The sequence below is a fragment of the Cuculus canorus genome, chromosome 7, assembly GCF_017976375.1.
Source record: "Cuculus canorus isolate bCucCan1 chromosome 7, bCucCan1.pri, whole genome shotgun sequence".
Taxonomy (NCBI): domain Eukaryota; kingdom Metazoa; phylum Chordata; class Aves; order Cuculiformes; family Cuculidae; genus Cuculus; species Cuculus canorus.
Genome location: NC_071407.1, coordinates 32,773,398 through 32,917,576, shown reverse-complemented (window position 1 = coordinate 32,917,576; position 144,179 = coordinate 32,773,398). Strand labels below are relative to the sequence as shown.

The 144,179-nt window shown below is 42.6% G+C and overlaps 1 protein-coding gene across 1 annotated transcript; it reads left to right on the top strand.

The window, feature by feature from the left end:
* Nucleotides 1-25,659: 25,659 nt before the first annotated feature.
* TCERG1L (transcription elongation regulator 1 like) lies at nucleotides 25,660-130,105 on the top strand. Its single transcript, XM_054071777.1, is given in 14 exon segments — nucleotides 25,660-25,836; nucleotides 25,838-25,969; nucleotides 28,109-28,255; nucleotides 29,096-29,276; nucleotides 43,173-43,361; nucleotides 87,971-88,096; nucleotides 97,454-97,548; nucleotides 99,635-99,723; nucleotides 104,367-104,521; nucleotides 110,168-110,237; nucleotides 116,334-116,469; nucleotides 120,110-120,199; nucleotides 123,392-123,510; nucleotides 125,702-130,105. Coding segments are annotated over 14 exon segments (1,827 nt in total). The 5' UTR covers nucleotides 25,660-25,695; the 3' UTR covers nucleotides 125,859-130,105.
* Nucleotides 130,106-144,179: the final 14,074 nt, after the last annotated feature.

Sequence of the window (144,179 nt, the reverse complement as noted above, 5' to 3'; positions counted from 1 at the left end):
CATAGAATAGTTTGGGTTGGAAGGGACATTAAAACCCATCCAGTTCCACCCCCCTGCCATGGGCAGGGACACCTCCCACTGGCTCAGGCTGCCCAAGGCCCATCCAACCTGGCCTTGAACACCTCCTCCAGGGATGGGGCAGCCACAGCTTCCCTGGGCAACCTGGGACAGGGCCTCAACACTCTTACAGCAAAGAAATTCCTCCTTATGTCCAGCCTAAATCTGCCCCTCTCCAGTTCATACCCATTGCCCCTCATCCTATCGCTACAAGCCTTTGTAAACAGCCCCTCCCCAAGCAGGACTGTATCCCGTTATGTTTCCATCTTAATTTGGATGAAAGTTATCCTGCAAGTCTCTTCTCAATAAAATATTGCAGGATCTTGCCCCTCTGGTATAGTCCTGTTTTAAAGATTCATAGTGGTCCTTCCTCTTGAGAGCTGATGATGCTGAGCGTAGACAGATCCTGCCGTGCAGGTGGTGATGTGTTGGATGGCTCATTTCTGCATCCCCAGAAGGTGTGAATTTGGTGCAGCCTGGAGGTGTTTCTTTCTCCATTTTCAATCTGGTGATTTATAGCTCTATTTTGTGCAGGAGATGGCAGCTTATTTCCTTCGCGCTGTTTCTGTAGCTTCAGGTGCTCATTTAATTTGCACAAGGACCTACAAGGCAAAGACCCACACCAGCCTGTACTTGCAGGGAAACCAGCCAGGCTTTACTGGAGAAGTCCTGTGCTTGGAGAGACATTTACTGCAGGGTTGCAACTTCAACAAAAAATCTATACAAAACAAATACATTCAGCAAAGCTCTGGCCGCTTTTCCTGTACCGAGAGCACATACCCATCCTCCCCGAGCGTAGCCGTGTGTACGTGGCTGGGAAGGTCAGGAAGCAGCAAGACTGGAACTGGTTCGTACAGGTGATTATTCAACTTTGTTCTTTTATAGAAAATTAATTAGACTATTATCGGGGGCTCAGCAGCAGCAGGTTGCCATGTGCTTCTCGTGTGTGGGTGTAGTCCTGAAGGTTTTCTGAATCTTTTAATTACTAGTCATAAGTGTAGCAAAGCCTTGTGGAGATATGTGCCTTTGGAGGAAAATATTAATACTGTCTGGATCAGAGGCTGTGGAGAATATTTCTAGCTAGGTGCCTGGAAGCAAATCTGCTTGAAACAGATTCTAGGAGAAATAAAATGAGAAGGAACAATTCCATGGGTTTGGCTCAACCTTACTACAGCAGTGGGGAGATATATATATATATATATATATATATATTTATATATATGTGTGTGTGTGTGTGTGTATGTACACACACACATTTTACAATTTTGATTTTAACAATTTTATCAAATCTGGCTACCACAGAGAGGGTTTCAGAGGGCCTTTAGCATTGCCAATGTTTTGGTTTTTTTTTTTTTCTTCACCAAAAGCATCCTTTTGTGTGTTCCCTTCTGGGAAAAAAAAAAATAAAACAACAACTTGCTGTATTTTCTTAGCTAGTCTGGTTTCTTATACAGATTAAGGCTTGATGCTTAAGAACATAACACCTCATCCTTAAACAAGCGGTGTTACATTCCGCAGTTGTCGCTTACAGAAACCCCTTGCAATAATTATCTGCATTGGAAGCTGCCTGCGTAGCATCAGCCAGCATAGACTACCACGCTTTTCAGTAGCTTAGACTTCCTAAGGTCCATTGGGGTTGTTTTTTTTCCAGCATCCGGTCCTTAATCTTCTTGTATATATTTTATAGACTATGGAAAAAAAAAAACCCACCAAAGCCCCAACTTTCTGGATTTATTCAACTCGTCAGAGGAACCTCAGTCTTTACCTCACACTTGATATACAACTCCTGCTCCATTTGGTGGTCATATCCCCTATACTTTGGGATACCATATTTCCTCACAAAATGGTGTGTAAACACTTGAGGCTTCTTTCTATTTGAGAACTCAAAAGACTGAGCAATTTAAATATCTCTTCTACCCACAAGCTCTGTGCTCTGGTGGCCACATGATTATTTTAGGCTGACACTATTCAAAAGTTGATCATACAAAGCAGCACGTAAATGAGATGGGGAAATGGGACATAATTAGTCAAAGTTATAAAACAACTTTCTGTGGAGAAAAGGGGGCTAACGGGAGCAGTAGTACCAATAAATGTATTCATTTTGGACCTTGTGGTGTCAGAAGAAATATCCAGCACTTAGTTCTGCCCTAAAGTAGAGAATAACTCCAAAGCATTGAGTATTTTGTCTGTAGCTTTCTGCAAATATACTGAAATCAGCATCAAGTACTAATAATCCTACCCTATAATCTCCAACAGACTACTGGTTAGAATAGTGCTTACTACCTAGAATGTCACTTGTGATGTTCTGTAGTCCCTAGAAAACCTTAAATGTCACAAAGATTGTTAAAACTAGAGATTTTGAAAAATGTTTCCTGCTGTTCAAAAAACCAGTCAATTTTTTCTTTTTGTGACAATCTCCAGGCTATGTCTGTGCAATTGCAAGTAGAAGTTTCTGCATGTAATTTTTATTCTGAAGACAGACATTAGTTAAAAAAAAGAAACAAAAAAAAATATAATAGCCTGTAATAACTCATAATGTCAATTCCTAAATTGTGTTTCTGTGGAATTGAGATTGGCACTGAGATTACATAAATGTTTTCTTCCAACAGTGGATCAGTGAAAGACCTGCATATTTTATTTTCTTGATGAAGACAAATTCTTCAAATGTTCAGTTGCATTAGGATAATGTCTGAGTGTGTTTCCTTAGGACTATGATGATAAATTAAATTGGTTGGTGTTTGGTGTACGTGTGTGCAGTTAATCAGTAAAATGTTTCAGGATAATATGTCGAAGATACCTACCTATGAATTTATTCTATACGTAAAGGTTCACATTACATGCATTGATGCCATCATGTCTGCTGGGGTTTCTCTTGTGCCAAGTTCAGTTGTGGGATTCTGAGTGATTCTAGGGCTAACTTGGCTTTCAACTCTTCCGTGCAGATATTTAGCTGACTTTGAATGTTCAGCTGAAGCATTTGGTAAAAATGGGGTTCTGCCTAGAGTTCTGCCTACCCTTGGTTTCATCATGTAAGAAACATTTGTTTGTGAGATGGCGTAAGATTTGTTTTAGTTTTAACTGAGCTTTGTTCTCTTTTTCATAGAATGATAAAATCATAGAATGGTTTGTGTTGGAAGGGACCTTAAAGATTATCTGGTTCCAAACCCCTGCTGTGGGCAGGGATATCTCCCACTACAAGTTGCTTAAAGCTCCATCCAGCCTGGCCTTTTACGCCTTCAGGGGTGGGACATCTACAGCTTCTCTGTAACCCATTCCAATGCCTCACCACCCTCAAGGTCAAATATTTCTTTCTATATCTAATCTAGATCTACCCTCTCTCAGTTTAAAGCCATTACCCCTTGTTCTATCACTACATGCCCTTGTAAAATGTCCTTCGGTTTTCTTGTAGGCCCCTTTTTGGTACTAGAAGGCTGCTCGGAGGTCTCTCTGCAGTCTTCTTTTCTCTAGGCTGAACAACCCAAACTCTCTCAGCCTTTCCTCACAGAAGAGATGCTCCAGCCTTCTGATCATCTTCAAGGCCCTCCTTTGGATTCATGTCCTTCCTGTGCTGAGGACTCTAGAACTAGATGCGGTACTCCAGGAGAGGTCTCATGAGAGCAGAGTAGAGGGGCAGAATAACCTCCCTCAACTTGTTGGTCATGCTTTTTTTTGATGAAGCCTCGGATACAGTTGACTTCCTGGGTTGCAAGTGCACATTACTGGGTCCTGATGAGATTCTCAACAAATACTGCAAATTCTTCTCTTTGGGGCTGCTCTCAATCCATTCTCCACCCAGACTGCATTTTTGCTTGGGATTGCCTTGACCCATGTTACATGCAAGACCTTGAACTTGGCCTTGTTGAACTTCATGAGGTTCACATAGGCTCTCCTTTTAGGCCTTCTTTTTGCTATTTTATTCTCTTCTTCATCTTACTGAACTCGCTTGTCTTCAGTATCCATCTCTTCCTACCCTTGGTTTTCCTCATCCTTCTTCCCATTTCTTACGGGAGAGCTGCCGAAGTAGAGGGAGGTAGTTGGTGCAAGGTCACATCCATTCCCTGGTTTCTTCCTCTACATAAAGCTGACATATGTTGCTCGCTTTGAATTCAGAAATGCCTTCCATATCCTTGCAGCCAAACCCATATTTTAGTCCTGCATGAAGATGGGTAAATTCATATGTTAACCTCACTGGGAATGGGACGAACTTCAGGCCGTTCAGTCTCTTGTTGGCTTAGTTACAAGAGGGAAGGGTGAACCTGAGGATGCTTATCTGCACTGGTAAAGGGCTGGAGGAGTGTCAATGGAAGTTTTTCTGGTAATCTCATCTCATTAATCCTGTGCTGCTATGAAATGGAAGGGTTGGGGTGAAGTGATTCTGAACATATTTGACTCAGGATAACGTCCATCCTTCCTGCCACAGCGGCTTGACCATCTATGGAAGAAATATGTTCTATTTAGTTTCAAATTTCAGACTACTTCAGTTTCAACTAGTACAGCAGTAATGAATCACTGACCCTAGAAAAATATCACTGATTTGATTAATTAGCACTTAAAAGAACTCTTCAGAAAGGAAACTTTCAAAGGTTGGAAATAATGCTGGTATTTTATGTGTCCTTTCATTAACTGGAATCCTAAGAAAAATTCTGCCATGATTTTTATGGGGATTACTTCCCAGCTGGTGCAGTGTAACCTCTGATTATGCAACCTTTAGCACAATCATTATGATATATAGATCAGAAGGGAAATTCAAAGGGAAGTAGATTTCATTCGACTGAGTTGGAATTTCTGTTTAAAATTAACTTTTTAGATTCAGGAAGCATGGGATCTATTCAGGCTAGATAACATATACTTTCTTTTTTTTTGTTCATAAAGATGGTATTAGATTGTGTTTCACTATTTTCAAAGAGATATGTCACACACTGACACTTGTACCAGTTTCATTCTTCAACAACACAACTACAGGACAATGAAGGAAAGTTATGTTCTCCAGTCCTCTGCAGGAGATGGGGAGGTCGGGTCTTTGGTAGTGCTTAGAATTTCTGATGAGATAGGTGAGAAGCACTGCAAAGGAGCACAATACTTAGGAGCTGACTGGTGCCATTGCAGGTGATCATCTTCATCTCTGCTGTGTTGACAATTTACCAATGCAGTGTTTGCTCTAGGGGTTTGCCCCAGAGTCTCATCAATGGACCTAATGAACTATTAATGAGCCTGAAAAGACTTTGAGTGTAACATTTGTTTTTGCTACTGGAAGTGTAAAGCCTTGCATGTGACCGATGAACGGTGGAGAACAGCTTCCCAGTAGAGAAGCTCAACAGACACCTGGGGGTATTTTAATAGTGATTAAAAATCTTCCAACAGAAAGCACAGCCATTAGTGTCTGTGTAGCAGTGTGCAAAGAGTCACAGTTAGATGGCAATTTGGTGAGAGGAGGACAGAACTTGACTCTGCTGGCTGTCTGGAAGACAGTCTGGGTCAGAAGCCACCTTGCTGCAACCTGGGCAGAGACACACACAGAGTAAAAAATAGAGAAAAGTAGGCAGAGTCCAGTGGAATTACAGAGAACGTTATCCCAACCTCCTCCTGCTACTGCCCTCCCTTGCTCTGTTACTTTTCCCTCCTTTCGCATCCCTATGTTCTGTGACTTGGTTTTCCCACTGGACCTAAACTGTGCTGTAGCCAATCTCTTATCATCTTGTTCACACAGAAAACTATGTTGACAAGCAAAGATCTTTCAAAGCACTATGAACTATTGCTCACCCTTTTATCAAGAACGATGTTTTGAAAGTGATATTTATTTCTTCTTTTAATGCTTTCTAGTAGACCAAAGCAGAATTTTAAAGAGGTCAGTGTATAATGCAAAGAGATCTGGCAGTGGGAAGTCCCCCAGGCTGCATGCCTTGCTGCTGGAGGCATCCGAGACCTGGGATGTGGTCTCACCTTGCTCCCAGTTTCCTTTGAGAACTGAGGGTGTAGGCCTGTGTGATGGGCTCAAGACAAACTCTCTGGGTCTGAATAAGAGCTGAAACACCGAAAGTGGTGTCAGAAATACCAGCTAACTGCTGTTGATTTCTTTGCCCTTTGTAATAGCTGGTGAACCACCAGATTCCAGTAGGGTCTGATGATCCAAGTGGTTTGAGCCAGGGAGGGACAAGCTGACCAGCACCGTAACGGGGCATTGGGATTATTCTAGCTTCAAATTCTAGTTGCTGGCATATACTCTTTATAATTCAAGAAGCACACGAATAGTCTTGGATGAATTAACACCCATCGATTTCATGAAACCCATACATTCACTTAATGAATTCAGTTTTCCAGAACTTATGCCTGTGCCTGTTCTTAAAAGGTGCCGGGGAGAAAATGGAGAAAAGTAGCTTTCATTTGTATCTCATTTAGGAAGGGACAAGTGCAGCAGTAATTTAGAATTTAATCTGAAAACAAGTTACGGTATTATCTTTGTATGATGTGAAATTATTACATGTTAATTCAATTAATTGAAATATGTTAACTGGTGATTAGTCAAATGCACTTTAATTGGATAGAGGGTATTATGGCACAGAGAATAAAGCTAAAGACCCGTCTTACAGACCTCTTCTACCTTTGGGGTGCCTACATACACAGTAAACAGTCTTTGCATTTTATGTTGCTGAACTTTACATGAGCAGTTTTCTGTATATTGTGCCTCTGGGATATTCTTTGATCCATGCTGCTTATGCTTTATTGGACTAAAACTACTTTAATAACCGCAGAAAGCTGCGTTTGGATTAGAGAGGAAAATTAATGCTACAAGGACAGAAATAACAAGACTGATTCTACGTCTTGCTTGTCTGACTCCAGACTCATTGCACAAGCAAAATCTGTTTGTCAGCGTGCAAGACTGTCTAAAATGGGCATTTCTGTTTTCTGTTGAATATCACATATCAGTAGGGGAAAGGAAATGTTTACTAAACTTAAACCTCTGCAAATTGAATTGCAGCACAGGTCAGAAAACTGGTCAGTGCCTTTTGGAGGACGTCAGAGCAGCCTTCCTTTTTCAGGCTGCTGTTTTCATTCCACATTAATGTGTCAGTGCGTGGGGCGTCTCGAAGAGGTGAGCTGAGCAACCGTAGCAGAGGGTCCTCCTGTGCAGCAGATAAAGGATCAGAGGAGGGACAGCTTCCACTTCCAGAGGTTGCTTCAAAAGTTATCCAGTTCAAACAATTAGACTTTCATCACTGTATGAGCAGTTCTAAGCTAAGTGAGGATTCAGCAAACTCTCCCAGCCACCCTTGTCTGCTTTAGCACATCAGAATGGATGCTGGATAATTTTGAGCCGCAAATTATGTAAAATTACATTTTTCACAATGCAGCGGTCCCGTGTGTGTGCTTCTTGAGGCTACTAGAAAACTCACCTCTCTTATGGAGAATTCATTTAAATTTGGAAGAGAGTAGTATTATGATTAGAACTGGTATAATATGAAGAGCCAACGCTTTTTCTAGCAATGTAAGTGGCTTCAACAACAGAGCCATAACATTAAAATGTCGTATTGATTCAGAACATTTCCCTGTGGCGTGATGCTCCTGCTCCTGTGCACGGTGCACACAAATACATCTGAAGGAGCAACCTGCAACTCGGGGCTCGCTGCATGCCACGGAGCAGGGATTTTGCTGGAGGCTTGCACTGCTTCCTCAGAATAAACAGTTGGCTCCAGCTCAGCCCCAGCAACAGCTTCCGACATAGGCTTGTTGTCATCTGTTATGACTAGCAATCAATCTGATGATTTGGCGATTCTTTCTCAGAAGACCCCAACACAAGCCTATACTGTTTATGGTGACTACTTAGAAATGAGATGAATTTTTCTTTTAATTGTCATTATCATTCTGGTCTAGTGTAATATTTTTTCCCTTACCTACACCTGTTTTAGAGACGGGTTCTAAAAGAGAAACCGTACATAGTAACCTATCGCTAATGACTTCTTCACTTCACAACTAAATTTGTCAGCCTGAAAAGACCTTTTACGAACACAGTGAATCATATTTGGAAAGCTGTCTTCTGGAGCAGGGCAGTCTCTGAAGCCATGGTTTTGTTTTCCAAAGATTAATTGCTGACCTCATTGAGACAGTGAATTGTTTAACTATGATGACTTAAAACTTACCTTTTAAAAAATATATCCTTTCTGTTTATATCGTTCCTAAAATGCTGCTCGCATTGCAGCCCCAGTGGAGAGCCTACAGGCAGTGGGGTGCGCGGTGCATCCTGTTCCTCCTCAGTGCTACCTGGGGGTGCAGGGGGCAGCTCCCCCTTCTCTTCTGCAGCCTGGGTCAGTCTGGCAAATACCTTGCTCACATCTGGCTTCCACTGGTGAGGATTTGGACTTGTACCAAGAGGGTGTTGGTCTAAGGGTAAGCACTGCTGGGCTCCAGAGGCAGATCTTCTGGTGCTCAGGCATTCAGGTAGTCATCAATAACCAGGTAGAAAATCTTCCAAGGACAGTTTGTGTCTGTGAATGTACTGATGATACGCAAGCCTGAGTCCTCCCACCCCTTTTAAAATCCTCTAGTCTGTCTCTGTTTTGTGTTTTGGAAGCACAAACGTTTGCCATAGGCACTAAGACATTTCTAGGAAAACAAATTTCCCTTTAGGGGCTGATTGGCTTTGGGGACTGGTGGGGCTCTACAGCAGCAGAGGTGAGAGGAAAATAAAAGTCAGCACCTAAAGGGGACCTACAAGAAAGCTGGGGAGGGACTTTTTATGAGGGCATGGAGCGACAGGACAAGGGAGAATGGCTTTAAATTGGAGGGGGGAAGATTTAGATTAGACATTAGGAAGAAATTCTTCATGATGAGAGTGGTGACACTGTCCCAGGCTGCCCAGGGAAGCTGTGGCTGCCCCATCCCTGGAGGTGTTCCAGGCCAGGTTGGATGGGCCTTGGGCAGCCTGAGCCAGTGGGAGGTGTCCCTGCCCGTGGCAGGGGGGTCAGAACTGGATGATCTTTAAAGTCCCTTCCAACCCAAACCATTTTATGATCTTGGGTCAGTGAATTGCCCCTCACTGCTTGCAGAGAAGCTTCAAGCAGGGCTGGGGCAGGCTGCAGGGCTGCAGGAGTTATAAGGATAAACCGAAAACTGGTTCTCTAACTGCATCAGATCTGCAACTGCTTTATGTTTTGGTTATATCTCTGAGTTAAGAGGTGAAATCCTCACCTGTAGCTGGCAGAGCAATGCTGCTGTTACTTCTTGTGAAGTTACAACACAGATGATGAGTAGACAGTTTAGGAAAGGGGGGAAGATTATGCATTTATTCAAAGGCAGTATTTCACTTGTAATTAGGAGCAACATCAGGCTCTTCGAGAAGCTGATTTGTTCTCACAGAAGTAGCACATGTTCTCTCTTATTTCCTCCCTTGTTGTCATGCTCAGATCTAAGTCACAATCTCCTTCATTCCCTTTGAACCCTCTCCAATGTAGCTTGAGGTCTAGGCTTGGTAGCAGGCTAATTTGTAGCTTGAGAAACTTGGATAATGTCCTCGATACTAAAAAGGGAAGAAGGCCAAGACAATTTCCCAGCCATCCTTCTGTATGCAGAGACCCCAGAAGGAATAATGCATTCATGGGGCTACATAAATATTGCCTCTAGTACTCCAAGTGCTATTATACTCATCAGCACCCTTCATTTGGGCATTAGATCCACAGCCGGAGAACAGTGTTTTACCTTATTGCCATGGCTTGGCAATTTTATCTGATTACTGGAGTAAGTGGTGCATACAAAAGCAAGCTGCCTAATGACAAAGCCTTGATATGAGGGATCTAGAGATTAATCAGGCACATCACTTTTTCTGTAGGAAACAGCCAATTTCTTTAAAATTAATGGCTTGGAAGACTTTAGAGTAGATGGAAACAAAACCCAGAAAACAACCTGACAGATTTGCTTAGTGTGTGAAGTGCACGGAGAGAGGTTTGAAGCAGAGTTTATTGGCATAAAGCGCAACATTGATGCTGTGGGATGCTCCATCGTGGGAGTCATCAGTCCTTGCTCCACGGATGGACTCCACCCCCATGTTTGTGCCCACCAGGGTCAGCAGCAAAGAAATGGTGGCTCAGGGGAGCTTGTGGCAAATCTTCCTGCTTTTCTCCATCCTGTGGACTCACGCTCACCAACACCCACTCTGGGAAGTCATTGGAAATGCCATGTCTCTCCCCTGATGACCAGTCACAGCACGTCCTAGTGCTACAAAGCAAGCAGTGTAAAGATTTTTTTTTTTTAAACCTGATATTATTGGTATTCGACAAACAATAATAACGTAACCAGAGCAATCAAATCTTCAAATACTACCAAATTGTTCCTGGAATATGAAAACTTGAAACGTTCTGTGCTTTAGGCAGCTTTTTGCTACAGAAACTGAACAAACTGGAGAGTTTGATATGTGTTAACATTACAGATTTTAAGCAAGGCTGTGTAAAATGCTACATTTCCCTGCCACAGGATTGGTGGGGATTTTTTCTTTTCCTTGTTATTTGGCATTCTGGGGGTTTTCTCTCCCATTTCTGCATGACAATGCTCAGTTCTTACATAAAACCCTGTTTGCTCCCAGCAGTGCAGCATCGCCAGCTGATCTGGTCCCGTTTAGGGTGTGTGTGAGCTTTGCAGTGGAATTGGAGCTAAAGAAACTGCCTCTCACTGTTAAAAGCTCCGAGGAGATTCGAGGAAGCAAACCCAGTTGTAATTAAATGTTTGGGTATCCGTAAAACTCCTAGAGAATGAAAAAGAGCCAGTTAAAAGATTTTGATCATGTATTTGTCCAAATTGATACATACAAGACTCTCTTTTAAGGTATATAGTGTGGAGTGAGGAGAAGTGAGAATAAAATAAGGCCTCGGGGATGTGGTGTGACCTGGGCTGCAATCTGGACTGGGCTGTTGAAATTCAAGATAAGAGAGTCTGAAAGTGATATTGCTCATGAGATCACAGACAACAACTTTCTTGCTTGTACCAAAGGAAAAATAATTGACAGACTCAAAGTAAAATAAGAAAGCAACGTAAGAGAGCAATAGCAGACAGTTCAGGCTGCTCAGACACACAGGAGCTGATAAGATATAAAAGCCACATCACTTGGTGGTACAGGATAGACACGTCTGTGCTGTCTCCTATGGATGGAGATGGGTATCCCCACTTGTATCTTCACCGGGGACTCTAGTGAGGCTTCCAAAGCTGAGGCTGCACACGTTGGGCTGGGCAGCGGGTGTCAGAGCTTGGCAGTAAATCTCTGGTCAAGCTCTTGGTGGGGAGGACTTTGGCTCATGTTGAGTGTGGCTTGAGGGTTGATGCTCGTGGCTGAGTTACAGGCTGAAGGAGGAGATACTTCTATCTATTTATTTGTTTTTAATTTGTTAGCTGCCTCATTATCTCAGAAAACCTATGCCAATGGCAAGTGGCAGGCTGTACTGGAAACGTTACGATGAGAAACTTCTTGAGTTCTGCAGGCTTGCTGCCGTAAATACAGGAGGATTTTTAATGGGAGAGCTTAGGAGAGGGCAGGCCAGATAGTTAATCATGTCACACTATGTAAGTGGATAAATAATTTTTCAGGAAAGACATTGAACTCTCATGGTCTACTAATTAAATGATTAAAAAATGGCGATGTTGCTTAGAAATATTTGTATTTGTGCTTTTCTTTTTCTTTATAAAGTTATGGGAGAATCCAGTTCACCTCCCTCCACCATGTCCGCCCCTACCCTGGCATACTCAGATAGGCCATTAGTGTATTGTTTTCTCTGAAAGACCCCATGAAGAACTTGAAAAGGACTTAAAAACCCCAACAACCAAGCCCCAAACAAACAAGCAAAAGACTGTGGTGAGCTCAGGGATCTTCCCCTGACTTTTACATGGGGTCTTAACAAGAGACACAGAACTCAATTACCAAGAAGAAAAGCTGTGGAAGATGTAATTGCCATCTACCAGCAGGACCCTCTTGAATTGATTACTTCTTCCCTTTAGGAGCTTGTTGTCAGTTGAGCTTTCCTTTCATTAAAGTACTTCTTTCAATTTTCATCTGCTCAAAAATATCCTAAAAAGAAACTTGTTTTTTTTTTTTTCCCCTCCCTAGTAGAATAGCACTACCAGCAGTTGCTTAGGCTATTTTTAAATTAAAAAGAGTGAAGAAATTCTCTAAGAGAGGATTTTGGTAATTATTAGTCTCCCGTAAAGCCCAAGCCCAAAGCATATAGTTTTTCTCCGCCTCTAGCTGTCCTTTTGGAGAAGAAAGGCACAAATCTGTTGTTGTGCCAGGCATGGATTTCTTTTTTTTTGTTTGTTTGTTTGTTCTGTAATGTAAGACTTTTTACTCTTGTCTTAAATTTGCAATCCTCAAGGCATCTGGAAAATTAAACTTCTTTACAAGGTCGATCACAAGTCTTTACTGAGTAGTAATTGTGATTTTTTTTCTTTTTAATGAGCAATGCTAAGACAGCTAGATGTGTACTCCTTCCAAAAAGCTGCCTTATTTTTTTTAAAGCTGCTTAGAAATTCTCTGCTCTGTCCCTCTGTCTCTTTCTATCTTCCTATCTTTTTTATAACAATTTAAGATTGCATCCATTTGCACATTAAAAATAACCATTCCTTTTCCTACAGAAGAAGAGAGTAATCATTTGGGATTCTGTCTCAACGACGTTTTAGTACGCGTTTCTTTATTTTTATAAGGTTAACTCCTTTAAAGTTAGGAAAGTGTCATTACGAATGGATGAAAGAACAAAGAACATTATTACTTAAATGAAAGGAACTGATTTGAATGTAGTAATGATTCATTTAATGATCATGATTAGCTAGAAATACTTTAGGCCAACAATATTTTTGCTAGGTAGACTGTATGTTGGTATATGGTTTTGAGATGAGTGTCATTTCAGAGCATGTAATGCATTCTTTTTCCTTAATGTATTAAGACACATAAGGAACAATGCACACACAAAGAGAATTTGGGCAGTTGGCTATTGCAGGAGTTGCCGCTGGCTATTACAATAAATGCAGTGGGTATTTATCGGGTTACAGGGACATATGATAAGGATTCCAGTTCTTCTGGTGCCAGTTGTCTTAGTCTTGCAACGTCAGGTTAAATGGTACACGAGCTTTGTGTTTTCACGTGGCTGAATTTCAGCCGCTGTCAGCTCACAGAGCAGAAGCTGTGATAAAATTTAATATTGTGAGATCTTCCAAACCAGGAGCTGGTCCTCTGTTTGGAGGATGTCTCTGTGGGTGATCTCAGAAACACTCTTGCGTTCAGTTCATCTCGCAACACTAAGTCTCTGGAGTGGTTTTGCTTCTTTCCGCACCTGACAGCTGACTCCTTCTGCAAAAGAAGCCAAGTGAAGAAGGTTCTTGATGTCAGTTCATAGCCCGTAGGAAAATTCATTAAGAGAGGAGCCGCTTCATGGACCTTATTGAAAATAGAAGTTCTCGCACAAGGAAGCTTATTATTCAACAAAATGATTTCTCTGAGCAGCAAACAAAACACAAATTGGGCTTGTGAGATGAATGACACACTGTGAAGATGCATTCATTGGGAATATTGCCTTAAAACAGCAAGTGCATCCATCCCAGCTGGAGGAGTACATGCCTTTTGTGGAGCCCTCCTTCCCCAGAACACTCCACAGAGAGAAGAAAGAAGGGATCAGAGGGAACCTCCAGCTGTAATGAAGTGAAGAAGGCAAGAGAGAAAATCACACTTGCTTCTGCCCTACGGTATTTCCTTTTAACACTGGAGGTGTTGTCCTCTTCAGCTGAGCGAAACATAAATAAGTTATGATGCTGGTATTTCTCAACCCAAAGACAGAAATGTGCAGCTTAGGGAGATCTCCAGAGAGAAAGAGAGTATGCATTTACCTACTGTGGACAGAGATAAAATCAGTCCTTGAAGGGTTTTTTTTTGTTTGGGTTTCTTGAGGTTTTTTTAATTGGCAAAAGTATCAGGGAAATAAAGAGGGAAGATGGAACTCTGAAGGCCAACAACAAACCAACCCAAAAATGTAATTCATGATCATGAAATCAGTAGAATCAGCCTAACCATGTCAAAGGAGTTAAAGCAGACCTGAAAACCAAAGTTAAAAACAGTCTGATCAAATCTCTGAGACTGGGAAGGAGAGGAGTGACTGCCTGGCAGAGGCCCATTAAAATATGGGATATGGGGTAATCTTCTACAGCCTGATCTTGAGTGACAGGAATAATTTGTTGTGTTTGTTACTCTAGCCAATGTCACGTATTGGGATAATACGCCATTAGAAACTGCAAGCAAAAACGTATATTACATTAATTTATTTTCATCCTTATTTCTTTTGGTAATTTGCCTATTAATAAAAAATAATAGTAAAAAAAGAAACGATAGGACTACTCTACCACCCTCCATAAACTTTCCCAGTCTTTCCCTGGCACAAAGTGTTGGACGGTTTCTCCCCTTAACTCGGTGGCTGTGAAGTCCTGTCCACCTGCATGTGGCTCTCCACAAGCTGGAAGGAACACCAGCAGCATCTTCATGCTGAAAATTTGTGTTTGGCTGTTTCACAAGATGATTTAATAATTTGTGCAGTTTTTAGCATAAGTTCCTTCTGAACAAGACTCTTCTTATGAAATAAGAAAATAACCTTTTATAGTGTTTTATGCACTAATTTTAAAGACAGAGCTACAGCCCAGTCAATGGTATTCACAACCTATGTGAAATGGGGTGATCAATAATTCTCACTGTAGGAAATGTAAGAACCTGCTGGAGAGTTCTAACAAGCAGCTCCTGCGTCCATCGTTATCCTGACCAGTTGCTCAGCTTTATCAATTGTTGTTTGGTTTGTGCTGGACCATATCCTGATATGGTGACTGCATCCTGAGCTGTATATGGAGCCTCAGAGTTGGGCTCCCTGTAGGAATGAGAGAGGCATTGCAGCTCCTGGACTCTGTGGAGGAGGACCTACTGTGCCTGTGCCTGGCTAGTTAAAGCCCTGCTGGGACGGATTCGGGATGGGTGCTGGTGTGAGGACGCAGTGGTGCTTGCACTCATCGGGTGGAGAGGTGGGGCTGGATGTAGGACCTGTCCTTTGCTCTCTGTGTCTAGTTTGAGGCACAATGCACCATCACCTACTCCCCTCCTCACCCATCCTTGCACCTGGGCTGGGAATTGGATCTGAGAGAGAGAGAGAAGAAACCTCCTGAGCCCACTTAGCATCTCCTCCCGCTCTCCTGGGGCTCCTCACTGGAGGTGGGGGAGGTCGCAGGCTGTTGCTGCTGTCTCTTGCGCGGTTGCTCTGAACTGCATGTCCTGAGTACTGGGGCTCTGATCCCTCCAGGGCACGAAACACAACTGCTGCTCATCTGATATGGTAACTAGTCAAGACAACAAGACCGAGTCCTGTCCCAAAACCCAAACTGTCAGATATGCATATCTGGTATCAGCTTACCATGTAATAGCTGAGAGCTTAGTACTTACCAGGGAAGCTTGGACTGGGTTTTGTTCTTGGCCAGAGGACTTCCAGGCACCAGAGGGTTTCTGGCAGACCACATACCCCTCTTCTCTCGGGCTCAAGTGCCTCCCACGCTCAGCAGTGCTGCCTGCTCAGGAGGACGGCAACAGGCGTCTAGCTTGGAGGCAGGAATTTTAATGCGAGCATTTGTTTTTCAGAATGATTTTGTGTTCTACCTAATTCCTAAATGAGTGGTTGAGCACTTTAATATGTATGAAAACCAGACATCTTTTATCCAGCCCTAAGCTGCTTACAGAGCAAGGTGGCTCTGCCGCTGCGAGGCGATCCCTGCCTCGCTCATGGCTTGCAGGAGCAGAGAAAGCTCGCTGCATGCGGGGAGGCGAAATGTAGCATCCAGCCCTGCCTGTAGGCTTGCCAGTCACCATCCTGAATTGCAGGAGAATGGACTGGGGGTGGAATAAATGGCCTAAGCTAACAGCCAACTGCAAAGTAAAATCATCCCTGAAATGGGTAATTAGGCAGCGAGCAAAAGTAACTGCAATGAGGAGAGACTGGCGAGCTCTGTCCTGAAAGTGCTGCGAAATGCTCTTCTGAGAGCAGCGCAGAACCCATTACAGCTGAGTGACTGAAGAATGATATCAGGGGATTTAATGTTGGAGAAATTAAAGTTGAAGGTTTCCAGATGGAATAATTAGTTCTTGGTACATTTTTTTTTTCTAGGTTGACACTGATATTTCCACATTTGGTTCCTGAAATGGTTTTGAATATAAGAACGTGGTCTGGTATGCTGCCTCCAACACTGAATCCAGAATAATAGTGATGTTATTTAAGAGCAATAATCTGGGAAGAGAAATAATTAGGTAATTAAAGTGTGTTAAAGTTACTACAAAGAGGAGAAATCCCATAAACATAAAATTTCTTGGCTGATAAAGTGGAGTTTAAAACTTGCAATGAGCTTTGACATAACCATGTTAAGATGGGGAGGTAAACTACGTGATTAAGAAGCTAAAAACGTATATTAGTACCTTAGAATAATTTGTACAAAGTGGAGGTACTAATGATTTTCCACCTTCTGCAGAGACCAAAGTGCCCACGAGTCACCCTCCCTCCCTTCATATATTTTAAATAACCTGAGTTCAGTATAACCAACTGTCTCATAACGCTGTCATTGCAATAAGCCTTTCTAAGCAATTTGTGAAAATAGCGTGTGGGCTGATGATAATTAGGTGCCTCAGGAAAAGTCTGTCCTTGGCATGAAACACTACTGTCTCTTCACCAACTGATTCGGTGCTCGTTGTGTACAACAGTAGTGTGGTGGGTGGGTGCAGCACCTTTCAAACACTCCCACTTTGCATCCAGAACGTTGGTTTTGGGCACCACGTCTGCACCCAAAAACCTTTTCCCTGTATGCTGTGTGACATGACCATTGTCTGAAGATCAGCAGTCACTGCGTGTGCTGGAAGCAGCAGCTCCAAGACAGAAAATTGTCCTGTGGGTAGTTTCAAAGACTTTCTACGAGACACAAGGTGATTGTTTCCAGCCCACTGCAAAGCTGACCATGCGTTGTTCTCAGCATTACCCACGTTTCAGACCTGTTCCTATTGTTTCTGTTATTTCTAAGGTTCACTGGGGCCGCTTTCCTGTCCGATGTCTTATCGGTTAATGTGATGTTGTTCCCATGTCTTTTCTGGAAAACTGGTCTTTTTTAGCTGGAGATTAAACAATAACAAATGTTTGTTTAGGATTGTAAGAACTGACATCAAGGCTTCTTCCAACTTCCATGCAAATCACAGTGTTAAAATGCTGAGTGGTCTACAGCAGTGAGGATAATTTTTTTTATCCACCTGAGATGAAATGCAACTTGTTTTTGAGAGTAAATAAACACGTCTCTGAGTATGTGACAGACTTTTGCTGGACTGTGGTATCTTCTGCCTGCCCTGCTAGTGCTGTGAAGAGTGTTCAGATTTGATTACTGCTCTTCAACTTTTATTGATAAAATAGCTACTAGTGGGCACTAAAAAAAATTGCATCTATATACTGTGAAGCCTACTGCTAGTCTTTTAACAAGGGAGTTCATCTGATTATCCATCAAGGATCTTTTTAGAGTAGTAGGTAGATGTGAGATGGCACCATCTGTTGTTTGTTGGTTTGGAATCCACAGCTTTTTTACTAGATAGATGTTTTGAGCTTATCACATATTTTGCTGAAATTCATGAAACAGTTAACTTCTAAGCAAGTTCTTGTGAGTGAGTTCATTGATCTGACTTCACTAAGAACCCGGATGGTTCAAAATTTCTTCCCAGCTACCTAAGGTATCTGAAATGCATGCGAGATGTCGTGATGCACAGGACCAGATCTCCAGGCTTTCAGTGGTGGCTGAAGAATGTAAATCAGGAAAGCCATCCCACTTTTGAAAAGTTAAAAATAAGACATCCTTACTGATTCTCTTTGAGGTGTACCAGCTGCAATCCAACATCTTCTCTTCAAACCCTCAATGCTAAGCATGTGCCTCACTACTTCGAAGGACTAAGACGCAAATGTGATTCAGAGAAGGTTCCCTTTCTGCAACGTATCTCCTTTGATATCTACAGAGTCCTTTCAGACAATCTGTAGGCTCAAAAAGATGGGAGGGAATGAGGAAATTCATCTCTTTCTGCTACTGTTCAGCAATGCTAACCGGGAATATCTTCTATTCTTCTAAGGAAACCCCTTAGAGCCATTCTTGAGTGTGTGGACCAGTGCTGTGTCAACATATTTGCCTCAGAAATGCTTGTACTTGAGGGAAGGTGACCACACGTGGCTGGAAGGGAGCTCCTCCCTCATAACCATGCCCTGACATCAGGGAGAATCTCCTTTCCCTTCCTATAGTGTTTTGCCTAAAGCAGCTACTGCACTTCCAAACTCCACAAACTGATGTGGTGCTTGAGGGCAGCATCACTGCCCTGACTGTACTACACAAATTCCAGATGCGTATTGAGGATTCCTTTCTTATGGGTTTTAGCCATCCTCACCAGATCTGTCTGGATATACAGAGAAGACAAGTTGATGCATCTATGGATTGCTTGGTCTCAAACTACCATGGAAACCTTTTGGGGTGTTTTAAAGGAAGGCCCAGATCAAAGTGAGTTGTGTGTGTTCTCAAGAGTGCTCTGGGACAAAGGGTGGCCAGAGGTGGATACCTTTATCCTAGAATTTTTTTGTCTGTCACTGTGGAGTGGAAGCAGGAATGGCTACCAGAGGGTTAAAATTCAACCAAACAGAGATGTATTCCATCCAATTAGCTAAAAAGCAAATCTTGCCTCAAGTGACTACGCTCTTTTCAATTCAAAAGGGAAAGGTTTCCAGCAACTAGTCTCTTGTGTGAACATACAAAAAATGCCATTTTTTAAAATATTTTTTCTTGGTTTGAACGCCTTTCTGTTTCTTTTCTTAGCTGCCTGAATTGATCTTCCTATATGCAAAACCCTGCAGAGCTTTACTCTGGACTATGCATAAGTTGTTCTGTTTTTAAATAAAAAAGGCAAATTTGACTTCTGCATCCAACACGATTAGAATAAATTGGGTATTTTAGTAAACAGGTTTAGCTGTCCCAGCAGTCCTGGCAGGAGGTGTTTCCCTGTTCCCTCTGTGCTCCTGCTTTCAGTTGACCACGCAACTGAAGGGCAGCAGTCTCTCCTTTGTTTTCCCTACCTATATAAACAGAGCTTGAAATTTTGGTATCAGTAACTCCATCTTTGTATAAAAAAGCCCTTAAGAATATTGTATAAGAAATCAGAAAACAAAATGATTGAAGTATAATGGAAAGGAAATTCATATTTTACAGTTCAACTTTTCTATTAGTCATCTTCAGGCAATCATGTCCTTCTCTGACAGCTGCTCAAACTGCCATTGGGTCGATCTAGCACCCAGCAAGGTGGAACTTAGCCATCATCTCCTGGTGGGCCATTAAGAAACCTAAAGGCTGGCAAGTTTGAAGATAGAATGAAAAAGGAGCAAAATGGGGAACTGTCAATGACAGAGCAGCTCCAGAAACCCCCAGAAGCATTAAGAGGACTCGGTTCATTCACACCAGCAGAATGTGCTGATGTCTGCTGGGGCAGGCTGGGGATGGAGGAATGCTTCTCCATCCGTTTCCCCACCCAGAGACGATTTTCTGCACTCACCTTTTTGTAAGTTATAAACCAGCCCCACTCCCAGGCTGGCGGAGAGCTGTGCTGACACGCAGGACAGATCCTGGGGTGACAGGACTATCTGCAAAGCCTCAGCTGCTCTGTCAGGTCTCCAGGCCATGGCCAAATCCTGCTTCTTGCTCTTCTACCACTCATTCTCCCAATGGCTCTTTTCAGTATCTATAACCTCTTTTATGGGGCTTCTTAAGCAGGGAGATCTCTTCGTTTACATGATCTGTTTGTAGTTTCCTGAAGTGTCGCCCCTTGTTTAACCATTCTTCTCTGCTGTTTGGCTGCTCATTTCTCCTCGTCCGACTCCAGTTGCAGTTCAGGGTGTCTGTGTCCTCTGTGTACTCAGTGGTGCCCGTTTCCCTGACCAGTTTTGCCACGGATCACGTCCTGCCAGAGAGCTTGGAGGGGCCTTAGGGGGAGCTAGCAGTCTTAAGGCAAGTCTCACCTCCCCCAGAGATTGAAGTTATGAGCCATGCATGTTTTTCTGCAGTGATTTTTATTGCATCGAGGCTGCTATTAATTTGACTCGTATTTCTGTGATTTCTGTTAATGGGGTTGAAATAAGTCTCATGGAAATCAATGGAATTTAGCAAAAAATCAGAGATTGGGTATTTCACAGTCCAGGAATAGAAACAAAATGTCATTTTACTTCAGGATTTTTCACTTGATGTGTTTGCCTTGGGGACTCTGTTCAGTGGAGGGGCTGACTTGTGCTCCAAGGAGTGGTGGAATCTGCTCCACTATCCACCCCTCACAAATACTGCATAGCTCCTTCTCCACACAGGCACTGGCAGCTAAATCACATGAGAACCTGACTGGTTTAGACATAGGGTTTTAATCCCTATATCCAGTTATAGAGGGACTGCTGCTTCGTTCACATCACTTCCAAAAAGGAGGATTTGCCAAAGCTTCAGATGAGGAGAATAAAACCAGCTTTTTTGATTCTGCTAGTTAGAATTAAAAACATAGGAACAATCAATCCTCATGCTACAGACTATATGCTGGTCGCTAGCTGGACTCAAGCTCATTTCCTTTCATAGTATGGTATCGCACAATTATGTGCATGGTGGTTTTATTTGATATGTTTCTGAAATATCTGTTATTTACTGCTGTTGGAAACAAATGACTAATGCAGCAGATAAGGATTAACCTGAGGGACAGACTATTAGTCTATGTTGTTATGAGAAAACTCAACAGAATAATCACCTAGCCAGGTCATTTGTTTGGCCAGATATTTTGACAGCTCTTCTCGGAAAGGAGTAAGAGCTCTTCAGGTGGGGTTCCCAATTGCTGCACTGTTGTGGAGGAGTAAAGCAGGTGGTTTAGTACCGCAACAGAAAAATCTGCTTGTGTTCACACTTACTTTTGCACACTGAGTGAGATGCCCAAAGACGGCAGAGAAGATTCTTTCTTCACGCTCCAGCCCCTTCACACACTATGAAATGAACAGTTTAACCTGAGAGGCAGATGCTAGTGAAGATAGCTTCAAACCTCATTCCCTGCAACTCCGAGATTTCATAGAAATTGGGAGGAATTTATTTATTGGGAATTTGCTGAAGCATGTAATTCTGCCAAGATTCCGGTCAGCTATCATCTACAGGCAACTTCAGCACATTCAAATATACATAGCTACAAATATATCTGTCTAGAGGGGTTCTACATAGTGTCGTCTTGATCATAGTACAGGATGCTGTTCTGTTCACGTGCGTCACACCAAATTAAATTTAACCCTATAGACAGCTACTGTGCTACAAAGGAGACTTACATCACCTATTCTGTAAAATAGGCTGTTCATTGTCTGATATTGTCTTACAAGACAACCTCGGCATGAAGAAAGGTGATTAATAATGTCCTCAGAAAGAAAAACTGTAGGTTAGATATTAATGAAAGGGATCCCTTTTTGATTGTTTAGAGCTCTTTTTCAGACTTAAAAATGAAGATCGTGGGTCTAAACCTTTTATTTCAGTGCTAAATTGGCTTTTTTGGCTACCTAAAGTACACTTTCTGGCATATAAGAGCTAATGTGTGCATCAAATGTGAGACTGATTAACTGTCTCGGGGGCTTTTTTTTTCTCCAAAGCACTTCCAAGTTGAAGTTGCAATGTTCCATACACTCCTCTTTTCTTTTACTGTGGCCTTTCTATTAACTCTCCCTTTTGTCATGAAAAGTGAAAAATAACCACCCTTTGCTGACACGTGAGGTTTTCCCAGTTTGGAGACCCAGACTCACGTTGCTTCTCATTTAAAAGCAAGGACATCCCTCCAGCCTTTCCGTTATGGAAAACACTACAAGGGCCAGGCAGGAGGAGGACGTGTTCAAGGCAGTCCCTGACCAGAATGAATGGAGAGACTGTGTATGGTTTGGAGAATCAAGAAGCAGTTGATGGTACGCTGTGCTCTGAAGATGACCGTGATGCAGATCCCGCACTTCTGAGCAGAGGCTGTAAGTCCCCTTTCACTTTGTAAAGTGTGGCTTCGGAGCCAGCGAGCACCCAGCCGTCACCCAGGGCCCTGCAGGGGTGAGCAGAGTCTGTCTTCTGCCTCCAAGCCCCACGCAAGGGGCTTGTTCCCACTAATTACAATTACTGTCTGAATGCTCACTGCAGGCTTGGTTTCATCTCTGCACTGACGCTGGACTCGGCATCACTGCCACTCACTGGGCTTGCTGGGAAAAGCAGAGCTCCAGCAGCGTCCATCGCCTGTTTCTGGTGGGGGATGCAGCCCCTTGCTCCTCCTGTCACCTCCTGCGAGCTGCAGAGTGGGAGCACTGCGCTTGGACCAAAACGAGCCTCTTGTGTATGGACTTCTTATCAACCTGCTGCCCAAACAGCCCGGGAAGCATTCCAACGCTTCCCCAGCTCCACTGAGGAAGGGAACAATAATTTTGTTATTATTTTTTAAACTGCAGGAAAGGGAAGCCTAAGCAAAGAAAGCAGCTGATGCTTGAGTGAGCATCCTTCAGCCAGGCTACAACACATCTGTCTACCAGATGAAAAACTCTTCTCTGACCCCCACTGACATGAGAGAGCTGAGACTTTCTGAAGCCACAGTAGGTATGCGGACTTTCCTCATCTAATATTCAAAGAATTGTAGACTATTACAAGTCGGAATGGACCCTATGGGATCACCGTGTCCAACTCCCTGTTCCTTGCAGGGCTGCCTAAAGCTAAACCATGATTAAGAGCGTCATCTAGACACTAAACAAGTTGCTGAACTTCCTCGAATTCCCTTTCAACGTTTTTCCTCACCAAAATAACTCTTCAGCCAGTAGTAAAAAGAGAATGTTCTGGTTTGCTGTTATTTTCAGTATTTTACAGATAGGCTACTGCATATAAATCAGACTCAAGGACATTTGATAGGAAACAACCTTTTTTTTCCTTTTTGTTGTTGTGTTGTGTTTGTTTCTCTGTTTGCTTACAATTACCAGGAAGTGATTTTCGAGTTTTATAAACAGTCAAGCAGTAAAACATTTAGAAGCGATCTTCCCTTTATCTGATTCCAGTCACTTCATAGATTACTCAAATCTGTATTTCCCAGTATCTCTCTAAGGGTAATTGTAAGCAATATATTTCCCTGAAATTGTGTTTATCCACAGATCATAATAATTTGATTTCAAAATTTCTTGGGAATTACCTTTACTAAGGTTATTCAGTGCCAGGGGAGATCCAATTCCCTTGCAGACCAAATAAAATTAGAGAGGCTGAGAAGAGAAGATTAAATTCCGAGACCTTTGACTTTCTTCTGTGCAGTTTTAAGAAGCCCCTGGTTTGCCTACATACAGCTGCATGATCCTGATGTAGTTAAGTTTTCCTTTATGCTCTGACACTCTGGGACTGTGGTGATTTACAAACTCGGGACCGGCGCAGCCGGATATTTGCCTTTTCTCACCGTGCGGCACTTGCTGTGCTACTGTGATGGAGAGCCGGAGAACGCTGGTGGTTTGGCAGGGAAATGTAAGCAATGATTTTAAACCCTGAAGTTGAAGTGTTCATATGTTCTGTGAACTCAGGCTCAGCCCATTTTGCTGTTATTCATTCCTTTAATTTTTTTTTTGCTGGAGAAGCTGGAAGCTGCGATGCCATCAGCAGCTGGGAGAGGTTTGCTCAGCTCCTCTCTCCTCCCAGCCACGGAAAGCAGGGAGAAGGCAGGAGAAACAAGCCCACGGGTTACAAGCAAACGAGTTGCTTGTCCTGCGGAGCTCCTGAGCCGGGCTGGAGAAGGGAGCTGCTCTTGGGCATTTGCATAGCTTGGTGCTTGTTTTCCCTCAAATCATTACACCGAGTATGACTCACTCCTCACTGCTAAAGGTCACAGATGACCAAGTGTCAAAGGCTTAAGCTTTAATGAGGAGCTATCAATGGCTTCTTCCAGGGCCTGTCAGAAGCAGCGGGCACGCCTGGCATGTGGTGATGATGTCCCAAGCGTTGGGACTTTCCCCACACTTGCAGCAGCACTTCCAGAAGTCAATGACGTGCAGGGCACCTGCTTCCCAAAGCAGCAATGGCAAGGGGCTCATCGCCTTCTGCATGTGAGCAAATTTGTGTTGATAAGGCTTTTATTTCTGCTGAAGATAGGAGAAGGGCCTCGTTGGAGGGGTGCCCATGGGTTACACAGGCCTGCTGCTGGTGTCCCTAGAGAAGATCTCTCTGGAGAAGAGAGTCTCTAGAGAAGATCTTGGGATGGAGCCACCTGACCATGGGAGTGCCTGGGCAGCGGGGGGACGGGGAGGTACAGGGGGCTCGGTGGGATAGGTGCCTGTGGGAAGGGGAGCTCAGCGCTGCAGGATCATAGAATCATAACATCACTAGGTTGGAAAAGACCTCTTATGTCATTGAGTCCAACCATTCCTATCTGCCACTAAACCATGTCCCTGAGCACCTCATCGACCCGCCTTTAAATACTTCCAGGGATGGGGACTCCACCACCTCCCCGGGCAGCTGTTCCAGTGCCCGATGACCCTTTTGGTGAAATATTTTTTCCTGATATCCAGTCCGACCCTCCCCTGGTGCAGCTTGAGGCCATTCCCCCTTGTCCTGTCCTCTGTCACTGGGGAGAAGAGCCCAGCTCCCTCCTCTCCACAACCTCCTTTCAGGCAGCTGTAGAGAGCAATGAGGTCTCCCCTCAGCCTCCTCTTCTCCAGGCTAAACAACCCCAGCTCCCTCAGCCGCTCCTCATAAGACTTGCTCTCCAGCTCCTCACCAGCTTCGTTGCTCTTCTCTGGACACACTCCAGAGCCTCAACATCCTTCTTGCAGTGAGGGGCCAGAATGAGCACAGGATTCGAGGTGTGGTCTCACCAGTGCCGAGTCCAGGGGCAGAATCACCTCCCTGGACCTGCTGGCCACGCCATTTCTGATCCAAGCCAAGATGCCATTGGCCTTCTTGGCCACCTGGGCCACTGCTGGCTCATGTTCAGTCAACCATTACCCCCAGGTCCTTCTCCTCCGTGCAGCTCTCCAGCCACTCTCCCCCAGTCTGTAGCTGCACAGGGTTGTTGTGCCCCAAGTGCAGGACCCGGCATTTGGCCTTGTTGAACCTCATCCCGTTGGCCTCAGCCCAGCGGTCCAGCCTGTTCAGATCCCTTTGGAGCCTCCCTGCCCTCCAGCACCCCCGGGAAGGCTGTCTCTGGAGACGATCCCCCTAGGACAGGCTGCCCGGGGATGCTGGCGGGGGCTCCGCGATGCCGCCCCTCTCCCCGCTCGGAGCCGGCACCCCCGAAGGCAGGAGGGACGATCCCCCGCAGGCAGGTGCTGGTGAAAAAGCAACCTTAACGCGACGTGATGCTAAAAAGCCTTCTCCGCGCTCCGCGACCACCGCAGCGCTCCCCCGGCGCGGGGGATGCCCGGAGGCGGCCCATCCCCATCCCCGGGCGCTCCCACCCCTCTCCCCGCCTCCCCCCTCCCTCCGTCGCTCCCTCCCCTCTCGGGCGGAGCCTGCCGGCGGCGCCCCGCCGCGAAGTGGAGTTTTTCACTCGGCGCCGGAGCGTGGGGCTGCTCGGCTCCGCCGCGCCCCGTGCCATGTAGGATGCTGCCGGCTCCCGCGGCCAAGCGGCCGCCTCCCCTGCTCTGGCCACCGCCGCCCGCCGAGCCCCCGGCTCTCCCCTGGGCTTGGGTGGTCCCGGCCACCGCGGGGCTCCTCAGGGTCGGAGGCACCGCCGGGGCCGCTCCCCCCCCCACCTCCGCCGCCGCTGCTGCTGCCGCCGCCGCCCCCCCCCGCCGCCCTGGGCTGGCGCGTCCCCTGCGAGCCGCTCCTGCCGCTGCTCGCCGACCAGCGCGGCGCCGCGCTCCTGCACGGGCAGGTAAGGGAGGCGCGGCGGGAGGAGGAAGTTTCGCCTCTCGCTGCTGCTCGTCGGGAGCAGCTTCGGGACGGAGCCGCCCGCCCCCGGCAGCGCTCGGGCAGCGGGGAACGGGGAGGGAGCGGGGATCGGGATGGGCGGCCGTGCGAGCGGGGGCTCCGCGCGATCGTAGAATGGCTGGGGTGGAAAAGACCTCTTGGATCATCGAGTCCAACCGTTCCTATCTGCCACTAAACCGTGTCCCTGAGCACCTCATCGACCCGGCTTTTAAATACCTCCAGGGACGAGGACTCCACCACCTCCCTGGGCAGCCTCTGCCAGTGCCCCATGACCCTTTCCAGTGAAAAATTTTTTTTCCGCATGTCCAGTCTGACCCTCCCCTGGAGCAGCTTGAGGACATTCCCCTTTGTCCTGTCCCCTGTCACTTGGAAGAAGAGCCCAGCTCCCTCCTCTCCACAACCTCCTTTCAGGTAGTTGTAGAGAGCAATAAGGTCTCCCCTCAGCCTCCTCTTCTCCAGCCTAAACAACCCCAGCTCTCTCAGCCGCTCCTCGTAAGACTTGTTCTCCAGCCCCTCACCAGCTTCGTTGCTCTTCTCTGGACACACTCCAGAGCCTCAATGTCCTTCTTCGAGCGAGGGGCCAGAACTGAGCACAGCACTCGAGGTGCAGTCTCACCAGTGCCGAGTCCAGGGGCAGAATCACCTCCCTGTTCCTGCTGGTCACACCGTTTCTGATCCAAGCCAAGATGCCATTGGCCTTCTTGGCCACCTGGGCCACTGCTGGCTCATGGTCAGTCAACCAACACCCCCAGGTCCTTCTCCTCCGTGCAGCTCTCCAGCCACTCTCCCCCAGTCTGTAGCACTGCACAGGGTTGTTGTGCCCCAAGTGCAGGACCCGGCATTTGGCCTTGTTGAACCTCATCCCGTTGGTCTCAGCCCAGCGGTCCAGCCTGTTCCGATCCCTTTGGAGCCTCCCTGCCCTCCAGCAGATGGACCCTTCCTCCCAGCTCAGTGTCACCCGCGAACTCGCTCAGGGATGGATGGGAGCGCGGTCCCTGCCCGGGGTCTCCGCTGCGATGCGGAGCTTCCCCCGCCGGTGGGAACCGGCAGCCGTGGTTTCCCCGCAGGAGAAGCGCTGGCAGAGGAGCTGCTGGTCTCTCCAGCGAAGCTCATCTCCATCTCCCGGTAAACGCCGGCTGCGGGATGCGTTTTCCGCAGAAAGAGACCGGAAAGGGGAAAATGCTCTAATAGCGCTCGCACGTTCCCGTGTGATGCCGAGGGCTTTGGTTTGCTGAATATTCATAAGGACTAAAGTTTTGAATCGTGTCTGTTGAGCCAATCTGTCTCGCCGGTGCTTTCCCTGATGAATATTTCAATTATTAATTGCTGTTGTAAGGCTGCTTGCAAGAGTAAAGCGTTTTGGCTGAAGTGCTTATCCTGTTACGGTGGAGGTATTGGAAGCTGCACTCGTATTTTTGCCTTGTCTTTATACGTATATATATTTTTTTTAAGGAAGAAGTAAAAATACATCAGAGATTTGAGCACTGTAGTATTCACTTGATTTCCTGCGAAGATTTCCAGCCTTTTCGAGCATGAGCGTCTCTTGTGGCTTGGGAGCAGAGTTAGTGGGAGGGAGAAAATAGGTAGTGCTGGGTCTAATGAAACAGTAACATCAATTATTCCCCAGTGTGATACCACTTAAATAAATTGCAGAGGTGGTTTTACCGTGGGAACTTATTTGCCAAACGAATTTAAGTTAAGAGAAAATACGTTTCCGGCATTTCCATTGGTTCTTGTTGTCCTCAAGACAAATTTTAAAAACAGTTTCTAGTGATGTTTTTGGTTTTTTATGTGAGATTCTGTTTGAGCATGGAGACACCAAGCTTCCCTGGCAGATATTAGCCGAGTATTTCTTTATTGCTAGGCTACTGATTTGTGGCTTTCTAAAGTAGTTTATAATGTCAGTGCCGTGTATCCCTCACTGTATAATGCCTAAAAAAAATATAAAAGGTTGTTAGACTGAAGAGACAAGTTTGAAATTTTCTGTATTCATCTTTTTTGTAATTGGGAAAATGTGAAAAGCATCAGATTACTCAGGGTAAAATAATTTTGTTAACTTTTCTTCCTGTTATTTTTCCCCTAGTGGATATTTGGGGCTCATTCTCCAGTCATAGGATTTTCACCTTCTTCAAGCGTGGAATTTGTTCCCGTTTTACCACCTGTGTACACGTCTGCAGTGCCACCTCATGCTAGGAAAAACTGGATTGATAAAAGGCTACCGAACTGCAAAGTAAGTCTGATCTTGGTCTGTTGAAGTATTTTTAAGGCTGAAGTATTTAAAGTGTCTAAGCTGAAAAACGATATGGGTTTTGTGAATTGTGAAGGCGTGTGAAAGGTCAGTAGTTTGTCAGGCAAAACCCCGTGGAGGAGGAATGTTGTAAGGGGCGGTTACTGGAGGAGGCTAATTCAGCAGTTATACATCTTCATTTTTCTGAAGCTATAAAAAGACTAAAATATCTTTATTACTTTGACTCGAATGTTTTAATTTTACTGTGGGATGTCATTATGGAAGTTTTCCACTTTCCCATTCTTCTTGGTACTTCCACTGGGTTTCCCCAAAAGAGATGCCGTGGTACAGCACTGGCAGTGTTGGAATCGCCATGAATGCTGCCGTGACCCTCGCATCAGTGTCACTCACGGTCCTGCATCCTCATCCTGCTCACAGTTACCTACATCTGTACATTTACGTACCTGAATAATTAAAACGCAACTTTATCCCATTTCCTTCCCTCACCCTGATCGCCCCTATTTTGAAGGCACTGAAGTCTCTGAATTGCAGATGGGCTTATCTGGAGTAGCTGTGTCTGGGACACGATTGCCTTGAGCTATTCTTCCTGTGATGCTGCATCAGCTGATTAGTCATGTTAAAAGCTGGTTAATTCTTAAAACATCAGCTAAACTCAGCCTGCAACATTTATGGAGCAGAAATTAATCTATTTTTACAACTTTGTCCCTGAATTGAGATACTATCTGTATTGCAATAGTGACTTAAAGATACTTTATTCTTACTTCCATTTCAGAATTTTGTGTCTTAAATCTTACCGTTCTTTTATTTATTTATGTTGGACAGATATACTTGAATAATGCGTTTGCTCTGGATTCAGCGTGGATACATCCCGAGGAATCAAGACTGTTCCAGGGAAATGAGAAACCTTTGTTAATGACAAATCAAGTAGCTATGGCTATAGCCAGGCCAGCTGCTGCCTCCAGGCCTCTTCCCACAGTGGTGTTGGCACCTCAGCTAATACCAGGTCAGTAGGATATAAATAATTACTCACTGCTAGTTTTTTTCTTTTTCTAAATGGATCTTCCAAAAGATGTCTTAAGCCATTTACTAAAGTAACAGTTTCATTCCATTCAGCTGAAAATCTCTTGCTTTATCTTAACCTTGATGGCAAAGTGTATTTTATCCTCTAAATTAGTTTTAAAGGAAGAAAAGACCATGTGTGTTTATAGTATATTGTAACAGGTTATTCCTTAACTGGTTGTCAGCTTCTGGAATGAAGGGGACAGCCACTCCCAGCGTACTTGGTTATATTCAAACAAGAAATTCCTGATGCAGTTAATGTAGAATTCTCTGGTTAGGTGCTAATTTTAAGAATTCGGTGTGATCTGTGTAGACAGCTATCAGTAGACAAGAGCGGTTGATCCATCATCTCATTAAGACTCAGTTATGCACAATGATATTTGTGAATAAATTCCATTAATCTGCATAAATTGGGTACGTCGCAGCTGTTAACAGAAGAGCTAAGCTACTTGGAAAAGGGCAGAAAATACATTGCAGGAAGGCTCAATCTGTTTTGGTGCTACAGGAATAATTTGAAATAGCAGTTGTCACATTGCATTTTACTTCTTAACCTTTTTCTATTCATGTTTAAACCCCTAACAGATATGCTTAAAGTCAGAACCAAGATATTCTTAATGACTTGCTGGCATTGTTTCTTCCTTTCTTAGATTGAAGGTAATGTCCGTGCGGTTGACAGCAGAACCCCTCTTTGCCCTATAAAGTACTACTTACTTTGCAGCCACGTAGCACACAGGAAGTTTTCTTGTATTTTGCCAGTAATGCAAATTCAATGAGGGTGTGCTGGAAGAGTTCCTTACTGTTTGGGTTCACTTGCCAGACTGATTAATTAGCAGTGAATATTGTTCTGTATTGAAACATGTTGAACCACTCAAATCGGTTCCATATTTTGATGTTTTAGCAATCCGTTGCAGTAAGCTGCCTTCTTCTCCTGCCAGAATCGCCCGATGCTCAACTGGAGTGCTGCTCAGCAGTGCTCGGAAATGAGAATGCCACGGGCGGAACCCCATTATATTGATGCATTCCTCCCGGGATGCCAGGGGGAATAGTTGAGCTGTGCTCCCAGACAGGATGTGTTGTTCAAAGTGTTGTTTTTAAGGACAGGCAGGGAAATGTTCTGTGCAGGGGAGCCACAACCCATTTTTTGTTTATGTATGTAAAATATTTCAATATTTTAAACATTCATAAATGCATTTTATCACAACATTTCAGACATAGAGCAGGAGCGTGCCTGGCAGCGGGTTAGGGAAGCATGCCTGGCAGAACGGGGGCATTCCCAGTCTGATGCCATGTTTGTAGTCTGCAAGTAGCGCAGAGAAAAGATGATTTTCTTCTCCCTGGACAATATGTACACATGCAGGCCTGTTTTCACAGGAGATCTTTGGCAACTTTTCCTTGGCAGACTGCTCAACGTTGGCTACCGCCTCTCCAGAAACCCCCTGAGCTCCTGTTTGGGTGGCAGAGGTGCAGGGAGGTGCACGATGACCCCCAGCCATCTTTCTCAAATCTCCCCATCCCTCTTTAAATCTTATTTCTGGTTGATGTGATAAGTATTAACCCCAAAAGATGGCGGGATTAGCCAAAAACTCTTGTGCTGAGAAGCGTGCGTGCTGGTGATATTACTGCAGCATGGCAATATCGGTGCCCCGTGGCTGTAATCAGAAGCTGCTTCTACGAGGTGTTGTGGTAGGTCTTGAAGTATTTCCTATATAATCTTTACACTTAATATGAGAAGTAATAAAAATACTGAGAGCAAATTGCTTAGTTAAGTGGTTTAAACTGAGAAGTTAATAAGCTTTCTGCAGGCTCTGCTGCTGTATTCATTTTGAAAGCCTGTCTTGCAGCAGGTTTGCCTTCTACTGGTTATTGGTAATGATATAATTGTTTTCTCAATGTATCAGCAATGTTACAAAGATGAAGAAATGAGGTATTGGAGTTTGGTGAATGGCAATGCACATAATTTAACAGCTGCAAGCTCCAGCTACTAGAAGGTGTTATTTTCTGTAAGAAAAGGAAGTAGCTATTATTCTCACACATATTCTAAAACGTGAATTTATGTACTTAGCATTTTGTGTATCTAAACCAAATAGTGACATTTTATTTTCCCACCTAAGAATGATGGCATGTTTTATGTATACTGGATGCTACAGTTGTTGTGAGGAAGGCAGCGTCTATATGATTTTGCAGAGAAAAGATTAATATTTTTGTCCCCTGCATTGTGCTCTCTGCTATGTGGATGTGGATGAAGTCATGGCTGGTTTGGTTCTGAGTCAGGTGTGCCTGTATGGAATCTATGCATTCCGCACATTCCTATGTGGTCAGTGGCTAATGGATGTGAGATGAGGGACTGCTCACAAGACCCTTTGGTGGCACCCATTATATGAAAGCTGTAGCCCTCTGGTACATGGTGTTCATTGCTTTTACTATTATTGATGCTATTTGAAATGTTTGAAGGTACCTGCTTGCAGTTTGGCATTTCTTCTTCACAAGAGCATCGCTCATAATGGTTTCTTGGAAAGGGTATGTTCTTCTTGGTGTGTTCAAGAAAATTTTCCCGTGAAACCTTGGAGAACAAGCCTTTCATCCAGCCTTCTCTGAGAGAGGGAGCAGGAGACACAGATAGAAGTGTGTTGTCATCTCTTCAAGAAGCAAAATTTCCCAGAAGCGCTGCATGAGCTGCCAGTGTGAGAGTGCCACACAGAGGCCACCTGAGCATGGCTAAGTGGTGAGGGGAGTGAAGGAAGTCCCCACTGATGTCAACAGTTCAGTGGTTTTGTTCAGTTGAGATGGTGGCTTTCAGCTTTATAGCCCTTGAAATCTGTGCTTGCCTTCTGCTTGCTTGAGGGTGACTAAAATGCAAGGTTAGAGTCAATGTCTTCTCTGGTTGTTTGTGTGGTCCCACACTGCACAGGCTCCAGTGTCTGCAGGGACTGAAAGCTCGCTGGCTCCCTTGGAAATGCCAGTGTGATGCTAAACCCAACGGTACGTGGGCACTCCGGTAGAACCAGTTATATAGTGTCATTACTGGGCTCTTTACTGAATATCGTAATATACTACAGCTCGTTTCAGGGTCTCGTGCTTTGAGCAGATCGTCTGCATGAAGGCTCAGGAATTCTGTAGGGAGACATGCAGCCTATAATAAGGAATTCCTATCCACACTTGAACAAAGTCTTGGCCACAATCAGTGCTGCAAGTGCATAGAAATGCAAGTTGCTCCTGTACCTCTTGCCAACAGCTTACGGAACAGGTACCCTCAAGAGCTTCTAGGAGTTGAAGTTGGGGGCAGTTGTTCAGCTTCAATTTGGAGACCTGCATAACCGTGAAAATTGAGAGTTTATGGTACAGTAGCTTTGGCTTGGTTGTTGGGTAAATGAAGCCTGGAGGCTGCCTTCTGCACTTCCACTCAGAGCAAAGTAAAATCTAGCACCTGAACATCTGTTTTTCCTTTTGACATGTTTGACAGTACTTGAGTGGATTGGTTTTTTTTAATTTATTTTATTTCATTTTACATGTTTCAAAACAAATTACGTTTCCTTACTGATCTTGAATGTGGCACTGGCCCTCGTACCACGGACCACTTCAGGAACAGCTGCTTAAGGTGTATGCAGATGAAAGCTTTATGACAAATGCATTGTGTTCTTGGAGGTCTCCTTCAAGGAGCCTTGTTAGAGCTGTGAATACTGGAAGGAGAGGCTGAACAGGTGAAAGCCTTTTAATAGTTTTCATCTTTAACAAAATGCTCAGAGTATTGTTTTTATTTGTAACTGTGGGAACCTAACCTGGAATGAAGACTCGCAGTGTTTTTCTGTGTCAGAAGAAAAATAGTCTTCTTAAATCAGATTTTTTCTTTTCTTTTTTTTTTAATGGGATGATTTTCAGTAAAAAATATTTTGTGCTAAGTCAAGTCTTTGTTCCTGCCTCTACATTTCCACGGCATCTCTTTGTTGAGAAGCAATCTTTTTGCTCTTTCATACATCGGCACTGAAGTCAGAAATACCAGAATGAAGAGTTCATGTACGTTCTTTCATGAAATTGCTTTAGCATTACTGATCCTATGTAGATAACAATTTTGATCCTTCCTGTTAGTGTCCTTTTCATTCTTTGAATCCTTTTTCAGAACTGATCTAATATTTTTCGTTGGAAGTCTCGGTATTGCATTTATATGCATATACACATACTGTACAGATAGAGTTTTTCTAGGTAATTTCAGTTTAAATTTCAGACATTGCAAATCTGTGGAGAAATGCGATTGCTTTGTGCTAAATGTGGGTTCCATTCTTTTATGGTTTTTAACAATTTTGAAATACATGACACAGGACGTCCAACCTTTTGTATTTCTTAAACACAATCTTTGTGCCCGAGGCACGTCTATACATGTAAGTAGTCAGGTTTTGGGTCTCTCAAATTGGATTCTCTTCTATTTACTGTGCATGTGCTAGGGCTCCCTGTTTGTAAAACAAGAATAGCACGGCAGGATCCTGAATATCCCTGAAATGCCGTGAAAACGCTCTTTGTTTGTGGAGCATTCAGGCACTGCGGAGACGAACACTTTATTAAGCCTCTGGGCATGCTTGGGTTTAATTGTAGCTGTTGTGAAGTTTGTGTTTTGCTTAAGTTTGTGCTTTTTTGGTGCTTTTTGCGTCATCTACCCAAATCAAGTGAAAACATTAGCCCAGTTAAGTTTATTTTTTCCACTTAAATTACAGAAATAGAAGTACATGTAATATTTTTACAGGAAAGGCTTGTAGTTCTTATCCATAATATTGTCCTACCTGGCTCCAAGACCTCATTACAAAGAAATTCAGGTCTTCCTGTGCTTTGTAGAGGCTGTTTTTGTTTGTGAGAAGCCAGGTATTTTTATTTATTGCATATGAGCTGGAAAGTGAGCTGTGAGTGATGCTGTAACTGGCAGACTCGTGCGATAGCTGGAGTTTACAAATGGAAAAGGCAGTAAGCTTTTTTCTTCCCTTTGGGCTACAGAAGATGCGGATATCAATATGTTTTCCTTTGCATTGTGATAAATATGCTATATAAGTCAAGCCATTGCTTCATTTTTTTGATTGATAAACGCTACTGAAGTTGCTCAGCATCTGACGTTTCAGACCACGTGCAGTTTAGGTGTTGAGGCCAGCAGGTTCTCAGTCATCTACATTCATCAATATTGGTGCTGTCAATTTGTGTACTATAGGGCTTCCAAGTATTTGTGCTTGATAAAAAGCAAAGTTCCTTCTAAGAGCTGTTGGAGGTTCCCTTTACAGTCGTGACAGGGTGGGGAAGGCATTGCACCTGGGAGGTTGTGTGTGGTAAGAGCGTTGCACCTGGAGGGGGTTTGTACCTGGAGGGTGTTTGCAGCTGGAGGGTGTGTGTGGAAAGAGCTTTACAACGTGGTAGGGGACTTGGAGGGATGCAGGAGGCATAGAAACAGCATTGCATGCAGGCAGGAACAGGAGTTAAATTCCAGATGGTTCTCAGGCTCTGGAAGAAGAGAACCCAACCCTTGGTGTAGCTGCACCATGCAGGAGTGGACTCGCCCTGATGAGCTGGTAGGCTGGGGGGTTTGGGTTTTGTCAGGAATGACAGGGGGAGGTAAAACGAGAAGCAAACATGTCTCCGTGTTCGATGCTCATTTAAAGGATGAAGTTTGTTGAGGGAGAAAGGGATATACAGGATGGGGGATGGTGTGATTGAGAGCAGCCCTGCAGAGAAGGACTTGGGGGTGCTGGTCAATGAGAAGCTCAACATGAGTCGGCAATGTGTGCTCACAGCCCAGAAGGCCAACTGTGTCCTGGGCTGCATCCAAAGCAGTGTGGCCAGCAGGGCGAGGGAGGGGATTCTGCCCCTCTGTTCCTCTCTTGTGAGACCTCATCTGGAGTATTGTGTCCGGTTCTGGAATCTCAAAATAAGAAGGATACGGAGCTTGTGGAATGGGTCCAGAGGAGACTACAAGGATGATTTGAGGGCTGGAGCACCTCCCATACAAGGACAGGCTGAGAGAGTTGGGGTTCTTCAGCCTGAAGAAGAAAAGGCTCTGAGGAGACCTTATAGTGACCTTCCAGTGCCTGAAGGCGCTGCAAGAAAGCTGAGGAGGGACTGTTCACAAAGGCTTGTGGGGATAGGATGAGAGACTGGGTAAACTGGAGAGGAGCAGATTTAGACTGGACATAAGGAGGAATTTCTTCACGATGAGAGTGGTGAGGCCCTGTCCCAGGTTGCCCAGGGAAGCTGTGGCTGCCCCATCCCTGGAGGTGTTCAAGGCCAGGTTGGGCAGCCTGAGCCAGTGGGAGGTGTCCCTGCCCATGGCAGGGGGGTTGGAACTGGATGATCTTTAAGGTCCCTCCAACCCAAACTATTCTATGATTCTGTGGTATTTTTGTCCTGGTTTGGAGTGCTGTCCTGACCCTGGCTGGTGTCAGTGCCTGGTAGCCTGCATTCGATACTCAAACAGCACAATGTTGTGTGGAGGCAGGCTGAGTTTAAATAACACCCCTCATTTCCTCCTCCTTTTATTTATACTTTTAGTAGAATAAAAATACCCAACTGGAATGACATCTTGGCTGCTGCTGTGTATTGGTCCTATTGCCTTTATAGTACCAGGAAATATCTTTTAAATGGTCAGAGAGCCACGTAGAGCAAACAAGGAGGATAGCTAGTGTTTGATACAGAGGGCTTGTAGTAAACAGCCTTCTAATCCTATCGATGAATAAAACAATAATAAAAGTAACTTATCTCTCCAGTATTCATAAAATATTCACGGAGTGTCTACAGGTATGAAATTTACCTCAGTCAATAAACTTGGGTCTCCTCCTTTTTGTGTTTTGTGGTTTTATTTTTTTTTTATTTTTTTAAACTTCTTTTCACTCGGCGTGTTGCATCTGATTTATCAGCGTGTGGGACAATTTATTGAGAAAGTAGAGAATTCAACCTTTAACTTGAAGGAATGTGTACCCTCACTCAGCTGCTCGGAGGGAGTTGGCGACAGCCTCTTCTTCTCAGCCCTGAGAGGAAAACCTGAACCAAACCAGTGTCTCCTTGGATGTACTGAAGCCAGCATATTTATGTGTTTTTATATATAGCATAAATATCTGTATTACTAAAAGACTCATGTCTTCAAATGTAACACTTTTAAAACCAGTAGCCTTTTAATCCTAGCTATCATTTTTTACATCTAAGTGATCATTTTTAACAGCTCTGTAAATGGTCCAACGTGTTGGGTTTTCAGAAATACTAAATTTGTAAGTGATGGCTGAAATGCTTCTGAGGAAATGTTTTTTTCTTTTGGTGTCCTGCCGTACCCAAGCCCAGAACAGCCATTCACAGAGGGGTTTCCCTTACCAGCTGTAGGCACAGCCTTGCTGGGCAGCTTTGCCTGGTTGTCTGCTCCTGTGTCCGAGAGGAATGGGGAAAACGAGCAGGAAAGGCGAGTTTTTTTTCCTGTAAATTGTCAAGATTTGTCTTGTTGTATTATTATTTTTTTTTAGCCTGACCAAGACAGCTTCTCTGACACTGCAACTGTGGCCAAGACAAGGTGGTGAGGACAGAAACTCCCTCTGTGGAGACTGATGGCTGTGGCGTGACTCCTTCCCACGGCAGGTGGAGCTGGGAGGGCGAGGCAGGATGAGGGCAGAAATAAAACCCTGGAGGTGTTCAAGGCCAGGGTGGATGAAGCCTTGGGCAGCCTGATCTGGTGGGACTTATCCCTGCCCATGGAGTTGGAACTGGATGATATTTAACACCCCTTCCAACCCTAATTGTTCTATCATTCTAAATCAGCAATCTCTGTGCAGCTTTTGTTTTAGTATTTGCCCTTTTAATTGTTCATCTTCAAGGAAGGAGGATCAAGCTGTTATAGTAATTTTACCCTATTTCAACTACCTTCCTCCCCCCTCATCGAGAGACAGTTGTTGTCAGTTTTAATTCTGATATGTCTCATGAAGAACTGTCATCTAAAGGACTTTAGTTTACAGGCTCTGCAGGTGAAGGGAAAGGGAATATGGGACGATAAACAATAATTCACATTTCAATTTTTTTTTTTCTTTCTTTTGGAGATTTTTTTAAGCATCTTTGGAAGCAGTGATAAGTATTTTATGGTGGCTGCTGCCTTGGAGCTGAACTGGATGCGGTGCTGGGATGGCATCCTCGCCAGGCTGGGTTATGATCTCTGTCATCCCAGGCTGGGAGTAACCGAGAACGCAGGTGTGATGGAACTGTCATGTTAGCTTTTCATTATTGCTCCTCGCTCTCGACCCATCTGGCAGCAACAGCTGACCAGGGAGTTTATTCTGTGACAAGCGTACCTCTTGTCAAAATGTACTGACTTCAGGATAGTTTGCAGCTTCTCCACCACGCAGAGGTCCCACACCAGTGATCTGGACTGGAGGGATCAGCTGGCCATGGTTGTCTTATCCTGCAAACCCTCTATTCCAAGCTGTAGATGATTTGGGCAGCGTCAGCTGAGATTCAATGAATGTTTCTTTAATGACTTTGTAGCCACAAGTCACACGCTTTTAATTTTTTGTTTTAAACAGTATGTAGGACCCTACAGTGCTTGAAGCAGCAAACTTGGTAACAGAGGGACTGGGAAACAATGTGTGTGTCTGAAGAGCAGCGCTGTACCTGAGGCCAGGGTGAGCAGCAGGGGAACCCCAAAAAATCCAGGGATGCAGGCAATCCAGGTATTTAGGGATCAGTTGGCTCAGGTATAAAAATGAGCTTGCATACTGCTTTAAATAAAGAAGTTAGAATTGTATACATCCTTCTGTGGGTGACCTCAGCATTACTAACTTCTGTAGTCCGGGGTCAAAGTATTTAACTTACGTTTAATTGAATTTGTCTTTAATTTTATGTGACTTCCATGGCATACACGTTTAAAGTGAAACTCTTCAAAATATTTTTTGTTTTAAGTATACATGGAAAATATTTCAGATCTCTAAGAAAGCTACTCAGTACTTGGTTTGATTTTTCCTAATACTGTTGAGTTCTGGTGTCTGTTTCCTGTGCTAAACTACCAGAAATTAGCATGGGAAACGGCACTGAAACAGAAGAAGTGATGGTTGGAAAGCTTTGACAGAAATCAAAGGATGTGTGGTTCCACGTGTTTGGTGTGTGTTCACCTGGATAGGAACAGATTGGCACGTTGCAGTGGAAATCCATTTGTGTTATAATTGTGTCCTTGGGCTATTCCAGGCAAAAAAAGAAGAGGCAGACAGGTCTGCGGCTGCACTGGGGTCCTTTGGTCCTCACCCGAAGGAGGACCTCCTAATGGAGAAGAGTTCTGACAGGGCCTTTGGGCACTTGCAGTAGCTCATGGGCTGAAAAGATAAGCAAAACCCAGTGATTTTTTTGGTCATTAAAAAATGTTACAAGGAACATTATGCTGGTGTGCATTAATCTTTTCTTGAAGAGTGAGGAAAAGTTCAAAAGGCTTTAACCTGCATGAATTTTTTTTCATCTGTCTCTTTTTTTTTTTTCCTTTTTCAATATGGGTCTTTTCGGAAAGGTGTTCATAACCTTTTGGGAAAGGTATTTTCCTGTAGCAAAACTGAAGACAAAGACTGAAAGACTGTAATAATCAAGTGCAATTTAAAATTTGTGGCATTGTCTGCACGGTAAGTTTTCACAATACCAGAAACTTGTATCTGAAAGGGAAGGTCTTGAAATTACCCTCTTAGGTAAGGGTGAGTCTTTATATCTCACAAGCATTTGCAATCTTTGCTTTTGTCTTGTTAAGTAAAGTAATTTCTGATCTTTTGGGTGTGTTTCTCTTCAAGGAAGGAAGTCTTATGGTTTCAAGTATTAAGGTGTTAGTGTCAGTAGCCAAAAGGCTGATTTAGTGTGCTTAGATTGCATAGACCTTATGTGAGTGTAGGGAGAGCATTGAGGCAGACAAGGGTGAGTGGAGGAGTTTGGTGGATTTTGGAAAAGGTGCTGAACATACTCTGTGCTAGGCATGATACGTCTGGAGGGCATAAGTGGGGTTGTCCTCTATATTGCGAAGGGCCTCCTTCCTTCCTGGCAGGTGATGGACATGAGGGCAGTGCATTATGCGTGTGATTTGGCATGTGCCATAGGCACCATGTCTGTCTGTTGGGTTTTGCGTACCTGTGTGGGGAAGTCTCACAGCCTGCTCTTGGTGCTCTGAAAGCCCTGGGAATGAGACAATGGCTTTAGGTAGTGGAGATTGTGGTGTTCCATTGCCGTATGCTGGTTAGGCATGGCGGCATGATCCAGCCTGGTTCTCCTAGGAGTTCTCACTAGGAGTGGCACGTGGCAGGTACAGCTCTGCCATGTGAAAATGGGTTGTCTTATCAAGAAGAGGAAATCGGGTATAATTCACAAACTTTTGTAGGTGATGGTGTGGTGGAAGAGAAGTCGCAACAGAAACAGCTCCTCTTCTGCACCTGTGCATGTAGACTCTTTTCCACATAGAATAGTTTGGGTTGGAAGGGACCTTAAAGCCCATCCAGTTCCACCCCCCTGCCGTGTGCAGGGACACCTCCCACTGGCTCAGGCTGCCCAAGGCCCATCCAACCTGGCCTGGAACACCTCCAGGGATGGGGCAGCCACAGCTTCCCTGGGCAACCTGGGACAGGGCCTCACCAGTCTCATGGGGAAGAAATTCCTCCTCATGTCCAGTCTAAATCTGCCCCTCTCCAGTTTGTACCCACTGTCCCTTGTTGTATCACTGCAAGCCTTTGTAAACAGCCACTCTCACATGAATGTTAGCAAGTAGATATTTGGAGATCATTTGGAGATCATTTGTCCCTTGTGATGGATTTGCTGGCCGGTTCCAGTGCCTTCACCATATTTCCCCACTGTCAGTGAATTATCTATGAATAATCTCTTCATTGCTTCTTTAGCTGCTCTCTGCTCTTCGATTGCTTCACGTCATAACGTGCTGCCCATCTTGGGTGTCTCCCCCTAGTCTGTTTGTGAGAGAACAGCAGAGCTGGAAGGCTGGGAATGGACACTGAGATGGGCTTTGTTATTTCAGCAGATGCATTATTATGTTAATAGCAAAGATGTAGGATGACTTGACAAAAACAGATTTGAGGAAACCACCATTGCTAGGAAAAAAAATTGTGTTTTTTTTCCCTCAAGGGTATATTGATGATAGTATTTTACTACTATTTTCAAGACATTTGGCTCTTGAAATTCACATAAATGTGGGATGATTAATGATGATGCCAAAAAACCCTTTCAGGACTTTTTTTTAAATACTTACAGCAAAATCTGATTTGTTTCTGAGAAGAACAACTTTTCTCCAGCTATGCTGAGTGCAGGTAGAAGTTGCTAGCTCTCAAGTCATGTCCTGGGCCAGCTTCCACTTGCTTTGGCAAATTGTATGTTATGTTAGAGGCTGATAAATTGCTAAGATGAATGCTCGGTTGAGTGCAAAGCAAGAGAGTGGGCTTGATGACCTCCAGACACCCTGTCTGTGCTCTCCTCTCAAGTATTAACAGTTATAGGGATAGTCTTTCATGGAATTATTTAGAAGGAGAGAGGGAGAGAGAACATCAAAGGCAGGGAAATCACCGAAACTTCTCTTTCAACTGACTGATGAAACTTTAATAGGCGGGTTGATGAAACTTTAATAAGGAAGCCCTGCTCCAGGAGCCTTACTCATCTGTGCTGGTGGAAGACTTTGGCTATCCAAGCAACTAAGACTTACATTATTTTGCTGCTTTTCTGGGCTCTTCAGGGAAACTGCATCTTCTCTAAAATAAAAGAATTGAATGAGAAGTAAACAACCTTTCTGCTCAAGTACCCTGTAGGAAACCAGTAAAAAAGTCATTTTTCTGGACAACATTAGTTTTCATAAGAGCTTGAAGATGTTTAGTGGGTTTTTCCGAGATGCAGAAATTAGGAATGAGTGGAAGCTCTTGGAGGCCAGGTATTTAACCTAACCTCAGTCTGTGCTAGTCCTTATGAGAGTGAATAAACAATAAACTTGTGTTAAAACAGTTGGATTGCTTGGACATGTTTTTATTTATTTTCCTTTTTTTTTTTTTCAGTTTCCATTGTGACTGTGGCAGAATAGTCTTATTTTTTAGCTATCCACAGCTAAATGATCAAAACTGTATAATATTTGTGGGGTTTTGCCTGCGTGCCTGTTAAAACACCCGCATATGCGCTAATTAAATGAATTTTTCTTGGCATTGACAAATACAGTAGAAATAATAGAAGGTTTTTTTTTTTTGTGATGCTTACTGAAAATATTTGACTTTTGTTTTGCTAGTGCAGAGAGCTTATTTTGTTGGCAAATAATTGTTTTTAAAGAGTTATGAGCAAAGCTGCCAAAACCTAGTATAATAGATAGCCTCGGGAGCCCCAATTAGCTGCAAGCAGAGCAGGTTCCTTTCCAAAAACCACTGACCCACTCTTTATCCAATGCCAGCTGAGTGCAAAACAGCATTTGCCAGCTGAAAGCTAAAACCTTTTAGGTGTGTGAAGCCAGAGCAGGATGGAAATGCCTGGATGAGACATCTGGGTGATGTAGCTTTGTAGAGGACAGTTACCTGCCTGGAAATATGGTCTCACCTGGGCTTGCTCAGCTGCAGTTGCCTTACCCAGAGCGGTGGTGCTACAGAGGGGCTGCATCACTCACTGCAACATCCTGACAATCGTGCTTCCCATGGTCATATTCCTTATTTTCCTCACAGATATGCGCATATAGAAAGCAAGCCTGTGAACTCACAGAGTGCCTGAAGTGAGGAGTCTGATCAAACTGATTTTTCGCACAGCTACAGTTGGCTGTTATTGCCTGAAGGATTTCCACATGAACTGAAAACATTTGCCAAACTACATAATAAGCTAATGATTGCTTAATTTTTGAACACGTAGCTCAGTGTAGCGGGAGCAACAGCTGGTGTTTGTCAAATTAGGTTTTCTCCTTAAGATTTTTACTACTAATTTTCTTGTTTATTTAACGTATTTAGCCAAGATTGAGCTCCGAAGGCCTTCTCCCCTTAAGACTTGAAGGTAAATGTTACATAGTTTGAAGTGCATTTCAGCCTGGATTTGGCAGACTTCTGAGCTCTTGTGTGAAACCATGTGAAGTTTCCTGCATAATATGTTTTCAAGATGAAGGATACCAGTCTGTAAAAGTCAGTATTTGCCTGCATATTACAGGAGAATAGCTGGGCAGATAACAGTGACGCTGGATGACTGATACAGCAAGCAAAAAAAACCATTCAGATTTGAAATCAGACAACTTGTCCTTAGTAAAAGTCAGAATAAGGGTGCTCATGAGTTATTGTGAAGATGTAGGAGCTGAAGAAAATACTGACCAATGTGTTCAAATATTTGACTTCTTTACTGAGGTTTTTCATTTAAATTTAATAGCTCTGCATATTTACGTACTGCCTTGTCCCTCTAGGTTACAGAATCGGAGAATAGTTTGGGTTGGAAGGGATCTTAAAGGTCATCCTGTTCTAACCATATTGTGATAGGCAGGGACACCTCCCAGTGGCTCAGGCTGCCCAAGGCCCATCCAACCTGGCCTGGAACACCTCCAGGGATGGGGCAACGCTTCCAGGGATGTGGCAAATATAATGGTGTGCTGACATTTATGGGGTTTTAATATCTAAAAATGCAACAATTACAAACTAGGACTGCAAGAATAGCTGTTATGAAAGGGGCTTTGAGAGTACTTAGAAAATATAATATAAAATATATTCAAAATCTAGTGTCTCACTAAGAGGGACATGCAAGCAGCGGAGGCCAGGTGGAAAATGTTGCTGACTTTTGTTCCAACTTACATTGAAATTCGGAATGCTGAAAGCATCTTCTGCAGAACTAACTAAGAATTGAAAAATAAAATTTCTTGTATCTCACCCTTCCACAGGTGGTTGCCAGAATAGCCTTAAACCAGTCAGTGGCAATCAGGCTCTGGCACTGGCCACTGCAGCCACCACCGCGATGGTGGCGGTAGAGTCTGAAGCACCCCAGGGACCTTCGGCACCGAGTGTCCAGCCTTGCCATGTGCTGACCTTCTCTCCTATCAAAATTCCAGTTTTGACTTCGCCTTTTCCAGGTAAGGTCATTCTTGGTGGCACCAATGAGTGGCTTTTTATGTTTACTTTGCAACGTGCAGGTTTTGCTCTTGGTGTACTTTGGCAAATTACATATTCAGGAGATAGAAGTGTTATTTCTGTAACCCAAAATTAAAGTTAATTTTTCCTCACTCTGCTTAGAAGTCTCCTCTGAAATTGTGTGTTAAAAGTGAATTCAAAACTCCATCTGCCTTTGCAATGTTAGTGTACGCTGTGATGTTCGCAGGCAGTAGATGAACTGAGCTGCATCCTCTGTCATCTTAGTGGCTTCTGTAAGAAAGCATGGCCTTAACGTCACCAAGGCTTTGAGCGGCTCCTCAGGTTGCAGTGCTGGCATTTGAAAGGTATCTGTTCAACATACAGTAATATTTGATTAAGACTTAAGTAGATTGTTTGGGTCTTTATAGTTGTAAAATGTAGTGGAAGAACGTCGTCATAGTTTCGTATTTTTCTGGTAAGTTTAGAAGTGGTTACTTACTGGAAAAAATACTATTTTCTCAGCATGACTTTGTGCAAATACTTTCTGAATATAGCAGCTGGGGAAGTACTGTGGCATCCCAGACTGGCTGTGGAAGTCAGAGCGATTTAAAGTCCTCAGGGTAATTTTTGAAACTGTGCTTTAAATGCTTGAGGCTATATTTAGAAACATTTATATACCAATCAAGTTAAAAATTTAAATTAGGGTGCAGTTTCCATCTTTTTGGTAGTTGAAGTGTGTCACAGCAAGATACAGCGAGATTGAATTTTGCAGCAGGTACGCAGTTATGATTTTCAGTGCTAAGATGAAATCTTTTTATGTGAAATGTATCTCAGTAATTACTGTTCCTGTTGAGCAGCCATTAGAATCACCCGGATAGTGCCTACCAAGGACAAATAGCAGTGGGTTTGTGTTGAGGGAGTCTGAAGAGCAAACTGACCCATAGGAAAAAGGGTACAAGTCTTTCAGACTTTGTCGTGAAAGGACGGTACCGGATTAAGAACGGAAAGCAGAGTCAATTGCTGCTATGGGGCAGGAAGCTGGTGATGCTTCCCATAGACTATTATTTGATCCACAGAAACAGTTTTGCCTGTTTGGCAGTGTCTCAGAGGAGAATCGAAAGGGAAAAAAAATGTTCTTTATCTGTGCTGAAAAGCAATATTACATGCCAGATGTGTTCTTCCCTGAATTGAGATGCTCGGGCAATCTGGGAAGGAGCCACCGCAGGACTTTTTATGCACAGCTGCGGAGGTGAGCTCTGCATGAAGCGTGTTAGACATGGTCGAATATTATAATGCTGGGAAGCTCTAGCGCTCCGATAACTGGCTCAGCTCTGCAATGATAAACAGGTCAGGCCATGATAATTGTTGCTTTCCTTTCCAATGACTGGATGATAGGCTATCAAATATCATGCTTTGAGTGCCTGAGTAATCATCCTATTATCAATCGTTCACAGTAAAACACAGACTTCTGTGTGTTTTCCCCTACAGAATATATAGTAGCTTTTTAGAAAAGAAAGCTTGAAAATGCCCGATCCTTGTACAATAAACTTGGGATTCAGCTAACCATTTTTCTCTATTAATCACCATCTCTGGAGGGAAGGCTAGTGCCTTTGCAAAGGCGTACATAAAACATTTTTATGAAATTCCTTTTTATTGTGCTGGTAGAGAAGAGGACTCAAAGGTGCTGGGTTTAGATTATCTTTGTCAACACCAGCTTGATGAACGGCTTTCCCAGCTGGCGCTGGGCTGCCTGCAGTGCAGGATGGGAGGGAAGGAGCATTTGGGTGCCCTTGGCAGCCAAGGAGCACTCTGCACCTGAGCTGGCATCCTCTGCCTGCGCCCAGAAAATTATAACCAGGTAAAAGAGGGGTGAAGGTTTCTGTAAGTGCTAACAGAGGAGCCAGGCTTTTCATACGCGTAAGTGAGAACGGGGGGAAAGGACGTGCGGAAGCCTCAAACTCAGTGTGTGTTCTACACTCTGGGGCTGCCCCTGCTCTCCCCGGCCAACACACCGTGCTAAAGCTGAGTTTAACTTCACTTCCAGGGAAAAATGGTCGGTTGGCCAAAGGCGGCTCTTTGCTGTCAAAAAATAGATATTTGTATTGCCATGTAAGTTAATGGCTGGGAAAGCATCAAGAAATTGTAATCTAATGTACAGATAATCCCAAGCGTGGAGTGTGCTTTATAACCCTGTCGGCCGCTCAGTTAAAAACATCTGTGTGTTGGCGTTTATTAAAGATGACTTGGTGTTCTCAGAGAAATACATCTTGGAGAGAATATAATCTGTGGACCCTGGGGCAGCTGCGTTTTTCTTGATCCATGTGTGATTTATAAAGTAACATGGTAATTAATGAACTTGCCATGTTCTTCTTGTCTAAAGTTTATGCAGGCAATGTTCACATAATAGGAATGAACACTGTGAGCTTAGTTATGCATTGTTAATTGATTATGCTGGAGATTGGTTTTGTAATACCACCTTGTGCAGTACTGTATTTCTAATCACAGAAGTTTGTTCAATCAATAACCTTATTGAATATTCACTTTTAAGGAGGCTTTTTAATATGATTAGTTTTATAGCCTTTGAGTTTGGTTTGTGTTACTTTCTGCCAGCTTGATTGGTAAACTTGTTGAGTTAGTAAGAAATAGTATGTTAATGAAAGAAGGTGGGCTGTTGGGCAGGTATGGCAGCAGGTGCTGGTTGGAAAGGCTTCAGGCTCCAATATTTTTCCAGCCTCGTAGAGGGAATTTTCTGAGGCTTCCTTGAAGAGAATTCCCAGGTCCCATGAACTGAGAACAACTCGAAGCGTGCAGAATACTGTGGTAAACTTGTGCAAGTTCATTTTAATACAATTTATTCTATGTTTTGTAAAAGAAAATCAGAAGTCAAAGCTGTGATGGAAGACAGGTTTTTTTGGGAATTCAAAACTTGTGCAGCTTTTCTGTGTGCGGGATGCTCTGAAGGATCCTGCTGGATCTTTGGCCCTGGGGATAAGCAAACAAGGGTGGGATGCGCTGGTGCTTTGGCTCTGTGATAGGAGAAACTTCTGCAATCATTTTTGCTGTTGGGTATGAGTTTGGCACCATGACGATCTTAAAAACTTTTAATGATGAAATATATTTATGTGAAAGAAGAAACATAAAAGTACCCTATGTTTAAGCTTGAGGGAACTGTTTGTCTCTACATGAAGTGTTCTGTGATCTTCGGGGTGGCTACAGTTGGATATTAAAACATAATGCAAACTGAAAATACAAGCAAGGCTCTGACCACTAGTGAACAGACGAGAAAAAAAAAAAAAGGCAGACACATAACTTTCACTTTTTTTTTCTCACCCTCAGAGGTTCGTACTCAGATATTTGTATTATATATTCCCCCCTTCCCCGGTTTTCGGTCTTGGCCGTGGCGCCTCAGTACTGAGGCTAAATGTCAGCTCAGAGCATGGCATCCTTTGACGTTATCAAAATTGACTGTCCTAGAGGGCAGTGAGCTGGAATTGTTTCTTTTTTTCTAGTGGCAAGTCATTTCTTTTGGTCTGAGAGCCCACTATAGCCGCGGTTTCTCCTAGTAGAGGGCATGAATTTTCTGCTCTTGATGCTTCTGGACTGAAGATTTAAACTGTTAATATCTGTTAGTAATCAGAGACCCAACTGAATTTCAGTATGATGTAGTCATTTGAAAAAATTTGTATTATTAATCCATGTCTGCACAGGGGTTGAAATTCAATACCAGTGGTGTTCTTGTATTTTTGTGTTTGGGTTCATTTATTGCTTATATGATTGGAAGTGGTTGTTCACGATCAGTAAAAGATATTTTCTGCCATTACCCTGATTCAGTGCTGTGTAAAAGTGTCAGAATGAAGTCACTGCTGAAGTAACTTTCTGGAAGCGAGGAGTCTTTGTGATGCTGTTAGCAGAAAAGGAGAGAGCATGGTGTTGTCACTCCTTCCCCAGTCCTACCTGCACTCTAAAAAATCTTAACTCTGAACGTGCATGGAGAATGTGTATATTGAAGTTCTTTCCTTTTATTATTTTTATTTGGTAATCATTACAGATAGAACAAATCTGTTTTTCTTAGCTGCCTGAAAGGCACATTATTCCTCCCTGCCCTCAAAAGCCACGTCAGTGGTCAGGTTCCTTGTGGACTGGAGTGTGAGAAGACTACCAAGTACCTGGTGTCCTGACTCCAACTCAGTAGAAGCTGCAGGGGCTTCGCTAATGATTTGAATGGCCATAGGGTCACATCCACAAATAGCAAGTAGTTATTTGATAAGTCTGAAAAATCTTGAAATACTTGTACGTGTTGTTGCAGGAGGATAAAGCTAAATGCAGACAAATGTGGTGTGGAAAGCTGGTGGTGCCTGGAAACACCGAGGCTCCAGGATATTACAAAAAAAAATAAATAGAAGTGAAATCAAAACAGAATATGAAGTCAAAAGTTTATTTGAACTATAGTAGCTGATGGTGCTGGCTCCTCTAGCTGTGCCCCACGGAGATGTAATGAGAGGTTTTAGGGCTCTGCGCTTCTGTCCCCATCAACTGAAAGAGACTGTTTTCCTTCTGCCCTCTACTTTTCTAGACTGTGTTGGTTTGGTTAATCATTTCTCATTTGGTTGCTTCTTTTTAAAAACAAACCAACCAAACCAAAAACAAATAGTGTGGAAATACCTGGGGGAGAAATCACAGAATTTTCTTCTTGGAGAGCCACTCATAGTTTTTATTGAAATTAAATATTTTTTGCCGATGAAAACTGATGCCTCTTAGACTTGATTTTCTCCTCTTCAGCCATCCCCATGTCAAAACTGCTGATCTCAAACCCATTCAAGACCAGTCCTGGGAAGATGTGTTTTTTAATATAATTGTTAGGTATTTGAACGATTGCCAGACACATTATCCTGCTTTCTCTCCAGAATGTAGATTTCAGTTTTAATTCATTATAGCATTTTCACTACAAACTCCAAGCAGGCTACATTGATGCCATTTTTGTTTACAAAAGTCTCTTTCCCCCTGATATTTATTAGGCAAAGTTAGATGCTTCATTTTTTCCTTCTTTGATGGGGTCTTTCATATGCTTGTTTTCCTTTGTCGAGGTTTCATTGGGAGAACTTGGAGAACTTGGCTAGAGCAGCTTCTCAAATTTTAAGCAGACAAGAAAGAAGAACTATGTGTCTTCCATGCAGAGTATAGAACAATGACAGATAAAAGTACTGCTTGAACCATCTTCTAATGATGACTATCCTGAATATTACAACTAGACTTCCTTCTGAAAGTGGTTCAAACTGTAATTATTAGGGACTCTTGCAATGATAACTTTAATTCTTTAGCACAGTTTTCACTTTCTTTTAACTGCTGCTGAGCCTCCAGCAGTTGGTTTTAAGGGAGGTGCGTGTTGTGGTCAGCCAGCATTCGCTTTTAGGGAGAGGGATGTTCAAGACAGCAGTGTGTATCCTAAAATTAGTCATCTGCATTTGTCATCTGGCAGCTTCTGGAGGATAAAATGTAGTTATTTTACCTTATACTGTATCTGTGGTGGCTTGAGATAAGCCTCAACCAAGCTGGAGATACAGTATAGTTTTGTTGGCTAAACAAATGGGAAAATGTAGGCAGTTGAGTGCTTTATAAGCTGTTCACTGAAACGTCCTTGTGTATCCAGTGTAGCCATGTGAATTCTGACTTTATTGGCTTCAATTGTTAGCATCTGGTGGGAAAAAATACCAAAATACTAGCAAATACTCTTGTCCCTGGAAAAAAAGGTCATCCTTAAGCAGAAGGAAGCCAGCTGGGTGAATCTGACACGATGACTTGTTACATGGAACCATGACCTTTGGGATGCAACTTCTGTTTTCTGGAAGTTTTGCATCCCAAAAGGTGTTGGGCCTTTTCTAGCTGTTTTGTTAAATGATCATTTTACTCATCCTTTCTTCTAGAGAACCTTGTGATATAAGTTAAGTTGTTTGAAAACAGCAAGTGTGGTAAAAGCAATTCTTTAAAAGAAAAAAAAAATCACATTTCTTTGAATAATTCTAGTCTCCGTCATTTGGGATCGAGAGAGGCTGCAAAAGCTCATAGGCAACAGCAGTAGGAAGGGATTCAAAGCAGAGTGGAGCCTGGAGGTCATCAGTGATGCAGGGATGGGCCCAAACATTGTCAGACTTGAAGCATGGTCATGCCTGGACCATCTCCTCAGTCTCTGTCCCAGCCCGGACAATCATCACTTGCTGTTCAGTTTTTCTTTTGAAACTGGAACAAATGTCTTTTGTTCCAGTGCAGAGATGGGCCATACTGGGGACAACCTTGTCTTGGGGATCGTCCGTGGAAATGTTCACTAGCCTAAAATTCAAGTACCTGGGGAAACACTGTTTAGTGATAAATGTCTTAATACAATATTTCTATGCTATCTGCTGAGCAGAAGGACAACTTTTTTCATATTGATGAGCTAAAATGGATGTTTCCAGCAGTGCCGTTTGAACTTTATTTTGGGTAATTCGTTCATTTTTTCCCTTTCTTCTTTTTTCACCCACTGGTGGTTTGCTCCTACATGGACTAAGCAAAATGTTGCCTTAAGTATTTAATGTCACCCTTGCTGTTGACTTAATTTCTATGCCAGATTTAACATAAAGTCTAAATAGGAGCTTGTGGAGATGTAGCTACTCAGTGATCTGCACTGCATCTTCATGCTTATTTCCTGTGCTAAATAAATTTGCTCTGTTGTTTACCAACAGAAAACTTAATTTTCCAGCACAGATCAAGCCTAGTCTTTGAAGAGGACTCTATCTTAAAAAAAACTAAAATGCAATAAACTTTGGGAATATAGACAGTTATGTGAAGTAATCAAGGTATGGGATATCTAGTAGTTTCTAATACCACTTTTATAGCTACTGTTTTAAGAATTGGGGTATTTATTTTCTTACACTCACATATGATTTCTTAATTATTTGAGTGAAAAAGGTAAGATAGGAATCTGTGGTTATGGACTCGGTAAATTAGCAGTGAGTACAAATATTAAAAAAGGCACCATCTGCCATATAAACCATTTGCCACCTGTTCCCTTGCTTTCAGAATTATTTAATGGTTTGAATTTAATGTTTTAGCCTGCCACAGAACAGCTGGGAAGTGACTAAGTATTTTTCCTATCAGTACCTTAACGGCCAAGCAACATTATATGTTAAAACCAGCTCTTAATGCCAGCGTTTTTCTACGTGCTCTTTCATATGTCTGTCAGCTTGCTTCATTAGCAAGTTCTGCTGATGCAAAACACATTTTCATAACAACAATTACTCAATTGTTTTTATGGTGGTTTTGGGAAGAAACAGCTTCTCTTCTGCAGCAAACAGAAGTGATGGCTATTTCAAAGTGGTCGCAGCACTTAGAAAGGCTTCTGCGCACATCGCAGGGGAGGTAGTGTGACAGCAGATTTACTTCTGTGAAGCTCTTAAGCTCAGCCTAAAATCTTCACTCTCCGGTTTCTTAATGTTTTCATAGGGGAGGTTGTATGAGTGAGGTGAGAGAAACTTTGGCTGTGAGAAATATATTTTTTTTTTCTGGGAAAAGGAATTTAAGAAATTCTCCAGCGCCTTCCAGTTACCCGATGGTTTATTTTTCTCATCTTCTCCCAGCTCCTGGCTGGTGGGGTTGGGGTGATCCAGCAGGCTGTGGGGCTGAGGAGGGCTGGCCTGCAGAAAATAATCCAGCCTGTGTGGAAGCTACTAACTCTTTTTGAGTTTCTTTTTTTTTTTTTTTTTCCTTAGCAGGTTCAATTAAAAATGTAAATACGTGGAAAGATTGTGCAGTTCTGGGCATTCAGATCATTTCTCCCTGGTCTGCTGGTCTGGGTGTGTTCTGTAGAGCTTCTTCCCCAGCTACTAATTCTCATAACCAAGACAGATTCATTCAGCGGTGATTTTTCTTGTGTATTTGTTATTTAAGATAGTGTAGTCACTATGTATACTGGAACCCCTAGATTTTAAGTGAGCAAGAAATAACATTTAGGGAAAAGCAGATGAGCAAATCCAACTATTCCAACCAAAAATGTTACGTTCATCTACTCAGCAAGCTTTTCTTTCCCTTTCCTGGGTGCCCCATGTGTCTAGCAGTAAAACAGGCTTGACTTTGAATACTGAGTAGTTCTAACAAGCTTGTTGTAAATGATCTGCCCAGCTTTAATGCTGCGTAACGAAGCAAGCAAATGAATGTTTATAGTTATTAAAGTGATAACTTCCTGCTTGAGCTAATATTCCGCATAAAATTACTTTTCCGTTTCGTATCTGTGTTGGCACGTGCAAGGAAGGCATGCATGTACGGTGGGTTTCTAAGCTAAAATTATGCAAGGATCACATTTAAATGAGTATCAATTTTCTTCTACTGTTCAACAGTAAATCTCTGCTGGAAACTTCAAGTGTTCTGCTGCCCAATTAAGACTCTCTAAGAAAATGCAATGATTGTTCCTGAGATGGTTTTTATTGTTTGTGTGAAAATTCAGCCATTCTTTTCTGTCATTCTCAAAAAGCTGGATGGCTCAGCACGGCATTTGTAGTGAGAAGGGCTTGCCAAGGCAAACATATTGCATGAGAAGGAGATGTAGAGTAGGCAGAACTTTCTGATATTGCCAATTTTTCACATTATCCCCATTGAAAAATAAAGTAAATACTGGAGCATTTATTGATGCAAATATGTAGATAGACTAAACTGGATTTATGGGTCATGAAGCAGTCAGTCTAGCCATTCCCAGGGCATTAAGATGATATCTGTCTGAGCCTGTCTTATGTATCTATAGGAAAATACATCTCTAATCGTCCTTTTCGTGGAATATTATTGACATGACTGACTAGAAGTAAAAGGCAAGATCTTCTGGTAGGGTAAAAATACACTTGCAGAGGGAATGTACTGCTGTTGTACTTCATCTTATCTCTTGCAAGAATCCTACAGCCAAGCTGGTATCAGTTATAAATTAGTCTCGCTTCATTTATGTGATGTTCTTGGATAAACAGCTATTTTCTCTAGTGGGAAGCAGAAGAAAATGCTTCAGTGTCTTCAATGTAATATCAAGATATTGACAATAGCAAAAACTTAATTAAATATTTCGTGTAGTAGTTAGAAAAGACAAACAATCCAGACTGTCTCATTCATGCCCAGCTATTTGCTTGGTAAATGTCATGAAAGTCAGACTAAATGTACTATGTGTTTAACTCCTTGTTAAAACAAGTAGTAGATTTTTTCCTTCAAAAAATGCCAGTGCCCTGCAGTAGAGAGTGTTTAAATCGGATTTCGTGTGTTAGTAATAGCATTTACACTGTTAAAATACCTGCGGGGTGGTATTTCCCCATTCAAGAGACAAGCAAGTGATGCTGATCTAGGCAGTTATTGCTGCTGATGCTTGGAAGATTAATACTAATACAGCAGTTAGCAATTTTCCCTGTGGAAAGCACAGGCATTTTGAAAAATTCTGTCTGAATTGGTCACGTTTTGCCCTTTTCCCAGTGGGACAGACTTACTGGGCTGTGGTGGGCCACAGTGCTGCCAGCTCCCATTGCTGTGGCACACAGAGTCAGCTAAAAGCACACTATATATTGCTTTTCTTCTTCTTTTATGCTGTGCAATGATTTGGCCAGCCTCTTACTATTTTCATTTCTGTTGGGAGTTTTGAGTTTCTGCCTTAGTGGGACACGTGCTCTCTCTCTCTGCGTCTCGTGCCTAAGACAAGGGGTTGTAGTGGGAGCTGGTGGGATCTTTGCAGGATCTCTGCTTTCTGCTTTTAGATGTGGCAGATGGAATGGCTGGGGATCCATAGGGAAAAATTCTTGTTTTCCCGAAGATGCTAACGTGCCCACCAATGTTCCTGAAGCGTGATCCCTAGGCAGGGGCCAGTTTCATGTGTCACGGTGTGTGTTTCACACCTTCGCTCAAACATTTCATTGCATATCATTTCAACTCCTTCTCGTTAGCTGTGAGAGACTCTGTTTTCACCCGCGGAAGACTCTTCGACAAGGGATTCTCCTGTATGATGTTTTTTTTCTTATGCAGACTCAAATTCAGTTGAGATTTCTGTAGCTTAAAGCAGAGTCTCAGCTAAACTTGATGTATAATAAGTGAAGCAGAAGTCTTAGAAAGAAACAAATTGTCTGAAACAAATAAATAGGTCTTGCAAGGATAATGTAATAGTTTCAAGAAGAGAGTCATTAGATTGCCCCCCTCCAGGAGAAGGTGGACAGATGAGAATTATTGTTTGCAATCGTGTTTTAAATCGGAGCTGAAGGAGCACATTGTTTTGGTGGCTGCTGTTGTTGTTTCCTTGAATTTATTTTTGCAATTAAACCATTAAGAAATTTGCATGCGTTGCTGAGGCTTAATACAGTTATGCTGTAATGTTGCTGCAACGTAAAATAATTCAAGGTACGATGATACAAAGCCATCTTTTCTGAACTGCTTATTGGTACCCACCAGATATATATTGTAGAGACTCTGAGAGTATTACAGAGGCGCAAATTTTGCTAAAGTCCATGTAAAAGATGGAAAGATGATAATAGGAATACTGTATGCATTTCTCTTGAACTAGAGAAAATTTTAAGTGTGTGAGAAGAGAAATGATTGAATGCTTTTTCCTTACTTAGTTATTTTTTATAGTATATTCATCCAAATTTATTTTTTTCAGCTTATTTTTGGGGCTTATTTTGATATTACAGAATGAAGCTGTAGTGTGGATTTGAACCAACATGTTCTCTGTGTTTGATTTGAATTTGCAGTACTGAATCCGCTCTGTGCTGTGTAAACTTAGTGTGAAACCAGTGCCTGATGGAGAAAGAAATTCTGTGGTCTCAGTGGATCGATCTCTTCTTATGGAATTTGCATTTGCAGAATCTTTTACCTTCCAGGAGAAAACGCTCAGCATGATGTGTTAGATGAGGAAATAGTTTCACAGCATTCCCTGGTATAGAATGGGTTCTTAAAAGGCTAATACAGTATCATAGTTTAGTTAGGGTTGGAAAGGACCTTAAAGCCCATCCAGTTTCACCCCCCTGCCATGGGCAGGGACACCTCCCACTGGCTCAGGCTGCCCAAGGCCCATCCAACCTGGCCTGGAACACCTCCAGGGATGGGGCAGCCACGGCTTCCCTGGGCAACCTGGGACAGGGCCTCACCATTGTCATGGTGAGAAAGTTTTTCCTTATGTCCAGTCTAAATCTGCCCCTCTCCAGTTTATACCTATTCCCCCTGGTCCTATCACCACAAGTCTTTATGAACAGCCCCTCTCCAGCTTTCATGTGGCCCCTTCAGGTACTGGAAGGTTGGAATAAGATCTCCTTGGAGCCTTCTCTTCTCCAGGCTGAACAACCCCAACTCTCTCAGCCTGTCCTCGTACGGGAGGTGCTCCAGCCCTCCGATCATCTTTGTAGCCTCCTCTGGACCCGTTCCAACAGCTCCATCTCCTTCTTATGTTGAGGATTCCAGAACTGGACACAATACTCCAGCTGAGGTCTCACAAGAGAGGAACAGAGGGGCAGAATCCCCTCCCTCGCCCTGCTGGCCACGCTGCTTTGGATGCAGCCCAGGACACAGTTGGCCTCCTGGGCTGTGAGCGCACATCGTCGGCTCATGTCGAGCTTCTCCTCAACCAGCACCCCCAAGTCCTTCTCTGCAGGGCTGCTCTCAATCACATCATCTCCCATCGTGTGTGAAAACAGGGATTGCCCCGACCCAGGTGCAGGATTGTTAAGAGTTTGTTAATATTCTACTGAATAGTTTATCTAACATAATTGTGACCTCAGTAAACTGTGCTACAAAAAAATGTCCTTCAGATAATTTAAGAATGCCATTACAATTAATCTTGGAAATTCAAAATAATGTATAAATACCTGTTTGAAAGATTATTTTAAAGAAGCCCAAATGTGAATATAAATTTCAGGGAACCATAATGGTTATGTGCTCTTGCTCATGAGCAGCTCAGAGCAGATGGAGTGGTCTGGGAGGCTGAGAGCTCAGGGTGGTTCCCTACCAGCCCTTCTGCCTGGTGGCTTTGGTCCTCCAGCCCCAAGGACATGTGGGTGGTCTGCATGCCCTGAGGGAGGACACAGGGGATGAGAGGGGATTACTAATATTACTTTCACTTAGTCAATAGAACAGCTATGCCTGTTCAGCCTCTGAGGTGGTGGGAAACAAATTTATAGCAATTTTCATGTATTTTTAACCAGTTACAGCTAGGAATCAGTGGACATTTTCTGCCTGACTTCGTATGTTTCTCAATCAGACCCCACTATATAAGTGTAAATAAATTTAACAAGGTAAAATGAATCTTAGTTCGTTGGCTGGAATATAAATAAGGAAAATTAATTAAATTCCACAATTTTAAGTGTGCCATAGATGCCTCCCTAGAGTAGCTAAATAGAGTTTCATTGATTTTTATTACAAATTTAGTCCCGTTTACAGCATGCAAAGCACGATGGTGTTTCTGCAAGTGAGGCAGGAGGTCTGGTAGCCCCTGAGGAAGGACCGGTGCTGGCAGCGTGCTGACCCTCACCCTGCACAGGAGCCAAAACGGAGCGGATTTGGCTAAAGGACTTTGTCTGAACTGTAAACCTCAGGGTTGCTGTGCTGGACGCTGGCCCTGCATCAGTGATGTAAGGTGAAAGCAGATGATGTCATGTCACAAAAATCCGAAGTAAGATACAGAAGTGAGAACTTTTCATCTAGAGATTTACCAAAGGAGCTGCGTTGTTTGTTTTGAGGACCTGACAGCAAATAGCCCAAAGCAGAGTCTTGTCTGTCTTGGGTTTGTTTTGCAGAACAAGTAAAGTCTGACCAGACCCCCTTGGTTCCAGGAAGGAAGAACTCTACCAGCGCTGTACTGTGTGGACTTCCATCTGGGATTTCAAGAACCAGTTAATTTTTAAATCCTAGCTCAGAAGCCATTGTAAAAATAGTGCGAAAGTTGGAAAAAAAAAAGAGAGAAACCATTTCTGTTTTCTACTTTACTGGTTTCAACACTCCAAGTCTAATTTATTACTCAAATCCTCATAGAAATAAGTATTTGAAGATTTTACTCTGAAATACAAAGGATGAATTCATGCAGAAATAATTGCTGTGATAGGACGGAGAGAAAGTGGAAGTTCCAAAGGTTTGATACTGCATAATTTAGTATATTCTTTCCTAATTACATCCTATTAAATGAAGAGATTGTAATTTTATGCTGAAGTTAGTTTTCATAAAGCTCGAAATAAATCATAAAAGTTTTGCAAATGAGACTACATTAAGGAGTAGTGGGAAGTGTTACAGGAGATGAATGGTATGAGGTGATCATCATAGTCCCCTTTCTGATCTCTGTGTGAGCAGGTGCTTCCAGGCCCCGTGGGCAGAGGATGGGTTCAGGATGGCTAGGCTGCAGCCACCCTCCTGCTGTGTTTGCTGATGCATCTCCATGCACCCTCTGCTTGGGGAACTGCTGTGCTTGCAGCCTTGGAGACTGTTACCTGTGAGATGTGCCGAGCTGCACTTGGCATAAATCACAGCTCTTGGGTTTAGGGACCTACATCCTTATTTTTCAATATTATATCATGGATTGAATGAATAATTCAAAAGGAGCCTTTCGTCCAATACTGGCTGTCACGTTCCTGGGTTGGGGAGGTCACCTGAGTTAGGTGCTACTGCACTGAGAAACTTGCCAGAAATCTACTATTAACTTTTCTTTCCATCTGAGGGGACTGCTTCCCACCGTAACGCTACAGAAGCCAGTGGTGCCTGAAGTGATCTCGGTGTAATTTTAGACCCATGTCCCTAGAAACACATATGAACCACTGCTAGAAAAACAGTGACTCAAATGCTGCGCCTCTGAGCCGTGAGTTCCATCTCATTTGTGTATTACTGAAGAGTAAAATAGGAATGCTGTCATCATGCCCTTTATAAAGGCGAATTAAGAGGAATTAATCTTTAAAATGAAAATCCAGAAAAAAAAAAAGAGTTCTTTTTTCTTTAATCCCAGTGTCAATGATCATGTTATTTTAAATGTAAATAAAATATTCAGATCTTGAGAGCATACTGCTTTAGTTCTGAATCTATGAGATGCAATGGCAGAATACAGAAGAGTTTAGTGTGCTGCCTTTTTACAGGTGGTCCTTATGTGGGGACCGGGTACAGAGAGTGTGGTGCCATCTTCTCTCCAGTCCAACCCAAGCAGGAGAGGGCTTCTGGCAGGAAGGATTGCAACAGTGAGCTATTTCCCTGTGCAAACGCGGTATCAGGTCTTTGGGTCCCAGCAGTCCATAGCAGTGTCATGCAGATGAGATCAGGGATCTTTTGCCCAGTGTCCATCAGCTGGGAAGGCACAGGGTGATTCCCTGGACCCCTTGCCTGGAAGAGCAGAGCTTGAGAAGGAAGGCTGTGAACAGGAGGCAGTGCACCCATGGATGGCTGCCTGCACATCCCTCGGGAGCAGCGTGGTTTGAGAGGGACTCCTGGCTGCAGAGGTGCTCAGGCAATGGCCATCCATCCATATTCAGTAGCTGTAGAGTTTGGGCTGGAGAATGGACCCAGACGCTGCTCCCAGCACTGCCAGCTACAGATGGTCATTCCTATATTCAATAAGTCACTTCTGGAGTGGCAATCCACATGCTGTCATCTTCTGTTGGATGGCATTGGCTTCACCAGCTCTGAAAATACGAGATCCAACACAAAAAACCAAGACCAGTCCTATAGCTCAGGATCCAAGAGTGGGGGCGGGGGGGGGAGACAGAGATGGCTGTAGAACAAAGCTCAACTCAATTGCTTCACTCAGTATGAGTGGATGCGTGTTCAAATAGAGATGTTTTCTTACCCGAGGCCAGAAAATCTCGGTGTGCAAGGGTGAACAGCAAGTTAACATAAAGTTTCTTGTGAAACTAAAGAAATCCATGACAAACTTTTCAATTACTGACTGAAGCTTATGGTGAAGAGATCCCAGAGATCAAGACGGTGCTCAAGGGAACCCATTTTTTTGTCAGTAGAAGACGTGAAAGCAAACCCAACAGAAATCCTAAACAGCCTTTCAGAAAATGCTCTGCGGAATTGCTTTGAACGTGGGCAGCGTTGTGTGTCAGCTCAGAAGGGAACTGTTTTGAAGGTGATTGCAGTTGATATTGTTAAATCGTTAAATGAAAAGAGTTACAGGTCCAGTCTTGTTTTAATTGTATCCGACCTTTCCAAGCACAGAGGGTACATAGTCTTTCAAAATAAAAAGGTAACCAATTTTTTTTTTAAGTGAGCAGAAAAGCTTGGTTTCGCTTCACACATTGCTTATTTTGATGGTAAATCTGGAGAATGATTTAATTCCATGGGCTTTGTAAATCACACAAACTAAGCATCCGGATTTCATGTACTTCTAACAAACGAACAGTCTGACTTTCTGTGCGGTATTGCACAAATCAGCTTGGTTTTTGTCATGCCTGGCAGGTATGCTGTGTTTACCATAGGCAAAAATGATTTTGCTGGGAGAATGGCAGTGTTTGATTTTTTTTTTTTCTGAATTAACATATTGTTTGCTTTCCAGAGGATCATATTCAGCAGGCTGCTTGGGTTTAGAAGGCTCTAGTCACTTTGGAAAGGATAAAGATAACTGTCCTTTCACCATTTGCTGTAGGAGGGCTCAGTACTATGTTTCCTCTGCAAACATACATTGCTGACCATGTCTTCCCAAGATGCATTACAGGAATTAATTTCATTATTATGGGGTGGTGAGCTCATACAATTCGTGGAAATGAAAATGAATATCAATACTATCCCACAGTGAGGAGGTGGATTTGGTTTGATCCTGCCTGGTCCCCACCTGCGGACTGCCGGTCCTGAGATACCCAGACTCTTCTTTCTGGTTTGTAGTGGGTTCTGACGAGGGACGTGATGGGATCTGTCGTGCCGAGGATGTTTTGTCGCTGGTGGGTAGAGCATTTCCCATTTCATTGTTTTCCCTCTTCCCTTCAGTTTTTTCCTGTGCCTTTTCCCCTCTCCTGCCTCACAGCCCAGACCAGCTAGAAAAGTTTGCAGTATTTTTTGTTTTCACACTGAGTCATGCTCCCTCAAATATTGCCATCATTATCATCTGATAATAGGATCCATTTCTTAGGTGCCTCACTTTCGGCACAATTCTGGAAGGATATCTTTTTAATCGGTAATACCACAGTGATACTTTCTTTGTTCTTGTTATTTTTTCAGTGTATTGTTTTGAAAATCAGGAGAATGTTCAACTAGAAAGGTATTAATGTAAGAGGAACAGCAGACCTGAGACAGGGTCTCTGATGATAAATGATGATAAATGGCATGAGTTTATCCTGGGAAGTGTGGAACATGGTATATTCCAGTTTGGTCATTGAAAGAGTGCTGTTTCCCATGGTGCCCAAACAGTTCAGTAACTCACTGAAACTTGTCAGATTTGAGAATAATCCCGAGAAATGTGGCTTATAGAGTAGTTTATTTGTGGTTTCCAATATATGTTTTGGTGTCTGTTGGTATGCTGTCCCACTTCTCACAAAGCCCTTAGAGACGCTGGTTTTCCCTGGGCACCCAGCGTAGGGAAGGGTCTCGCAATAACAATTAAACAATTAATCGGCTTAAACAATATCGGTGCAGGGGAAAAAAAAAAAGGAAAAGAAGCGAGCATATGTAATTATGTTTCTATACTGTGCCTTTGTGTTTCTAGTGTGTGTATGTGCAACCCTATATAAATGCACCCACCTGGGCTGGGTGGTGCAGTTGCTGCTGGGGATGCCGCCTGACAGCTTGTTTGGGCACTGGCACCTTTCCTGGCCACTTCCAACTATTGGCTGGTGCTGGGAGAAGGGGTCACACGGTGCCAGGCAGAGTGTGAAGATGTGGGGCTAGTTTTCTTTGTTGACTAGAATTGGGACAAATATTTGTTTTCCTTTTTAATAGTTAATCTACAAGAAGTGGTGTTTTCACTTTAATTTTCATGAATAAGCTCATGGGAGGAATTGAGCTGGGCTGCCTCCTCTTGAACATCAATGTTGAAGAGGCTTGATCTAGTCTGAAAACAGGGGCACTGAAAGTGAGACACTTGAAGGGATGCTTTTTGGACAAACCCCTTGGGTTACTGGCGTAAAATACAATTTTTCTAGTTTGATACTTACCCTTTTTTTATTTTTTTTTTTTTTTTACTTTTCTATGGAATTGCCTTCCCTCTCGTATCAAAGCAGGCAGAAGAATTAGGTGGAAATGTATACTTGCTTCTAATGCTACTGCTTTTGATAGGAAAAGTAACTCTTTGATTTCTAGATATAAGGAAGAAATTTCCAATGAGGGTGATGAAACACTGGCACAGGTTGCCCACAGGTGGTGAATGCCCCAACCCTGGAAATGCTCAAAGTCAGGTTGGAGTGAGCTCTGGACAACCTGATCCAGTGGAAGATGGCCCTGCTTGTTGCAGGGAGATTCTACTTGATGACCTCTAAAGGTCCTTTCCAACCCAAACCATTCTATGAATCTATCATTAATATGGAAAAATGACTAGGTTGGTGCCAGGGTAGCCTGGGTGATGGTCAGGGATTTGGAAGGAGTTTGTCAGTAAGGACAGCTTCGTTACTGGGAGGAGGAAGAGGAAGCCCTCAGGAAAGGGGAGACCTGGAGCTCCAGTCCTGGATATAGTACGATCTGTAATTACTGAGATGTATTCCAGGAGTTGATTAATGAGAGCAAAAGCAGGGAATCTAATTTCACAGTTGATGTATGCAGCTGTTAGGAAGCTCGCTGTAAATGGTGCTGAACATCTCTGTTACCAAATACAAGATCTCCTGGAGCTGAAGTTTTAGGGGCATCTCTCTGTTCCGTTATGTGGCTGCCTGACATATAAAAACTTAAGGAAAACCTGAAATTTTAGACATGGGGAGTTCCACTTCCATTGCTTCAGGCCGGGAATCACTGTTTGATGACCCAGAAGCTGGGTGTCTTCTGGGTTGGACTATTCCTGTTTAAAATTAAGAAGGGTGAGAAAAAATTTTGAAACAGGTTTTGCATTTTCAGTCTTCTAAAGCTGTGGAATCTGATCCCAAGCAGAGAGTTTTGTGTATTGGTGAGCAGAAATCCGGGCAGCTGAGTCAAGGCACTTGCATAGGGACACTAGCTGAGACTTTGGAGATTTGCATCATTTGCTTTTTTGCTTTTCTAACTATGGAGCTTAAAGTGGCATTTAATAGTCTTGTTATTTTTCTTTATGAAATATGTCATTTAATACCATTATGATGATTCTTAATTTTATGGCTATTATGGTGAGAAATCTCATTGAAAGTTGGCAAATGGGTTGTGTTAACTTTTGCTGGTCACAGAGCTCTCATCTAAATTTGGACTTTCTTTTTTTTTTCCCCAATTAAATGCCAATGACAAGAGATAGCTGATGTCGTGCAGAGGATTAATTCCACCTGAGATCACAGATGTACAAGGCAGTACCAGAGGGAAGCGTGGAGCACAGTCGGGTTGTAGCGAGATGTGTCTCAGGGTGGGTATATGGACTTGAAGAACTGTTTCTCTGCAAAAGGGAAGAAATGAGGATGCTAAAATCAACCTATCTAAAAATCATTCCTCTGAGAAATCTTTTAAATTGAGAAGCTTCGACTTTCCCAAACATGGCAATGAGACTTCTGAAAAGCAATCAGAGTTGTAACTGTCTGCAATTAACTCCTATTGAATGGCAAAACCATAGTGGAGAGGAGGGGAGCAGGGCAGGTTTGCAGGAGGTCTTTTTTTGAGGGGTATTCCATGCACATTAAACCATCTGGCTGGAGGTGTGGGAGAGGGTGCTGCCAGCACTGAGGCTCGTGTCCCCTGTAGGAGGTCAGCTCAGTGCCAGGGCTGCTCCCCCGGTGCATGTCCTCCCTCCCTGGCTGGGGTGGGGCAGTGGTGGAGAGACCAGCTGGTTCTTGTGTTGTTGTCTTCCTGCTTCATTGGGTCAGGGAGAGATTTTTTTGGTTGTTTTTGAACTGATGGTTTACAACCATCGGTAATAGTGTTCTCAGTTTTTAAAACAGCTAAATTATAGAATCATAGAATCCAACCAGGTTGGAAAGGACCCGCTGGATCATTGAGTCCAACCATTCCTAACACTCCCTTAAACCATGTCCCTAAGCATTTCATCCACCCGTTCCTTAAACGCCTCCAGGGAAGGCGACTCGACCCCCTCCCTGGGCAGCTGTTCCAGTGCCCGATGACTCTTTCTGTGAAGAATTTTTTTCTGATATCCAGCTTGAACCTCCCCTGGTGGAGCTTCAGGCCATTCCCCCTTCTTCTGTCCCCTGTCACTTGGGAGAAGAGCCCAGCTCCCTCCTCTCCACAACCTCTTTTCAGGTAGTTGTAGAGAGTAATAAAGTCTCCCCTCAGCCTCCTCTTCTCCAGGCTAAACAACCCCAGCTCTCTCAGCCGCTCCTCGTAAGACTTGTTCTCCAGCCCCTCAGCAGCTTCGTTGCTCTTCTCTGGACACACTCCAGAGCCTCAACATCCTTCTTGTGGTGAGGGGTCCAGAACTGAGCACAGTACTCAAGGTGTGGTCTCAGCAGTGCCGAGTACAGAGGGAGAATCACCTCCCTGGACCTGCTGGCCACATGCAGGTGTGCCACTTCAGCTGTTAGCTTTTAAGGGGGGTTGACTAGTTTTGACTTCACTTTGGTTTTAAATCCGCTTTGACTTTATTTGTTTCTCCGCTTATCTGTTGGAAATAGCGAAACCCCAGGTTGTTAAAAGAAGAGGAAGTGGATAGAAAAACCTTTCCCCAGCTCAGCTCATTGGCAGGAGTTGCTCATTGACACTTAGTACTTACTTTGCAGATTTACAGAAGTATTTGCTGACTTTCTATCTGCGCATCTTCAGTTCCCACTCCAATGAGCAATTTACTTCATCATTTACTTGTTCCTTAAGTGGTTATATCAATGCATACTGAAACGAAAGCTTAATATTATTCTACAGAAACATAAATGCAGTTACTGCTTGTGCTGTGGAGGGTGCAGAAATCAGATGCACTCAGCTCCATGCCTGCAGGGATTTTGCTTTTGCTGTTGAAGGTATACGATGACTTTAGCATTTCCCACCTTCAGTGGAGAGCAAAGGCAAAGCTATAGAGTTTTTGTAGTAGGAACAAACATGGAGTGAAGCTGTTGGAGCTTGGGTAAAGGAAAAACAGAAGATTTTGAGGCAGACTCTGGGACGTGCTCTGTAGCATGTTGGTTGAAACTAGGGAGGAGGACTGTTGTTAATGGCTTATCTACAGGGAGACGTACATGAGAGGCACAGGAGGTGGTGGGACAGGACTGAATTGTGGCAGGTGGTGGTGTAGGACAGAGGGACACTTCACGTGAGGAGCAACATCATGGGGAGATCTGAGGGAAAGTGCTGAAACCCACCTTGCTTCCAACTTACAAACAAGAGCGAGCTGTAGAAGCTTCCTCTCTTGATCCATAGATGTCCAAATTTACTTTCAGAGTTTTGCAGAAGAGTGTGGGGCTCTATTTAATTATCTTAGAGTACTGAGCAGGGTCAGCTGCCCATGGCACTCCCACAGACGTTCCTGCTGTGTTCTGCCCGTGTTTTTCTATTTCACTTCTAGACTGTTTGTCCAGCTATCCAGTTAGCGCGTGTGCTTGCATTTTCCAAAGAGCATGGTATAGTCAGTTTTTTATTTTCTACAGTCCTACATCTGATGAAGTTATAACCTTATGTTGTTTTCTAGAGCAGCTTTTTTGCTAAGCTGGTATGCTGCCATCTCTGTTCATCTGATCTCTTCTGCCTCCCAAACTTGTCCTCCTGAGAAAAACTGGGTGCCTTTCTTAGATCATAGCTTCTGTTTTCCAAAACAGTTTTGAAAAGAAGAAATATCTCCATTTTCTTTTCGATATTGGTCTTTACCCAACTTCTATTTACTATTAAAGGCAACGTAATGGAAATTGAAACCTGCCTCGGAATCAGGATGCCCAGGACATCCAACTCTGCGGCTTGGTGACCTGGTTAGGTGGCTGTGGTGTTTTTGATTCTGTTATACTCCAGGCTGTCTAGCAAATTCATTTTAGTTGCATAAATTTACATAAAAGGGTAGCTAGAAGTTTTGGAAAACTTCTTGATTTGGCTTTCCTGAAAAGCCAGGTTCTGTCTGATTCCAGTTACTGCTCTGGGATTTCTGTGGAATTTGGCATTTGACTGAATTGCTTGGGTTTGTGGTTACTGGATTTGTGGTTGCTGCTGCAGCATTCGCTAGTGTGAAGGACAAGGGTGAAGGTGTAGCAGTGAGCCCTGGCTAGGAGTTTGGAATTGGCTAAGAGCATGTGGATCGTGCGTGGGTCATGGACTGATGCATCTACTTGAGCACTTCCATGGATGAGTGTTTTCAGGATTTAAAAAAAAATTTAAAATCAACATCAGGTGTATTTTCACTGCTAATTGTTCCCTACACTGGCTGTAATTGAGACGGAGATTTTTTTAAGGAAAAGCCAAGGAGTTGGCCACAGGGCCAGTGCAGCATCAAGCAGCCTCAGGCAAAGCCCAGGGGAAGCTGTTGTTTCAAAGCTGAGACCTGAACACTACCTGGGGGGTCCAGGAAAATCCTTCTGGGGTGCAGCCCCTGTGGTGGGAGAAGCTGGAGACCTGACCTGCCATAGTGCTACCCTGGCTTCTCTGGTGAAGGTGGAGTGGATGGAGCTCTTCCAGCACCCCAAGCTAGGCATCATGGAGACCTGTGGATCTGAGGCTCCCAGTAGCATTTCTTCCTCGCACCTCCCTCTTTCTTATTTTGCAGTCGTGGACCTATGTGCTCGATTGCTTTTTATTAAAAGTGACAAATTTTATCTCTGGTTAAGTAGCTATGTCCCACTGGTTTGGGCTTGCATTTCCTGGAGACTCAGTCAGTAATGTTTTTATAGGGTTTATATTGAAAGATGCCTTTCCTTTTTCCTTTCCCTTTCCCTTTCCCTTTCCCTTTCCCTTTCCCTTTCCCTTTCCCTTTCCCTTCCCTCCCCTTTCTCCTTCTCCTTCTCCTTCTCCTTCTCCTTCTCCTTCTCCTTCTCCTTCTCCTTCTCCTTCTCCTTCTCCTTCTCCTTCTCCTTCTCCTTCTCCTTCTCCTTCTCCTTCTCCTCCTCCTTCTCCTCCTTCTCCTCCTCCTTCTCCTCCTCCTCCTTCTCCTTCTCCTCCTCCTTCTCCTCCTTCTCCTCCTTCTCCTCCTCCTTCTCCTCCTTCTCCTTCTCCTCCTTCTCCTCCTTCTCCTCCTTCTCCTCCTTCTCCTCCTTCTCCTCCTTCTCCTTCTCTCTTTTCTTTTCTTTTCTGGAAGTCATGGCAGCACATTACAAAAAGGTGCCTCAATATGCATCAGATGAGTGCTCAGTTACCTTAAATGCTGTGTCTGTCTGTCTGTCTGCACACTGTATGGTCATCTTGTAAGGCTCAGGGTGACTGAGAACACCAACAATTTTCTAAATATGTCTCATCACAAAAGTAAAGTGGCTGATTTTGCTCTCTTTCCCTCAAATCATTATTGTTGTGTATGTGTCTGCAATATATACTTGATATCAATACAGATCCTTCAGAAGAAAAGAATATTTCTGTTGTAGACTTTAGTAGAAGCGAAGTAATTTAAAACCATGCCAGTCTAGCAGATTGTAATCTAGTATTTGTAACCATGTTGTCTTTATGATTTGTATCTTGTAAATATGTACTTGCATGAAATGAGATGAAATCATATTTCATCCTTAAAAAAATCAATTGTCCTGTTAAAATCATAGTGAACGAAAATTATACATTGCAGAGCAGTATCATAGTCTGCAATCATGTAGGGCAGTCTGACCATTTTTCTAGTCTGTGGATATGAAGACAGTTGTCTCTGTCCTTCTTTTATAAAGGACAAAAGACCCAGCACTTGTTTGCATAGCACATGCCAGAGCCAAGATCCCTCTTCAGAGACAAACCTGGACCCAGACTGAGCTTCTTGAACTTCTCCTAGTCTCCTCAATCCCAATATGGAAGAGAAGGCTCTGGGGAGACCTTATAGCAGCCTTCCAGTATTCAAAAGGGGCCTACAAGAAAGCTGGGGAGGGACTCTATCAGGGAATGTAATGATAGGACAAGCAGTAATGATTATAAGCTGAAAGAGGGGAGATTTTTCCTGGGTATTAGGAAGGATTTTTTTACTGTGAGTGTGGTGAGGCACTGGAATAGGTTGCTCAGAGAAGTTGTGGATGCCCCACCCCTCAGATGTTCAAGACCGGGTTGGATGAGGCTTTGAGCAACCTAATCTAGTGGAAGATGTCCCTGCTTATGGCAGGGGCGTTGGAACTGGGTGATCTCTAGGTCCCTTCCAACCCAAACTGTTCTATGACTCTATGATTTTTAAAAACACGAGATGTAGGAGGAGCAAATGGTACCAAACCCATCTGTGCATCAGTGCATGAGCCTTAAGAGCCTCCTGAGGTGGAAGACTTTGTCTGGGATCCTTCTGAATGGGAAGGGACATTGGTCTGACCACTTCCCCAGGCCAGGGTGCTGTCATGCTCTCCAGTGAGTCATCCTGAAATGCCATGCAGATTCCCAGCAGGGCTGCAGAAGGATGACTCCGAGCCTGCTGTTACTAAGCAGTAATGTAGGTGTTGGTTTGGGGATTTTTTTTTCCCAAAAGCTCTTTAGGTAGTTTAAGACCCAAGTTTAAAACAAGATAGTAAGGAAGATGCAGGAGGAGAGTGCTGTATGATCTTAACTAGGCTCTACAGAAGTAATTGCCATATTACTGGGATTTGGGTCTGCTCCAGAATACATCTTACTTAATCATCTGAACCTGATAGTAATGCACAGCGTGCCAATTATTTGACATTATTATTTTTTTTATCTTAAAGGAAACACGAGATCATTGCACAAAAAAATAAAAATTCATAAGCTCACAATTTTTTTCTTAAAATTATATATTTCTCGGAGCACCTCATCATATTTTTTTTGTCTGTTAAATTTTGTGCATTTCTCTCCTGGAGAAGGCAAACACTGATTCAGATTTGATGTAACCCAGTGCTTCTCAGAGAATGAAAATATAGCTGGGAAGTATTAAAATGCTCCCAGGATTTTCCTTCAAACTACGATAATAGAAGCGCTGGCTTGCTTCATAAGTTACTAGAGAGCATTTAACTCTGATTTCTCCAGTCTAGCCCGCTGCAGATGAACGGCCCCTGTGGGTTGCAGGGTCTCATCCTGCCAGCCATGCTCAAAGTAGGTTTTATTCCCTACAAAAGCAGTACCTGGACCAGAATCTCAGTATAAAGAAACAGTTTCCTTTTTTTCAGCTTTAGGTGAAGAAGGTTGAATTCAGGATGGGATTTACAAGCCGTAGAGTAGAGAAGGCTGGAGGAATGGAGGGTGTGGATGATGGCGGTAGTGCCAGTGGGGAGTTGCTGTGGTCTGTCCAGCACACCCAGAGAGATTTCAGGCTGCAGAGTGGTCTTGGTGCATGCCTGCAGCCTGTGCTTTCTGGCTCCACAAGATTTAATGAAGTCTATCTCATGATTTAGCCATAATAGCATGTGCTGTTATTCAGCCTTAGCTATTTGTATTAGCAGGCAGTGTCAGTTGTACGAGCACAGCGTACAACTCTGCACCCAAAATATTCCATTTCAGGTCTACTCATTTCTGATGTGAGATGCGCTGCTGCATGTACAGTCTTGCCTTTACTGTGAAGATGTGTTTGCAGTTTCTCTCTTTGGTTTAAAAAAAAAACCCACAAAACCAAAACCAACCAACTGAAAGAAACAGAAAACCAATGTTGCTTCCCCTTTAAGTTATGGAGTTGATGACAATTAAATATTTAAGTTCCCAAATCTGTAAATCTGAGCTGGTTGGGTTGTGCAGTGATGGCTCTGTTACCCCATTAGAGGTGCTGAACTGCTGCATTTCTGGAGACCAGTTTGACATTCATTGCAGATCTCTCAAAGGGAGGATGCCTTATGCCTTATGCAGTAGATGCCTCGGAAAAATAACACGCGTGAGCACCCCAAATTGTGCCCTTTCAGTAGGAGAAAGGGAGGTTTTCAGCACTTCTAAGCCTTTGTGCCTTTGGGAAAGGATATTCATCAACAGTGATCTCATGCTTCATTTCCATTTTGATATCTGGTGAAACAAGCTTTGTTTTAATTCCTCCTTGCAGTTTTAACTAGCCCATGTTCTGATTTCTGTGCTTGGCCAGACCTGAGAATCACTGAAAACAAAGGAAGCTGGTGAGAAAAATAAAGTGCCAAACAAATTTGTGTTCTTAGGATCCCTAATTTCTCTTTAATTAACTATAATATATGCACAGTTTTAAAAACATGTTTTGCGTGTTTTTGAAATGCATTTTTGCAGAAGAAAGCTGTGGCTGTTGCCCGTACCTCCCAGCTGATCTGGATCTGATGCAATGTTCTATTTCCTCTAAAATTTCATGATAAAAAATGTTTCTAGCCCAGAACAGCTATTGTTTGTGTAGCTGGCAGAAAATCAACAGTGTAACACTCCAGTAAGTTTGCATTACTATGGATTGGTTTTGGCTCAAGAAGGATCCCTATTTTTTAATCCATTTTGGCACATTAGAAGGCGCCTTTTTCATTTGTTTTCTGTTGCTGATACATTTCTTCAAACAGACATTTAAGAACTTCAGTCTGAGGAGAGTGGCTGCTGCATGTTAGGGTTGAAGCCCTCACATTTCCATAGGCTTTGCAAATTAATCGATCTATTCTAAAGAAACAAATATTTCCCATATTTCTAAATATGCGAAGCAGAGAGAAATAAGTTTAAAGCACGCCAAAGCTGAGGTCAGAGTAATTCAGTGAACATTCAGTGTAGATTTCTACAGATTTACCCTGGAGAAGGAATTGGATGAGCAGATAGATAAGCTGCCAGGTGGCTTTGGCACAACTGCTCCACCGGCCAACTCCTACAGGTATCCAGAAGTAGAGCAGCAGCATCCCATGCTGAGAATTTGCATGGGAAATGGGAGATGATCACGGAATCCGGACCCATGTCCATGCAATGCTCTGGTGATGCTGGTGTTGGACCTTCTAGGTGTTACCTGAATACTTGCTCATGTACCTATGGCAAATGGGAATGAGTTTTGGGGGTCTGTCTTTCAGATTTTATTTTACATCTAAGTGTTGATTCTGTTAAGATTGGTGATAAAGTTGTATGTGAGGGACTGTACCTGGAAACAAACCCCTTGGCTTTATACACCGATCATAAGTGTATACTACATGGAGAGCATGTCTCACTGAGTGAGCTGTGGGTATAGTCCTCTACCGCTGGGAAAACCTTACCACTAGACATCCAGCATTGTCTGTGCTCACTGTCTTGCATCAGAAAAGGTGTTCCAAGCTAAAAATGTTCATAGGAAAATAAAAGTTTTTTAATTTTACTGGAATATTAGGCACTTAACAAATAGCACGAGCTATTTGCTCTTATGTAAAATGGATTAATTTTGTTTTCCCCAATCTCGTACACCTCAGACAGGAGCAACTGTCTTGTGGTCAGTGATTTCAGAGTTGTTTTGGCTTACATCCCATGGCTACTGCTCGAGGCAGTGGCTGCAGCCCTTGCCCAGCCCCTGCTGTATCCTGCACGCGGAGCCGCTGGCGCGGTCCAGTGACTGGCGGTTGGGTCCCAGTCCTTCTCCCTAGTAGCAAAAATCACTGTCTCTCACACAGAAACTTCCATCAAGCCATATTGTGAGCCAGTGTATTCCCATTCTTTAAACATTCCTTTCCCAAAAGAGCGAGCTAGAGGAAAGGGAAGATCAAAGACTTTGTTTCTTTGCTAGGTGTCTTCAAAAATGCTACAGGCCCCTAAAGCTTAATGCCACGGAGTAGATTGATGCCTAAGGGAGATTATATTGTGAGAAGCTTCTCCATGAGTGAGATGAAATGTAAAACAACAGTCTTGTCTCAAAATCCCGAAGGGAACAAAGTTTTTCAAGGAAATCTGCAGTAGAATGTAGGAGGAATGTAAGAGTCGGGGAATCAATCTTAATTTTAACCACAGCAGTGCTGTAGATTTGTCAGTTCTGTTTGCCAAGGTAGGATAAGGGTGGGCTGCTTTTTTATCATGCTGGAGTACTTCACGTCTATAGAAATACTGAGTCAATAACTAGTACAAGAATATTTTCTGATCTTGGGAGGCCTGAAAAGAGACCATGAAAAGTCATTTTTCTGTCAAGGAATCTATTCCCAGGTAACAAATGATAGGATAGGAAGTTGCTCCAGGGTTCAAATTAGATATTAGGAAGAATTTCTTCACTGAAAGGCTGATTAGGCACTGGAACAGGCTGCCCAGGGAAGTGGTTGAGTCCCCTCTCCTGGAGGTATTTGAAAGACAGGTAGGTGAGGTGCTCAGAGATATGTTTTAGTAGTGGACAGGTACAGTTGAACTCTATGGTCTCAAAGGTCTTTTCCAACCAAATGGTTCTGTCATTCCATGAAATTTACTGTACAGATGCCCAAGTCTCCATCAGGTGACTTCTGGGACCTGCTAATCAAAGACACCCAAACCACTTCCCTGGAAAATCCAAATATGAAAAATATTTTTGAACTTTCATGTGGGATGCAAGGAGGAATCATATGTCAGAATTGCTGTCTGGTCATTGGAAAGCAGCAGAGGACTTGGGCAGATTCCTGAGTTAAAATGCTGCCGCAGTCAGAGGACTGAATTGTAAGAACGAAACAAAAAAGAAATATTGTTTGTTTTGTGAGCCACCATCGTAAATACACACATTAGTATTCATCCTAAGTAAGGATATTCTCGTTGAAAACAAACAGATATTTATTTTCTCTGCTTTAACTGCACTTTGAGAGCTGAATCTATCTTCTCAAGCACCTTTTCCAGGCATCACAGCCATTTCCTATGTAGATGGTTATGAAAATTCTCCGTATGAGCATTAAGCACAAGGAGCTGAACCATCCCGCGTGTGCTGCTGCTCTCCTCGCCCTCAGCGAGTGCCTCTCCCACTGCTCAGGGTTACGCCATCCACCCCAAGCAGCAAGGAGAGGGCACAGGTGATGCATGTGTGATCCCTCAAATCACTTCATTACATGGAAGACTGCTACTTACATAGAGGACAATATTTTCCAATAATCTGGCTTTTATGTAGAATGCGCTTGCCAGCCTGGCGCTCAGACATGTAACAGAGGATCGTTGTAATGAAATGTAAATATTTTCCAAACGCAGGGCCTTTTTTGTCCGGAGCCTGCTGCTGTCTGTGAGCCATAGGCCAGCACGCTGTTCCAACAGCTGGTTTGTTGGCTGCTCCTTGAACCTCAGGAACTCTGCACATGGTGACTGTTGCCATGGTTGGTGATGGGGACCAGCAGAGGGGGGGCTGGGAGCTCCGTGGAGATGTGCAGGAGAATATCGTTCCATGTAAGAAATCACTGGGAATTAAATTTGGGCAGAGTCCAGACAGCTAAAGCCAAACAGCCCTTAATTCCTTTGTGATAAAGAACGGTGAAACAGGGCTTTCCAAAACCAAGATCATTCAGTGGAGGTTGGAGGAGATGACTTGCTCTTGATTGCTGAAACGTCGTGTCTACTGGCTCGTAAGCATGTAAGGAGATGGGCAATTACCTCCTTAAGTAATTTTCTGACCTAATGAGGGCTAGTTTCCTACAGATTTATGCCTCCTGGTATTTAAATAAGTGCAAACTTCAACTGAAGGTTTTTTGACATTCAGAGCACTTTCCTTTCCTGTGGATGCTCAGGCTCTGAAGAAAAGATGAGGTTTTGCCATTGCCTTCTTTCAGTCTGAGCACTTAACAGTATCTCTTTCCTCCTCCCTGCCCTGTTGTTCATGAATACGGAGATATTAATTCAGTCTTTAAAAGATTGACCTTTCTTTTCAGGATTGTACAAGATCTGCTAGCAGTTCCAAATGTATTTGTGGAGGAACACAGGTACATTTGGGCAAATATCCCCTAGAAAAGAAGGTACAGTGAAAAAAAATTGCTTCTGAAGGAGCCTGAAGCCATGCTTGGGGCAGCTCCAGAGACACAAAAGCTCATCAATAAACAGCTCACTACTGACCTTCCTAAAATTTAGTGACGAGCGAGGGATGAAGGGCCTTGGGCTGATGCTGTTGGAAGTTGGGTCCTTAGTGTGGCTGTGGTATTTCTGTGCTTGTTTTTTCAAAAGATGTCTTCAGTCTGGGTTTCTGTTCAAAGCTCTATATACTTGTCTACAAAATACCTAACAATGCTCTAAGTCGGGCTAGAGGAACGCTCTAAAAACCACCGGAGCAGGACGGCCATCTGAGGCACCTTCAGGAGGGCTGTGCTGTTGGAGTCACGTCCCTCCAGTCAGGGAGGAGGGATGCAATGTGAGGATGTTTTGGGGGATGTTTTGGGCTGCTGTTGCTTTGCTGGGGAAGAGCTTTCTGCCACATTTGCCTTCTAGAGCAATTCTTAGTCAAACAATTCTAATTAAGAAGCAGGAATTTGTTTACTTCTTATTAATTAAATAATTGCTACCATTTAACTGAATTTCAGTGTAAAGTGAACAAATGGGTGTATTCCTTAGGAAAGACTGATGATAGTTTTCCATGTTGTTTTCTGCTGTATATTTGTATATGGACACCTGTATATGTATACCTATCTATGTGTAGTTATGTGTGTCATGCTAATTTAAATTTTTCGTTTAACCAGAGTAATAATTTTCTGACCTTCTTATAGGGCAATTTATTAATATGATGGAATAGCAGTGAGGTGACTAAGCTCCTGCTTATCCATTTTTAACTAAAGGAAAACAGAATTCTGTGTCAAAATTCATAAGCCAGCTAATGCATTTTCCAGTTTACTGTGACGCCCCCGAGTCTCTTGCGTCTGTGCCAGGCAGTACCATAACCTGCTGAGAGACCTGTCCTTTCTAGAAACAGAAATTCATTTTAGTATCACCCTTTGCCCTCATCTCATTGCCATTCTTCTATTTTCCACCCCAGGTCACTGAATATATTATTTCTGTTGCTTTCCAGTACAATAGAAAAATAGATCTTCAGTAGCAATTTCCTTTTTTTTTCTTTTTAATTCAAAAATAGGAAAACTCAAATATAAAACCACAGGAAACCTGAACAAAGAACTGCAAAACAGGGTAATTTTGCCAAAAACAATGATCCTGCCAAAATTGAAAGTGTTATTTATCTTTGGATAGGAAACTATAATGAAGTCTTGGTTTATAAAATCCTTCATTTTTCCTCCCTGCCTACTCAAGTGCTACATGGACTGTGCTAGTTTCTGTCAAGGGCATTGCTGGCGCTGGGAGTCGGGCACCTTTGGGGATGTGTTACTTCACCTTCCCACCTTGTGGATGGAATAGCCACTGACTTGTGAGACCTGTTGATGCTTCAGGGGTTTATTTTACCTAAAGGCTTGTTTAGCCATCTATATAAAGGATCATAAGAATGGATGGTGTTATCCCGATGCCCTTGAAGAAAGTGAAATACCATCTGCCAGGACTGGAGGGGCTTTCCCATGAGTGCCTTCAGCACGTACTCACAGTACACCTTGTCTCCTCTGAAGAGTGTCATGGAAACTATCCCTTTTAATGACGGATCTGTTTCCATTTGCTACTGAAAAACAGGCTGGACGAGGCAGTTTTATGGTCCGTGCTCAGAAAAGTCCTTGCTGTGCTTTCTAGGTGTTTTCCTCCCCAGCAACCCTCCCTTTCTGGCTTAACTGTGAAATGGTAGATTCTTGGCTTGGCTTTGGCTCCACATTCAGTTCCATTCACTGGAACAAGTGAAAACTGCAGATCAGCCCCTTTACACTTGTATCACATAAAGACGAATGGAAAAATGAGGGTGAATCTGGCACTATTTCACCCAACGAGTCGGACTGTGGCTTACGCGCTCTGGGGAAAACGTGCTTTTAAACTCCTGCTGTAAATATTGTTCATACATGGCCTGTCCTTCTCGGTAAACAAGCAGACTTGTTTGCATCTCATTGTTTAATTTGCTTCAGATTCTCTCTGGTTTCCAGCCGAGAAGTCAGGGGTCCATTAGCACATTGCAGGTGAGGGAGCGCTCAGCAGTAGTGCACAGGTATGCACCATAAATCATCATTACCCTATGTAACTGCTTTCATGGTAGACGCTAAGGAGAATTATAAACAGTGATTGACATTCTCCTCCCCTCCCCTTTTGCTTTTTTTTTGAGGTGGCTGTGGTCACTGCGCCTTCTTATGTAGCATCCCATGTGCTGCAGGTGATTTTCTCCACTAACCCAGCGCAGGAGGTGAGGAAAGGCAGGAAAACAAGGCTAACTTTGCTCTGCCAGAGTGGGAGGGAGGACAGGACAGGCTTTGCTAAATCTTTTAGCAGCTGAGCAGTGTCTGTGCCAGCTGAAGGCGCTTCTTGCAAGGATTCACCCAGCAGCACCTTTACAGACCGGTGACTGCTCAAAAAACGCAACACGTTTTGCAGTCGGAAGCAGAGGGAAGAAGCTAATCAGATTCAGAAAGCGCTGAATATTTTTAATAAATGTCTGTGGATCTGTCAAAGGAGTGGAGTAAGAAAGGAGGGTTCAGCAAGTGTGGCTTCTAGACAGCCTCGGCTGTAGCCAACCAAAAATGGCCTCAAGGGAAAACGTGGTGTGACATTGAGGAGAAAGCAGAAGCAGAGGTGAGGGGCTAAATGTAGCTGGACAAGTCTGCGTGGTTTGTAAAAATTAGTTTATTTTTTCTTTGTTACTGTTCACTTCCTCCTTTGTTCAAGCAAAGAGACTTCTCTTGTCCTTTGCAAATAAGCAGTATTGCCCTATATTAGCTAATCTTGATGGATGTTGCTTCTAAAGTAAGCGAGTCCCTGGACCCCGATTTTCACTAATTTTTGGGGTCATAAAATGATAATCACAAAAATAAAAATAAATTGGTGTATTTCTGCGTTTGACTCTGTTGCTGGCTATTAGACAGAGTGATTGAAATGATTAATTGAATTGCTCTCCTCTTTCCAGTAGTAAACGGCTTGTTTACATACCAGGAATTTTTACAAACTAATCTTCCCTGTTGCTGCCAACAGTTTGGCTGAACCAAGATGAGCAAATGGGGAGTCCTCAGGGGAAAGCAGGATGACAAGTGCCTGCATCGCCTTGTCCTGGTGCAGCTGGTGGTGATGTCATTTACCTGGGGGAGCACCCTTGGGGCTGGAAAAAGTCATAGTCCTCCTAAGTAATATTATATATTACGTTATGTTACGTTATATTACATTCTATCATGACATTCTATCATTACGTTCTATCATGACGTTCTATCATTATGTTCTATCATTACGTTCTATCATTATGTTCTATCATGACGTTCTATTATGACATTCTATTATGACGTGATATGACATGATATGATATGACGTGATATGATATGACGTGATATTATATTATATTATATTATATTATATTATATTAATGGGACCAGATATAGATATATTCTGTTTCCTTATTGTCGAACCATCCTGCAGTGGGTTCTTCTGCCTGTGACCATCCTCCCCAGGAGGACTGCATTTCTCTGCTAGACTTGGTTTATATTGGGTAATGAGTTCCTTCTTATGCTTCTTGCCCAACCTGCTCAATCCTAGTTACACATTTCCTTAGGTTATTAACTTCTTTTTCAGGATTTTTGAACTTTATCCCTGATTCCTCCTCTCAATTAAAATCGAAATCCCACAGGAGGCATTAGAGAGACAACAGAAATGAGTTGAATGTGAAATGCTGTCAATAATTTTTATAAGCAAGCTGTGGTTTCCCTGCAGCCTCATGCATTGGATTTTCACTCCTAGTAGTTAGCTCAAAGCTACGGAGCTCCCCGCAGCAGCAGCTGGGTATTACATGCATTTCTCAAATCAGTCGAGCACTGTGTAGTGCCCAGTATCAAATCCCTCTCAGGCTTAATGCCTCAAGCTCAGACAGCAAGGAGTATTTTGTAAAATGGATCAGCCACTGTAGTTGAGAAGGTTATGTAGATGCTGCATTGGGCACAGCACCTTTCCCTCTTATCAGTCACGGTGTCTGTGTTGTGATGGCTGTGTCCACACGGGAGCACAGCATGTTCCAGGTGTGGGATAAGGCTGGCGTGTGCCTGCCCTACAATGTAGACGTGCTCATTAGCTACTGCTGAGGAATTGATTACTCCATGGCTTCACTCATCTGCTCTTCAATTTTGCGTTCCTTCCTGCAGTATTTGGGAGTCCTTCACAGTTAAATGTTTTTCTGCGAACCAGTTTGTTATTTGTCAGTGTTGCGATAGTTTGATTATATTTGAATGAGGCAGATCCACGCATATATGAATATGTAGCTAAATGTGGGCCTTGTTGATGTTTGTTGATGGTTCTGATGCGTGACATTCTTCTGGTGCTGCCTCAAACGGAGATGCAACCTTGTGCCCTTCAGCTGGAATAGGGATGACAGGTAGGGTGGGAGAGGATGTGATAGAAGTCCGTAATGTCCTGAGAGGTGTGGGCAGTTGTAAACAAGTGTTATACTATCTCCCTGCTGTTTTCTTACACCTTTTCTCTTTCTATCACTATATCCTTGCTCCATTTCTGTACCCTTTCCACAGCGTATGCCTTTGGCTATGGCTGGCACCTGGGTGCTGGTCAGGAAGGACCTTTGCTCTCATGCAGTGTATCCATCCCACAGTTAACATTCTTATGGATACAGTACTGCAGTGCATCTTTTTCATGTTTGTGAATGAAGACCACCTTTCAAACCAGGGTTCTCCATGCAGTCAATAAGAGTTATATATTTGCAGCACACCCAGTGCACTTGTGGCTGTTTTCCAGGTACATACAAAGGTCATTTTGCTATGTGTTCTATTAATTTGATCTTATATCCCATTAGATTATTAATAGCAACTCCATCCTTTGCTGTGCATGTATTTTAGTCTGAAAAATCCACAGAACTCAGGCAATTTTTAACTAAAATTCTGACCTTTGGACGACAGGAAGGGTTTTAATTTGCTCAGTGCCAGCATTTCTCCTTGTGTCTGGATTTTACAGGGCTATGTGCTTCTGCTCCGTATGCATTCAGGATTATTATCAGTAAGAAATAAGCAATTGATGGCATTTTGTGAGTAGCGTGATCTGTTCCCAAAACAGTTATTTTTTGTGGGTATTCACCACAAAAGGCAACAGCAGCTAAATCTTCCGCTGTGAGGAAAGCTCTTTTGAGTGTGTAGATTCAATACTATCATTTTATTTCATATTTATAGATCGTCTCTTGCTTTAGGCTTTTCTGATGTTGGTTAGTTGACTTTTTGTTTGCTTTTTTTTCCATGCAGAAGTGGAATTCCTCTAAGAGATATTAAAAGAGCAAAGCCCAAAGCCTTCCTTACATCAGCATTGCTTTGCAGGTCCCTCTGGAAGCGTAAGGTAAAGCCTTTCCTGAGTAGAGCCAAACCACTGAATATTTAATACTCTTTGTTAATACGTTCTCATTACATTTCAATTTGGATGTAAAAAAGAATCATTGTGGTTCACATTTGACTTAGAAATAAGCATATCTTGGAGTACCTGCTGGGCTTCTTATTGAGTGTGGGATTTTCAGTGTTGCATCAGTGATTTGAAAGTCAACAAAATTATGCTGTTAATAGGTTTTCTACTCTTTGGTCATGGGCTCACTTTTGAAAGTGACATTCTTGGGCTTTTACACTGCTGATAATTTTTGCTGTCTGTAAAACCAGAGCTGATTCCGTCAGTGCACAGCAGAATGCAGTGAGTGTACATACAAACATGCAAGAATAAAATTTCTGACAAAGCAGAGGAATTAAAACGCTGATTTGCTAGTGACAAAACAAGCCGCTGACATAGGTTAAAATAGTATAGGAAAGGAAGCAAATTTCCCATTTTCCCATGTCTGAGACCAGCTGCACTGACAGGAGACTGCAGTCGCTGGGGAAGCCTGTATTTGTACAGATTTCAGCCTCTCCAGAGCAGTCAGCCCAGTAGCACTGAACTTCATCCAATGCAGTGTAAATCTTCCAGCCTGTTGCCTCAGTAAAAAGATTAAGCTGGAAAAGAGCAGGAGCGGAGACCCCATAGTTTTCATGGAAATCACTGACCTCCCAAGCCGTGCAGACTGAACGAGATAACCCTGACACCTGAATACGCTGTTATTAGCTCAGAGGAGAATTCGTTGGTGCCAGGGCTGTGTATGGCCGGTGTCCATATGCTGGCATGTAAACTTGTTAAATACATTAACTGGCATGTAAACTTCTAGGCTGGCAGCATAGGCAGCACCTGCCGGAACATAACTTATAAATGCTGCCATGTGGTAGAGTCTGTGCACTCATTAAGTACATACAAGGCTGCTAAAATGTATTTTCTATTTGCTGTTGTTTCTGTACTGTTTAAGGTGTGAATAATCATTAAATAGTTTTGGGTTTTTTATGAGGCGCCTGGCATCTTCCCTTTGACTCTAGTGGGCTCCGATGAGAGCTTTTCAGTAACAAGCAACACCAGTGCGTATCTCCATCTCTCAGCAGCAGAGGCACAGCGGTTTTTCTTGTTTTCTCTTTAAGGCAGTGAACTTTATGATGAGTACCATTTGCACAGCAGTCTCCAGCAGAAGAATAACTTCCCTGATTTAAAGATGGCCGATAAATAATGAATACATTAGTGGTGCATCTTGATTTTATGAAAATATCCTAGAATTAATTTGAAATGCACCGAGGCATTGAAGCTTTTGTGTTTAAAAGCTGATTTGTGATAAGACCAAGGGGCGAGCACATCCCTGCTTTGGTGTGGTTTCCTGTTGCAAGATCTCCTGCAGCAGGACTGCTCGCTTGCCTTCTACTCCAGCCCCATGCTGCTCCTTAGCAAGTGCTGATCTAGTGGGAGGTGTCCCTGCCCATGGCAGGGGGTTGGAACTGGATGATCTTTGAGGTCCCTTCCAACCCAAACTATTCTGTGATTCTATGAAATACTGCAAGATTCCTCCTTTCTGAAGTTCAGCTGCTGGATTGGTAATGGGATTGAGGAGAGCAGTACCGATGGCCTGGGAGATGGCCTGGGAGATTGCCGAAGTGGCTGCAGCATTCCCATCTCCGCCGGACTGCCTCCTGCTGCAGCCGGAAGGGACAGGGTGGTGCAGGGCAGGCTGGGTGCATTCTGGTGCATCAGTGACATAGGGCCAATGCGGAGTCCCAGCTGAGCCCATGTCATAGAATCATAGAATAGTTTGGGCTGGAAGAGACCTTAAAGATCATCTAGTTCCAACCACCCTGCCATGGGCAGGGGCATCCCACTAGATCAGGGGTCTGTAGCTGAAGATCTTGCAGAAATGTCTGTTTCAGTTGGAAGATAACTCTTGCAAGTCCTCCATTTGGCTTTGGCATCATTTAAAATTGCCCATGAAAAGCGACTGTGTTTGAGCAGGCTGAGTCCCTCCTACTGCCAAGGCTGTTACACACTTAAAATACACTGAAAGTGTTGTTTTGAAGAAATTTGCTTCGCTGTTCCAGAAAGTTATCATGATGGTAACTTTGAAGGGCCCTCTGGCAGGTTGATGCTGTCCTTGGAGTACTGGCTTGGTGACCTTTACTTCATCTTCCAATCTTGGTTAACAGCGTGCTGTGCTTACACTGAAGGTGTCGGGTACGTGCGAGGCACCAGCATCTCCACCCCCAGCTGCCCGTGCAGAGACCAAGGTGAGAACCAGCCAAACCTGGTGAGAACCAGCAAGTCTTTTGTGATGCTTCACCTTATCTCTGCTCCCTGTGTAGGTGGCAGGACAATCCATCAGAGCCTGGTTCTGGGATCGGGCAGCAGGCACCAGCACCGATGCTTCCTTTAGGGGAGTGCATCATTTGTCATCAGTGTCTCACCTCCTTCCACTCCAATTTTAGTTCCTGCGTGATGGGTCAGCATGTGTGGTACCACGCTGGAGAGGAGTTCTCTATCCTCATTTTGATGACAGTACAGAAGGTGCCATTTTGGTGTAGTGCTTTCTCTGAGAAGTTACCACCTGTGCTGGGAGCAGATAGGATTGATGGAAATGGATCCCCGCAGCAGTGAATTACCTCCGAAGTGCTTCAGTTCTGCCTGAGAGACAACTGTGGGACCAGATTTACTCATCTCCTTCTTCTTCCAGGCAACTCCTTTCCACTTTGAATTATTAGATTTTATTTTTCTTATTTGGTGTGAATTATTGAGGATGCTTGCTGTCATTTCATCCTCATCAAAATAAATATCCTCTATTTTCTTTTCTCTCATTAGTAGGTCAGAATTTGACAGGCAGATAATTATTAGTGAAAAATAACAGGGGGAACAAATCTTTTTGGGATATTTTTGGCTAGGAAACAATCTCCTAGAGAACACCAGCTAAGGGAAGTAGAACTTGCAGGACACCTGGTTTGGCTGAACAGCATTTGTGGTGAGTAGTCAAGAGTGGTCGTTCTCAGTCTGTGGGAACCATCTAGAGTATTGTGTTCAGTTCTGGCATCCTCAACATAAGAAGGAGATGGTGCTGTTGGAATGGGTCCAGAGGAGGGCTACAAAGATGATCCGAGGGCTGGAGCACCTCCCATACGAGAACAGGCTGAGAGATTTGGGGTTGTTCAGCCTGGAGAAGAGAAGGCTCCGAGGAGACCTTAGAGCGACCTTCCAGTGCCTGAAGGGCACTATTCATAAAGGAGGGACTATTCATAAAGGCTTGTGGTGATAGGACCAGGGGGAATGGGTATAAACTGGAGAGGGGCAGATTTAGACTGGATATTAGGAGGAATTCCTTCACCATGAGAGTGGTGAGGCCCTGTCCCAGGTTGCCCAGGAAAGCTGTGGTTGCCCCATCCCTGGAGGTTTTCCAGGCCAGGTTGGATGGGCCTTGGGCAGCCTGAGCCAGTGGGAGGTGTCCCTGCCCGTAGCAGGGGGGTTGGAAGTGGATAATCTTTGAGGTCCCTTCCAATGCAAACTATTCTGTGATTATTTCTTGTAACTGATAAGATGTGCAAACCAGTAGATGGGCAGTCTAAGGAAGAGTTTGTGGTGTTTTTAAAATCTATTCCTGGCTGGATTGTTTCAGGCAGAAGGATTAGTATTCTCAAAAATGCCTCTGGTTTATATTCCTCTTCAACCATCTAATCCCAATGGTACAGAAAGAGTCCTTCAGTTACATGTGGTTTTCATATTTTTGAAACAAATATGTAACTACAGGCAAATATGAAGTACGTTGTGCAAGGTGAGAAAAGATGAAAAAGATGAGTGGAAGTGCTTTTAGTATTTGAAAAAATTTCAGCTTTTGAAGTGAGAACCTCTGCGATGTCTTCACTGCTGAATGCGATGGTGGCACAGGCTGGGCTGTTGCTGGGCTCTGGAGCATCTTCTTCTGCAACAGGTGTGATGGCTGATGTCCGTGTGGAGCACGGTGGCCATGGCTGCGGTTTGGCTGAGAGCAACCAGTGGTTGTACTTCTCTGGGCAGGAAAACAAATGTGGCTCTTTCCATGTGGGGAGCCTTCTGCCCTGGTCCAACTCTTGCATCCTATATTTCTATACTTATTCTGAACGTGAAGCTTTGCTGTGCTGTACATGAGGAGCGCTCTCATGTAAGGGAAAGCTCTTGCAGCCCAAGTGGCCACATTGCTTCCACGTATGGGAGCACAGGAGTAACCGTCTTTGGTGCACAGCATTGCAGCTGGCAGTACATTACCTGCCTTGGAGCTCCATCCATAAAACCCAGCGTCACGAGCTGATCATTTTCAGAGCCGCCGGAGACCTTTGCAAGCATCCTGGGCACACAGAGAGCGATACCAGGTGGGCAGTGTGGCAATGGCCCTCCACCCCTTTTCTGCAGGAAAGACGATTTCCTATTTCACTGTGGGTTTCTCACCAAACAAGTGTTCCAGTCGTGTAGTTGAATTGTAGAAGTTCTTACGAACATCTTCCTGCTGCCTTTACCCAGGCATATTGCGCTCTCACGGTTGATGCCATTTATGAGGCAGTCTTGCAAAGCCGTTAATAAAAACAAGTTCTGAGATATGTTTAGCGAAAATAAATATGAATGACAAACTATGCTGTTCAATAATGCATTAAGATCTTTCCTCCCATGGCATAAAGAGTAGCTTTGCAAGAGGCAAATATGTTGCAGGAAGAAAAGCTTTCGTTTTGGGAGCATGATTCAATGCCCATAAAGCTCAACAGAGAGACTTGTACTGACTTCACAGGGGATAAGATTAGACCTATGCTATAGATATTTTCGCTATGAATATGTTAAGGTAAACTGTGTGGCCCCTGTTCTGATGAGTGCGGTGCTATTAAAGGCTCCTTGAATCACACTAAGGAAAATTAAACTTAAATCCTCGCTGAACCGCTAACCTAGCTCTAAGATAATATTGAAGTGCCGTGGTTCAATTGGAAGAGGTAAGAATTAAAACTATAACAGCAGAAGCAGGAAAACACCACTGGCATAACCATCTGCAGAGTGATCCAGGATCGATGTCACATTAATTTTGCCATGGGCAGCATGACTCATGTTAACATGGGTTATTAGCATCCATGTGCTGTATAATAGAATGATGAGGGTAAATGGGTCTTCTGAGGTGCAGAGTAAACATTTATAAAGAACAGTTTTGCCCTGAAAATATGTCCTGTCCCTTTTGACCAGGATGTAATCAGTAATGTATCTGCTCCCTCTCCTGAGGTCTGTTTTGACCACGAGCAAGTAGAGGAGGAAACAGGCAACAGTGATCTGTCTGTATAGTATGGAGTAAAAAAATAAATATCCTTTCAATGGCCTCAGGGGCATGGTTTAGTGGTTGATAGGAATGGTTGGATTTGATGATCCTGGAGGTCTTTTCCAACCTGGTGATTCTGTGATTCTGTAAATACTGTTTGCTAGAAATAACAAAGATGGAAAAGTTGGTTGCCTGTTCTGGGAAAAATCTGCTATTTAATTTAATTTGACTCCTGATAAATGTCTGGGGATGATGGTGGAGGTGAGGCACAATCCATCAGTTACGTGATGAAGAATTGTCCATTCTCTTCTTCAGATGCTTAAGCAACAGCATAAAAACAACAACTCAGACATTATAGGTGAGGGGGTTGTCTATTATAACCATTCCCAGTTTGACCAGAGCAGCTACGGGACTTGGTCTCCCTGAGCTGTCCTTATGCGGGAAACAAGAAGAGAGAAAGCATACTGGGGGTTGAAGGTGATCTTACCCCAGAGCTGTGGCGGGCAAGGAACTAAGTTCTGCAAGCCTTTGCTTCAAGCTGTTCATAGGCTATGCCCCCTGCTCGCATTGGGAAAGTTTTTGCTACTTGAGGTTTTGCTGAGCACCGAGACAGTCTCCAGTGCTGGGGCTGTACCAAGTGTTGTCCTTCTGCTCTGCACCTGGTGACACAGTCATTCCTGAGCTGGGGTGTGGCTGTGGGGACCAGCAAGCTGGAAGCAGGGATGTGGAGCCCCCAGACCTCCAGGCACAGGGCATCCCCAGCCCTGACAATGGAGCCTCAGGCACCCCAGCTCTCCGCCTGGGTTCCATCATCAGGGATGCAAATCAATGTCTGCTCATCATAGATGCAAATCAGGGTGACGTATCACTTGCGAGAGCATCTTTAGATTTCTGAACCTTCCACTCATCTGATTTTGTCCTCCTTTGTCCTTGTAATGTCTTTGTTGCAGTTAAATCGAGAGGTTGCTTGCTTGTGTTTGTAAGTGACAGTAAAATGCATCTGCAGTGAAATAATCTTAAAAACGGGCAGATGTTCTCAAAATGCATGACTTGCTAGTCAAGGCTCCTTGGCTTTAACAATAATCAGAAACTTCATAGAAAAGATCGCTTTTATCCTCCCCCTCCTCAGTACTGTTCTATAGGAAAATCTGCTGAAACCTAATCATAAAATACACAGAGTCTGTGTGGGTGGGTGTTAGGTTCTTTATGGTTCATGTTTAGGTCTTATTCCAGGTTGTGATCAGTTCATGTCGTAAGCTTATATTGCATTATGACATTAAACTCAATTCACAGAGTTTATTTGTATTCCAAATCCATCTATTGCGAAGACTGCTTTTCATGAGCATTAAGAACTAGAAAGCATAAATATTTATTCCTTATAGGTTATGATTGCTTTAAATCATTCAAGCTTATTTGGTGAGCATCAGATATAATTAAACTGAGCAGTTGAACTCAATCCACATGTATGAAATTATAATATACATATGTGTGTATACATATGTATATGCTTGACTCCGATATGGATGGAAGCTGTGAGCTAATTGCTTTCATCTCATCAAAAGATGCACTGATAATTTTATTGTTCTGGGTGTGATAATAAATCAACATAAAGAAGCTGTTGAAATTCTATAATGGCAAGTCTCGTTTCAACATTCAGCATACACTTTGGGAGCAAAATGAGCAGAGCTCATCTCAAGTGGTATGTGCCTAACTATACGGAGATAATTAAGGACGTTATGAAAATTATTCCAATTTTGGATATAGAAAATTCCTTGTATGCAGAAACTCATTTGCATACCTCAGTGGATGCTTACGTCCACCTGGTGTCCATTTAAACCTCAGAATATGGGTGTGAACCTTCAGATACCTGCATGTGTAGCCCATGTAGGTGTCATACTCTGCATGGTTGCGGTCCCGGGGCAGCAGTCTCCTGCAAGTATGGGAAGCAGTGGTGGGACCAGTGGCATTTTTGGAGCCAGCTGTGATTTTCTCCCTTGGTAACACAGGTGATACAGCCTCTGGTAAATGGTGGTGGTGTGAGCCGTGATGCCTGGCAGTGCTCAGAGGCCAGTTGAGGATCAGCTCAGTTCCTCAAAGAGCTTGTCCAGAAAATAGAGGGCTGCCTGAGACAAGCCTGTCACCCTGGGGAGATCTTCACCATCAGGAGGGTACTTGGGCTGAGTCCATTTGGTGTCACAGGTTCATATGTATTAGAAAAAATTTCTCTACTTAAAGAGTGGTAAAGCTCTGGAACAGGCTCCCCGGGGAAGTGGTGGAATGTCCTTCCCTGGAAGTGTTCAAAAAACGTGTAGATGTGGCCCTTCAGGACATGGTTTACTAGGCATGGTGGTGTTGGGCTGGTGGTTGAACTGGATCTCCCTAAAAGAGGAGCGTCTGATGTGAGCCTGCTATTGCATAGATTATTGTATAGAATCAGAGGCACCTTAGACTTCAGTGTTGGAATTGATGGTTCCTCAGTGTCTCTTTATATCAGAGAGCTCATCAAAGTTAATAGTTTTGCCAGGGGCTTTGACAGAAGCAGAAAAAAGAAACTGTCATTGCCTGAGGTCTGAACATTGTCGTGAGCTGGAAAATGGTTCGCTGTCTTGTTAGAGATGGCCAAGTTACAAGTGCCTCCAGTTACATTATTGTGCTGTAGGTAGCACGACAAACATGACACTGACCTGTTCCTCTGTAAGTGTTTTATTTATCATTCTTACTTCAAAGCAAGTGTGGATTAAATTTATCATAGTACCTTGCAGGGTAATTTCTTTATCGTGCTACTGATAATGCCTTGTAAGAATTTCTCTTATCCTGACTTAATGCAAAAAAACCCCCAAACCCCTAAAAAAGAGAAAGAGAAATAATTAATAATAATAAAATGTTTCTGGTGTTTTTTCTGTAGCTGCTTGCAATTCATCTTCCCTGTGCCCCCGAGGTAGCCCGAGCTGCCATAGCAGGGGTCTTTGTTAGCAGCCAGTTCTGCCATCCTAGGGAGGAGACCAGCAGGAGAATGCCACAGGGATGCTTTGTTGGGACAGTGGATCACAGAGGTCTTGCCATTGCTGTCACCCTCTCCCCCAACTCCACTGATGTTAGCAATCTAGGAACATCTCTTGATACCCCTCTGGCTTTGTTCTAGACCACCACAGATCTGTGGAGGGCTCTCACTCACCAGGTCAAATGGGATGTCATGCCTGGGCTGAGACATACACCTTATGACTTGAGAAAATCCCTACTTTGTGTATATATTTTTATGTGCGCCTCAAGACATGTCTTCTCCATTGCCTGTTGTGTGCAAATCCCCACTGGACCTGAGAGAATCAGAAGCATTGGCAGTGTTCTCTTGTTTTCTCTTTTCTGCCCCTTCCACTAGCTGGCTGGCATGACGATGCCATGCCAATTAATCCATGGGCTAGGAGGGCTTTACTCCAGGCAGAGGTAAAGGATGAAGGGTAGGAGGAAGCCTGTAAAAATATTGAATGGGCTTCTTAACATTCTTACAATTTTCAAGCCTCTTAGGAGGAGAGCAACAAAATAAAACTGTAGGGATGTGATATACTGATGTGCAATAGCTGCGGGGCTGTTGGTTCTCGCTCTGTGTATATGTGCCTGTGAACTGTTTCTGGGTGTATGGTACAAATGATGTTTGTTTGCAAAATACTTACCTAAGGTGAATTTTCAGTTGTCTCAAGGCCTAAAATACTCTCCTTTTGAATGTGTTGTGCCTTTTCAGATGGTGGTAAGTGGGATGCGTTGTACAGCTCTGCAGAATGAGAAGGATGGCTGTGCCAGTCCACATCTCAATGCAATGAGAAAATACCTCCTTGTGTTACGCTAGCCCAGATGATATCCAAGCCTGTAGTTTCAAGGAAGAAAAAATGACCTTTACAATGATAGAATGTTATAATTGCATTCAAAAAAAGCGACCTATGTCCCTATTTTAGTGAGAGTTACGTTTAATAATCTGCTTTGATGCCCAGAATATGAGAATTAAAAATCACTGAAGAGGTTTCTAGTGTGTGAGTGAGTTTTCCTAACAGAATGAAGGTTATAGAAATGATGCATATTACTGTGAAATGCAGAGAACTTGGGGTGAGAAGTGTTTGACAGCATGAGAGTAGTTAGTGAAACAAAAGGGCGGTCATTTCTATAGCCTCTTGCTTAGGAAATAAGATGTTATTCCCAAAGTCTGCCTTAAACTAGGGATATTGCATTTCAGTTTTGAAATGGTGGCTTCTAAACAGGATATGGAGATGCTCCTGAGACACCTGAATTTATGTCTGAAATGAGATGATGTGGTACGGGTCTTCCAGTTTCTGAAAAATGATTTCACTCACAGTTAATGAGAAACAAATACTCAGGGTTTGACCCCAAGTTCAGCAATAGCCATGAATGCTCAAGAATGAAGTAGTCTGGTTTAATTAGCACAGTTTTAGCAACAGACTTGGATTATTACTTTTTCATGAGTAACATATATGAGAAATCTAGTGATTTTCTGTTTCGTGAATAGTCTGAGCAGACTGTGATTCCCTTGGATAAAGCTGCTGTATTAAATTATTGGCAAAATAATTTCCTGTGGATGGAGTGGGACAGGAACAGTTTGTAATCAGTAACTGTAGAAACCGGAGGTGTGTTATTCAGTCTTAAATAAGAAAACTGATCTTACTGTAACCTGTTCTGAAAGCATTAATGTATCCTTGCAAATTGTTGTTTTGAAGGTCTTGATTTTATTAATTTAAAATTTCCACCAGTAGTTTTTTGCTGAGAATTAAAGGACATCGTGACCAGACCAGAGTAGGATTTCAACTAAACACAAACCCTATTGTTTTAACCATGCAAACAAGTGTAGAGGGAAATGCTTAGCAGGAGGTTAAAAATGTGTTCTGTGAAATATGGCCGGAAAAAACAATTTTTTTAAAGACATTTTTGTCTACTGGAAACAAACCAAAAAAAGGTTTCTTTATGGTTTGAATGCAGGTTCTGCCTCTAGAATGGATGCTCGTGTGGGTCCTTTGATGCCGACGCAAGTCACCCGGGTAACTGCTGTGTCTGCACCAGCAGTGACGTTCATGGCAACCAATTTGATGGATCAGACGTTAACAGGTGTGTTTATGTTTCTATATACTGATTATATTACTGAAGCATATGTTGTATATTTGCATACTTCCAACCAAACTGTGCTTTCCATACTGCATAGAAATGGAGGACCCTTAAAAATTCGGCTCAAATTTTATGATGTTTGCTTTAGCTAATTGCGAGCATATTCAGAATGTTTTGGATCCTGTTTATTCAGTGTGGCAATTTGCAGTAGCTTTGCATTTGATGATACAAAAGACTAAGTTTCTGAAACGTCCTTGGGCTTTTCATTTCCCATGCCAGTGGTATTCACAAGCATTACAGTGATAATGTGGTTATCTTTTGGATAGTTGCTCCATGAAGCCTCGTTGGCTGAAGCCTCTGAGGACGCTTTATGCTGCGCTGTGTGATAAAACTGGTTTATTCACTGTCATGTAAATGCGCGTGTCTTGTTGTGAGAGGAGGGGCAATGCTGTTTCCAAAGGCTGGAGGAAGTCTTGTGGCTTTATTTAGATTTATAGATACGCATTGCAAATCACAATCAAAAAGTGATCAGATTTTGATAGGAAATTTGGAATATCTTTCTTGATAATGTGACATTTCTCTTAAAATACTGCTGTTGTGATGTCAGAAGCTCTGTTAATGGGCCTCAGTCACTACAATGGGGCTGAGTGGGTTGTTCCTCTGCCTGACCACACAGCCACGAAGAGAGGGTAGCAGCCAGCCCTTGCCCCAGGGTCCTGAATGCACCTTCCCAGCCATGTTTCATAGAAAAACCTGGAGTTTCTTAGGAATGACTAGGGATGGATTATGTAACCGGGGGGTTAGTATGGTTGTGGAAGTGTTGAAGAGTCAGAAATGAATGTACTTGTACCATATTTGTTCACGTACGGATTTTTGATAGAAAAGCTCTGACTTGTCCAGCTAAGTCGTTTCCTTGGTGGGTACCTGAGGGTCACTGGCTCTACCTGTGGCTAGGATTAAAAGTTTCATAAAACAGTTTGTGGTCAGCTGTGCTAGGCAAATCCTTAAGTAGAGCTGGAGGCTCCCTTTGAAGCAGGTCTGCCTGCTGCTGTACCTGTCTTGAATAAGATCCTCTGATTGAACTTACCTTGCTGAGTATTCCAGCTCTGTCTGGAAATTGCTGAAAATTTTATGACACAGACACCTTAAAACCAAAAGAAAGTTCGTACACGTCTCTTTTGACATACTTCCTTTTAAAGTTTCTTGTCTGGTTCACTTTGCTTTTGGTAAACACCTACTTCTCTTATCATCTCTACAGTTATTGTGCTTGAAGACCTGCATACTTCTCCTTAAAGTCACCAAGAATTGTATTGACTTGCTTTCTTGTCAGAAGCAAGTGAGACAGAAGAAGTACTAAAACTGTTCAAATAATGCAGGGGCAGAAAGATGAAGATTTGTGCAAAGGCTGTGCCGATCTGCAGCTTGTTGAGAACTGGAATAGTGGTTTCTAGTATATTTCATATCAAATATATTTCATATCAAATAATCTTCACATTGGCAGGCTTGAAAACACAAACAGTCCTGATTTTATCCCTCATGCTGAATAAGAGTTTAACTGTATAAAGCCTTTAGATGACTAGATGACTTCTGTTGATGAGGCCAACATGATATTTGGTCGATAGGTTGTATAAATCAAGTGGCTATGCTGTTGGGAGGTCATCACTTTTGTATGAATACAAGTAATGTAAATAGGATGAACAATGTATTTTTGTTTCCAACTTTCTCTTGAATGTACAAAATACCACCTTCTTTCTCCTTTTGTCATCTTTGTTTTGCTGCCAACTACATTTAAGAGACAAATGGTAATTTCACTCAAGTGTCGCATGGATTTTTCTTAATCATAGAATCATAGAATGACTAGGTTGGAAGGAACCCACTGGGTCATCGAGTCCAACCATTCCTAACACTCCCTAAACCATGCCCCTCAGCACCTCGTCCACCCGTCCCTTAAACAAATCCAGGGAATGTGACTCAACCACCTCCCTGGGCAGCTGTTCCAGTGCCTAGTGACCCTTTCTGTGAAAAATTTTTTCCTGATGTCAAGCCTGAACCTCCTCCCCTGGTGGAGCTTCAGGCCATTCCCTCTTGTCCTGTCCTCTGTCACTGGGAGAAAAGGCCAGTTCCCTCCTCTCTACAACCTCCTTTCACGCAGTTGTAGAGAGCAATAAGGTTTCCCCTCAGCCTCCTCTTCTCCAGGCTAAACAACCCCAGCTCTCCCAGCTGCTCCTCGAAAGACTTGTTCTCCAACCCCTTCACCAGCTTCATTGCTCTTCTCTGGACACGCTTCAGCCCCTCAACATCCTTCTTGTGGTGAAGGGCCAGAGCTGAGCACAGTATTCAAGGTGCAGTCTCAGCAGTGCCGAGTACAGAGGGAGAATAACCTCTCTGGACCTGCTGGTCACACTGTTTCTGATCCAAGCCAAGATGCCATTGGCCTTCTTGGCCACCTGGGCACACTGCTGGCTCATGTTCAGTCAGCTGTCAATCAACATCCACAGGTCCTTCTCCTCCAGGCAGCTTTCTAGCCAGACTTCTCCTAGTCTGTAGCACTGCATGGGGTTGTTTTGCCCCAAGTGCAGGACTCGGCATTTGGGGGCTTGTTGAACCTCATGCCATTGGCCTCAGCCCAGCGGTCCAGCCTGTTCAGATCCCTCTGCAGAGCCTCCCTACCCTCCAGCAGATCCACACTTCCTCCCGGCTTAGTGTCATCTGCAAACTTGCTGAGCGTGCACTCAATGCCTTCATCCAGGTCATTGATAAAGACATTGAACAGAGCTGGACCCAGTACCGAGCCCTGAGGAACTCCACTTGTGACTGGCCTCCAGCTGGAGTTAACTCCATTGACCACCACTCTCTGGGCTCGGCCATCCAACCAGTTTTCAACCCAGGAGAGTGTGCGCCTGTCCAGGCCAGAGGCTGACAGTTTCTGAATGCAGAAGCAGAATGCTGTTTTTGAGGAGATCAGACTCTTTTTACAGGTTACTACACACTGTCATTATCTCCAGTGGAAAAAGCAGGAATCATAATTAATAGCAAATGACAGTAATTAAAATGTTTTCGTGCATCAACCCTGAAGTGCTACAGAAAAGCGAATGTGCACTTAAGGAAACTGTTGGAAATGCTGCAAAACTAATCATGTCCCATGGGTGACGAGGTCCCTGAGTCAGTGGGGGACCAGGGCTGAGCTACCTCCTGGTTGTTGCAGAGCAGGACCTGGTGCTGAGACCTTCTTGTGCCTGGGTGGCGAATTCAAGCATAGCAGCCTGCTCTGAGTCACCAGCATAGCCAGGGGGGATACTTAGGATGGAGAGGTGTTATGAGAAGATACCGTCCTCCAAGTCTGGCATGGGATTTTTTTTGTATATATGGGGGTTTTGGCAGGGATGGTGTTGGTTTTGGGTTTTTTTTTTTGGTTTGTTTGGTTTGGTTTGGTTTAGATTTAAAAGCCCTGGACCTTGAAAAATGTATTCATTTGATGTCTCCAGCCCAGGAGCACTGTAACACAGGGATGGTCATTTCTGGGAGAGGACTAGGGCAGACAACTGGAATACCAACATATAAAGCCATGAATCATGTATCTAGAATGTACCAACGCTTTAACATACATATCGGGGCTTCTGACACCATGTTTTGCTGTCAGTACGTACAGTGGCAATTGTTAAGCCATGATACAGATTTTATCTGGCGTTACAGCCATACGTTTGTTTTGCAATATAGATAAGCCTTTCTTTGACTTGGTTTCTAGAGAGAAAACTGAGTGTTAAGCAAGGTGCGGCACGGTTGGATTTTGCTCATGACAACACCAAATCCCACTTTCTCTAATGACAAAATTAACAAAATTTTCTATATTCCTGGAGCAGAAGTAGTAGATTTCGCAATGGACCTGGCTTCTAATAAGCATTTATTTTTGTATTGGAAGCTGGAAAAGTCCAGTCTCAAGTACAAATCCAACTTTTTTGCATTACAGTTGGTGCAAGAGAGATGGAGCAGTAACTACCACCTTCACAGAGCTTTGTGTGATTTTACAGATATTCAGAGCTCGGATCATTAAGCCTTGAAGATCAGAGCTGAGATCTTGATCTTTTAAAAAGAATCACGTGTGAAAAAGCAGAGAAAGGGATGTTGGGAAGAATCAGCGAAGGTCTTTGACTGAGAGCCTGGGGCAGCTTGCAGAGCTGAAAAAACATCTGGAGAGAGAGGCCAAATACCATCTATTGGGAAACACTGGCTGTGTGCCTGAAAAGTACAATGAAATGGGTCTGTCCTTGACCTCTGCACCAGCCACGTAGCACATGGTATGGTGCAGCAGACAAAGAATTTGTCCTTGTTATTCTACTGTTCCCATTACACATCTCCAGAAAATAAAGGAGTGAGTGGGAAGAGATTGTTGAGGAAGGGAAAAAGCACTGCTCAAGGAGACATGTTCCTAAGGAGAGAACATCACTTGGTAAGGCACAGAAAAAGTGGTCAAAGCAGAAAATAGACACTAATTAAAGGGTGAAATACAGTGTGCAAGCAGGAGCAGACTTTGCCCAGAGACGTTGTGTTTCCCTAAAGCAGTTATGATGGGCTGAAGGTGGGATCCCCACCTGCTGGAGCAGGGAATGGGTCCAGCTGATGTAGCTGGAGCTGAAATCCCCCACAAACAAAAAATTTTAAACTTCCTTTAAGATTAATGGAGGTTTGTCCTCTAAATACCTTTGCAAAACATTTTTTTTTAATCTATTCTCCATAACTGCTTTTGGAGTGAAGCAAACTTCCCTCTTCCTCTCTAATTCTTTAATAAGATGTTTATGATCATGCACCTACAGCCTCTGTGATACACCCAAGATAATACTGCTACTTCAACTTTACTTTTCGTACTGTGAATTATTCATGTCTCGCTACCTGCTGTGGAGCCTCAGAGAGGTCTCTTTAATCAGATATCTTTATCTTTGCGTCTCCAGCGCATCCTTCGAAAGCATTACAGTGACTCCTGGAATGCATTGTTACTAACTATGCTGCTAAACTTAGGGGCAAAAAAAGGTGTGTGATTATGTTGACAATATGTCACAGTAGCTTAATTGTCAGGCTGTGGTGTATTTTATGCACTTAAGTTAAAGAGGGGTAAAAAAAAAAGGCTAATTAATGAGAAAAGTGTAAACCTAAGCAAAGTCGTGCACCAGTTGCCAGTGGAGGGTAAACATGCTTTTTGATGGCTCTCCTAGAGTGTGTGGAGGAGAAATCCTTAATGATCTGAGAAGTCCTGACAGTGATCAGCTTGATGTCCTCCCTGGAAGGAAGAGCAGGTCTGCAGGTCAGCAGCATGGGCTTCCCGCAGCCTTTCTCCCACCTCTGCTGTTGTAGCTCCACCACTTCGCTTTTTGGGAGCTTGATGTCCCTCCTTAGCACAGCAAGCCTGAGCCCAGGGAGCACTCCCTGCCCCGACAGCAGCAGGTGACTCCTGGGCTTGAGGGGAAAAACACAGGCTTGAATTCTTTTTCTCTTGACATTATACATAGGGAAAACAGTCACAATGTTCAACTCTAGCTATAAAAATAAATTACTCCCCATGTGCACGGTGACTTTCAGGACTTTCTTTATTTTTTCTTTATTTCCATCTTATTTTATATGTGCTGACTGTCTAACATTTTGTGGAAGTATATTTCACATGTGAATGCCTGTAGCGAATAAAGACAAGGACTCCGTTTCGGGGGTGACAAACGAAATTGCTTTAATGTGAAAAGGCAAAAGCTTATATAGTCCCTCTGTACCCAGCTAACATCTACCTCAGTAAATTTCCACCGAGCAAGGACTAATGCTGCAGCTGTGGTCCTTATCTTCTTGTTTTGGTTTTCTACTTGGAGTTGCGCATTCTTTTAACGATTCCAAGGTCTTCTAGCAAGATTTCAAGGTCTCCTAGCAAGCTTCAGGGCCTCGGCCGCTGGCTCTGTGCTTGCTGGTGATACCCACGGGTATGCTAAGGCATCGGCTGCTTGCGTTAGCATCGGTGCGGCAGTGGAATCTTTTATGCCCGCAAATGCCTAATGAACTGTGTGCTGCAGAAGTTCACCTACATGTGCTGCACCGGTGATGATTGTATTTTGAGCAAAAGCTACAGCACCCAAGTCCCTCCCTGGGGCTTCAGCTTTCCTGTTTGGATGCTGTGGGGGAGCTTTTCAAAGGAGGAAAGGAAGAGATTGCCTCAGGCATTTGCAGCTTAGCATGTCTCCATGCCAAGGATGTGTGAGGTTCAAACAGGAGTAAGAGTAGCTGCCAGTGCTCCAGAGCCTCCCTGCACCAGTATGTCCGTACTCTATTTCAAGCCAATTTTCAGTTAGTAAAGAGCAGAGCAAGAGAAGCAGTGACAAAAGCAATTATGCCATATGTTATACCTTCCTTGGCATCGAACTGTGGCTCCCGGGGCTGTGCGGGTGTGATTTAGGTTCTCTCTCCTATTTAATTTCTTCAGTGTTAGTGGTGGGAAAATCCTCTGCTGAATTTCACATGTGCAACAGTTTGTTTAAATTTGCCGATTGACATTTATACATTTGTATTAATGCTTGTAAAGCTATAAAAACATGTTTTCTTGTCTCTCATGCATGTGTGCATATGCGTATACATGAATGAAAGATCTTGGATATTTCTTAAACCAATGTGATAATGAAAACTATGAAAGAATCAAAATTCTAGTAACAATAAAAGGCTTTTTTCTTAGGACTAAACAAACAGTCAGAAGGAGAAAGAAGCAAAGATGGAAGAGGGGTTGGTGTGATTTCCCTAGAAATCATAAGAAAAAATAAATCCCAGGTCCATTAAGCGTTGTTTCCTGTACTGCTCCATGTCCAGCTGCTCCATGTTCAACTGACAGAATCCAAACAGCAGTTTGTGTGCTGCTGTTTCATTAGCAGCTAATTGGCTTTCCAGAGTTGTTGGTTTAGAGATTATTTCATGGCAAGAGCAGAAGAGTTGAGAGCTAGAAATTCCGAGACGTGCCACACCGCTCAGCAGCATTGCCCTCAAAGGTGCTCAGGATGTGGTCAGCAAGGAAGCCCAGAGCCCAGCACCACTGCCAGCTGCAACATATGGCCAGAGCCAGCTGTGTGTCTCCAAAAGCTGACCCAAATCTGGGCTCTTCCATTAGCCATCAAATTGCTGCGTGATCAATGACTTGCAAAGGAAAGTTTGCTGCAGAGGGAGATGTCTCAAAGTTCCTTTCGTCCTCTACAAACATATTTCCAGAAGGCATGCTGGTATTTTGGTTTAAAAAACTCATCAGAAAGGCAGGAGGCTCTACTGGGCATATTGCACCTGGATATACCTGGGGAAAAGCACTGGGAGAGTCGGAGTGTTGTGAAAACGCAGGGCAAGATAATGGAAAACCTCTGCGTAACAGTTGAGAAGCTGCGTGTCGTCTTTCTTCTGCCATGTTTTAGAGCTGGAGAATATAATAGTGGACCAAAGTTTAGTCAAGGTGCCCTAATTGTGCCTCCACATCTCGGAAAGCGGTGACTGCAAGAAGCATCCCCAGTCCTCAGGTGTCCTTTTGTTGTATTTGCTTTCCTCATGGGGCATTCCCCATGTTGTCCCTCCAATGTCCCTGCCCTTCCTGGCTGCTTTTCTGGGATTTCCTCCGCCTTTCCAGCAGCCCAGCAGGAAAAGGCAGAGGTGGGTACTCGCAGGCAGGCTGGACCTGGGTGTGACTTTATTGCATTCAAAGATGAATGTGCGTGGTAATGCTTTGATTCCCTGTTAACAGATGTCTCATGAAAGAGGATAAATTGAGAGACTCTTTTGATATGTATTAGCTGCTTCCTACTTCTAGCTCCTTTAATATGGAAATTAATTGATATGATTTGTAAATCTTCTTTTACACTACCCATAAAAGTTTAGTAAGTCATCTTGTGAGAAAAATGACATATATTTAATATTTTATTATTGTGATATATTCCATGGTGAAGCAGAGTCAAGTGGCAGAGACTCCAGCCTTTTTTTTTGTGTAATTCCTGTTATGTGTGTGCTTATTCTGTACTCAAATTAGTTTAACAGTATTTCGAAATCAGAATCTGCTGTATCATATACAGTCCTAGAAAAGCAGTGCATGTAGGTAGTTTATTGAAAATACCATACTGAAGTTTTAGTCTCTTTGGGAGATAGAAGGTGCTCCGGGGTTCTTGAGGGATGATAAGAGGTATGTTGTGGTTTTCTCTCACCGTGGCATTCGCAGTACTGGTAGCACCAGTGCTGGCAGGGATGGATTGCCATAGTCCTGATTCCTGAGCACTTTGAGCCTCCTGTGGCAAATTCAGTGCTGTACTGGAACCCTTCAGGCAAAGGAACGCTTGGTTATCATTATACATTGCTTGTGAGTGTTTTATCATAAAGGAGTTGAAACGTCATCATTATTTGTTATTTAACTCTGCCTAACAGTTTGCAGGCTTCGAGGCGGAAATCTAAGTCATGGGGCGGTGATCAGAGTTTGTAGACTTTCATTCTAGGAAGAACACACTGGGTCATGGAGCCTGGGCAGCAGCGTGTCACCAGCCGTACGTGCTCTGTTCTGCCTTAGCAAAAGCGATGCCTGTAGCTGGGAAGGAGGTGTGGGAGGGGGCTGTGTACACTTCCCCTGAGACTGGTTAACTTACAAAGAACATACCCTGTCCTCCGTGCTGCGGGTGGGATGGGCGAGGTGATGAGAGAGTGCCTTTGCTCGAGCTTCCGAATGTATGTTTTAAGAGTAGTGGAAAGACAAGAAGATGAAAAATCCCCAAATCAAAGAAAAAAAAAGTTCCTTACTATTTGTTACCGCCTCTCTGTTACCAAGATGTACAAATTTTGTAGCCAGTGGAAATGCTTTAATGTTTAGCATTTGAGGATGGAGGCAGCTGTTTGTAAAGGAGATGAATGTGTTCTTACGACTACTTCCAGTGGAAAAGCAACTAAACGCTCATCAACAGTTCCAGTGGAGATTAACCAGTATCTCCTGGATGGATGGAGTCGGGGCTGGCTGGCTCTTAGCTCCGCAGGGAGACTGCTGCTCCGAGGGGCGGCTGTGTCCCTGGGGAGTAGGGCATGTCCCATGAAGAAAGGGTTTGGATTCAGGGAAAGCAGTACAAAAAGCTCAGTGCAATAAAAGCCTCACTTCGAAGTACGGGAATGTGTCCCGTTAAAACACAGCATGGTATTTAGAAAGGTGATATGGTCCTCGGTACACACATATATGCGTGTAAATAAAGACTGAATGAGGGGAAGGAAGTGAAGAGAGGAGTCTCAGAGCCACAGGGAGTAGTGTGTTTTTTCCTTGTCAGTTTTTGTTTGTTGGGAATGTATTTATTGCACATTAAAAAAAAAACCAAACCAACAAATTCTTTCCCCTCACAGATAATGGCAAAGAATCGAGTAGATCCTCCTGCCCACCGACCTTGATTTTACGCGCTGAGAGGAAGAGTACCACTGTGGAGAGTGATGGTGACAAGGTCTGCGGAGGCGTTTCTTCTTTTATAAACCTCTTTAAACTATTGAACTACACAAATCAGAGTCAGGATAAAGGACTGTCCTCTGGCTGGAGCTGCGCTGGTGATAGGGGATTGTTTCCTACAGTCAATTTTAAAGAGCTATCTGTTTAATTTATCTTGGTGCTTTATAGGAGCTCTGTCACTGTAGTGTCAGAGTATCAGAGGAGGGATGCTCGCGGCTGGTTTTCTCCACATGCTGGAGGAGAAGCGAGTCAGTGGTGTGTTTGCAAATGTCGATGTGTGACACAGCCCAGGAAAAAAAAGCACGTATCGAAAAGTTGGAGGAATAGAGTCTGTGATTTCCTCTGTCTCACTGTGGGACTGGGTCAGCCCCTGCTCAGGGCAGGATTGCTTTGCTTGTGGTGTGCTGGTTATTACAACATCAGCCTCAGGTGCAAGAAAGAATTTCTTTCATGGCCCTGACCTTTTTTATTAATTTTACTTCGCTGGTCACTTTTGTAGCCTTCCTTTACATATAGCTGCATGGTCCTTGAATAAAACTGACAGCAGCATAGCAAGTACTGTGTACAGCTTACAGATGAATAATACTGTATGTGTGTAACTTCGTTATCTTTTTATAAAAATGTGTAGATTATTGTATAAAGCTAAAGGACCTTAATCTTACTCCCACGTTCTATGAAATTAATGGAAATATTTGCTTTCTGCACAGCACATGCAGACTGTGAAAATGGCTGAAGCTAAGAGAGGGAAGCCTTTTTCTGACTATGGGGGTGTTGAAGAGCATCTCAGGCTCAGAAAGCTGCAGTGCAGAAGATGCTCAAAGCCGCCTTGGAGCAAGCGTGCTCTGTTCCTCTGCCTTTCTGCTCTCTGCACACATGTTGTTTGCACTAGGAGAGCTGTCCTGCAGGAGGAGAACCTGTGGACTGAGCTACTGCTCAGTTGATTTTCATTTGGCGCACCCCTATTGCGCAGCTGTCTTTAGGCTCTGTGCAAGCAAACCTTCCCCTCCTACCAGGCACTGCAGGCATTCCCCACGTTTGCAGCTGTGTTGGTAGTCGAGCACATTCCTTAGGGCTTTAAGTTGGAAAGTACTTCCAAGATTAAGACCTCCGGACATATGCTTTATTATTTTTTCATTAAGTACATGCTTCTCATGTTTTGATAGCACATTGAGCTAGATCTCTGCCTTCCTCCCACACCTCCCCCTTGCAGTTCATTTCCGTAAGCTACTACAATAAATAGCTGTTCTTCAGCTGGTAAAACACTGCCTGTATTTGTCAGCTCTGCCGTACAACCCTGCCGCATTGGCTGTTGCTCCATCTGCACGGACAGCCCATCGGCCCAGCCCTGTCACAGAGGCGTTCGATTGGGAACGGAGTGCATGTGGGTCCCCTCTGTCTTAGGAGGTGACTGCTGGCTGAAGCCAGGGACAGTCTCGCTTGCCGGTGTCGTTATGTCTTTGGCAAGTCCAAAAAACCTGCTCAAAAGCAAGCAGCCAGCGATGGCAGCAAGGATGCTGAGGTCTGCAGAGCAGGACGTGCTCCCCAGACTCTCTCAGCTGCTCCCGCTGCGCCTATGCAAGTGGTTCCTTTTATTGTGTGCTGCCTCATGCACTCAAAACTGGTGCAAGTGCTTTCTTGGCACATGTGCCACCTGCATCCCTTCCCTGGCTGTTCCCCACCACTCCCTTGCGTGTGTTGCTGCTTTGGGCACAGACCCATGGCCAGTGGCGGTGGGAGCACCCTCGTGCCCTCATTAGGATGGACATCACTCCCTACTCTTCTGATGAGGCGGCTCTACTTGTTACTGCAGTACATGGAGCTACACTTGCTATCTCAAGTGAGCTATTTGCCTGGACAAAAGCATGTCTTCTGATTTTTCATTTGTATTGCTGTAAGTAGGGCGACAATTTTATTATTTCCCATTTATCTGGGCTGTTCTCAAGATAGCTGGTTGTTCATAAAGCTGCTTGTGGAATAACAGCAATAAGGATAATCCACTTCAGGTTAAAGGCAGTGATTTGTATAACAATAACAGTCTTCTGCGTCGGCTTTATTTGTTGACTAATGTATTTCTGTCTTTCAAGGATCATTCTTTCAAACTGGTTAATGAGGATGACAGCGCATCAAACGGCAACAAGCCTGTGGCATCCACTCCAGTGCCAGGATCACCATGGTAAGCAAATGTAATCAGACCTGCTAGAAGCCATTCATTGGTGCTGTTTCACTTGCCAAATGTACATTAGTGGTCTGGTACGTAGGGAAAATACACTACCCTGGATGTTAAGTAGCAGTGCTGAGTTCCTGTTCCAACTTCCACTGGTGCTTTTCATCACTAATCATGTACTTCAGGAAAATCTGCGGAGGCAGACACAAACCATTGTGCGGGGAAGTGGTTGAGTCGCCATTCCTGGAGGCATTAAAAAGACATGTAGATGTGGCACTTGGGGACATGGTTTAGTGGTGGACTTGGCAGTGTTAACTTTACAATGGGACTCAATGATCTTAAAGGTATTTTCCAATCTAAATGATTCCGTGATTGTATGAAACATGGTATGAGATCTACACGGGAATTTATGAAGTAAAGGCAGTGTACTGCTTAGCTCCGGCTCAGCCAGGGACCAGGTCTGGCAGAAAGCAACCAAAGGTTTCTCTTTCTGGTTTTGTGGGTGTGCATGGCCACTTGCCTCCTGTGAGCAGAGCTGTGCTCCTTGGGCTTATCACCGCATCTCAGCTTTCTTGGTGCTTGGACCTCCACTGAAGTGCACCACTCTCAGATCCAGACTTGTGATATCTTAATATCTAAGGGAAAATTTTACATTTTTGGGCATCTTGACGACTATTTAGTGACCCAGTGAGTACTCCAGGTGTGAGAAATGGCATCCAGATCTGGTCCTTGGGACCGGAGGGAGAGTGCATAGTCCTCATGGTGACAGTTGTCCCATGTTCTGAAGTGGCAACATCTTGTCTACACCATGGCTCATGATGGAACTTGGAGCATGCCTCTAGGCAATGCAATCACAATCTACAATTTTGTTCTGATAGGTTGCAACTCAAAACGTCCTGAATTTACTTCAACCACTCTCCATCCATAGGTTGGCTCCCTGCTTCTGTGGGACCCATGGTTGAGATCATCACCAACCACCTGTCAGAAGTACCTAGACCATAATTTTTAATGGCAGAAAAAAATTGCAGGAATCTTACCAGACCTTACGTACCTTATGAAGTAAAAAATAACCATTGTCATCATCTTGTGTCTTTGCATATTCTCAAATTACAATTTTCTAAAGGGAAACATGAGTAGAACAAGATCTGCATTTCCAGTTCATGCTCTGTGACTGAAACAAAATACCATGTGTCCTCTGTGGATAATTGAAACCGTTATTATACCAAAGAGGACTAGGTGACATGTTACATGGGGAAAGGGACATTAATTTTAAATTAAATGTCAAATTATATTAGTCATGGAAAAGTGAAGAGGTGTCACAAGGGAACCCAGAGTTCTAACCTGCGGTGATGGCACGCGAGACCAGGCAATATTCAGTGATTAATGAGCACCATCAACATCTGTGTGCGTGGCCAGAGGAACAGGGAACCACAGCAGTGTACCAGCAGAGATAAAACAAACATTTGCAAACTCACTGGTTGTGGTCACTGTCACATAATGGCTTCAGCAGTCACATGTGCATGTGGTGGCATCACTGACCCCAAACAAGATGCTGCTTTTGAGTTTACCATCATTTGCAACTGGTTGCCCAAGCTGTTCAAATTCTGGAGTGTGCTTGCTTGCCAGTGAAAGAAATTACAGCAAAGGGCAGTTCAAACAGGGCGTTTACTCCTGAGCAGGATTGGGCCTGTGCCCTGACTATAATTTTAGCATTTAGTAAAAGGATAGCAATAACCCATTTAAATTGATCAGCTACGTCTCTCCTCTTCACCTAAATGGCAAGATTTTCCCTTCCTTCTGGGATGACTGTGATAGTTATGGGAGTGTGAAGACTTGAAAGTATTCCTGTAGAAGTCCTTCTTGGGACTTGGGATGTTCTGCAGAAGAGGCTCGGAGCAGATGGGTCAGTGCTTTGAGAGAACAGAGGTTGATGTAACTCCAGGGTACGAAGTAAGAAGTTGAGCACGTTTACCGGCAAGTTGTGGATGACATCAAGCTGAGTGGTGTAGTTGCCACGCTGGAAGGACGAGATATCATCCAGAGGGACCTGGATGGACTGGAGAAGTGGGGCTCATGAGGTTCAACAAGGACAAGTGAAGGTCTTACACCTGGGTTGGGGCAATCCCAGATTTCAGCACATGATGGGGGATGTCATGATTGAGCGCTGCAGGTGCTGGTCGATGAGAAGCTTGACATGAGTTGGCAATGTGTGCTCGCAGCACAGAGGGCCAAACATATCCTGGGCTGCATCAAAAGCAGCGTGGCCAGCAGGGCGAGGGAGGAGATTCTGCCCCTCTGTTCCTCTCTTGTGAGACCTCACCTGGAGTATTGTGTCCAGTTCTGGAATCCTCAATGTGAGACGGATATGGAGCAGTTGGAACGGGTCCAGAGAAGGGCCACAAAGATGATCCGAGGGCTGGAGCACCTTCCGTATGAGGACAGGCTGAGAGAGTTGGGGTTGTTCAGCCTGGAGAAGAGAAGGCTCCAAGGAGATCTTACAGCGACCTTCCAGCACCTGAAAGGGGCTACAGGAAAGCTGGAGAGGGACTATTTATAAAGGCTTGTGGTGATAGGACAAGGGGGAACGGGTATAAGCTGGAGAGGGGCAGATTAGGCTTGTTATAAGGAGGAATTTCTTCACTGTGAGAGTGGTGAGGCCCTGGAGGTGTTCCAGGCCAGGTTGGATGGGCCTTGGGCAGCCTGAGCCAGTGGGAGGTGTCCCTGCCCATGGCAGGGGGGTGGAACTGGGTGGTCTTTAAGGTCCCTTCCAACCCAAACTATTCTACGTTCTATGATTCTAAGTTGTAACTATACCTAATCACTACCTGTCAGCGGATTAGAGCATCTGTCTTGTGAGGCTTTTTTGTGATTGAAAACATTTGTGCATTGAAATAGGTAGAAAGTTATTAAAATATTGGTTATGTCTGTGTCACTGAATTCATGTTGCCAAAACTTCCGTGGAGCATTAAGTGTGACTGCAGGCCACAGCTGGGTTTCTACGACTGATTTTGTGCTCCTGTTCATCTGCAGAACATTTAACTCCACTGAACATAATTACTGTGATTTTTGGGCTCAGTAACATACACTGAAGTGCTCCTGGCACCCCGCAGCCCTGCAGCTCCCTCCACACTTCCTTACGGAGGATATGCATTTTTCATTACATTTGGGCAAGATCAATGATGTTGTCTTACCGGTGGTGCACAGGGTATGTTGGATTATCTTATTATAATACTTTGCAGTGATGGAGAATTTTTCACAGTTGCAGTCTTTACCCAGACCAGACATTTTTTTAAACTAGTTTTGTTCCCTGCTTTTAATAGCAGTTAAGCATCAGAGCTTATAAAAATAAGGTTTGTTCATTCCAGGTATTTATGGTTCAAAGACACCAACATTTTCCCATTATAAGCATGTGCGTGAGGAAATCAGAGTACGTATATGATGTTTGTTAGTTTTCATTACGAGTCAGAAAATGTGGGCTCTAGATTGGTATTTTGTTTATTTACATATAGATTTAGTGAAGCAAAACCTGAGGGGTTTGAATGTCTGTTAAGGATGGTGTGATCCTTATATATCCTTTCATACTATTTTACCTGATTTAAAATGAATATCAGAACGAAAAGTTGAACAGCTATCAGATGTATTTTAATTGACCAAATAAAGAAACTGTGGTTTGCACAGCAGCGACTTGGCCGCGTTTTTCAGATTCAAACCAGAATTCATAGATACCAACCTAAACCTTGGTGGCAGGCTTCTGCAGTGGGTGGTTGTGCCCCTCCAGCACACAGTGTCGTGGAAGCCGGGTGGAATGCCTCATGGTTCCCACTAGGATGCCGTGATTACACCTCCTCTCACCAGCACAGTGGGCCTCGAGGCGATAGCTGCCCAGCCCTGGTCCATGAGCATCAAGGTGATGACTGCTCAGCCCCACTGCTGAGGCTTCTGCTGCTCTCCGCCACAAATATAGAACATGAAATGCATTTTCCTGTGGCTTCTCTTGCTGAAAGCACCACTGTGTTCCTCCTCACCTGGTTCTTTTTCTCTTCCGTGATGGAATATTTAACTTACTGCTTTTTTAGAGCTGTTTAGACCATTTCTGTGACCCGTATGAGGACAGACTGAGGGAATTAAGGTTGTTCAGCCTGGAGAAGAGAAGGCTCTGAGGAGACCTTATAGCGACCTTCCAGTGCCTGAAGAGGGCTACAGGAAAGCTGGGGAGGGGCTGTTTACGAGGGCACGTAGTGACAGTACGAGGGGCAATGGGTATAAACTGGAGAGGGGCAGTTAGGTTGGACGTAAGGAGGAATTTCTTCACGATGAGAGCGTAGAGGCACTGGCACAGTGGATGGGGCCTTGGGCAGCCTGGTCTGGTGGGATGTGTCCCTGCCCATGGCAGGCGGGGTTGGAACTAGATGATCTGTAAGGTCCTTTCCAACCCTAATTATTCTATGATTCTATGATTTTATTGATATGGGAAGTGTTACTGTACCCAAGGGGACTGGCGTGGGCTCCACTGCCTGGCGTAGGCTGTCAGTCAGAGGGGTGTCTCAAGTACACACAACAAATGGAGATGCTATAAGCCAACTGCGGCAGGTTAATTTCTTGTTCGTGGGTGTATCTGACGTTATCTAAGCATAGTTTATCACTTGGAATAGGTGTGTAGTCTGGACTGGAGATGATCGGGTCTTCTTCTTCAACCCTACAATGCAGTTGTCAGTCTGGGAGAAGCCAGTGGACCTGAAGCACCGCGGTGACATAAACCGAATCATTGAGGATCCTCCTCACAAGCGCAAGCTGGAAGCTGCAGCAAGTAACTAAAGCCCTGTGATTATTTGCCTCTATTTAAACTCAAATGTCGAATGAAACTTGGTTGCTAAATACATTCAGTGGAGTTGTGATAACTGTAATTAGAAGGGTTTTCTTTTTGATGTTTCATCTGAAGTATTGTGTTAAAATTGATGTTTATTGCAAAATCCTTATTTTCACTGAAATGATGAATTGAGAGATAGAGCGTTCTCATTATTGGCTATTAAGGAACAGGTGGCCCCTCATATTGGATGAATCTTTAAAATACATCTCAGAAGATGCTGTCTTTATGTTTTATTACACTTATTTCCAAGATGTACATTAGGAATGCATTACCAATGCATTATTCAGCTATTACACAAAAGCAGATACACTATAGCTAATGATTATCCAACCAAGTTGTAGAGGGGGTGGAAATCCCAGTAGCAAAGCTCTAATGAGCGCTAAAAGGTTTGGTGGGAACATGGATGCTTCCATCTAAACAGGGCTCCACCAGTCACCTTCTAAACACTGTGGATTCCTAAAGGGAACAGTTATAGTTAAAGAACAGTGTGCTGATCTGCAGTTAATACATGTTAAGTGGTTCAAAATACAGTTGAAAAGACACCGCTTGGCCTGTCAGTGATCCAAGGTGTTTGCTTTCTGGTCCTTCCTATGACAGCCAGTTTGCGGAGGCAGTTTTTCCAGCCTGACTTTCCCACCCCATGCTCCCCATCGTGCCGTCTTTTTGGTCAGCTATCCATACCTTTCTTATTCAGTCCAGATTTTGTCTGTGACCAGTCCAGGAGTAGCCCAGCATGTCAGCCTGTGCTTGCCAGTGCAGTAGTGGCTCCATAGTTTGTTCCACCACATTTCACGCCAAAGATTATGTTTCACCATTTTTTTGTGGACTCCCTGTTGTTCCCTGGTGCTTTTACACTGGCTTTCATGTGACAGTGATATTTGGTAAGACCTGCCATTACCGGGAGGACATCTAGATGCATGGTAGTCATTTGAAATGCTGTTTTTCTTGATTAGCTGCTTATCATTGTTGAGTTTTCTGCTTTACCGCAGTTTCAGTGGAAAGTCTCCCTCAGCTGTTGCCTGTTCTGTAGTTGTGAAGTCTAGAAAAATGTAGCAGGGGAAAATGAGATTTTTGTCATTCTTTTAAAATGGGGTGGTTTTTAATTGAAAATAAGGTAGCGCTGGTGGTCTCATGCAGTGACTTACCTTTTACAGTCAGACCGTCAGGGTCGATAGTACACACTTGGATCCACGGGCACAGTTCCCAATTAACTACCGCGAAATACAGGCTGTGAGTGTGCCTTTGTGGACTTGAAACACTGTCTGCAGGCAGATAAAAGTGAGTGATAATCAGGATTTATGTTATCAGTATTAGCAGACGGTTACTGAAGAAAAGCTACAGAGAGTGGCTTTGTGGTAGTGTAGTCCTTATCAACATATAATGTCATTACATTTTTCACTATAGATTGCAATTGTCAGGTGCTTGTATATATATCAGTTTTGTATATGACTTTAATAACTTTAGCTGTATATCTAATAATTCCAAAGCTGAAGGTCATTCTTTAGGAGAAAAATGTAGCATACGTTATTTATTACAGGATATATTGAAAGATCGATTAATTACTGACGAGGGGGATGGTGGCCAAAGACAAAACTGAGGGTCGTTGTTCATGGTCTATAATTAATTAATGAGAAAAGCATAAAGTCATTGTTGATATGTGCCACTTCAAAAATCTGCTCTTTTTCTGTGTTCCATCCTTTTTATTTATTATCTGTAAGTACCACCAAGATTTGATTCACGCACCAGTTTCTTTATGACCACGGTTTTCGTTGTTGCTAATAGTCTTCATCTGCCTTGATATAACTGGGACTTGCGATGGCTCAGTATTTGTGATAGTCAGATTATAATTAGTATATATTAGCTGCTGAGGTGAAAGGAATTATTTGTTACCGTTTCTCTTAGCTCCTTATCTGGAGTAAATAAATAACACAAATGAGCCGCGTGTTTGCAACAATGGTTGCCAGATTTATTTAGCGTAGTTGCTGCTGCTGAGTTTTAATTAGAATTTTTAAATCAAAGACATGAAAAAAAGTTGGCAAGCATAGTTGTTCATGGGGCGTTATAGGTTATCGGTGCATTGCTCTGCTGCAAGATCAAGTGCGTTTATAATTTAGGCATAAAAGAAAAATTACTCATTTACCAATTACTCCGCCTCCACAAAGTATTAGTTCTTTGGGAGATTTATGAAGGTGTCATGGCTCTTTACTAATGGGCTCCCAGTAGGCCATCCCTTGGAATCGACAGGGAAGTGCAGCTCTTCCTGTGCCTCTGAAGCAGCTGCGGAGAGACCGCTGCTGCCGTAGAGCAGTTCTCGGCCAGCACTGACCCAGCCCCTCCAACAGGGATGTCACCTGGGTGGAGGGACCCACCACTGATCAGATGCAGGGCCAGAACAGAGAAGGTGTTTCCAGGACTTCCACACCTTGATCTTTCACATTCCCAAGTCAGAGCTGTCTGACAGGAGAGTACTACATCGTATGGTGACAGCTCTCTTCTTGTCCCTCACTGTCATAACTCTTCTGTCTCAGTACGGTCACAGACTGACCTTAAAACCCCTATTTTTTTTTCAAAGATTACTTGAAGTATTTGTTTTATTGCAATGGAGAAAAACATTTTATCTCTTCGTATTTCTTCTCTTGCTCATCCACTTTTCTGAATGTTTTAAGCTGAGAAAATTATTTTTTCACCTAATTAAAGGAAAACTGATGTTTGACTGTGTAAAATGGCATATTGATTCATAGTTGATATGATCCCTATTCAAAACCAGGTATAATATAGTTTACTCCGTTCCCACAAATATTTTGGACCCTTTTGCATTCAGACAAAAATATGAAGCCCGATCCCTAGAAGCAGCATAGGCAAGCTCCTATGCTTACACGTGATGCATGCTCCTTACAAAATTACAAATCAGGTTTTTCTGTGTGGCCAATGGATTGACAATGCTTTAACTCACCTCATAAATGCTGGTGTTTCCTCTTTGTTCTGGAAGATGAACCGGAATTCATGACATGGCTGGAATTAGCTGAATGATTTAATTAATCAGCACTAAGCTTGATAGACCAGCAGGCTGGGGCAGTGCTCTGCTTTGTGATTTCATGGAAAGATTACTGTCAAGTAATATGCTTCCTCAAAGCTTTAAATCAATTATTAGATTTTGTGCTCGGCTGCCTCACTTCCCTTTCAAAGTCAGTTTATAATCTTACCAGAGGTCCAGCCGTGCGATGTGATTGAGTAGGTTCCTGAGTGAGAGTATAGATACCATTTGTCATGTTTTACTGAGTTTTCCATTGCACTGAAATTTTAAGTGATGATGCTGACTCTAATCTAGTCTCATTTATCCAAGACCGTATACTCATAGCAGTCACTCATGCAAGCAAAGGAAGAAGGATTTGGTGTCCATCCCTCACTATCGGATGGAAATAAAACACTGAAATCAGGGTGTACTATATCACATTTTTTCTATCCAAAAGCTATCTGTTAATTAAAGATTTGGTTCTGTAAATGCCCCTTTCATTTATTTTTTCACAAAAAAGATTAAAAATCCTATATAATTCTCAGAAATCTATGAAAGATCTTGTAAGATGACTCAAATTTGAGTTCACCTTGCAGTATCTGGAAGACCGCACATAATGGTTTGTCATCATCCGTGAGATTTCTCTTGTCCTGTGGAAATGCTGAACACGAAAGGCTCCCTGTGTGGGCCAGGCTTCTCATCATTTGCTTGCTTTACTAAAAGAACATCCCATCAGGACTTGTAATGTCCAAGCATAGCACAACTTTGGTCCTTTAGCCAGTTCTAGAAGGGCTGTCTGTGGCGCGTGATAAATGCAGGAGGTGCCCCATTGGGCATGGCTTTTCTTTAATGGTGGTGAAATTTGATCGGCAGAGGATTATGCTTGCCCAGTCACCTTTAACTTCAGTGTTATCTAAAAAACACCATCAAGGACGCTGCCGTTTCATGTTATTGCCTTCAGAATTCATTAAATTTAAGACCACCGCTGCCTCCACAGGTAGTTCAACTCCTGAGTAATAGCTTGATAATATCTCTGTTGAATTACATTCAACCATCTGACTTTATAGGTTGTTTCTCCTATTTCTTTGTATTTTTAATTGGGTGTCCCAAAGAAAAATTTACCAGGAAGAGGTGGGAGTTCCAGTGAACTTACGTTTATTTGGAACATTACTAACTTAATTTATGTGTTCAGAATGTTCATGCATTGTCAGGAGTATTGATACCAAACTCTATTTTGGAATGCCATTCATTTCTCCTTATTATCCTTCTAAGTTGTAGTTAGTAAAGAGTCCATTTGCACCTGCTGTGTGTTTCTTCCCCGTGTGGTCTCTGTTTCTGCCTCAGGTCTTCCCATGCTGCAACATTACAGCAGCTTGTTTCTGATTGTTCCTTTTGCAGTGATTTAGTATATTCTGTCTTCAAGCGCTTCATAGAAATAAAAAGTAACATTCACTGAAACCATACTAATAAGCATGTAATTTCCCTTAAAATAAGGAAGCAAAATGAACTAAGAAGAAGATTTTCAAATGTAAAACTGAAATAAATGGCCAAATTTCTGTGATACAGAGACTGGACCCATTTTCCAGTCTTGGAGTTACATCTGATTTCAGTGAGATCGGATCTCACCATAACAAGTTAGTCAAACTTTTTATCTCCATAACCTAAGTTCAATTTTGGTTTGATTTTTATTTTTTTTCATAGTTTCCAATAGGAAATCATATCCTGTTTACCAGTCTAACGCAAAAAGGCTGTGGTTTGGTGCTTCTGATATCCCCCAGCTAACCACATACAGTTTGAATTTTTGTATCGCTCAAATAATTGACGGTTAACTGCTGAAGAGTCACCAATACAAACCAAACAGTTGATGGAAATGACTTCTAGTGGTCTGTCCATTTGAATTTTAATGAAAACTGAAGGTTGTATAAGCGAAAAAAAAAAATAATTTCCAGAAATAAATATCTATTCCATGTACTTCACATTTGTTATGACTGACAGTGCAATCTCAGAGTCCTTCAAGGATGAGTGTCCAGGCAAAACCAAGAGTGTAACATTGCCTTGGAGTTACTCTGCAACATCAGGAGCGTGAGGTTGTTGGTATCTCCATAGCCTTGCTACACTGGTGGCTGAATTTGTGGAAAAGCAGCATTATATTTACTTATAGAAGACAAAAATGGGCTGAGAAGGGAGGTTCTGATGTGAGTTCAACTATTAAAACCTTCAGGCTGCCAAGACTGAAATAATTTTGCAGAAACATCTTTGTAGCTCTATTTGTAGTTGAAGGGAGGAGGGAGTATCAGGTGAAAGAATAACAATGTATTTTAAAATCATGTCACAAATTAATGAGTGATTTTTCAGAATGAAAATGGCTGATTGCATCGCTATGACTTTCATTTCAATTAAGATGTTTCTGAGGGTCTTAATGAAATCTGTGTTATTTATAAAACACTCTGTGGGGAGTGAAAAATAGTAAATACCTGAGCAGGGGCCGAGGACAAGAAATCAAAGGTTAGTATCAGGAATATGTATTCCCATTTATCCAATTCAAATCTAATAACGATTTTTTTTCTTTTTAGCAGATAAATGTGTTAGTTCTTATCCAGGGGATGAAAATGATGATCTTAGCATCAAAACTAAGAGAAATAAGTAAGTTCTAAAGTTTACTTATCTATGTATAATGTTGGTAAGCTAATGCCTGGTACAAATAAGTGCAAAGAGAAGTACAATTGTTCTGTGTGGATAACTGGACCAATAATTTATGAGAGTCTTTCTTAAGGTATCCAGTTCTTCATTGAACTCTATGATTCTCTAAAATATGTTTCCCATGGACGTCATCCATTTTTGTCTGACTCTTGCGTATTTTGAAATGGTTAAAAAAGACTGTAAGTAAGTATATATAGTTATTTCAAAGACATTAGATAAAATCTTTATCTTCATTGAAATGAAGTGGATATTTTTTCACTGGCATCAGGATTTCCAAGGTTTCTGTCAACTCTTACTGTGCTGCAGTCAGGCTACGGGCTCAGAAATAGCTGGAAGTATTTCTGTTATTGTGCTTTTATTTGACCTTTATTACCATATGTGTTTCAAATTCTCATGAAGTAACAGCAAACAAAACATGTGGCGACTCCCTCGCCCTTTGCCAAAACAGCAAGAAAATGAAGTAAAGTGAATAAGTCTATTCTTTCTTACGTTGCTATTCTTATTCTACTACAATAGGTGGTTCTTTTGACCTCATTAAGACTTTCTGTGGATTTCTATTAATAGGAAGGAAAAAACTAATACTCCTGAGTTTTACACTCAGACTATTTAATCATTTAATGTTTGGTATAAAAGAGTATATTTGTACTTAGACATACAAATGTACGTTTACTATTTACATAGTATTTAGTATTCACAAACAGTATAAGAGTTTATATTTAGTATAAAATATTTAAGAATACTTTTATTGAAGTCAGAGAGTCTGACAATAATGGGCTATTATTATGACCTGGATATAGAAGTGGATGTTCTTCAAGTACTACTAAGGTGAGTCCCTTCGTTGATTGGTTGAGAAAATGTGAAAATGGAATTCTGAAACTCTAGAAGCTTGTTCATAAATTCCAGAAAAATGCACTTACTCAAAGATTACTGTGGCAAAGTAGGCTTGGGCTTACTGTGCAGCATGTTGGGAGGTCAAATAGCATCACTTTCACTGTCTACTTGAGAATAAGGAATATCATCTCATCTGAGCTCCATGACTTATTCGCTCTTGAAACTTGGGATTTTTAGTTTCTTATTTTAGTTACACTCTAAAGGACATTGTCAAAATTATAAGACCTGAATATGGGCCATCTTTTTATGCTTTCACAGAATTAATCTTTTATTATTTTTATTTCCTTGCAGAAATACATTTTCTTATACATTTTTCTTCCAAAGCAAATAGGTTAATACAGTTCAAGCAGGGAAATCTCAGCCTATTGAGAGTTGCTGTTTGATTCTCCTGCCTTAATGCATCATAGCATCTTTCTTGTACATATATTTATAGGCACGTGGATACATATATATACACATACAAGCATAAATCGTGCAGCCATCCAGCTAAAAGTGCAATCGTGTCCGAAATCCCACAGCGTGGTGGCAAACATCTCTGATTGCCAGCAACGTCTGCCGCAGCATGGGCAGCACAACAGTGCTGCAGTGTCCACCGGTGCCGCAAATGCATCTCATGTGGAGAAGAGCATTGATGGCATGTGGAGTCGTCCTTTTGGCCTTGAAAAGGTCGTTTGAGTTATACACAACATAAACTACTCTTGGCTCTGACTTTATGCCCCAAAAGTCAAGTAGCATGTGATAATAAATGTGTATCACCTGCTGTTTATGTGATCATGTGTGCTGTATTTCTGTGTGGTACAACAAATAGCATAACTTTTATCATACTTGAAATGTTTGAAGATTTTCACTGAGAAGGTATTTAAAGCTCTGAAAACCTTATCATAAATTACCATAAAATAAATCTTAAGATTAGGAGAAACCAGTTTTCATTTGCTGTATTTGGCCAATTAGTCCTATGAAAGGTAAGGGCAATGGTCACATAATAAACAAGTGAGACTTGGCTTAACAACCATAACATTATCTCAGACTTCATTGTGATGATACCAATTCTCCAGAAGTTTGACCTGTCACCAAAAAGCCGTAAAAAGTTAATTTTTCTGCTAGCAGAACATGCATCCCTAAACTACTACATTTCTACAGCTGGTTTGAATTTTAATTTCTCATTTATAGCATGTGAAGATTTCCTGACATTTTGCTTTGTACCACAAAACAGCAGAATGTAGAGTTTCATGGACGGACCTTTAAAATACTGACCTTTTATTAAAGAAATGTAGTCTAAACACATGTTTAAATGTATTAATATTAAACTATAGCTAGCAGTTCATGACATAAAAAGGTAAAATATTGTAGGATTTTCAATTCCAACTAAAATTTAGTTATCCTCAGGATGAAAAGCGTGTATAGACTCTTCTGCTATACTAAGATTGCTTTCGTTAATGTGATTGAGACATCCTGCTGGAGATTGGATGGTACCATCCCAGCTGGATATCCACTGCAGTGGGCAACCTCCCATCTCTGCAGCTGAGACTTACTACTGACTGTTTGCACAGCAGTTAAAATCACTGCTGACATCAGTGTTTGGAACTGAGATTATTGTTTCTAAGTGCTGTGGGTCTCCGTTGCCTGCATCTGTGAATTAGTTAGACAAAAGCAGAAGTGATTTTTAAAATGTGGGCTGTAATTCCTTGTAAGAAAAGACGCTGAGTTACTTTGCACCATAAACAGCAAAAGGGGAATTCTCAAGATGCAGAGTCTGCTAAAAGGCTGGTTAAGCTTGAGATTTGGATAAAAGGATACACATCACAAGCTGTTCATCTTCCAGTGTTCCAATTTGCACATACAAAGTCTAAATCTGACTTTCTGCTTCCTCTGCTTGCTTTACTTGGGAATGGACACAGCGCTGCTTTCTTCAATTTGAATCCAGAGGTGAAAAAAGATTTTTCTTCACAGAAAACTAAACGAATTTTTGGTGCTGGACAGATTGAAAAATCTATTTATATTGCTGTAATGTCCGCATTAATAGAATATATGAAGACAGAGACTGTTTTCCTACATATAACGGAGAATGCTGTTGAGAGGTAGGGTAGCGCTGTCATTTCACTGTGCCGTGATGCTCTGAGCATCTGTCCCTTGCAGATGCCCGAGCTGCTGGGCTGAACAATCACACTGAGGCTCAGACTAGCACGGAGCCCAGCCTTATGCTCCTTGGACAGGCAATGTTGGCTCAGCTTGCTGCGTTTCTGCCCCAAGCAGGACTTGGTGTGCACAGAGATCTGCTGCAAGTAGAAGGCAGGTTACAGGTGGACATTCACAAACAAAACAGGAAGTTGAAACCCATTTTTACCCCCACACAGCCGTTATCAACATTTTTTCTTGGTTAAGTAAACCAAAAAAAAGGAGGTGTCACATGCTTTCAGGGTTTGTTTTTAAATATGCTGTATTGCTTGTTCTATTTTAATTATTTAATTTAAGTAAAGTTACCTTGGTAAATGATATGGCTCCTTTAGCATAGAGTAATTTGTCTGCTATACAGAAATTGCTGTATATATGGAGGAATGATAACGAGAAGAGTAATTAATTAGAAGAACATCAAAGTTCCAGCACCATTCTTCATAATTGAACTAGAGGGTCATCACACAGATGTATGGTAGAATTTCCTGATTGCAGTATATTTGCATCAGATGGTTTTTCCAGCATTCACATTCATGTCTATATTTGTTTATACACCTTTATATATTGAGTTTACATTGGTAAGAAAAGACCTGCTATTTCACTTCTGCTTTTTGATTGCTGGTGACAGGGCTATAGCAGAGGGCCTGACCCAGGGCTGGCTGCAGAAGACAGTAGGATTGCTTTTTTGGGAGTGTTTGGACAATTTCTGTCCAATGTTGCCAGCCAGAAACTGCACCTGCAGGTTTAGGAGCTCTGGGCTCCACAAAGCTGCTGTTGCGCTTCTATTTACATTTCATTGGAGTGTAAAGAAGCTACTTAAAAATACTAAAGTCCAATCCTAGCTCAGGCAATGCTCTGATTGGGTTCGATACATAAGAAAAACAGTCTTCAGAGAAACTTAGGGTTTCTGGGTTTGCTTCACAGAATGACAGATCTCAGAGGTCTCTGTCCCACCTCGCTCCCAGCAGGTCCCTCAGGGGCGTGTCCAAGGAGGTTTGAGTGTATCCAAGGATGGGCAGCCCAGGGCAGCCTCCCTTAGTGTCTGACCATCCTCACAATAAAAAAACTTTTTCCTATGCTTAGATGGTTTTCCCTGTATTTCAGTTTGTGGCTGTTGTCTCTTCTCCTTTCAGAGGGTACCAGAGTTATGCAAAAATGTCTCACCACCCTATCCACTTTGAGATTTTCAGGCTTCCAAGGTCCTGCTAGCAGGCTGCCCCTAGGTGTCCATCTGAGTAGGAAGTCACATAGTTTGTTGTGCAGGTTATTGTATTGTCTGTTGAGGAAAGGTGTGCTCTTTTTTGTAATTTTTGGTGTGAGAAAAAGGTCTGTATGACTTGCAGCATCATTTTCAATTGCGTAAGGAGGACTGAAGGGCAGAGAGGCTCTTCTGGCGCTTGTCTGATGGAATAGTGCATTGTATTTCTCTCGGTTTCAGCTCTTTGTGTGTGCTAGTAATTGGATTGGGCCTTTCATGGATCATGTCACAGAATAAAATTTCCTATTACGATATAAAAGTCACTGTCATTCTGTGAAGAACACTGATTTGATATCTCTCAAATCACTAGTAAGGCAGCATCATTTTAGGATAAATGTAAGTGTAATGTAATTATTTGTAGAAGGAAGATAATACACTAGGACTCACATTACATACTGATCTAATTCATTTGCTTGGAAATAAAAAAGTATTTTCCTGTTGAAATTTCAAACTAAGTATTATTCCATAGTGGTGAAAATTACATCAGTAGAAAATGCAGTCATGCCTGGTAGGAGGCTAAAAATCAAATTGCCTTACTTTCATTATCCCCAGTTCAATGTTGTGATCATATTAAGACTCCTAATCTTTCCAGAAAGAGCCTTAATTTGTGCTGAACTCGTCCATTGCTCAAAGCATTATGAAAACAGCAGGATGGACCCGGAATAGACGTCTGATTTTGAGGTCTGAGTTTGCCACCTTCACTGAAGTTATGAGTCTCGTATCCCTATCTCAAATGCTGTAACCATCCTGAAGTAGACTCCTTTCCAACTTTGAGGTTCCCATCAATTTAATCTCTCCCTGCAGATGCTGAAGGCACACGGGCAAATCATTAGCCCTCCAAAAAATGGGAAAACTAGGTGTTCACTTCCAGCATTGTGAGACTGCGGTCAATGATCTATAACTGATAAAATTATGTAGATACATATCTGGTGTTTATCAGTTCCACTCTAGTGATGTCGCCGGTTATGTAGGATAATCCACTTTATGGTTGCAACTTGCAGTGGACTGTCCTACCCTGAAATGAGCACAGGGATGCTTCATATGTGCCTTTATCTGTGAGGTCTTGTAGACAAAGGGACTCGGGCAAGAAGTTGTACGCATTTTCTCAGAAACACCTATTTGTTCTAATCAGATGCAATCCTGGAAAAAGGCTGTCAGGATATATGTAGACCTTCTGGCACTGACAAAGGGCAAGTTCTTCACTGATGCTTTATTGCAAGTTTGTGCATGCGATGCATTGCCAGATTACTTCCCTTAGGAGTGAGCTCATGGGGTGTGTGGGAACGTAAAATAAAGATTAGTGCTGACTTTTAAGTTTGGGGGCACAAAACAGAGGAAAGAAAAATAAAGCAAGATGAGCCTCTTCAGTCACTCCTTTAAAGTCTCCACTCCTTGACAAATTTTATATAAAGCTGTCACTTCTCTGTAGCTTGAAATATAGCGTAGTATTTTGCTGCCGAGTTCCTCTTTGATCACACTGATAGACCATCCTTCCACGTAACGGGTTGTCGGAGGGCCCTTGGCAGGGCCCACAAACCCTGCAGTTTAATAACAAACTGCCGGTTTGGGTCACTTCTCAGCTGTCAGCATCTGCTCCCTGGCTCTGCTCCACGCTGGCAGAGAAGTTCTGCCGTCCTGGAGGATTTTCTAGACAGGGTCAAAAATCCCCTCCCAAGCTGACAATTACTGAACTATTTTTCTATCTTATCGTGTTAAAGAACAGAAGATTCCCAAGCTGCTGACCAGGGGAAGGCTGAAATGGAAGAGAAAAATGAGGAAATATCAGCATCTCAGATCACGCCTCCCCTAGAAGAGCGCATCACTCATTTCCGAGACATGCTTCTGGAGAGAGGGGTAAGAAATGCACTTGTTTTTTTTGACGTATCGTATTTATGAAAACAAGAACATCGTCTAGGACCATTAAAGGAATCATTTAATAACTATGACTGAGTAGTCAAAGGAGGAATTATTGGAAGGGTTTTCGCTATTAACCACATAGGCTTTGTGGTACTTTACTGAGTTCTTCTGGCCATGCTGAACTGGCAGCACTTTGCAGGTGCAATTCCAAGTAAGTTCCTATAGATAAACACAAAGATAACCCGAGGTCGTAGCTCCACCAGCACAGAGCAGTGGCTCAGCGGGGCATGGAGACCATAGCCACACAGTAACCTGGGTGCCCCTACCCACAACACAGAAGTGTTTATTACGTGATGAACAAAGGACAAAAGATATTTTGTCTGTATCACCTGAAAGATAGCAGCAGGCTCAGAAACATTCCTGGCAAGCTGTTGGCTTTTATTTTTCAGCGTGGGGGAGGTTTCACCACTGCCAGCTCCAATGATCCCACCAGTGAGAAGCCAAATTCTCTTACTGGCTACCTGAAATCTGCCCAGTCTGTTAGGAAAGGATGTACTGGAATCTCAGGAGAACATGCCCTTTTCCCTGGACTTCCCTAACTGTCCTTAGACTTCCTTGAGAAGAGCTGGTGGTTCCAGTTGAAGCTGAGGTGTAGGATCATGAGATGCTCAGGGCTTTGGGTTGAACAGGGACGAGAAGAAGTGGCCCCTCCATGGCCACCCAGGTGAGAGCACTTGAAGCATCGTTCCCTCCCACAGACCTGGCAGATGTAGTGCTCATACAGGTTAGTGGAGGGCTCGGAGTTATTGCAGCCGTTTTACCTCAACCTAATCAAGATTACGAGTTCATAGATGAAGCATAAATTCAATTTACAGACAAAACCCATCAGTGCTATGAGCCTCATAACCGTCAGTGAACTATGAATTACAGATCACGTAATAGCATCTGCTCACTGGTTTTGTAAAGAGCTTCAGCCTGACTTCTGTTTTCTGAGGCAGCACTCCCAAACGTGTGCTGAACTGACCACAAAAGACTACCATCAATCTGAGGGATTTTGGATAACCTTATTTATATCCATAAAATCACCTCTGCAAAAGTTCATCTCTCAGTGTCGCACCTTCCAGAGGACGGATGATTCTGAGCATGAATGGAATTAAAAAGCATAATGCATGCCCTGATCCTGTAGATGGGTGTATAGTGGAGCAGTGCATGCAGATTTTGTATCCTTTGCAGTACTCTGCGAATATGTATTCTATAGAACTTCATGTAATTTCTGTAAAGAAAAAAAAAGTGTCCCTTGTTAGGCAGTAAAGCCTATAAAATTTATCACTAGTAATCAGCAGACTTTAAAGGTAGATAATTAGAGCTTCAGAAGCCGAACAGTAAATTATCTCTGTGCCAGACCTTCTTTATTAATGCATTTTGTTATTTATGCTTAAAAAATGCAGAAGTGCCATAAATGAATACTGTTTGAAGACTTCTGCTGGCGTATTTTAAATCAGGGGGCAATAAGTCAAAATTTGAAAGCATTAGGGATAGTCTATAATAGGATTCCTGGAGTGTTTCCAGTATAAGATTCAAACTGCTTATAAAAATAAGAAATTCAGGGAATTTACTGTTTGGTTTCTCTATTATTTAAAAATGCATAGATGATAGGTTACTTTGCTTTTGCCCTAAGCATTTTTAAATGTCCAGAGAAGCCGCTGGTTAGCGCTAGCTGGTTGGCATTTCTTGAAATGCAATGAGGCCATTAGTGTTATTTTAAACTGATTATTTAAGTGAACATCTCCTGCCATTTCCTTGTAATGCTATTATTTTTCAAGGAGTTACTTGATGGCATTACAAAGAGCTTGAACTAGATAGAGTTCTTCAGCATAGTTTTCAATCTTTCTACATAAATTATATCAACAAATGTTTATTCCTTGTAGCATTTTAAAAGTAAAATGTGATTTTGATGTAGCTCCAAGACAACAGCACTATTTTGTAGCGAGTTTTCCAATGTAAAAATATCCTGGCTTCATAATATTCAAATTGTCCAGTCTGCATTCCTAGGATATTCTTCTCTTTGCTAGGATGGTGCCAGTGAAACAAGACGTTTTGAAGGATTTAAAATGAAATTATTTATCAAGATTTTACCTGCTTAATACTGGGGAGAAAGAAAAGAGGCTGGGATTCATAATCCTCACCTCCAGTCTCAGTTTTTCCCCTGTGCTTAACGCTGGTTAAGTGTGAGATGAGAACAACTAGAAAAATCCACGGCAAGCTCAGTTCTCTCTTTTTTTTTCTCTGTGGTGATATTAGGCCACAAAAAAGCATCATATATTGTGAGAAGAGATGTATCCCCAACTATCCCTGTATATGTATTCCCTGGTTGAAGTCCCGTAGTGGGGAAGACAACCACAATAAAATATACATTGGAAGATTAGTCAGAATATTAATATTTTATATGCATTTGCAGAGCCCCCAAATGAGTATCCTGAATGGTGTATGACGCGTAGCTAGAAGTAAATTATAAACATCCGTAGTGAACACTTAATTTAGGTATGTCTTCACTATGTGAAATGAAGTAATTGGAATGATTACATGATAAATTACCCTGAGCTGCTCGTCTTTCTGGTGAGGGAAAACTCCAAACCTCAGGACTTTGCCACCTGCATGGCCGTGGAGAGCAAACCGCAAGCTGCAGGAAGCGGAGCGTTTAGAGTCACTGTGCACCTGGAAAGTTAGCCTGAACTTTGGATCTTCTAGTTTCTAACTGCTCTAAAAGGAAACACAGTCCATTCATACGCACTTTACTTTTCCCATTTCCAGTTTTTCCTATTGTTAATTGTTTTAATTGTTAAATATTAAATAATTAAATCAAGCTGGGGATTTCAGCCTTGCACTGCCAGAAGGTGGCTTCCTAAAAGCTCCAGGCATAGGAGACTGGGCAAGTGAGAGACCTGCTTAGATACACGGTGGTCCTTAGAGCCTACTCACCATAAGGAGGTTTTGGGGAAGACAGGAGAAACTCTGCAGCGTGATATTTTCATGTGATGTGGCTGCAGGAGTGTGAGCGATGCCTGGGGCTTGGGTAGTCGCCCATGGTCCCACCTCAGAGAGATGGATTCAGCTGGAGAGATGGATCTTCAAATTGGAAAGGTGACAGACCTGCTGTTGGAGGGAAGTAGCACATTTACTACAAAGACATGGTGCCTTGAAGGAGTTTTTGCTGTTAGTTCTTCGGTGTGTCCATGCATTGACAGCCTCATTTGGGCTATAATTTAAGTTTTGGAGAGGAGTAGAGTTAAAGCTGAGATCATCGCTTAAATGGAAATTGATGCTTCTGTTGTACAAAGAGGATGAGGATAATAAAACGGTATTTTCCTTTCTGCTACAGATTCTTTCCATCAAAAACGTGGAATGAGCATCTCCCAGATACTCACTGAGATGTCCTAGAGCAAATCAATACTAATGGTGTGGGGGCGACCAGAGCATTGCCAGAAACAGATTAAAATTCAACTTCCGACTGCTCTGAGGCATCCTTTAGAGGGTTCATTAGCTTTCTGAACTACTCTTTTGCTTCACCTTGGAACATTTTCTTCTTTGACATCCTTATTGAAATTCCTTAATGCAGCTGCGTTTGTGTTCTTCACAGGTTTCAGCATTTTCTACGTGGGAAAAAGAATTACATAAAATAGTATTTGATCCACGCTACCTTCTACTGAATTCAGAAGAACGTAAACAGGTGAGCACTGTCTCCAGCATAGCTTCTGATTGGCAGCATTGACATCTCCCAAAGTAACCATAATAACAGAGCAATTGTCATGGTGGGATAAAAAAGAATTGCATAAAATTAAAATTTCTTTTTTGACTTTTTCGGTCAGAGTGAGATTTTCGGCTCTGCTCATAAGAAAGTGCTGTCTCCTATGAAAAGCAAGTGGGAACAAGTGGGTTTGCAGGTGGAGATGAGTTACAGTCTCTTGTGTTGTAGGGACATCTCCTACTGGGTCTGGTAAACTGGGTTGTAGAAAGGGAAATGGCCATAAGGGAATGTTTCCACTCTGAATTATTTAAATATTATGGAGACACTACTTCATTTTTATGACTTAGAATATTTTCTAGGAGTTTGGCAGTATTTACTGGTCTATTTTGCAATAACTAAACTTGTTAGACGTAAATGGGTAGAGCACTGTGGCTATGCTGGTATCTCTTTGAATGGGTTTAGCTTTTCTGACGAGCTGCCAAGTGAAGTGGACTTTTTGCTGCCTTGTTTTTTTGGGCATTAATTAACACTAGGGCTGCAGAGTAGTCTAAAAATTTAGGAGAGATTCAAAGATGTTGTGGAGAAGGTGAATGCTTCTATTCTGTAGTTATTTCTCTTCCCTACCAGTCTTCTGTCATCCTAGAGAAGGAAGAATGTTGAATATGGAATTGTCCAATTTTAAGTAAACATGATGAAAAATGTACTTATTCCGATTCCATTGTACCGGGAGCCATATTGTCATGTGGTTCTCCAGAGGGCTTCCCAGGGACGGGGTACATACATCTTCATTTACTACCTTTCCAATATTTTCTTTCCTAAGAAAAAAAAGCAAAATAAAATAATAAAGAAATATAGGAGTGAAAAGGTAAAAGAAACTGCTAGAATGGAAAATATTTCTACATAAGGGACTAAGCAGGAAGCTTTGTATTTATTTCAGAGACTTGGCAAGAACAAAACCTAAATATTGAGCAGTCAATCAATATATATTTCTTCTTTCATTTTATCAGCCTTGGAGATGCTATAATAAAAAATACATAATGAATACACATATTATAATGCGCTTGAAGCACATTATCTGCTGACGGGAACCTCATTTATAGGGCGTATATAATACTCAAGGAAGGAGTTATGAAAAGCAAGTAGTTGGCAGTCCTGTAAGTAGAAACCCGTGGTCAGGTAGAGGTTGGCCCTGTGAGGGGCAGTAATTCAGTTTCAGAGCCAGGGGGAGGAGATTTATCATCAGTTGGTCTTCTGCAAAATAGAGTTAGAATGAAAGTAAGCTTGGGAGCATATGCCAAGTGTGTAATATATTTTAGATACTATGCTTGAATTTAAGACCTCTAAACGTTCATTATGAGTCATTCCATTTAATTAGATCCTGTTTTTCTCTAACGAGTAGTTCAAAAAGAAAGTTAGACTCGGACAAGAGTAGATGCCCGATTTAATGAAGGTACTTCTTGAAGTGTGACACAAATTAGAAAAAGACATTATTTAGGTTTATGGAAACATTTACCTTCAGGGGTGCTGACTGTGTGACGTGAATAGCGAGTGTCTGAGCACTTCTTAAATTATGCAAATGACTTTACGTTGGAGGGAGTTAGAGGTGAAAAGTGGCTCACAATGAAAATGAGGAATGCATGAATAAAGGAGGGAATGAATGAATGAAAGAATAAATGAGTTCCTGAGCATGGCTGGGTGTACTGCAGTTTGCTCCTCTCCATATTCAGGCAGGTAGGTTGGAAAGAGCAGGGAAAGTGTCTTGACTGTGATCTCAAGCGTCTGAGGGAAATTCCTCTTGTCTTCAGCTTGTGTTGAGGTGGGTTTGAGGAGTACAGACTCTGCTGTCGGTGTTGTCCTTACACTGGCCAAGGACCAAAACAATTTGCTATTGAACATCAGCAGTTTTCTCCACTTACTTACCAGTGTTTTCCAGTAGGTTTTTAAGAGTTGAAATGTGCTACTACATTTAAGCAAGGAACAGTGAAGGATGAAGGTGTAACTGTATTAGATTGTGAGCTCTCTTGTTAATTTTGATTTATTACTTTCATGATAGCTTCACTTACACCAGAAAAGCAAGAATTAACAGTGTCACCTATGTTACTTGTTTGATTCTTTCATCTCCTCTTACACTCAACTTACGCATTTGCATACGGTATAATATATTTAGATTTCCAAGCTTTTTCGTAGTACTGCTTTCAGGCCATTTTTTTATGTTTACATTTCCAGTGCTATTTCTTCCCTTTTCCACATTCCATACTAAGTACGGGTTGTAATTTGGTTACTTTAACTTTCATAAAATGTGAATTTGTACCTGTGCATCCACACGGCTGATGAGAAAGCACCCGTGGTAGTACCCATACTAATCATATTTAATGTATGTAATTTGTGGTGGAAAGGACAGAGATTGTGGAAAGCTAATAGCATCCTGAGTCGCAATTTCTTTTATTCGATAACTTAGTGGGCAACTTTGTAGAGTGTGAAGCCAGCAGGGCCAGATTTTTGGTATTAAAAATGTGATTAAAGCACTTGGCAGATTTTTGTGACATAATCAAGTCCTTAACTCCTTTTCAAGAAAATGGAAAATCCTGATGCTGAGCACGCTGCTGCATTTTTTTCCTGCCAAATATTGGTAGAGGAAGGTTGTCATCCCTTCTAGACATATTAAAGCTTTTGGGTGTGTATGTATGGAGAATCATGTGTAAGCTTGCATTTTTTGACAACTGATTGAACCGTCTTCAGGCTTTTTGGGGGATAACTTACAGAATATTGATGTTTAGCATTATAGACATTTTCAGGAATTCCAGCAAGTTGGGAAAGAGGCAAGATTCAAACTAAATAACTGCTGTCATTTGTACAGATATACAGAAATAATGCTGTAGGCCTGAAAATGCAAACAAGATGCTGAAATCAGGGAATTTTCATTTATGTTTTACTTGATGTTTGAATGAAGACATTATCTGTCCAAATTACGCCTTTTTTTCCAGCACTTACTTTATGAGAATTGTAAGAGTACATGATCAGTGCTATATGAAGCAGGTTCAGCTGCATCCGAGTAGACCATTAATGACAGCGGATAAGAACTGCAGTCTTGAGAATGACAGCCCTTTGATCAAGCATAAATATGATAACGGCTTTGTTAATGAATTCTCTATCTTGTTTCCCTTTCTTGGAAAGATATTTGAACAGTTTGTCAAGACCAGGATCAGAGAAGAGTACAAAGAAAAGAAAAATAAATTGTTGTTAGCCAAAGAAGAATTTAAAAAGCTCCTTGAAGAATCCAAGTTGTCGCCAAGGTATGGCATTCCTTATGAAGATTTGTTAAGATAAGCTTTCTCATTTAGCCTGTGCTTATCAGCCCCAGAAAACCATAAGACTGAGCATACAAGTAGCAAGCCTTGTAGCTTACTTTTACGTCTAGTGTTACAGGGCTGTGTTAACATTTCTTCCCTAGTATTTCACAATATTTTTTTATATTACTGGGAAATTGAACGTGTCATCTTTCTCTCTGTTCCTTTCTCTCCTTATGATTGTGTAATATATTCTATAATTATACAACATACACACATATATATTAGTTATATAAAATCAGTGCCCAAATGTGAAATCTGATTTGTGTTAGCCATACACGTGTAACTAGTGAAAGGCTGTATTTAGGTTTGTTTTTTGATGGAAGAGAAACATAATTTAACAAATTTAGTATTAATGCCATATCACTAAATTAAAAGAAAGCATTCAACGTGATAATTTTGATTTTTAGGTTATAGATCCAAATCTGCACAATAGCAAAAGCAGTGCTTAGGATAGCACTTGCTTATTTATAAGTTATATGAAAATAAAGATATTTATATTTTATTAGTCTAGTTAAATTGTTAGAACTAAGAAATTACCTGTTTTCTCTAGTAAAATAAGCAGGTAATTGTACAGCACTACTTGCCTAGACATGTAGATACAAACAACACTAAACTGGGAATATTCTGGGCTAGTGTAGCAGCCAAACACAGGGCAATGATGTTTTCAGCTTGCAAGGACAAAATCTTGCTGGTCTACAGGGCAGAGAACATGTCGCCAGTTAATGTTTTTGTTGAGCTAACTGGGGGACCACAGCATCAAAGAAAATCATCTGCCTGCCGTAGTCTCTGGCTCGATTTCAGTACATGCGAAGATAAATTAATCAAAAATATTTTCAATGAAAAGGAAACAAACCTTCACCCAAGAGACTTACAAATCTCCACGTTATTTAGAGCCCTGATTTAGCCAACAATAAGTATTGCGAAATCATGTGGCAGAGCAGAGTGAACTGCGTGAAGCCATTGCCAGGATGAGCAAAGCAGAGCTGTGATGCGGAGCGTTGGGCAGACAGAGAAAATGCGTAGTGTCCCTGGCACCGGCTCCAGGAACAACTTCCAGAACATGAAGTAGCCGGGCTTGGCGTTGCCGAGGAAAACACCAACAAACCAGAGCTTCTCTGGTCTTCTTCTATGCTTCTCTGGATTGACAGGGATAATTAGCTTGTGTTTAAAATACAGGCAGGGTCGTACCAGGTTACACAGGACTTTACTTCCCAAGTTGGGGCTGTGCTGCCTCTCGGGGCAGGCTGCCCAACTGCCAACCCATCTTCTCCAGGTCTGTGACTCCTCCTGCCATCATGGGAGTCCTGCAGGGTGTGTGGGCTGCAGGGAGCCTGATACCTCTCTGCCTGCCCTGCCAGGCTTTGCCGGTGGTCCGGCTGGGCACAGCAGGACAGTTGCTGCCCTTCCTATCATTATCGCTTTTCTCCTCTCCTTCATTAATTCCCATCGTTTCTCATGGTGCTGTGAAGGCAACCTAGAAGAAAATTAAGCTAGAAAATGCTGCTAGAAGAATGTATGCTTCTGAAACGTAAAAAGTCCAGGAGTTTAAACAGAAACCCCTTGTTGCTGGTCTGTGAATTTTCATGCCGGTCCGTTATAGCACCCAGTCATGCTGCTCTCAGACCTGGATCTATGGGCCCGTACTGGGATTAGCAGTGGCGTCCAGGCAAAAATACCGGTGAATGTTTCTGTTCTAGATATCATGTTTGTGTTGGAAAATGCTGGACCTGACAATGAAATCCTCAGGCAGTGCTCCCTGTGGATTTCAATTGCACTGTGCCCATCACTCAAAGTTACAATTAATTTTTTGCTATTTTCAGTAAAGATCAAACTAGCATAGTATTTTATCAGATGTGGTGTACAACTGACAGTCAAAAGTGCGTTTGTTTGCAGTTAGACCCTGTCACCCGTGGAAGTTAACCATTGCGAGCTGATCTAGGAGTGAAAAACCCAGCGCAGTTCTGTCATGGTCTCTCCTCCCTTCTCCTGAGGGTTACTGTCACGTTGCTGTCAAATATTCCTCAGAACACCCGGTTTTAGTGTATATGTGAAAAGTGAAGTGAGATACAGGTCAAGAGAATCTGAGAGGGGACTGACAAAGTTGTAGCTTTAAAATGTTTCTTTTTTTTGGCAGAACAACCTTTAAAGAGTTTGCAGAGAAATACGGAAGAGATCAGCGTTTTCGGCTTGTTCAGAAGAAGAAGGACCAAGAGCATTTTTTCAATCAGTTCATACTTATTCTTAAGAAGAGGGACAAAGAAAACAGGATAAGGCTACGGAAAATGAGATAAAAAATCCTGAAACTGGCAATAAATACACAAGCCCATGCTGTGACTGCAGTAAGAAATTCAAATGAAGGCTAGAGCGTTCTGAGTTAAACTTGCAACAGCTTGACAACGAAGCAGATATCCCTGAGAAAAACTTTCTCCAAAGGGAGTTCATTGAACTTATATTGAATTTGTGAAGGTTGTTCTGCAGGAATCTGAAGGATATTTCGTTCTCAAATAATTAATGTTTCATATTGAAGCTCTCTTTTGTACAACATCCAGAGTTTGATGCATTTCTAATTGCCATGATATGTCAATTCCTTAATTGTTTTAATTATGCAAATTACTTGTAATATACACAAGTTATGAATCCAATGCAGATTTGTAATTAAGCAGAAGCAGATGCCATCCATAACAATCTCAAGATATTTCCATCATTTAGGGGAATTATCTAAAGCAATCTTTTGTCAACTTTATGTATTAACATAAAGTGTTAGAGGTACGGTGGTATATGCAGGAATTCATTACCCAGTGTTCATACATCTCTGTCCTGTTCTCTCCGTAGTAATAATATGATATTAATTGTTAATCTTAGTGAAGAGTGTGAAAATCTTGGCATATGTTCCACAGGCAAACTCTTAAGTTTCAGAAATAGCTTTTTAATTACTGTGAATGGTGCTTTCAGGCACATGGGCGATAGCAACACCTCTGTCAGAGTTACTAGAAGGGACCTACTTTGTAAATCCATCACCATATGATTTCAATTATGTTACTTTATGTGAAAAGTCTGCATGAGATTTTTCTCATCATATTTGTATAAATAAATATTTAACTTTTTTAATTAATAAATATTTTAAGTCAATCTTCAGGGGGTTTTAAGTTTCTAAACTTTTGGAAATATTGGCTAGAATAATAAAGCTCTCATGGTTTTTACTTAAGAGGGAGATAACCACAGAGTTCCTACCACTCGTGATTTGTGTGCAAATTCCACTAATACCAACTGGAGTTCGGAGCATACTGAGATCAAAACAGTTGCTCTGACTGTGAAGGTAGGATATCATGGCTAGAGTAAATCAGCACAGCGACCTGTCAGTATATCCCTTCCTTCATACTGCACGAAACACACACTGTCTTCTCTTTATGATCATCATCTTTTTCTCAGTTGAACTAACTTCTGAGTTATCACTCATTAAATTTACAGATTTCTGTTTGGTAGGAATGATTTTAATATTTTCTCCAAATAATGGTAATTTTTCTTTAGATTTATGCTGGATATTTTTTTTTTATAATGAAGGAAATAAGGGGTATTTTATACTGCTTTGGGAAAATGCACTCAGAATAATTAAATAGCAAGTACTTCACCTAAGATATGTTTTAGAAAGTATGTGGAGTTTCTAACTTCTAAATGAAAAAATTGCCATTTATTTCTATGAGAGCAAGATCTGACCCGAAGTTGCTGTTGCTTTGAGCAAGGAAACAAGTTGCTGTGTTGGAGTTACCAGGTTAAACACGTGCTGCCAGTTTTGTTTCATCTCTGCAAGGGTTTTACTTAGCATGCTGGTAGATCCAATTTGATTTTACATGGCTTGTGAGAGCCACTCACAACTTATTTAGCCATTATTTTTACGTCACTGGATGAGCCTGGTTTGCTCCCATCCCTGTGTGACTCAGGAGTTCTGCGTGAATTATGGACCAACAAATGCTGTTCACTCGTTATGTGTGGTAGGACTAGACAGCAGTCACCCAGAAGAAAGATGTAAGTCTTGCAGTAGACCTGAAGACAGACTTCACAGGGTTTTTCATAAGGCCTTGCACATTTTCCTGTTAAAACAAAAGGAAAAAGCAAGATGCAGAAAAAAATCAGTGAGATCTTGCTTTTATGACTGAAAGCTCTTCTGTTTCGGTGGCTTGTACTCCTTGTGTCGTTTTCTATTTTAAATGTATGTGCATATCTAGTCGCTATACTGCCATCCCCTATTGCAAATATGAATAAAATGGGTTATTATTGTACTGGGGATTCTCCTTGATTTTAGCGTTTCCTGACAACGTCAGAAATCCTCATCACAATGTAAGTATGATAGCAACTGGGTAATCTAATTTTCTTGTGAAATTCTCTGACAAACAACAAGTGATCAGTGCCGGTGGTGATCTGTATCTGTTAGAAAGCCTCCAAGTTCAGCTATATTTTCTCATATTTAAGATGTAAGAATAAACACAACTAGCCCCATGATACAACAGAAGTTTATATTAAGGCACGTTATATGTGGAATAATATATATATATATATATATATATATATATAAAATGCTGATACTCAGCAAGGTAAAATACCTTCATAGGAGTGCATCAAGTTTGTGGAAGCGTATGATCTCATCCCAAATAAGAGTTGTATGGCCTATTCATTTCAAAGTACCCTTAAAAAATGATAGTCTTACTTCAGATGTCTCAAGTTAAAACATTCTGCTCTCTTTTTATTAATATGTGAGGAAAATTACTCTATCTGGAGTGACTGCTTTATACTATTCGTCAGGAGTTTCCTAAGATGATGGCAGAACCCATCCACCACATTACCTTCTCCTGTTCTTATAGAAAAATGATTTTGTTGAGCTGAGAAACCCGAATACCAATAAGAAACACAGGAAAATTTCGATTTTAACTTAGATCACAGAGCACCTTGTTATAGATGCTGTATTTATTCCTTTTGGCTATAGGTAGTAGTGGAGGTGCTGCTCCTGCTGTAGGTTTGATTCCTCGATGTTCTTGCGAGCGTGGAGGGCAGATGCAGCGTGCCCAGTCCTGGGGTGGGTGTGACCGAGACACCCCACATGCTCGAGCAGGAGTGCCTGTTCTCGGAGCCAGGGCTTAGAAAATTAAACTGCTTTTGTATATCCTGTATATAATGCAAAAAATCCAAGGAGATGAGGGGAACCATTACATCCCTTTTATATAGTTTTCACCGCGTATAAAAATTGCCATACGTGCATTAGAATTGCGAATATAAAGGAATTACCATTCATGGCTCATATGTCAAAGAAAAACCTTCTGTCACTACTTTGGTATGGTTCAAGATGGGCATAGGGGCTTTTTGCTTTACCGCATTATTATTTGGATTGGTATGGTATAAAGCACATAATAGCTTTTAATATTTGAATCCTAATTATTATTGATTATAATCATATTACTTTCATAAAAGATAACTAGAGTCTGAAAGGCCTTGAAGGTTGCAAGTGCCTTTGATAGATTCAAAAGCTCAGCTCCAGGTCTGTCTGTTTGTCCTACAGGTGGTTGGGTAAGGCTGGTTTTCTTGAAGTTAGAGTGGAGGTGGGTCTGTGCTCCAGTCACTGGAAAAATGAGGCTATCCCTGATGCCAAATCCAGCAAGTCTTTGAGAAAAAGGAGGCCTGATGCTTGGGTTGGTTGTGTTCCTCCAAGGAACACCTGCGTGATGCAACCAGGGACGTGAAGGAATGCTTTGCACCATTTCAGTCTGTTTCACTGGGTATAACTTCATGGCTGACCTGGGAAATCACACAAGACTGATGGCCACAAACGCCTGACCATCATACATGAAGAGCATATAGTAGGTGCTAGGAAATTATAGCTGTATAAATCCAGGAGACGTCCCCTATGGAATCCTACATAACACCCCAGCACCGCTGCAGAGCACCGTCTGTATGTTGGGTGCATCTTTGGAGGCAGCATTGATCCACACAGCTCACTTATAAGGCACACGCAGAGCTTGGAGCTTCTTCAGGAAGCTTTAAAAAGCAGTAGGCTCCACTAAACGGTCAGAGATGGTTATTTTTCTCAGGAAGTATAATATAGTTTCTGGCATCTGTCTAAGTTTTTGTATGCTGGGGTGCGCACTTTGAATTGTCTTAGCCAAGATATAAGAAAGACAAACAGTCCTTCCTACCATTGCATCATTGGGAAGACCACATTGAAAATAGTTCTGAATGGAGCTCAGCTATGTGAGATGGTGCAGCAGCGGCCAGACCAGAGTGGTGCAGCCTGCATCACTGGAAGACACCAAGGAGAAGAAGAGGAGCAGGTAGCGTAGTGGGAGATGCTGTTTACCTAACCTGAACAACTTTACAAAAACGAATCAGAGAACACTGTTTTTCATGAGTTAGAAGTTAATTTTCAGGACTGTTTTTACCATCTTATGTGAGGGCATGCTTCCCTTTAGCTGGACAACCAAGAGGAAAATTGAATTATTCCTGACTTGAGTAGAGAATTTTTTTCTGGAGGTGTTTCAAGATAATGTAGCATCTTGGATGGATTGTGACTATGTTGTTCAAATTATTTTTAATAAAATGTAAAAAATATATTTTAATAATGGTCTCAGGATTCCCATGTTTCCTAATGCCTGTCACATTAAAACAAGTGCAATCCATCTTTTAAGTCCCCAGGATCACCTGACATGAGTGGATAGACAAGGGTGATTCATTTATCTCAGGTCACTGCCCTGGTGCAGGGGTGGGAGACTGCCAGGGCTCACGCTCCCTTCCATCCTCCTCCAACTCAGTGCAATTTTTCTAACCTTAGTGTGTTTATAGCAACTTGATCACCTCTGAGCTCCACTACCAAAGGTTCTCCAACTTATACATGGGGAAGTTTTTACTCTAGTAGCAAGAAACACTCAAACTGATCACCTAGCCTTTCCCAACCCTGCGCATCTTTTAAGCTGGAGGTAAGTACCAAGCCTGATCCCATGAAGGATTAGAATTCCTTGCAGCTGTTTCTCAGCTTGTGAGCTCAGGTGAGCCTGCTCTAAACCTGCCCTGCCCTGGTCACAGCCCCAGGTAGGAATCATCTGGGCCAGGGCTGGGCAAGAAGAGATAACCTGGGTTTTTTCCTATGAGTGTGCTGGGCTCGTTTCTCCTCAGCCTATGATGAGCAGGCTGTTAAAAGTAGAAAAAGCTCAAATTATACTGGATTTCTGAGAATGGGAATAGGGGCTGGAGCTGTTTGAGAGGCTGCTTTTTTATTTTTTTTGTAAATTCTAGAGTGACCCTAAGTGGTCCCGAGGAAGCCAATAAAACTGTAACAGCCTTGAATTTGCTATTTCTAGGGAGGAGAAACGGAAAAATAACTAAAAGAGAATCTCCAAAAATATTTTTAATAAGTATAGTCTTTCTTTGTCATAAGAAGAAAAAAACCCTTTGTTATGGTTTGAAGTACCAAGAAAATGAAATTTAATCAGCAGCGGAGTCCAAGCCTGCCATAGCAGCAAGGGACAGAACTGAAAATGAGTTTGGGAATAAGGGCAGTGAGAATGAGCTAAAACACTTTTAGGAAGAAGCTGCTAGTGTTAGTGAAACTTTCAGCATATTGAATTTCTTAGCACCAGAAAATCTTCTATCAAAATGAAAGGATATCAAACCTATAGCATTTGTTCAACATTACTGTATTTCAGTAAACCAGAACCTGGTCTGATTTGTTGGAAGAGCTATGGAAATTAAACTTGAAATATTTGAGGGTTAAAGAGAACCCAACACTCTGTTCTTCCCTGTGTTCAGGAGCCTCAGCTGTGTATAATTCCTCCTGACAAGTGTCGGGTTATTTTGGTTCTCTAAACCTGCAGAAACATAGATTTTGGAGATCCCCAGGTGTGATTCATTCCCCTGTTTGGCTGCTCTTTGCAGGAAAGGTTTTCCCCTTCCAATGCGACCTTCTCTTGGTGCACTTTAAGTCCATGTCTTTACCCACATGGGCAGGGAAAGCAATGTAAATACTTTTTATTTCATCTGGATACTCTATATCTTTAAAACACTCGGCTCTTTTGCCTAAGCAATACCTGGTCTTGGCATGGGACAAGGAAAGGGGCTGGGTCACACCTTGGAGCTGCTCCCGCTCTGCTGTCTGTTCGCATGGGCTATACTTGTCTATGCGTTGGTTTCCTTGCTTCTTGTTGGAGTTGCTCTGAGTCTTCCTTCGATTGCTCCATGACTTCACGTCTGCACTGGACTCTGCAGTGGACTCGCTGTTCTTTTGCTCAGGTAAGCGCCTCAGATTTTTTGGATATCTGCTCTTTCTCAATTTTCAAGTCGGGGGGGGGGGGGGAAAAAAGGCATATAGTGGTTTCCAGTTAAACCAACAGCGTAAAGAGAACAGCTGTGAAACCTCAAAAAATAAATACCCTGAAGAGGAAACGTATAGCAGATCTGTTTATAAGTTGGTTGGGTCATTGGGAAACCACACAAGGAAGAAGGATGAATTTGAGCTGGCCACAGAGTATGTATCCGAAGGGAGCTCTGGTTTTGCATCCCCTACAAAGAAAACACTAAAAATTAAGGAAGCCATAATTTAAAACTAAGTTGAGGTGAGATGATCTGCCAAAGGCTTCGGCTTGTTGCATGTTAGCTTTGCATACCGATAAAATACTAATAATCACTTAGCTAGAATAATGCTATTTCAAGTGTAATTTGTTTACATTCATAGCAGGATTATATGTAGCTAAAAATGAAGTGAATATAGAAAAACAAAGTTAATAGTCTTATGGAGTTTTTTTCTTTAGGAAAAATGAGAAATTCTAAACAGCTTGGGCAATGTGAAAAGGTACAAAAGATTGTTGATGGCAGGTTTTTATGGGTTTTATATTGGGATTTTTCTCTGCTTTTTGGCATCCTAACAAGGCTACACGTTTTGGGGTGGAAGTTTAGTGGTTCAGCGATAGTTAAAGTAATGTTGTTTCCCTTTGTTTAGTTGCTTGTGGTTCTTTTTTTAAAGAAAATGTAGTTCTTCATATTTTGATTTCTTCACTTGGGTTTACTTTGGTAAATATAACTTTCATCCCACTCCTCTGGGAACATGTTTTTATATTGCTGTGATCATTGTTGGGAGAGCTAATCTCTAGCATAAATGAAGAAAAGTCAAAGAAATGAAAACAAATGATGGCAATGTTCCCAAGAGGCTACGAATTTACTTTTCTAGATTCATAGCAAGAGGCTTTGGGTTTGCTTCTGTGAGCAATTTAACTTGATTTATCCTTCCAGCCGTCAATGAAATATCTATATATTGTATTTCTTCAGCAGTGGCTGTGACATCGAGAATTGTTGCCTCTCTCCACATGCTTTTCGTAATGAATACACTTCTGGCAAGTTTTCTTCTATCGGAGCCGTTTCGTATCCAGACAGATTTTTATGGTTTTCTTCCATTTACTTGTCTTGAGGTTGTTATATTTAATAATGTCTTCACATTGGGAAGGAAAACAGGGCAGCAACTAGGAAGACAGGAAAAAAATGCTTCCTCTCGCAAACGGGACTGAGTTTCGTGCCTTTCTGCAGAGAGAGGTCTGAAGCGGATGTTGAGTATTTAGCTTTTGAAGAGTTTTGGAGAAGTCACTTGGAGGCAGTGAGCTGGATCCTTGGTTTACACCTGACTGAATAGTTTTTAGTTTATCAAAATTGCTATAAATTGGACCTCGGTTCCTCAAACCATCCTGCGGTGAGCAGGGCAGGGAGGAGATATTAATGCAAAAGCCTGCAGGTGTCTGTCTGTACTTTTGGTTTGCATTAGCTTGGATGTTGTCAGGATACAAGGTGAAATATGTAGCTGTGTAAATGAAATAGATGGATGTAGGAAAATGCGTTGGGAACTTCTGAGCACCACACAGGGGCCACTGCAGTCGCTCGCTTGGCTGCAGGTACCTGGCATTGAGAATGGGTTTAAATTTTTCTGAGCATCTACATCTCCTGATAACTGGTAACCTTAAATTAATGCATAGATGAAAGGCTTTGCTGACATCAGCAGAGTCAGGATTCATCTCTTGGTTTTTAACTGCTTATATCTGGAAAACAGTAAAGAAAGCAGGGTCTCCGCTTCTCAACTCTTTCCTCTTCTCCTACATCCCATCTCCTGGGATGCCTGGTGCCTTCCCAGACTTTAGTCCTTTTGGCTGACAATTTGTTTTTTCTAATATCCAGTCCAAATTCAACCACAGAAAATGCATAACGGTTATTCTTTCCCTCTTTTAGTTGTCATTTGCCTAGTGTCTTGCTAAGAAGCGCCCCTTGCCCTGCCATCACTCGCTCAGAGTAAGGCAGATTTCTTCCAGCCTCTCAGGTTAGGCACTCATTCTTGCAATTTTCTCTTAGCTTTTCTTTGCACAGACTACAGATTTTATCTATGGAGGTTTTTTCAGTGGTCAGAGCAAAACATGATAATTAAATGCAGCTACCATACAGGTGTAAGGTAAATTTGTCTTTCATGATTCTGCTCGATGATTGCCTTTGTTTTAGCATAAATTCATCCCCAGGTGTCTAATGTAACATTTCTTACAGTTAAACATTTCCCATTGCTATTCATTCTACCTGCCAGGTTATCAGTTTCTGCCATTTACGCTTCCTCCTGAGTTTAATTTGGGTTCATAAACACACCAGCGATGAGCGCATGGTGGAGATCATGCAAAACCTTGAAGCTGGTGCTGCGTAGCCCCAAAGTTTCTCAGCTGCACATCCCCATTTTCCTGTTCCATAGTGCTTCTTCCTATTCCTTAACCACCACACATGCACCACTTCCCTGTCTCCTAGAAGCTGCTGGCGTGTTATCCTTCTCGGAAGCTCCTCTGAGGCCAAGCATCACGTGGACTATGTTTGCCTACAAATTGCCTAAAAAATGAGTGCCCTGGCCCACTTCAGTTGTAGAGCTGTGAGCTGCTCCGCTTGGTTTGTTCTCTGTTCTTGCGCCGGTTGTGTTTCCCGCTGTTTCTCCCCATTAAAGGTGCTTGGATTGTTACATCAAAAGTGCTTGGGTTGGCTTACAGCTAATTTCTGATCTATCTAATAATTTGTCATCTGAAAACAATTTTCAGGATATATATCACACTGTTTTCTGTAGTTGATATTACTGAATTAGCTTCTAATTGAAAAAAAAAAAAAGGTATGGCTTTCTTTGCTGATGTAGTCTGGGTTTTTATTTGCGGGCTCTGAACACTCCCATCATTGTGAGATTATAATTTATCTAGAGAGGAAAAACAAAACAAGCTTGTCCTTCGGAGTTCTTATTCTGGCCTGAGATGCAAATTCCAGACATCTATTTTATGACATTGAAGGATCTCCAGTTGTACTCTACATATGAGTTGCTGTGCTGTAATAACTAGCCTATAACTTTCTAAATTAATTTTTTCACAGTTGTCTGCTGAAACCTGTTTTTCTTTAGCAGTCGTCGACTTTGAACCAAACCACTTCAGGATTAACAAACCAAAATATTTTTTTCCTTGTATATAATTAGCTCTTTTACTCAATTCTCAGTCTGTTAAAACCTATTCTTAACATAACATCATATTTGTTAGTAATTTTATTATCGTGTATTCACTTAGAGCAGCGCTCCTGTTAAGTGGTCTCTGTTGTTGCTTTCATGGTGGAGCGTAATTGTGGTGAGCTTTAAATTCCGATGTTGTCTTTCGTGATATAAGAATCTTCACCAGCTCTTCCTCAGACTTCTCCTACACTGTTTCCTCCTCAAATATATAAAACATAATAAAACAATTTTGTTCTTCACCTCCTCAACTTTGTGAGCAGCATAAACTGCTACCAACACTAAATCAAGCCTTAATTGCCCAAAAAGCAGCTGAACATCTTGACAAAGAAGGGAGAAGGAGAAATGAGCGTTGGGAAAACGTGGACAGCCAGCACTGTTGTGGGGTGCAGTGGGCTGGGAGGAAAGCTGCAAACATTGCGTTGCTGTTTTCTTAGATGAAGCTTTACCTCATAGAGCAAAATGTCTTGTTTTATACAATTCTTTTCCTACTTTGAAAAGAAAATATTTTCCCTGGCATCACAGGAAAGCAGTGCTTCTGCTTGGAACAAGCACTGCATGAGAAACAGGAATATTTTTAACTTTAAAGAGCATTTTTAATAAAGACCTTCTACATCTGAAAAAGCTCTGTTTGTAAGTACAGTAGGCTGAGACTTTCGAGGCCTGTGTTTTGTTTGCATTAAAAATAATTTTCCGTTAGAGGTGATATTTTTCCTCCTAAAAGAATAAAATGTTGATTTAATAATTCAAACGTAGACAACTGGAGGTTGATATGCCTAAACTGCATAGGTCTTCATACAAATTGCAACAGTGTGGTTTTATTTTTAAACAAAAAACTGCTAATATTTTCTCAAGAATAATCAGAATAGCTATAGCATTACAAAGCAGGGGAAATCCTTTTCCCTGCAGCACCTGATAGCGCTGCTTATAGTGCAGGCTGGGTTTGGAGCACAGTGCCAGGCACAGAGGCATAGGGGACTCTGCCAAAACTTATTCACGGTTAAAGGAAATTTCTTTGGCTGTTTTGTCTAGGAAGGTCAAAATACAGCAAAACCAGAAGCTTTAAAAGAACCTGAGCAATTCTGATGGGCTGGTTTCAGTGGCTGAACGTGCCATATTTCTTCTTTCCAGTCTGCTGCCATTTAATTCTTAGAATCCTAAAGGACATTAAAGGCATTTAATTCATTCCTAAGTTTTTGTAAGTGGCCTAAGGTGAAATTCAGACCTTAATTAAAATGTATTTTTTACAGACCACTGGAGAGCTCTTTCTTCTTTTCCGTTTCCTCATTTAATGCTTCTAGAGGGAGTATCTGTTTGATTTCAGTCCCAGTTGTGCTCAGCCCTGGGACGCAGTCCGGCACGTGATGCTGACGTGAGTGTTGCAGCTAAAACCACCAAGAAGTGATCATGGGCAGTAACTGGGGGTAAAGTATCTCTGTTCTTTGATTGTGTTCTTTGACTGTTCGCTGGAGGGCAGAGGCATCAAAATGCTGTTACTGCATTAAGGGAGGGGTGGTCCGTTAGCACCGGTGGCCATCCAGGCTGTCTCTGCAGCCTCCTGCCCACCATCTCCAGCAAGCACCCTGGGCAGGGTGAGCTTCTCTAGGAGGTCTTTCCTGTCCTCCTTGAGACAACAAGAAGCTGAAAGGTAGTTTGGCTACCTGAACTGCTTCTGTCAGACCTTATTCTTCTTTTTAAGTGTGTTACTGCAGCTCTGAAAACTGCCCACCCCTTCATCCCCCCACAAGAAAAAAGGAAGTCCTTAAAAAAATAATTCCTTAGGTGTTTTGCTCTGTGTTTAATTAACTTGAAGTGAGTAGTGGGGGCATTTATTGCTGGTAATCCGCAGCACCAGCCTCCTGGGGTGGATTCCCATCTTAGGAGAGAACTTTGCAGTGGTTAGTTCTTGCCAGTTATAAATTCCTTGCTTTTCCCTGTTGGAAAATCCACAGATTTCTTTAGTATGCAGCCCCCTTGCAGGAAAGGTGAGATAATTCCCATCTCTGAAAGATCCTCACTTTTCTAAACCATATATATTCAGCTGGTAACTCTAAACATGCACAGCTGAATACAGCACAGATAAGACAGATGATGTAGTCGGTCCATATTTATCCTGGAGATATTTTTTGGAGAACATACCCCTCAGGCAGTCTGTATGCTTCATGCTGAGCTGGGGAACAGCCCGAAAGGAGCCTCACGAGCCTTTATGTGACATCTGGGCAACAGTATTGCCTGTGGCAAGGATGGGGCTGGCAGGTTTGCATTGTTGGGTCACTGAGTATCTACATGGTGTCTGTAAAAAATGGTACAAAGCAAATCCTCGCCATCTGCTGCTTTTCAAGGGAGGCGTTTAAATTGGATATCAGGAAAAACTTCTTCACTGAAAGGGTTGTCAGGCATTGGAACAGGCTGTTCAGGGAAATGGCTTAGTCACCATTCCTGGAGGTATTTAAAAGACATGTATGTGGTGCTTAGGGATGTGGTTTAGTGGTGGACTTGGCAGTGCTACATTAGTGGTTGGACTTGATGACCTTAAAGGTAATTTCCAATCTAAATAATTCTAAGATTCTAAGCAGGTGTTGTTCTCAGCCCTGGCAATCTCCATGTATTATCCTGGCTTCAAAGCAATCACCTGTAAGGGATGCTCTAACTTTTTCCCCCAAGATATCTTTCCATCCATGCAGTTGCTCTGATAACCTCTGGGGAGATGGTGGTAGTTCAGGGCTGCAGGGTACAGGTGATATAGGAGAGGTTTACTTTCCATTTTCCTTTGCAAGGTGATATGGATGCTCAGCATGTCTAAATCCATCACAGAACTTTCTGCTGAATCCTTTGTGGCTTTAGCACAGCACCTATTTTTGTGGTGGCCTCTGCAGTCTACGTTGTGAAACCCCCATCAGCCTTTGTGTAGATGGTATCATGATCTGAGTCTCTCACGCGGGCAGAGACAGAGAGACAAGGTGAGGCTGCTCCTTCCTGCAGCCACTGCAGGCGTTCGGTCGCTCAAACACTGCAGCTCCCAGTGCAGGTGACCCAAAAGTAAAGTCCATCTCTTTGTACTGGAATCACTTAGGTGGGTATTGGTTGAGTGAGTAATAAATTGCCTTTGTTGATGAGCAATGAAAGGTCTCAGCAAAGCAGAACTGATCATTTCTGTGCTTCTGACATTTCGAGCAGACAAACACAGATGAAGTACTGACAGGGGCTTTGGCGCTTCACAGGGGAGATAATACTTTTGTCAGTGCCAATTTGCACCAATATTGACTAATTAAAAATTATTAAATCTTTCAAATCTCTGCCATCTCTTCATGTTGCTAAAGTCTCTGCATTTGCTTGGAACAAAGAGAGTTTCCTGGCATGTCAACTTTTGAAATTGTTGTACCAAAATCTCTATTGTGTTAGTTAGCTTTGGAAAAAGCAGATGAGTGTAATGCTTTAATTTTAAAGTATTTGCTCCAGGCAGTTAAAGAAAAATCTATTTTGACTTATTTTTTTAAAAAAAATGCAAATTACGAATACTGAAATTAGGTGCATAAATATTCTGTTCACTGTTCCCCTGAACTGCTTGAGTAAGTTTTTTCTGTCCATTCTTTTTTCCCCAAAAAAAAAAATTAAGCACACCACTCAAATGTAATACAATAAATAAAACATAAACTGACTGAATTATGACTTGCCAAGGGGTTTCCCTCATCGCTTGTGCTGGAGAGTCATTACTGATGTTGGAGGGGTTACGTGAGGCTCAGGTAAAATGACGGAGGAAGGAGAGATATGCAACACCAACCAGCCAGATAACAAGTGGCTTGCATTGAGAATTCCTGTGTCACTAAGGAAAAATTAAAATCAAGAGTTTACACTTTGTTTTTGTCATTTTAAAATTTCACTTTGGTAATGCTCTCCGGTAATTTCATTAATACTCTATTTCTATTATTTTCCACCTCTTGAGTTGCCTGACTAAGTCCTCTCGTGGCAGAGTGTGATCAGCTCTTTGTGCTCAGCCACTCGGCGCCTGGGACCAGCTAAGTTCCCCAGGCTGCTGCTGCCTGTTCCCGACACCACCCAGGTTTGGTGCCACCACACCTTCCTCTGCTAAAAAGGATCGTTTTTTTCCTAGGGATCTACTCTAAGGCCCTTCAGCTAAGTTTCAATGTCTCCCAATGACCGATGATAGGTAGGGGGTTCCTTGACTGAATAAATAATTCTTGAGTAAGGAGATTTTGTGTGAGATTTGTTTGAAATAATCCTGCAGAAGTAGTTCAGAGGTGCTGGAGATCACCGTACAGGTAGTACTTGACTTATACCCCATAGCTGTGGACACAGGCATAGTGGGACTGCCTCTACGAGGTGATGTAGGAGTAATGCACACGCAGATGCCTCAAGGTACACAAAATAGGTAAGAACGTTCTTTGGCTTGGGGTGAAGCTGGCATACGTTACGTCAATGCAGAAATAATGTGTTAACTGCTGAGGATCTCAAGCTTGGGGCTGACATTGGGTCATTCGACTCCTTTATAAGTCTGATTTAAAGCAACACATCTGTTTAATTGTGAGTAGGTAAATGTTAAAAGCAAAAGGAACAGTGAGCACTCGCACCACATAAACTTCATGGGTTTCACACCAGAACAGCAGAGCCATGTGATGAAAGAGCAGTTCTTCTGGGAATGTGGGTTATCCAAGAGCATGGCCTCGGCTCTTTCAGAAAATACCTATTGCTCGGATAGCTTTAAAAGCCTGTCCCTAAGACTATCCAATACAGAATATTTCCATTAAAAGAAAGGGCTGGTCTTTACACCAGACCTACTGCACTGACCATGGGGGTCACCTGTGCCATGAGTGTGGACTTTTGAGTTTGTTCCTCTCCTAAGTGAAGAGTAGGAAGAGAAAAAACAACTTCTTCCTCTGTGCTTTCCTTGTCTCTTTAAGTATTCTACATCTGTACTCTGTTAGGAGAGAAGTTTTGCCACAGGAGAGACACTGAGGAAAAATAAAACAAAAAAGCCTGTTTATTTTATATGCTGGAAATTATAATACAAATTATGCAGAATGCCAAAAGTAGGCTGAAATGCATTCAGGAGAAGGAATTGCATCTCTACATCCCAGTGCTGATTTATTCATCCCAATGCCAGTGGCTGCCATCACTGCCAATCCAGATTGTTCTGTTGAGGGAGGATCATCCTGAAGCCGGTCACACATCTGTTCCTCAGGGCTTTGGTTAGGAGTTCTCATTGCATGAAAAACATGTTTCTAGATTTCTAGCCATGTTTCTGGATGTCTTTAATCTTGGTTGTTAGGCTTTAACTATGAGATGAAAGGATTTTATTTCCCTCGGTGGAGTTATCAGCTACTTCCTGGGCTATACAAGTGGCTTGTGATTATCTTTCCATAGTAAAACTTTCTTGGTGATAAAACCATTGTGTTTTCCAACTGATATTTGGTAGTATCGGACAGAATAAGGAGACGGTGAGGCTTTTGGTTCTTTCTTTCACGTACTTATTTTGAAACAACAAACAGGATGATGAATTTTACTCCACTCAGATATCACAGATACTCAGGAAGGCAACACATGCTTGAATCTTGCCTGTGTTCTCACAGGGGCTCTTTGATGTGTATTTAGCAGGCTGTCTCCTACTAGTGGGGTCTGTACCTTAAGGAAGAGGCGAAAATCAATGTATTCCTTTACTGAGGCATGTTGTGGGATTGGCTCTGGAGCAGGTGGGTGGACAGTGGGGCACTGAGGACCCTCTTCCCATATAAGAATCTCCAAGAGCTGCCAGAAAAACCTGCTGCAGGAAGCCCTGCAAAAAAGCTTTCCCTTTCAGTCCAAGGGAATAAGAAACATTGTTTTTCAAGCCAACCATTCCTAATTAAATCAAAGAGAGACAAGCCAAGCAAAACAAACTGAAGGACCTATTATGGCTGATGCCCTTGATAATTCCAATGGCACCAATACAAAGCCTTGGTAAAGCTGATGGTTTGGTGATTGGTAGTAACTCAGTTCCTTCTGACAGTAACGACAGAAGCAGATGGTCTTGCACATGGTTTTTATTTCTGTTTCTACAAATAAACATTTATTCTGACTGCTATGCTAAATATATACGCTTTATTAAATGGTCTTAGCCACTACTGTGAGTAACAGTAATTACCCAACTATGCGTTGAGTTTATAGCTAGTCTGACACCTACTTTACAGCAAATGAATATATGATATATACATGCCATATAGATTTATCATATATATATGAATATAGTGACATGACTCCAAAGTTCTTAAAAAATAATAATAAATCGTGCCGCCTTTAGTTGATGCCTCACAGCCAAAATAGTTTCTAAAGCAATCTTTATGGCTGTCTTACATGCTGCTAAGGGTTGTCTAATATGAAATATGCAATAGCTCTAGTCCTTCCTTGTACTTCCGACAGGATGCTTTTAATAAGAAAACATGCAGTACACCTGCATCTTCCCAGCTATTCAGGAAAATGTTTGCAGGTTTTAATTAACAGAAGATACTTTTCCATCTAGCCACAGAAATTCAGCTAATCGGAGAGTGGGGAGGAAATTGAGCACCTGAAGGACAGGCAGATGCGCTGCTGCCAGTATAGCCTCAACAGCACTGCACCAGCAAGGTCTGAAAAACAAGGAAAACCCGAGACAATGGACAGCTGTCCTCAGGTTACGTTGAAGGACTGTGCATTCTTCCCATCATCAACTCAAGGCTTATGCTGCTTAACAAGAGCGAGCGTGCTTGGTCCTGGCTTGGCTGCTCCCCGCAGCAGATGATACCGTGCCTGAGCCACTTCTTTGCTAAGCAAGTGGCTGGAGGCAGTTGTGCGTTTCCAAAGTCTTTAAGAAATAACCTGTTTCCCCACACTGCTGCTTTTCCCTCTCTGAAGGCAGAGTCTGTGGTTCGGTTTGTGTGACTCGACCCACTGCCTATTGAGCCCTCAGAAGCACAGACTCCGCATTTCACAATATGACTATTGGGCTGTGTTTTCCCAGGCACACCTGAACTTTCCAAGCTCTATTCTGTGATGACATTTGGAGTTTATGCAAATTATTTCACAAACCAGCATGTTGTTTGGTAGTAGTATTAGCACAGGACCCCAGAACATGGAATGCAGCCCCAGGAAATGGGCTGGCTGAGCCGCTACCCATGAAAATGCATATCCCAGATGAACCTGGGATCCTGGAAGGTCTGGCGGGCAGAATTGCAATAGGCAGAGCTCCAGCCTCAGACCCTAAGTTGGTTCCTTTCCCCATAACTGATAGCAGCAGAGCTGCAAGCCCTTGCTGTTGGAGAAAGCCTGCGCTGGGGCTCTGTGCCTTCCTCTGGGCGCTTGCTGGCACAGCTACTGTTGATCAAACACAGCCAAATGCCAAAGCTCCCATCCTCCGAAACAGCAAACATAAAAAACACTTAGCTCGTAGTCTAGTCCCCTGCTGAGCTCAGGCCGGTGAAAAACCATTTTGCAATCCAGCATGAGCTCCACCTGCAATGCATTAGCTTGTGGGTAAAGCCTTGTCAAAGCAATACACTTGAAAATGAATGCTAACAAATTGGAAATCATACTGCTTTATGGAGACTAGCAGAAAAATTGATATTACCTCTACCATCTCCTCTGCTTCCTCCTCCTATCAGAACGCTCCTAGAGTAGCTGCAGCAGTGCATTAAAAATACAAACACAGGGAAACAAGAGCATGTGCACTGCTGCTCTGAACCCACAGCAGGAGCGGGGCATGCAGGGACATCTTTTTGGTCATACCTTTCAGCCATCATTGTTGTGTTGCAAAGCCAAAGCACCTCCAGTAATTAGATAATTCAATTTAAAAAAAAAACGAAGCTGGAATTTTTATTGGTATGAACCTAATTGTTGGCAGGCAGCTGGAAGCTGGTGGGTACCTGTGTGTACTCGGGAGAGGATTCACTGTGCTAAAAGCATCTGGTTGGCCCAAGGTAACCCATGAAAAGTTTCCATTCTTCCATAGCTTTTCTGAAACACATTACTACTTAGGAAAATGCAACAGTCTTATTAATAAGCCAAAATAACAGTAAGAGTTATAAACAGGCATGAGCAGAGTGTTTGTAGTCAGAGAACAGCACTTTGCACAAATCCTGCTGGGATCAGATTATCCTTGACTTGACTTCCATGATCTTTTGGTATGCTGCTCAATAGATGTCCTTCTAAACTGCATCTCTTATTTTTTCATTTTAATTCCTCCTGAACTCGATTATCCACTCTCCCCTGTGTTTAAGCCAGTTTTGGTTCACTTACTTCACACTTATCTTTTTCAAAAACTGTCTGTGTTTACAGTTTAGCTCATTTAACTTTTGTTTTCCTCTGTCTCTCTCTGCAATGTGTTATAACTGATAATTTATGCTTGGGGGATTAAAAAAATTATACTTTGTTCCAAAACTGCCTACTTCTTTGGCAAAGCCAGGTCCTTCGAATGTGCTCACCACTGCTGGTAAACCGCTTGCGACCATGCTTTGGCTTGATATCTGCAGCGCAAATATGAAGCATCTTTTTTATAAAAGGAATAATATTTTTTAATTCTATTTAGGCTTGATTTAGAAGCCATACCACGGTGACAATGCTGTAAAGGGGTTCCTAAGGCTGCAGGTCTGTCTCCATTGCTGCACTGTACTGACAGCAGCAAATTATTGATGCTAACCCAAAGGAGTTGCTTTGTCTGGTCACTGCCTTGTCCTTCCAGTCCCACATCCCATATATCGCTCCTTATTTCAATATGTCTGCTTTGGCTTTCCTACTTAATAATTTTCAAAAACATTGCATTTGCAATGGAAATATTTTTAGCAATACAAGAATTCACTATCTTTAAGAAAGAAATGCAGTGCAAGGCGTGAGGACATGTTGACAACTCGCTACTCACAGCTGGCTGTGGAGAGCCAGGTGCTGGGACTTGAAGGCTTCTGCTGAGGAACCCCATGCTGTTCATGGCTCTGCATGCTCTTGCTGGGTCATAGTATGCTGCAGGAGCACATCAATGAGGCTGCCTTTCCTTGTATGAGATATGCTTTTAGTTAATTTGTGTTCTATGATGTGTGGGGAAAAGTATTTTTCTTCCTTGGTT